A 142,942-nucleotide genomic window follows, 5' to 3' on the forward strand; every position below is an offset into this window, starting at 1 on the left:
TTTGGAAGAGCTTAAAAGGGATTTTGAAAATTAAATAAGAGAGATAGAGTTCTCCTCTATCTTGAGAAGAAATGCACCATTGAGAGCAGTGCAACGGGAAATACAAAAAGACTAAGGAGAAGAATGCTTTAAAAAGCAAAATTGGCCAAATGGCAAAGGAGATACAAAAGCTCACTGAAAAAATTATTCCTTAAAAATGAGAATTGAGCAAATAGAAGCTAATGACTTCATGGGAGATCAAGATACAATAAAGAAAAACCAAAAAGAAAAAAGAAAAAGAAAAATAGGGGAAAATGTGAAATATCTCATTAGAAAAATAATTGACCTGGAAAATAGATCCAGGAACAACAATCTAAGAATTATTGGACAACCTGAAAGCCATGATGAAAAAAAGACCCTGGAAAATACCTTTCAAGAAATCATAAAGGAAAACTTCTCTGATATCCTAGTACCAGAGGGTAAAATAATCATTGAAAGAATCTATCAATACCTTCTGAAAGAGATCCCCGAATGAAAACTCCAAGGAATATTGTGGCTAAATTTCAGAATTGAAGAGCTTATCTCAAGCTTCTTTTGCAGAGGTTCAGGGGTCTCTCACTGACTATGCTGGGGTAGTGGTACTTCTGAGTGGACCTAGTCAGTCTCACCTGTTATGTTGGGATTTGGAAGCTCACAATTTGCCTTCTGTGGTTGTGTTGAAGGTCTCCTAGTTGGTCTGCTGATCCACTGGCCTTCTGAACCAGGACAGAGTAGGCAATGCTGCTGTATTTTGACTAACAGTCTCCTGTTAGATTTCCTGCTCTGGGCCTCCCAGCACCAGGCCAGTGCTGGGCCATGTTTCCCTTGCCAGGTTGAGACACACCTATCCTAAAGTCTTTCCATGATATCTTAAGTAGGAAAATTATCACACTCCAAATGTTTTTGGGTTTAGTCATTCCAAAATATATGGAGATGCCTGATCTAGTTTTGATTCTGGGGGAAGTTGGGGAGAGCTCAGGCAATTTCTTGTCCATTATCCACCATCTTGACTCAGTCCTTCGTTTCCTAGTTTTTGTATAGACCATCTCCCATGCCTAGAAGACACTCTGTATTTACATCCAGCTCAGGAAATTTTTCAAGGGTAAAATCAGGTAAAGTGTTGTATGCATGTTATCTCCTCCATTATATTGCAAGCTCTTGAGAAGCAGGGTTCATCTTTTGCCTTGGCTCTTATTGCAGTGCCTGACATACAGCAGGTCTCCAGGAAATGCCTACTGATTGATAGATAGTTTATGGGAAGCTGTAATGTTCTTGTTTGGTTTTCTTGAAGTCTTGGGACAGCCTTCTTTTCAGTAGAGTAATCAGTAGAGTAATTCAGTAGGGTAAAGGAGAATAGCCAGGTGTTAAGGTCCAAATCCTTTATTATCTCCTTCACAATCTAGTTTCCTTGCCTGGGGCCCAGCTAGCTTTCCTGAGAGCCTTTCAGACCGGCCTTGGTCTCAGTGGAGAAAATGCAGGAGGCCAGCCACTAGGAGCCTGACCAAAGCTTGAGCTTCCATCTCCAGTCTACTTGTCCTCTCTGGCTCTCACTCTGGTTGAGACTTCCAGCTTATATGTTCTATGCTGAGTATAAACCAATCATTATTCATTATATCACTAGGAAACCATTATTTGTTGTAAGATTAAACCAATCATACTGAACTTATAGAACTATTGATCACCATGCTAAACTAGATAACCATTGTATCATCAATTCCACTGAATTAGTACCTTGTAAGAATCCTTCTTTCAAGATCAGAGTTCTGGCCCATAATATCTCCTGCTTTCTTTTGTTTTAGAACATAGGGTGGTCACACCCTCCCTGACTTCTCAAGGAGGTGGGAATCCCAAAAAGGAGGTGATCATACCTTCCCTGACTCCTCAAAAAAAGGGGTGAAAACAACAAAAAAGGAGGTGATCACACCCTCCCTGACATCTCAGAATAGGAGAAGAAAACCAAAGGCAAAATGGGGAATCAAACCAGATTAGCGGGTTTCTGAAGGGGGGTCTCACTTGAAACAGATATACATAAATCCATCAACATGGGAAGTATTACACAAGCACATAGTAACATAGGCTAGTAGTGATGTAACAAACAAGATGAATCAACATGAGGAATTATACATGTCCATAAGTCCTAAAAATAGCCCCAAACCAATCTATTGCCCATTACTTCATGTCTTTGGGAATCCATTGATTCTTGCAAGTCTTATCATGTCCAGGGAATCCAATGATTCATGTGGGTTTTGAAGTTCTGCAACAGCCTTATCAACAATTTTTCATCTCAGGGAATCCAATGATTTCTGCTGGTGTTGAAGTTCTGAAACAGTCTCATTATCAGCCATGCTCTTTCAGTGTCAGATGTTTCTTAGGTCTTCTCTTTTGTTTTGAGGTTTTTCTTTTTCTATCTCTCTCCAATGGACAAGGAGAATACGGCTTGTTGGCATCCATCTGATTCCTTCTCCATCTATAGAAATATAAGCAAACCCTCTTCCCCAAGAAGTTAACCTATTTAATCCCTTCCATTCACCACTTTTTGGATCTCTCCTGGTGATTATGTAAAGATAGTGGAGCTGCTCGCACTGGACACTGCCTTTCTGGTGGGTTTTTAAAACTGTCTGCTGAAGCAGACAGCAAAATTAACAAATTGATGATATAGAGAGCTAATGTGGAAGTTCTCTAGGATTACCCTAAAATGTGTGCCCATGTTGGGCACCAAAATATAATGTTCTTGTTTGGTTTTCTTGAAGTCTTGGGACAGCCTTCTTTTCAGTAGAGTAATCACCACAAGAATATCCAGGTGTTAAAGTCCAAGTCCTTTACTATCTCCTTCACAATCTAATTTCTTTGCCTGAGCCTGGCTAGCTTTCTTGAGAGTCTTTCAGACAGGCCTTGGTCTCAGTGGGGAAAATGCAGGAGACCAGCCACCACAAGGTTGATGAAGATGGAAATGAATCTGTCTCTCATTGGCTCTGAGAGCTTGAGGTCCCACTTTCAGTCCACTTGTTCTCTCTGGCTCTCACTCTAGCAGAGGCTCCTAGCTTATATGCTCTACACTGAGTATAAACCAATCATTATGTCACTAGGAAACCATTATTTGTTGTAAGATTAAATCAATCATACTGAACTTAAGAGAACTATTGATCACCATGCTAAACTAGATAATTACTGTCTCATCAATTCTACTGAATTAGCACCTTGTAAAAATTCTTCTTTCAAGTTCAGAGTTCTGGCCCACAACAGGAAGCCTATCCTGATCTGCTTGAAAAAGAAAAAACACTACGCATTTACAATGTAAAAAAACAAACAAACAAAAACTTTCCAAGAAATTTTGAGGTTTACTGGCTAGATATCTTTCTTAACCCAAGTCACTATGATTTTCTTGATTGGCCAACAAAGGTCCCAGTCAAGCATCATTTGGTCATTGTTAGGGTCATTGTTAACTCAGAGTGAATGTAAATAGCAATCATTTCTGTTTTGATCAGAAATTCTTTAGGTCTTCCCCTCAGAGATTTAATTTTTTGACTAGGTGAAAGAGGCCATTCTTTGGCTTAATGGCTACCTAGCCTTAATCACTAAATGGATATAGAGCAAATAAAATCGAGACCTATTAGCTTAAAAAGGCCAAGGTCTCCCACTTTATCCAGGGTTATTTCCAGTCAACTTTGATCTATATCTGGACCCAGATGGTTCTGGAGGAGAAAGGGAGGCAGGTGACTTTGTACAGTCCTTCCTTACTTAAATTCAATTTACTTGAATGTCATGGCATGACCTCCCTGATGTCATGGTCCTCTTCAAGAATGAAGACAAACAACTACAAAAACAATCACAATAAAGTGAAAAACACTGCTAAGGGCTGGTAATAAAAATAGAAAAGGCAATCCCTACTCTCAAGAAGTTAACATTTGAATAGAGGGAAATAAACACAAATTACAAATCAGATAAAAAAGTCCAGGGGTCCTTTAGGCATATTGGCAAAGCAGATGGCAATAAATTAAAAAAATATATATAATTTCTATAGATCTTCTTCAATCCTAATCCCTTCTCCCCAGAAATGATCTTAATTTTTTTAGATATAAACATATGAAAATATATGTAACATTCATTTTATATATATATGGAAAAATAATTTAAAATAAATATATATAATTTATAAATTTCTGGGAAATATGTAAAATATGAAGCATTATATGACTAAAAATACACAAATACATGCTATATGAACCCTCAACTCATTTTAAGGAATTATTAAAATGATAAGAATCATCAGATCAATTCTCCCACAATATCCAGGGTAAACTAAACTCTTCTCATTCAGCCTCCATTGTCTTAATAATGTAAGGCCAAACTCTTTAATCAGATCATCCACTTTGAGACTTTTTAGTTAACATCTTTAAATAATCTTTTGGAAACTTTCCAGACCATTTTATTTAGCCCTGAAGGAATCAAGTTTCCCAGACTATAATTAAGACAGTTTCAATATCTTAATACACATTCTTTTATCTCCTCAATTCCTTGCTGATTTCTCCCCTTCTTTCTCTCAGGTATTTAAGTCACATCCCACACTTCTCTTCACAAAGCATGTGGCAAAATCACCTTTGGATTTTGTCCATGACCTTTTCTTTTGAATAAAGATATCTTTTGGCAAAGAGAATACCACTATGATTTTGTCACATGCGCCTTGTCATATATTTTGAACCAGGAACTGCTCTCCCGACCCTCATCATATATATTTGTATATTTAACATACATATATTACATATATTTTGCATACATCTTTTAATTATTTGTCTAGGTACATTTTGTTTTCTCCCAACAAAATGTAAGTTTCATGAAGGCAGGGGCCATTTTACTTTTTTCTTTCTATGCTCAGTGTTAACAAAGTGGATTGGCACATGATAAGCCCTTAATAAAAACTCATTGAATTGAATCAGGTTTAATCAATTATTTTACAGAGACAAACAAATTGAGGCACAATAAAAGGCAAGGGATTTGCTCACCAATGCACAGGTAGGAAGTACTGGAGATTGGGTACAAGCCTATGCCTTCTGACTCTTGAATCTCTTCCATCTATATCATTTTATTTGGTGTTTTCATCTGTTCATGTGGATTCAATTATTGTTATGGGAATTATACTTATATTATATTTATATATTATATATTATGTATATAATATATATTATACTTATATTATAATTATATATGGGAATCTACCTGTTTATTCTTCCAGAGTGGGAAGGGAGGAGACAGGCATTTTTAAAGCACTTACTATGTGCCAAGAAGGGACAGTAAGGTGATAGACTGCATAAATCAAGAGGCCTGGAGAGAGACTTATCTTCCTGAATTCAAATCTGGTCTCACTTATGATAGAGGCAGGGTAGAAATTCCCAGTTTGAAATAGGAAGTTCAAGGCACAAGGAGCATGTAAAGAATTCACAACGGTGTTTGCTTTGCCAAAAGATACCTTTATTTTTGAGGTTATGACAAAGTGAAGAGGAAAAATAGATACCAGGAATGATAAATATGAAATAGATTCAGGAGAGCAATAGAAAGGATATTATGGTTAGCAAGAAAAGGGCTTTGAACAATTAACTAGGGAAAAATGAACCAAGAGAAAGGGAATACGCCACGAGGTGGGAATACACCACAGAGAAGCTTAATAGTCTAACCCCAAAAGGGGTTTGCAAGGGAAGAAGATTCTACCATTGACAGACAGACTAACCCTAAAAGGAATTTAGCATCCCAAGTGAGTTAGTTATAACAAGGAGAAGTCACCCCGAGCCATGGGAAGGATGGGATGAGAAGACACCATGGGGCAAGATGCCAGGGTGGGCTAACGCTAAAGGGATTTAGCCAAGATGCCGTAGGTCATGGGCAGATTTTAGGGAAAGTTTAGCATCAGAGAGGGTTTAACGTACTTTAGCTCTCTGATTGGATATAGTAAGACGGGGTTTCCAAAGACCTGGAAGAGTGGCTCCGTAATGGGAAGCCCACTTGAGCAGAACACCTACTTAAGAATAAAGGGCTCCTTAAACCCGAGCTGAAGCCTTCAGTTCTCTTCCCTGCTGCCTCAGGGAGTATTATAATCTCATCAGCGTTTCAGGCTTTCTCTGCCCACTCCCCTAGTTACCCGGGGCCTCATCCCTTCTAGCCACGTGACTGTTTGCCTTAGTTTCCTCATGGAAAAAGAAACGACAAAGGACTCCAGTGTCTTGGCCAAGAAAACCCCAAATGGGATCACGGGGAGTTGGACCTGACTGAACAATGGCTGAAAACCCCCTCCCAGCCTCCGGCTGAACATCTACGATGGGGTGTCTCAAAGATACCACACTCAACTCGCGCTTCAGCTCAGGGAAGGGGTCTCCCAGCTGTTCCACACACATCTGCCCTCAGCATCCTCTCTCCCATCCCCCTACTCCTGGAAAGCTCTCCTCATCTGTCTCCCTTCAAATCCCAACTAAAATCTCTTTCCCAACTCCAGGGCCTTCTCCCCGTCCGTTGTTTCCCAATTATCTTGTCCACAGTTTATGCTTATTCCTTAGTGGGCTGCGGGCACAGGTTGTTCCGTTATCTTTGTGGCGGAGGCGGCCGGGGCTAAGTGACTTGTCCCGGGTCACACAGCCAGGTCTGAGCCAGTTCCAGGCCGGTGCTCGGCTCCTCGCACCACTGGCTGGCCCCTCATTCTTCACGGCCCCATCGGGGCGTTCTCGGCGGAGTCCGCAGGGCTTGCCATTCTCCTCTACAGTTCGCGTTACAGAGGAGAAAACTGAGGCAAACAGGGAGGGGGCTGCCTGGGATCCCACCCCGGGGAGACGGGCAGATTCCCAGCCCAGCTCTCCCGTGAACCCCCGACTGCCCTTCTCGGCTCACAGCAGGCATTACGTAAATATCCCTGACTAAACTTGCCCTTTCCACCTTACCACCGGTGCCCACCTTCCACAGGCCCAGGCCCTCATCACCCCTGCCCGGACTCTTTTTCCTTATCCTAATTGTGGCTCCCAGATAAACGTGACCCCGCCGGCGAGGTCCAGGGAGAGCGGAGGGCTGGGTCTTGGGTTCAAATCTTGCCCCCGGTACACAGGGGCTGTTTTCAGATAAACGTGCCCATCTGCCTTGGCAGAGCTCCTTTAACCAACGAAAGCGCGGGTCTGGCGCAGGCCACTCACTGGACACTGGTCAGGCTTTCTTTTCTGAGAGGGGGGAGTGGCTCCGCCTGAGCTGGAGTTCCACTAGACCTCCCAGATCTTTCTCATTTCAAACACTGCGGTCCAAGTGGACCTCTCCAGCTCGTGCCGGGGACCAATTCCGGTTCTGCCTCAGTTTCCCCCTCCCCCTCCCCCCGGGTGGGGTGTCAAACGCCTTCCAGGCAGCTGCAGTCCAAGTGCATCTTTGATTTACAAGGCACTTTAAGACTGGCCAAGACCCGCCTCCCGGCCCAGCTCGGGAAGTCTGAGGGGAGGGAGAAATCAGCCGGAGGCTGGGCCGTGGGCGTTCCCCCGCGGGGCGAGGCTGGGGCGGGGTCCTCGAGAGGGTCGCGTGAGGGGGCCGGGGCGGAGCCTCGCCCGGGCCGGAGCTCCGCGGCCGGGAGGAGACGTCACTGTGGGCGTGATCACGCAGGCGCCGGAGCGCCCGCCGAAGGAGGGGGCGGGGCCTGGCCCGATTCGCGGACGCGGCCCTACAGCGGAAGGGTGGGATGGCGCAGGCGCCGGGACGGGGAGGCGGGGCTGCGCAAGCGCCGTGGGTGGCGGTAGCGGCGGCGGCGGCAGTGGAGACGGCGGCGGCAGCGGCGAGGGAACGATGGTGCTGATTAAGGAATTGTGAGTTGGGGCCGGCGGAAGCGGGGGGGTCTCAGGCTGGGGTCGGGAGGCCGCCCCTCGGCGGGCGCGGGTCCCGGCGTGAGTCCCCGCAGGGTAACGGAGCCGGGGTGGGCTCGGCGGCCTCGCCCGACGCCCCCTTCTCCCCCCGCGCGGAGAGACCCAGGCCGGCCGCTCCCGGCTCCTCGCGAGCTGCCGGCTCCGCTCGCCTCTCCCTCCCCCTCCCCCGCCTCCCGCGCGCCTGCGCACGCGCGCTCCTTCCCCGCCCCCGCGCGCCGCTGCCCCTGCCCCGGCCCGGCCCCCCAGGCGCGGGCGCGCGCGGCCCCCTGCCGCGTCCTTTCCGTTGGGACCGGCCCTTGGGGGGGGTCGGGGGAGGGGAGCTGAAGCCGAGCGTGGGGGCCGCCTCGTCCGGCCTCTCCCTCGAGCCTCCTCGGCCTCCGAACGCTCCGTGGGGGAGGGACGAACCTTACGGGAAGGAGGAAGGAGGGGGAAGGGCCCGGGACTAGGGCGGGGGGCGGTATACCAGACCCCGAGGGGGGGTCCTAGCGCCGGTCGAGTACTTCCCAGTCCCCAGCAGGTGATTGATGTCAGCACGTGCCCCGGGCGCCACTTTTCGCCTTGTACCTAGGCTGCCACGTTCCCCATCCTCCCGAGACCCTCGTTTTGGGGGTGGAGGGAGAGCCTCCTCAGGGAGCCACAGGAAAGTGGGGGGGAGGGAGATGGTCAGAGGAACTCGGGTGGAGGAACCTTGTGGAGGGAAGAAAGTTAGCCAGGTAGACACGGGGAGACTTTGAGGCTTTCCTGACAGCCGGCCCCGGGGTGAGGGACGGGCCTCCCTCGGAAGGGGTGGGGCCGCGGGGGACTTGAGCACCTTTGTGTACAGGTCGGGAGACCGAGGCACAGACTCGCCGAGGCTCGGAGCTGGGGTTCCAACCTGGCCCTTGGATTCCGCATCCGTCGCTTTTTGCGGGCAGCCTTGCTGGAGGCCATAGGGAGCCATAAAGGGCTGTGGAGAGATGGAGGCTTCTAGAGGCTGCTTAACCGGCCCTTTGACCGGGACCCGGACTCTTGTTGTTAGGAGGCATTTAGAGTATGATCACAACTAGTTAGTACGGGTGCGCTTAAGTTTTCATATCTGCAAAATGGGCTGGCAACGGCCTCCCTAATCCTCCCTCTGAGGAAAATGTGAGCTTAAAAGGGCCATAGAAATGTTCATTTTCATTGTCCTTTGAACACCAGTGAAACCTTGAATCTCTTTGATCCTCTTGAATCTCAACCAAAGGGCTTTTTAGAGACCGACTTTTGCCCACTTTCCTTCCCTTGGGAAGAAGTGGAAGCTCCCTGTGGGAAGATCCTGGGAAGCATTGACAGGGTTTTAGCAGAATCTGACTTTACCTGCAGGTACCTTGGAGTTCCAAGTGTATTCTTCCTTTCAGATACCTATTCTAAGCCTCCCCTTTCAGTTATTTACCATGTTCTTAATGTTAATGGAGACTGCTTGATCGGGGGCTCCTCGAGGACCCTCAGCTGGAAAGAGATCCTGGAAGCCGGCCCTCTCCTTGAAGTATGAGAAAAGACCTTCCTATCATTTCCCCCTTGTGTGCAAACCCTGAGGTGAAACCGATTTTCTGATTTGCTTAGTGATAAGTATTTCCTGAATTTCTTTAGTCTTCCTGTAACTAGATGTTGCATCCTTTTTTTCTTTCACTTTGGAATGAAGTGGTGGAAAATGCAGTTAAAAGGTTGGAAGATAAATGTTTAAAATGTCGAAGCTTTGTTAGCATTTTAAAAGTCTTACTTTTAGATCTATGTGACTTTTGGGGCCAAGAAGCTCCTGCCATTTGTCATTGTGGAATTTTTTTGATTTTCTTTTGTAATTTCATCATTTCTTTGGAGTAAATAAGTGGATGAATTAGTGGTATTAGAGGTGGAAAAATAATATAAGGGAAGTTTTTATTAAGCCCTTACTGTGTATGTGCTAGGGGTGAGAAGAAAGGCAAACCCTTCTCCCCAAATATTCAGGCCTTGGAGGGGGAGGCAGCATCCAAGTAATTATGGACAAAGAAGCTACATGCAGGCTAACATGGGAGTGGTTAAGAGGAAAGTGCTAGAATTAAAAGGGATGGAAAATGAGATTTTAACTAGATTTAAAGGAAGTCTCAGAAAGGGTGCTGAGGAAGGAGGCTTTTCAGCTATGGGGTCACTCCGCGCAGATAGGCTTTTTGTGGAACAGCCAGGAAGCTGATGTCACTTAGAGGAGTGTGAGATGTAAGAATACTGGAAAGTTGGAGGGGGGAGGTTATGAAGACTCAACTTTTAATCCTCCAAGTAATAGGAAGCAGTGAAATCTTGGATAGAAATTAGTGACGCAGTCAGGGCTTGAATGCAGAGATCACTTCTGCGGTGGGGTGGGGAGAGACTTAAGGCAGGCAGGTAGGAGGTTCTGGGGCCCCACTTCCCTAAGGTGGGAGTGGTGTCAGGTGAGAGAGGAAGTGTGTGGGAAAGATGCTATGAAGGTGAAAGTGACAGGCTTTGGCAGCAGTTTGGCTGGGGGTGGGGGAGAGGGAAAAATGGAGGGTGACATTTAGCTTGCACACCTGTCCTGAAATGTGACTGTTCAAGCTCCATTCTTCTGTTCAGTTTCCATGTTTATCCACAGGGGCCCAAGTCAAATGTCACTTTTCTCAGGAAGCCTTTCCTGATCTCAGTTGGAAAGGATTCCCTTCCTCATTAAGTCTTCCTGGACTTTGTATCTCTCTTCGGTTTTGTCAGCTCTGTGTTCTTCTTGTGTACCTAGCCTGGAGACAACTCCATGGGGTGAAAAGGATTTCATCTTCCCGATTCCTTCGTATCTAAATGGTGATAATGATGGTAGATCATTGCTGAGGGAATAAAAGATCTGTTGAACGACATAGGGGACTTAAGGGGTTTTGAGATCTCAGTGGAAATATGCTAGATATACTTTAAAACAATTGGGTTTTCTGAAATAAAAAGAAACAGGTTTATGAGATTTGGAAAAATTAATTTTTTAAAAGAAAAGAAAACTGATTTTCTTTTTCACTAATGAATTGAGGCTTAGCAAAAAAAAACAAAAAACAAAACAAACAACTTCCTGAAGTGCATTAAAGACTCATTCATTTTTTATTACTAACTTTACAAAACCAGCATTTCTGTGAAAACCATGTTATATAAAAAAGGTTTCATAGTATCTTTCTTCCAGTGAATTTCTTGGCAGTCTCTTCAATGTTTGTCATACCTAGGGAATTTCTTGTGAAATCAGATTGGCTACGGGAATTGATAGAAATCTAGGGAATTTGTAGTTGATTGAAGTTTGAGCATAACTTGGCAGTAAACATTTATTAGGTGATAATAGGGAATTCCCAGTCCTTTTTGGAACTGAGCTGCTTCTCATTTGATTTCATTACCTGCAAAAATTGTTATGTAGCATTTGAAATGACAGTGGAATTCTTTTGGATTTGAGAATTTACTTGATTATCCTTGGGATCCTCTATTGGCTTGCTTGTTGCCCTGCCTGTATGTCTGAATTGGACGATAATGGAAAGTTGCCTCTGTGTTGATGATTTGTTGTGTTTTTAGGGAATTCAGATAGGTAGAGTACCTGACACATAGTAGGTGCTTAGAAAAAGCTTGTTGATGTGACAGAGTTAGGCAAATTTGGCCCTTTAGAGTGTTTAGCGAGGTGCTCTAGGAATAATGTTAAGTGTTGAATAATGGGGGAAAGTTGCAGAGGCAACTTGAGAAGAGGTGGGAGAGGAATGGGCTTTTAGGCCTGCATAGTATGGTGGTCAGGCTCTTAACTCAGCACTCTGCTTTGTAGCCAGACTGGTCTCCCTGGCCCAGCAAGAATAGTCTGTCTCCTGCGTTTTGCTTCTTGAAACCCCTGTCAGTCAGTCATCAAACTTAAATGCCTGTTACATGTGCTAGACTCCAAGATAGCAAGTGACTGAGGGAGGTTCATCTGTATAAAACCCAGAAAACCTACAAGAAAACTAGAGTGAGGGTGGGAGGCTCCAGTCTGGGGGAAGCAGCAATGGCCTCCAGGAGAAGTTGGTACTGGAAAGAAGCATTCCAAGTTAGAGGGGAAGGCCAGAGGCTCCCATCCAGAGGATGCTAGGAATAAGATGCCCTGTTTGGCTGGGGCAGGGAGTGGGTAGTGACGTGTAAAAAGGCTGTTAAGGTGGGGGGGGGAGTCTTTAAGAATAAAATTGAAAGCTAAATGAAGGAGTAGTGTGTATTTAGAGATTATTACATGCCATTTTATGGCACTGGGCTAAGTATAACAATTGTTAGAAAGTGCCTGCCCAGCGAGAAGGGTATCTTTGGGTATACTGTGTGAGGAAGTGGATTTAGGTCTGATGTAGACTAAGTCAAAAATAATTATGCTCTTATTAGCACACCTTTTCCCTCCTTGCTTGGCCCTAAGGATTTGTTTACCTTGGGTGGGGAGGCTAGCTAGGGTGAAGACAGGAACCAGGAATGATGGCTAGCAATGGAGCTCCTTCCAGGCCTGTGGAGTGGGCCCAGCAGAGGATGTCTGGATCTACTTGGAGCCAGCCCTTCCCAGGGTTTTGTAGTCTCCCTCCAGGTAGAAAGAGGCATCCCCATAGACATTCACTTCTCTTACTCCAGGAGATGTTTATATTTGCTCCTGGAGGTGTCTCTAGAGTTCAGGGCGGGGTGGGAGCAGTTATGGACTCAGTCAGACTCCAGCCTCAGGAACTTCATTTTGGTGACTCTGGAGCCAAGGAAATCAGTGAGGCCATTGTAGATCAGTGCAAGCTGGAAGGGGGGGGGGCTGTCCTAGGATGGGGTGTGTGTGTTTGTGGCCAAGAAGCTAGAAAAATAACAAGATCTAGCAGCTGATTGGTTGGATGGAGTCCAGGATGTAGGGTGACAAACCTGAGTTGACTCAGAATTGTGGTGGGGAAATTTGGAAGTGAAGTGAGTTTTTCAGGTTTTTTCTGATTGCCCCAGTTAGTGTTCATCCCTTTGTATTTCTTTTGTGTAGTTTTTTTGTGGGTTCCTGAAGTAATTGGTGTTTGCCCATGTAGAAGGTGAGCTCCTGGGAAACAGACATATATATATATATATATATATATATATATATATCTCCGATTGCTCAGAAAGTATCCAGCACATCATATGTGCTTAATAATTATTGAATTATGGGGCTTTCTCAAGGTGGTTGTTCCCCTATTTTTGGATACATACTCCAAAGGGGCTGGGACCTGCTTCTTCTGTCCCATAGTAAGTAGACTGGACCTGCTCATCCTTTTAGCTCCCTTCCAACTGCAAACTTAGTGATTCTGGCGTTTGTTAAGTGGTGAGTTCTTTACTAAGAGATTCTTGGAACAGATGGGGGCAGAAAGCAGATTGTTTATAAAGACAGAAGAAGAGAAAGCTGCCTTCAAATATTTGAAGGATTGTCTTGTGGAAAATTTCTTTCTTTGGCCTCAGAAGATGGAATTGATAGTAATGGATGGTAACTGTAAATTTGGGCTTAGTTCAAGAAAAATACTGATAGAAAAGAGCAGAGATGTGCTGGCCAGCTGGTAGCATGTTGATTACTGAATCTTCAGTTTGAGCATTTGCACCTCAGAAACTGGCAAGGATTTGAAGAACCATAGTTGTTTCCTGAACCAAGAGAAAACATTCTGGATTTGAAGTCACAGGACTTGTGTTCAAATTTGGGCTCTTCTGCCTAAAATGAGAGGATTGGATTAGATGATTTCCAAGGTCTCTTCAAGTTAAGTCCTACAACATTATCTTTTAGTTGGGGTGGAAGCTGCTCAGGTAATTTTTACAGTTTGCATTTGTTCTTCATGATATCATTGGGTATAATGAAACAACTCTTTATACCTTTAGGGGTGATGTAAAATTAGTTTTTTGCACTGATGTGGTTTGTAATGTATATTTTTTTTCTTTTTTTTTTTTTTTTTTAGCCGTGTGGTCTTACCATGTTCAGTTCAAGAGGTAAGTCCTGTTTATTTCTTATGATACTATGTTTAAGGATAGATATTATAGTGATATATTGTAACTCTTTGTCTAAATTCATAGTTTGCCTCCTATTTCTCCAGCTGTTAAGACTTTTGAGTTTAGGAAATATTCTAGAATAATGTATAGGGGATCACAAGGTTGTAGTTACCTCGTGACTGGATTATAGAGTAGCTTTCTGATTAGGTGGTTTGTCTCAAGTCTTTCCCTCCCATGCAAATCTTTTTTCCCACACTTTTAAAAATAACTTTCCTAATACAGATTTGATTGTTATTCATCTCTCAGAAACTTTCAGTGGCTCCTTTTTGTAAAAAGCAAACCATTGGCTTAACTTTTAAGGAAAAGTGTTGTTGCCTAATGGGAAGAGGAGCTTGGAGATTTGTGTGGTACATACTTAATAAATATATGTTGGTGATTTGCTTTTTGAATCCTGATACTTCATAGCTGTGTGGCCATTGACTTTGTATAATACTTGTGTTTGCATAATGAGGTGGTTGCAAAGAGCAGGTGAGAGTGTATAAAGCTTTTGCAAATCTCAGAAGGCTTCATTTGAAGTCTTCTTAAGAGCCTCTACAAGCCTCTACAATCTGACTCTAATCCAACTTTCCAGACTCCACATAGTCTGCCTTTTATTCAGATCAGAATACTAATAGCTAATTCCTAGCCTGCATCCCCATCTACTCTTTTTCCTGGCTTATATTCCTTCAGCACCATATTGTAGTATCCTCCTTTTAAGGGCCAAACCAGGTGCTTCCTAACTAGTTGGATTCCCTCTTGATATGGTGTTCTTCCTCTTTCATATTGGGTTTTATCTCTTTATTGCAGTTAATCACATCAGTAAATCGGGCATTAAGTGCCTACCTACTATCTAGGAAATATGCTTGAGTTCAAGGAACTTAATTTCATGGGGAAGGCAACATACAAACACATACAAAGCAAACTAAACAATGCAAAAAAGAAAATCATTAACAAAGGGAAGATACTAGAATTAAGGGGTGAGATTGGACAAGGCTTCTTGTAGAAGGGGAGACTTGAAAGGAAACCAGGGAAGTCTGTAGTTGGAGTGGAGGGGAGAGACAGAGAGAGAGAAGCACAGAGACAGAGAGAGAGAGTGTGTGAGAGAGAGAGAGAGAGAGAGAGAGAGAGAGAGAGAGAGAGAGAGAGAGAGAGAGAGAGAGAGAGAGAGAGAGAGAGAGAGAGAGAGAGTGTGTGTGTGTGTGTGTGTGTGTGTGTGTGTGTGTGTGTGTGTGTGTGTGTGTGTGTGTGTGTGTATTCTGGGCATGGGGACCTCTTGAGAAAATGCCTGGATCTAAGAGGAGAAGGGTCTTGTTTATGGAACAGCCAGGAGGCCAATGTCTTTGGATCAAAGAGTATGTATTGGGGTCTAAGAAGACAGGAAAGATAGGAAGTTGAAGCAGTGTGAAGCCACTGAAGTTGATTGAATAATAAAATAATATGATCAAATCTGAATTTTAATGGATAAATGGATAATGGATTGTCGTGGAGAGGGACTTGAGGTAGAACTGCCAGCAGCTATGGCAACAGTAGTCCAAGGATGACGAGATGAAGTCCTGAAGTTGGGTGGGAGCAGGGTCAAGAGAGAAAGGAGAGAAAGGAGATGTGGCCAAGGTAAAATCAGCAGACCCAGGTGGTAGCTTGGAGGGGAAAAAGGTGGTGGGTCATAGTGAGGAATCCAGGATGGGGGGGGGAGGACTGAGAGGATAAAGTGTTGCCATCAACAGTAATAGGAAAGGGATCCTAAGTTCTGTTTTGGATCTATTGAGATGAAGATGTCTAGTGGACGTGCAGTTTAGAGGGGCCTGAAAGGCAGGTGGAAATGTGAAGAATGGAGGTCAGCACCAAGACTGGGGCAGGAGAGAAAGATCTGAGAATGAGAGAGAGAGAGATCTGAGAATGAGAGAGATCTGAGAATGAGAGAGAGAGATATGAGAATGAGAGATATGAGAATGAGAGAGAGAGATATGAGAATGAGAGAGAGATATGAGAATGAGAGAGAGAGATGAGAATGAGAGAGAGAGAGAGATCTGAGAATGAGAAAGAGAGAGAGAAAGAGAAAGAGAGATTTAAATCCATTGGAACTGATGAGATCCCTAAATGAAGAATAGAAGGAGGAATCTTCAGGCTTTCCTCCTGTTTGTGTAAGCAGAAGGAGACCGAAAGAGTGTTCTGAAGGGGAGATGGAGAGTCAGACAGATGTCCTAAAAAGGGAGAGAGAAGAGAGGTTCAAGGAGGGGAGAGTGACCAACCCTGTCAGAAACTGTGGAGAGGACAAGGAGAATAAGGATAGAGATGAGGCCTTTGGGTTTGACATTTTGAGATCATTGGTAACTTTGGAGAGAAGAGCTTTGGTGGAGTGAAGAAGAGAAGGTGAGGAAAGTGGAGGTGTCTGTTGGCCGAGGCCTTTTGAAGGAGTTATAAAGAGCAGAAGAGCCAGAGGAAGCCAGAAAGTGAGGCTAGGAGGATCAAGTGAGGGCTCTCTTGAAGATTAGTCAGGGGACATGTTTGTAGGCAGTAGGAAAGGAATCAATACATAAGGGAAAGATTGAAAATGAGTGAAAGAGTGGGGATGACTGAGGAGACTGTGAGAGGAGATGGTAGGGAATTAGATCACTTGAGCAGGGAGTGGGGTTAAACCACCTTGGTAAAAAGTACAGCAATTTCATCATGTGAGACTAGAATTAGAGTAGAGAGGGAGTAGCAAGCAAACATCTAAGTGTTAGGAGATGAGGAAGAGTGCCTGCTGTACCACTGTAGTAAAGCATAAGTTTCTTGAGGATAAAGGATTTTGTCATATTTCTCTTTGTATTCTAAGCTAACAATCGCAACAGACAATAAATTGCTTGGCCTGAATCCATAATTCTTTGAATTTTTTCTCATAAGGCATAGTTTCTGTGGTAGTTCTCTGCTACATCAACCTAGTTTATCCATGTCTCTTAAAATGTATGTTACCTACCACTTTATTTGTCAGATTGGCTAAGATGACAGGAAAAGATAATGATAAATGTTGGAGGGGATGTGGGAAAACGAAAGCATTATTGGTGGAGTTGTGAAATGAGCCAACTATTCTGGAGAGCAGTTTGGAACTATGCCCAAAAGGCTATCAGACTGCATATTCTTTGATCCATCAGTGTCTCTACTGGGTCTATATCCCAAAGAGATGATAAAAAAAGGGAAAGGGCCCACCATGTGCAAAAATGTTTATAGCAGTTCTTTTTGTGGTGACAGAAACTGGAAATTGAGTGCATGCCTATCACGTGGGGAATAAGTCATGATATGTGAATGTAATAGAATATTATTCTATAAGAAATGATGAGTGGTTGATTTCAGAAAAGCCTGGAAAGACTTAAATGAACTGATGCTGAATTAAGTGAGCAAAAACAAGAGAACATTGTACACAGTAACAAGATTGTGTGATCAATTATAATGGACTTGGCTATTCTCAGCAGTGAGATGATCCAAGATGATTCCAGTGCGATGAAAAATGCCTTCTGCATCCAGGAGACATGGAAACTGACTGTAAATCAAAACATAGTATTTTCACTTTTTTGTTTGTTTGCTTTTTATTTTTCTTGTTTTTTTTCCCTTTTGTCCTGATTTTTCTTTTACAACATGACAAATATGGAAATAAGTTTAAAGTGATTATACTTGTATAACCTCTGTCAGATTGCTTGCAGTTTTGGAAAGGGGAAGGTGAGTGAAGGAGGGAGAAAAAATTTATAATTCAACATCTTACCAAAATGAATGTTGAAAACTTATCTTTTACATATACTTGGAAAAAGAAATGCTATTGAAGGAAAAAAATGTGTGCCATCAAGAGCAGAACACATTGCTTCAGGTGTGGCTTTATTTCTTTTCTTTTCTTTTCTTTTCTTTTCTTTTCTTTTCTTTTCTTTTCTTTTCTTTTCTTTTCTTTTCTTTTCTTTTCTTTTCTTTTCTTTGCTTTTTTTTGCATGAGTAATTTTTTTATAACATTATCCCTTGTATTCATTTTTCCAGATTTTCCCCTCCCTCCCTCTACTCCATCTCCTAGATGACAGGCAATCTCATATATTTTACATGTGTTACAGTATATCCTAGATTTAATATATGTGTGTAAATCCAATTTTCTTGTTCCACGTTAAGTATTGGATTCCGAGTGGCTTTGTTTCTTTAGAGAATGGTGAGATCTTTTGGGGTCTCTATATGTGGTTCTTCTATAGTCATATGCTCACTACAAGCAGCTAGAATATTGGGGTCTTTGGCCTTCACTAGAGCTCTGACTTCAGAAGTCTTGTGTGTCAGTGACACAAATGGCGGCCCAGCTAGTGTGATGCTAAACCATATTCTCACATGGGATCCCTTCTCCACCTTCTAAATTCTCTTTATGTTGTGTAAAATAGAGTGCTCATCACTTGGCCCTCTATCTTGCTCTGAAGTTGGTCTATCTTTTGCCAGGCCATGCGTTTCCCTCCTGAGAGCCATTCTCCAGAATTCATCATTGATTAAAAAATTATGTTGCAATCTGTCCATACTTACCATATATCTCCTTGCTGCCTTTTAGTTTTCAGCTTCAGGTCTTTGGAGTCTCTGGATTGGCTGACTCACTACCATATCAGCGGAAGAAGTAGAAGTGTTGAAAGATAGGCCTTTGTTTTAGGTTATTTAAAGCACTACACAGTTTTCCAAAGGCGGTCTGGCCTGTTTTCCATATCACTTGTAGCTCTACTTCACCTATTTGTGTTGTCTGCTCCAGGGTTCTGTGAGTTGATTGTCTATTTCTGTCTGAACAGTAGTATCCATTCTTTGAACATTTGGTTTAGCCAGTCAACAAGCATTTATTAAGCACCTCTCAGCTACTGTAAGTGCTGAGAATGCAAAGAAAGGAAAAAGACCAATCACTTCTCCCAAGAAGTGTATATGGAAAATTCATATACTGACCAGGTGATAATGCTAGGGAAAGCTGGAATTAAAGTAATTTTATCTGTAAATCAGGGAAGCCTGCAGGGTGAGGTACATCCATCCAGTGAAAATGCCTGCAGTCAGGTTAGAGTGGTTTGTTTGAATAACAAAAAAGATATCAGGTCACTAGATCTTAATAGGAATGGGTGTTGAATATTATCAAATGCTTTTTTCTACATCTATTGAGATGATCATATAGTTTTTGTTAATTCGATTATTAATATGATCAATTATAATAATAGTTTCCTAATATTGAACCAGCCCTGCATTCCGGGTATAAATCCTCCTTGATCATAGGGTCACTAGATCTTAAGAATACATGGAGAGTTACAAGGTGTGAGGAGACTGGAAAGTAGGAGATCTGGAAGTGAAAGGCTTGGATTGCCAAAGGGAAGATTTTGTATTTGGTCCTGGAGGAAAAAGGGAGCCTCTGTAGTTTATTGTGGAGAGGTGAGGGTGAGAGTGGGGGGGGGAGAAGGGAAGAGACATGGTGAGACCTCTGTTTTAAAACAATGCTAAGTGAGTGAAGAGAGACTTTAGTAAAGAGTCAGGGTGACTAACCAGGGGGCTAGAGCAGAAGGCTGCTGATTCTCCCTGTATGCATAGTGAGATGCAAACTAGTGACTAGGGATCTCATTTTGTGTCTCATTTTGAACTTGGTTCTGGTTGGTAGGTGATCTGATTACTCACTTGTTTTCAGGAATAACTTACATCAGTAATGACTTGTTTCTTGCCTTTGAAAACAGAATCAGTTTCACCTTTTGTGATGTTGTTTGGCACTTAGCATGTCTTGTATTTCCTGGTTCTTTGTTTTCTTTTGGCTTTTAAAAAATTTTTTTTCCCTCCAATTTCATGCAAAAACAATTTTAAGCATTTACTTTTAAAAATTTTGAGTTCCAAATACTGTCTTTCCCTCCACCTGTTATTGAGAAGGCAAGCAATTTAATAAAAGTTATACATGTTCAGTCATGCAAGACATATTTCCATATTAGTCATGTTGTAAAAGAAAACACAGACCAAAAAAAAAAAAAACCAACTGAAGAAAAATAAAGTTTAAAAAAATGCTTCCATCTATATTCAGACTTCATCAGTTTTTTTTTCTGGAGGTGGGTAGCATTTTTTTTATCTTTCAAAATTGTCTTAGATCATTATATTACTGGGAATAGCTAAGACATTGTACATTTTTTAATGTTAGCATTTTCTTTTTTTTCTTTTTAATTTTTAAAGCCTTTTATTTTCAAAACATGCATGTATAATTTTTCAACATTGACCCTTTCATAGCCTTGTGTTTCAGATTTTTCCCCTTTCCCCCACCCCCTCCCCTAGATGGCAAAGAATCCAATATATGTTATACACGTTAAAATATATGTTAAATCCAATATGTGTAAACATATTTATACAATTCTCTTGCTGCACAAGAAAAATAAGGTCAAAAGGGAAAATAAAAGAGTAAGGAAACAAAACACAAGCAAACAAAAAAGAGTGAGAATGTTATGTTGTGATCCACATGCAGTTCCCACAATTCTTTCTCTGGGAGTAGATAGCTCTCTTCATCGAAAGATCATTGGAACTGGCATCAGTCATCTCATTATTGGAAAGAGTCATGTTCATCAGAATTGATCATTGTATAATCTTGTTGCCATGTACAGTGATCTTGTGGTTCTGCTCCTTTCATTTAGCATCAGTTCCTATAAGTCTCTCCAGACCTCTCTGAAATCATCCTGCTGGTCGTTTCTTACAGAACAATAATATTCCACAACATTCATATACCATAACTTATTCAGCCATTCTCCAGCTGGTGGGCATCCACTCAGTTTCCAGTTACTACTACAAAAAGGGCTGCCACACACATCTTTGAACAGTACATCATAATTGTTATTGTGAGCATATATTTTATTTATTTTATTGTGAACAATTTTCCTGGTTCTGCTTATTTCACTTTGTTGTTTTCTCAGATTTTCCTGAAACCAGCCTGCTTGTCATTTCTTATAGCATAATGATATTTCATCACAAGCAAGTACCAATGTTCAGGCATTCCCCAATTGATGAGCATCCTCTAAACTTTTCCATTTTGCTATCACAAAAAAACCCTGCTATAAATAATTTTTTATAGATAGGTCTTTTTTCTTCTCTTTAACCTCTTCCTCCCCTTTCTCCTCCCTTTCCTTTTCTCCTCCCTTTCTCTCTGCTTTCTCTCCTCCCTTCTCTACTTTTTCTCCTCCTTTTCCTCCTTCTCTTCCTTTCTCATTTCTCTCCTCTTTTCCCCAGTAGTGATATTGCTGGGCCAAAGGATATGCATGATTTTATAACTCTTTTACCATAAATCCAAATCTAGAATGATTGGATAGTTCACAACTCCACCTACAATACATAAATGTTTCAATTTTCTCACAATTTTTGTCATTTTTTTCCCCCTGTTTTCTTAGCTACTCCCATAGATGGGATTTCAGTGTTGAGAATTAGTACTTCACTCTCACCCAGGATGATAGAACTTTCCTGCCAAGCTTCTAAGTTTTCTTGGGTTAGAATATTGTTTCATTCCATCCTTTTGTTGGTTCTGCTGCCCTATAATTTATTTTAAGACATTTTAAAAAACTTGGTTGGAGGGGAATTTGGGAGTCTCTGCTATTCTGCCATCTTGGTTCTTCTGCTCCCTTGCTTTTTTGTTGAAGAAAATATTCACTTTGTATTCCTATGAAACTTCTGTGTAGTCTAGCTTCAAAGCTTAGCCGGAGTCTTGCTTAGAGGCCTTATCTGGGATTCCCCAGGTGTGAGTCATTTACTCTACTGGCCCAAGACTTGCTGAGATCAGCACATTTGCCTCACACAAAGGGGAGTGTTTGGATGAGTGCGTGTCTTTAGGACATTCCTTAGGCCAGGGCTGTCTGCTGGACTTGATCCTTGGCAAACATGTCTGTCCTTGTTGTGTGCTGCACTTGGGATAAATGATCAGAGGATTGGGGAGGATTGTTGTCTTTCATATTTCTTTCATATTGCCTTATGTGATTTTGGCTTATAGAGGCCAAGGAGATGATTGATGAGAGAAAAAGCTCTAGGGTGGGATTTTACTTTGCCCAATCATAAACTTTTATAAAGCAGTAGAAGCACAATGAGATTATGGTCTTTCATCATAATCTTAGTCACACGTGTGATGGAAATGTGAAATCTTGTTCTTGAAAATCTTGTCAATCATTTTTCAGTCATGTCTGGTTCTTCATGACTTCATTGAGGGTTTTCTTGGCTGGACTGGAGAGACTGGAGTGGCTGGCCATTTCCTTCTCTAGCTCATTTTACAGATGAGAAAACTGAGGCAAATGAGGTGAAGTGACTAGCTCAGAGTCAGCTACTTGGTAAATGTCTGGGGCCAGATTTGAGGAGTCTTTGACTTTGGCCTGGGCACTCTGTGCATTCTGATGGCACCCAGCTGCCTTGTGAAAATCCACTTGTTCTAATACCATCATTGAGGATACTCTGGATTCTTGTAGATGATTTATATGACGATTTTATTTAGATAGAAAAGTAGCTCTGAGTCATCAATTACTGATAATTTACTTGTTTTGCCTCATAGTGAGATCTGAGGTTATTTCCTTGATCTTGGAACCTTCCCTGCTGTCTTGTCAAAATTGTGTTGTCTGCTAGGTGGTCTGCCTCTCTGGGCATCTGGTCTAGCTCCTTTCTCAGTTTTGCTTTCTTCGTGGCATTTTCACTTCCTCTCACTGCACATCTGGGGCTATCACGTGAAGAGTCTAGATGTGGTGACTTCCCTCTCCTACCCACAATGGGGAAACATTTGTTAAAAAAAAGGCCTTTGTGTAGATCTTGTCCGTTTTTCATCTCTTGTCCTTTAACCAGATTTCTCAAATTCTTTGGAATGACTTTTTTTTTTTTAGGGTCCCAGTGAACTTCAGCTATATTTGTTGTTCCTTCTGCCATTTCTTATTTTTTTTTACCATTCTTCTTGAGATTTGATAAGTGAATTTATGCATCTCCAAACAGTTGTCTTCTTAGGCCATTTCTTTCCACTTGATAAAGGGTGTTTGTTGACTATGGCAGTTTCTTTTCTTTTAAAAGAATTACAGCTAAAATTTCTCAACAAATTTATTTTATTACTCCTGATACCTCATTGAGAAGTTAGGGGAATTAAAAGATCAGGCCAGTGGAATGGAAGTTCTTGAAAAAAGCTTCTTGGATGGCCATGAGAATAGGCAGTGCTTCCCAAGAACCCTTCTGACCAAGTACATATCATAGAGGCTTGTCAACTCTAGACTCTCCACTGAAGAATGAGTGTTTTTGTCAGGTTCACCACTGGAAACAAAAATATTACATGGGCCTTCAGAATTGTCCAGCCCATTTCTCTTCTGAGTAATATGAAGCAACAAGTGCTAAGAAACATGTTGGTAATTTAGCTATTGACATTCCAAATTCGAGCTCTGTATCCAATCACTTGCATTGAAAGGTTCCTCTAACATTCTTGTGACCAATCAAACCAAAAGATGTGAGTGGAGTCAGAGCCTCTCTTCACCTGGACAGAGTGCCTGCAGGTGGGGAGGGACATGTAATAAAATACATGCTTGGGTGTCATGGTTCAGCAGCAAGAAACTAAGCCCCACATCCTTTTGAAGCCCCAAATCCTTTCACACCTGGGCCTTCATTTCAGATATTTTCTTTGAGAAGAGAATGAGATAGTATGGATATAAAACAATAGACAAAGCCTCAGAAGTAGTCCTAAGCCCTTATTTTACCTGAAACCAAGCCCTAGAGCAGTAGGTGTGTCTAGAGTCACACTCTACAGGTGGGATTGCTCTGGCAATAGAGCAGTGTGCTCTTCATTGTACCAAACACTGTCAAGTTTAAAAATGAGATTGATTGTACTTAAATAGAAAACTTATTACCAGTGTAGGAGTTAGTCTTGAATCAAGTCAAATCACATTAGTAAACCTTGATTAAGCATTTTCTACGTGCCAGGCACTATGATAAGCACTGGGGGATCAGAAAAAACCGAACAAGACATTTTTTTTATTTTTAACCCTTGAGGAGTTCACAGTCTAATGAGAGGGTAACCGTGTTAATAGGAAATAATTGATAGAACAAAGGCTCTAGAATTTAGAGAGGTTGGGGAAGGCTTCCCATAGAAGGAGGGATTTTAGTTGGGACTGAAAAAGAAGCCAGGGAAAGGGAGAACATTGCAGCCAAGGGGCACAGCCAGGGAAAATGCCCGGGACTAACAAGATGGAGAATCTTGTTCATGGAACAGCCAGGAGGTCAGTGTCCCTGGAGCCAAGAGTACCTGTGTAGGTAGGGAGTAAGGTGTGAGAAAGATAGTCGGGGATTAAGATCCATGAAGGGCTCTTGAACTGAACATTTTGTTTTTCATTATAGAGCCAATATGGAGCTAGAGTTTAGTGAATAAGAGGGGGGTAGCACATTCAGACCTGAGCTTTCAGAAAATCACTGGCAGGTGAATGGAAGATTGCTGGAACCCTGTCTTCCTAGAAATCAGCCTGAGTCAGGATAATCAAAAGTCTTTATTCTTGGGTTTTTTGTTTTTTTTTGTGTGGTTGTGGTCAGGGAATTAGATCTAGCAATCTCCACACCTCCTTCCTCTCTCTCCACCACCAGGAGAATGCCTCAATTTCCTCCTCCTCCTACTCCACCCACTCATGTCACTTCCCCTCCTTTGTCCACAACCACCAAACCAAATAGTCTGGGAGGGTCCGCCTTCAAACATGTTAATAGAGAATTGTCCAATTGGCAATTAGTCTCATGTGCTCCATTATCCAAGTGCATTTGCTCAGTTCTAGCCCTTTACATCAGATAGCCTTGGGGGAGGGTTGGGGGGGAGAGATTTGCCACAGACCCATCAGCAGACTTATGAGATAATGTCCAGGCCTTGAGTTGCTGAAGGGCTTCACCAGGATAGTGGTAGAGGAGAGAAGGGGACAAATTCAAGAGGTGCTACAGAGGTGAAATTGGCAGACTATATGAGTGATGAGATATAATGGGTTGAAGGTGATTTCCTAGATTATGTGCCGGGGGACTGAGAACATGCTGGTAGCCTTTACAATATTAGGAAGGCAAAGAGCAGGGCCTTGGTAGCAAGATCATGAGTTTCAGCTTTGGAAATGTGAACATTTGGACATCCACCTGGAGGCTGTAGGGATGGGAGATTGCAGGTCAGGGCAAGATGGTAGATTTATTCATTCCTTCCCTCAGTAAGCATTTCTTCTGTACCTCCTAGGTGCCAAGCATTTTGCTAAGCACTTCACACGCAAATAGAAAAAGACAGTCCCTAACCTCAATAACTTCTGTTCTATTGAAGAAAGATAGCAGAAAAAAGGAGGGGAGGGGGCAAGGTAGAGTAGCCAGACAAGTCCTAAATGAATTTTGGGGTATGGGAGATGACTCGGCCAGCCTTGTCCTCCTCCACAAATGGAGGAGTTGCTGTCTCTTCCCTCAATTAGGGCAGAGGACATTGAGATATGAGGAGATTGGATTTTTCAAGATAAGATTTGCCTGTGATAAGTTTGATGGGCCATGCTGAGAAGTAGGAGAAAGTAGTGTACTGAAGAGCTAGAGATAGGAGAATATCAAGGGGAGAGGTCATAGAGATTGAGGGAAGGTCATTGGATTTGGCAATATCAGCAAAATGATTAGGCCGGAATCCACATTGTTAGGGTGAAAGGAGAGTGTGGAGACATATATTGTATATACCTATTTGAGGAATTAGTTACAAAGGGCAGAAGAGATGGAAGGATTAAATGAGGCATATTTTAGGATTGGAGAGACATAGACATGTTTGTAGGTCATAGGGAAGGAACTAGTACAGAGAAAGAGATTGAAAATAAGAACTTGAGGTCAAAGGGTATGTACAGTTTTATAGATTTTTGGGAAAATTCTGTTTACCAGAATGGTTCACAGTTCCACCAGCAGTACATTTAGTGTCTTTTTCCACATCCCCTTTAATAGTTGTCATTTTCCTAGTCGGAACGGTATGAGGTGTTCCCTTTGAATTGTTTTAATTTCTCTAATCAATAATGATTTACAACCTTTTTTTTTCCAAGTGACTATAGCGTTGGTTTCCTTCTGAAAACTGACACTTTTGAGTCATCTTAAAAGTTTGTCTCAGTTTTCTATATCATGAAGCCTGAAACAAACTTATTTTAAGAATATTTTCCTCCAATCTTCTACTTTCCTTCTGATCTTGGATGCATTGGTTTTGTTTGTGCAAAAGATTTTTAATTTGATGTAATTAAAATTAACCATCCTGTATTAAATAATATAATATAAAATTTTATATCCTGTCATCCTCTTGTTTGGTCATAAATTCTTCCCTTCTCCATAGATCCATAGAAGTAAGCTATTATATGGTCCCCTAATTAACTTATGATAACCCCTTTTATATTTAAACCACATCCATTTAGAACTTATCTTTATTTACAATATGAGATGTTGATCTATACCTAGATCTGTTGAAATGCTTTCCAATTTTCCCAGGATTTATGTCAAAATAGTGAGTTTTTGCCCCCAAAACTTGGATCCTCCGGTTTATCAAATATTAGATGTTTTTGATTATTTACTATTGTTTTATGTATTGATTTATTCCACTGTTCTACCAGTCTGTTTCTTAGCCAGTATCAGATTGTTTTTATGATTACCATTTTGTAATATTGTTTGAGATCTGATATAGTTAGAGTACTTCTTTCACATTTTTTTCATTGATTCCCTGGAAGTTCTTGACCTCCTATTCTTCCAGGTGAATCTTGTTTCTTTTCTCTTTTCTTTTCTTTTCTTTTCTTTTCTTTTCTTTTCTTTTCTTTTCTTTTCTTTTCTTTTCTTTTCTTTTCTTTTCTTTTCTTTTCTTTTCTTTTCTTTTCTTTTCTTTTCTTTTCTTTTCTTTTCTTTTCTTTTCTTTTCTTTTCTTTTTTCTTTTTTCTTTTTTCTTTTTTTTTTTTTTAAGGCTGGGATTAAGTGACTTGCCCAGGGTCACACAGCTAGGAAGTGTGAAGTGTCTGAGACCAGATTTGAATTCTGGTCCTCCTGAATTCAAGGCTGGTGCTCTATCCACTGTGCCACCTAGCTGCCCCCTTGTTACTTTTTCTAGCTCTATAAAATAAACTTTTTTGATTCTATGTTCCTGAATATGTCAATTTTGTTAGAACTATCATTTTTATTTTGTCTCAGCCTCCCCATGAGCAATTAATATTTCTCTATTTATTTAGATCTGAATATTTTTGTGAAAAGTGTTTTGCTATTGTTTTCACATGTAGTTACTGGATTTGTCTTGGTAGGTAAATTCCCAAGTAGTTGATATTATCTATAGTTATTTTAGGTGGAATTTTCTCTCATCTCTTGCCATTGGATTTTGTTGATGATATTTGGAAATGTTGATTTATGTGATTTCATTTTGTATCCTGCTACTTTGCTGATGTTAATTATTTTTAGTTTTTTAGTTTATTCTCTAGAATTCTCTATATATGCCATGATACCATTTGCTAAGAATAATCATTTTATTTCCTCATTGTCTTTTCTAGTCCCTTCAATTTCTTTAATTGCTGTAGCTTGAATTTCTAGTACAATGTTGGCCTATTTCCTTTTAAAATACAATTTTGACAACACAGTTTTTCTTCCACATTGTGGGGGTTGGAGGGATAGTAACCCCGTGGTTTAGAAAATCTTGGTAAATTTTTTTTGGCCCTCTGTACCAGAGAAGTCTGAATTTTTATTTTTATTTTTTGTCTTTTAATAGGGTATTTATAGTACCTTATCATAAAATTCTGGCTAAGTATTTGGTCATAGGCTCTGTGTCATTTTCTGGCCTTTGCGCTTAGTCTCTGACTTCCTTAAAACTGTCAAAATTTACATTTAATTTCTTATGCTGACCTGTGATGGGGAAAGTCACTGTCAAATGGAGGAGAGGAGGGGCTATTGCTAACATTGTATTAGCAACATTTACCATAGCAAGAACCGATAGTTGCAGCAGGAGATTGAACAATTAAAAAGTCATCAGAAAATAAAAAGGTAACTCAAAAATCCTAGTAGCCTCATCTAATGCAGGAGCCCTCATCACTAACATGTTGCTTCAAGGGTATTCTTACGCAGTAATCTTCTTATAGGTTAATTTTTATTCTATGTGATTTTATGTGAGGACACGTGTAATATATTCCATCTAATATAGTAAAAATTAACTTTTAATAGGGTTTCGCACTCAGCCTTTGCTTGTCTCAGCTCCTAGAACTAGTCCCCGTGTTCAGAGATTCATCCTCTCTTCGATGGAGTATGGAAGTAATGTGCTAATTGGTCTCCTTATGTCTGGTCTTTGCTCTCTTAAGTCTGTCTTTAGTTATAAACTGCCAGATTGGGATCTGGAAAGCGAAGGCCTCAGAAAGAAAGGCCCTTCCTTCTGCAGGAGCTTTGGGGGCCTTTTTTCTCTGGCTCCAAATCTCTCTTCCAGATTTCCCTTCCTGCTGCCCTGGTCCTGACCAAAAGAGTCTTTTTACTCTTTTCAGAATCCATGATATTCTATCTCCTCATCTGTCCCTTTATACAGGCTACCCCCTCACTAAATGCCCTCACTTCTAACACAGCTTTATTCCAGGCTCAGCTCTAGGGCTGCCTTAGGAGTCTCGTACATGTACTTGCTCCCATAACTTTGCCTGGGTTTTGTAGTTAACTTTTCTGTATGTGTGTTACTTGTCTCCAAATCCCTGAATGAAAGCTTCCTTAGAATAGTACTTTCTATTCCCTCTCTCTGTCCCAAGGGTCCAGCTCAGCACTGGGTACCTACAAGAGTAGGGACTTGTCCAATGAAAGGACAGTAAGGATAGAGGGTTGATTGTGTCCGGAACAGTTCTTTTCTCAGACTATTAATGTACTCGAAGGTCTCTTTAGTATTTTTTACAACTCTGTTAAACCTTTTACCTTTGTATATAAAGATTGTGGTTCATGAACCTTTTTTCCTTTCCATGTTCTTAGCTTCTGCTCAACTAGATTTCCCCTGTACAGTCCTATTGTTTCTTTGTCCTTGGTGTGGATAAAAATGTGAAACAGGAAGGGCTTATTCTTAGAAGAGTTGCCTTGGGGCAGCAGGAGATCTTGCCAACAACACTTGGGTTGGGTTACTTTGTTTCTCTATTTTTGACAAGACCTGTGACTCCCACAAGGGAGGAAACTCCCCTTTCAGTGATCTGTGGCTCTAAAGTCTTGTTCCCTTTGGACTTGCTGAGCAGATGGGTCAGAGTCAAACCTTTGGGCCATGCTGCGGAGGCTGATTTCTCTCTTCACTGATTCCCCCAGTCCTTCTTGGGATAGTTGTCTCATTCTGTGCAGAAATTGTATTTCTGACCAAGGTTTATTTTGCTGCTACTTAAGTTTTGGCTGCTAAGCCTATATTTGGAAGTTGAAACATGCAATAAGAAGGACATAGGGACTTTGGCATTTGTCATCTTTGACTACATTTGAGGGAGTAACTTTTAAAAACTTGGGGTAAAAAATCCAGCTCCTCTGAAATCTTATTTCTTTCAGAAATCTTTTGGATGCCTTTTGAGAAATGTTAGATTTTTTTTTTTCCCCCTATAAGGACGTATTGTCTTCCTGGAGTTGTGGGCTCTCTGAGAGAGGGGTTGTGTTTGACTTAAGTCTTAAGGTTCTGAGAGATTGGTATATGATATAGGCGCATATTAGTATTTATCAGATTAAGTTAGTTCCTGTTGTATAAGGCAGAATCCAAAAAAGGTTTGTGGTAATAGTATATTTTGGCACTGTAGCATTTTCTTTGGTAGTATAGCCCAGATGAAGCCAATAGGTAATTAGGCAATGTTTAACAATTTTAAAAAATACAAAAAAATAGCATATTAAATTAAAAAAAAAACCAGTTCATATGTGGTCCACAGGCTCCTTATGTGTGGTCAGTAGCCTCCATCTTTCTTTGACTTTGCCACCATTGTCCTCTACCTACATAGAAATCACAGCTTTAGTTTCTATCTCTTTTTATGTGTGTCTACACCCACAGGTTTTTATGTACACACATTTAGGATTTTGATTATAGAGGATTTTTATTACACGTATACTTCAGATGGAAATTGTTTGTTTTTTGAAATTTCAGTACCAGGTTGGACAACTTTACTCTGTGGCTGAAGCCAGTAAAAATGAAACAGGAGGTGGAGAAGGCATTGAAGTCTTAACAAATGAACCTTATGAGAAGGATGGAGAGAAGGGGCAGTACACACACAAGATTTACCACTTAAAGAGGTAAGCAAGGCCCTGAGTCTCAGATCAGGGCTGTCTGGAAGACTGAGGCCCCTTAGCTGACGTTGGCATGTGCAGGCATGTTGTGGCTCCTTCCACATGGAGATTTCCTCCAAATGTAGCAGTGCAGGGTGACCCCTCCCTCTGTTTCTGCTGCCTTGCCTTGCATGATTTATTGCAGAATTCCAACTGGTAAGTGTATGGTCAGAACAGGAGGTGGCCAGGCCCAGATGCTGCAGGGACTTTTGGGAATGTGAAAGATCTCAAAGGTCTAGATGCATTGGGCTGTAGGTATTAGCCAGACAGTAGGGCTGGTGCATGTGAAGCTTTCAAGAGGCCATGAGATTTGATATTTCCCCCGATTTTGGGGTTCCAGCCCTATCCATTAGGCCTTTTCTATCTCTTCTTCTCTCCCCCCTTACCTCCCCCAAGAATTGCCCATTAGTATCTAGGAAAGGGGAGAAGGCTCACAGTCATGGACTTTGCCTTCTGGGGAGTAATTCTAGCCATCCTTGTTTGTTGGTGAGAGAGACCATGGATGGGTACAGCTCAGACAGGACCTGTCCATATTCCTGACTTTCAGGCCTCTGCTCTTTACACTGTACAACTTGTCTACTCATTTAGTGTCTATTCATTAAAAGAAAAAAAAGATGTTAGCTTATGTGATGTTGGGGAAAAAAAATTATGGCTATATATAGTAGGAGTACATTTAAAATAGAGTGAACTTTGAAGGAAATCTCTTTCTCATGTAATGAATGTCACTCCTTGATTGGGGAGAGGTTTTTGTTGTTTTTTTCTTTTTTTAAAAGACTATAACCAGGAAGTTAGAGTAAAATTAGTAAGCATATGAATTAGTATCTATTCTAGTTGTACACATCCCATGATAAATATTTAATTTGTATATTTGGATGTTTGTGTTAGTCATGAAAAATACACAGTTTTGCCTTTTTATAGTTTTGCGAATCATTTATTGAACAGGCTCATGTAAACTTTCATGAATTGAATTCTACTCATTTATGTTGCTGGAGATCTTGATATGTGATGTTTCACTTCTGCCTGTTCTTGATTTACAAATTGCAAAAATAATGCTTTGAATGTAACTAGTAGATAAAGGGAAAGAAGTTAACATGATTTTCTAGAAGGCCAAAAAAAATGTTTAATAATTTTCTTTGGCATCAAGTATGAAGAATCAAGGAGTACTCCATAATTAGCTCATCTCACCTCACCCCTAGCATCCTCAGAAGTATGTACCTAATTGTCTTCTTGACCACATAGAAAGCTGCTCCTTTTTTCTTCCTTCCTTCCTCCCTACCTTCCTTTCCCTTCCTTCCTTCCTTCCTTCCTTCCTTCCTTCCTTCCTTCCTTCCTTCCTTCCTTCCTTCCTTTTTTGCTAAGGCAATTGGGATTAAGTGACTTGCCCAGGGTCACACAGGAAGTGTTAAGTGTCTGAGATCAAATTTGAACTCAGGTTATCCTGACTTCAGGGCTGGTGCTCGATCCACTGCCCTACCTAGCTGTCCTTAAGCTGCTCCCATTTTACCCAACATGCCATTCCATTAATTTTTAAATAGCCTTAGAGAGGGCTTACCCAATCAAAGGTTCACTGGGATCGCTAATGACTTCATAAAATACATTTTTACATTTCCTTTTTTCCCCCTGATTGTTTTCTTTATGCTTGTTTCTTTTTCAAATTTTGTTTTTTTTACATCTCTCTTAATGAACCACTTTGGACTTCTTTTAAACCAGCCCCCTTATTCATTTTTTTTGGGAACTTGAACACTATAGTTTTTCTCCTTTTGAGGTGCTTGCAATAGTGCAATAGAGTAAAACAGTGCTTTTCTATAAGGAAAGCTCACGTGGAGGGGAAGTTGTCTAGATCAAAGCTGATCTCAGCCTTCTCATTTTTCCTTCTTTCCCTGATTCTTCCCTGGTCTCCTCACAGCTATAGCCACAGCCATAATAGGAGAGAAATAGGAAAAGATTAAGCTTAGATGAATTGGCTTTTGTTCTAATTAACAGGTCAGAGTAAAAGATTCAGAGCAAGTACTTCTTGCAATTATCATTTGAAATGAAGGCTATTGAGAAGCCCAGTTAAAGGACATTGCTCACGAGGAATGATTGTTCAATGTAAATATGAATATTTACTTGTCTTTTTGATGGCAAATCCTGTCAGCTCCCCCCAAGTGAGAGTATGGTCACAAGTCACAAGCCTCTTCCTCATTAAGTAATGAGATATGAGATGGGAGTTAGTGATCATTCCCATGCTTTGGGAGCTCTGAGCCTGGTACTCATGCACACACTGCTGAACACTAAATCTTGTGCTCTCTCTTTAATCTTTTGAGTTTCTTTGTAATTTAAGGCACAGATGATTCCACTGCTCTGTAGCCAGAATGACATGATGGGCGTTTGTTAACCAAGAGTCCCGATCACCTTAGGTGGCCTGGCGATGACAACGATGGCTTTGTCTACTGGATGGGAACTCTACGGTTGAGAGGCTGGCAAATACCCTTCAGTTAGAGAGGCAGACATTGAAGCTGGGAGAGATCCAAGTGACCAGTCCGTGAGGACAGACACAGTGCTTGGATGCTGCTGCCTTCAGCCCATCACTGTCTTTCTCACTGGGGAATTTTAAAGGCATTCACATGGAAATCACCACATATATACCCATAACGAGCAAACTTATTTGTGGGCTGGGAACAGTGCCTTGTGTGGTGGCTGTTAGGTGTGGGCTTGTGTAGGACATTAGGAAGGTTCCCTGCACTTTATCTGCAGGCCCTGTCACTGTCACTTTTTAGTGGCTCCAGAGCGGGAAAAATCTTCATGCCCCTTTTTCCTTTTGGATTTCGGAGTATGGTGTGCACAATGAAGGGTTATAGTTTCATAGAGGCAAGAGTGGTGTGGCTCCCCTATAGGTGAATATCTATGAAGATCTTGGGGTGCTAGAGCTCAGGCTGAAAGGAAAATTCAAATGTAATGTCATAGGTGGATTACATTTAATTCATTGTTTTTCTGTCTCTAGCACCCCTGCAGAGGGCTTGGTACACAGCAGGCACTTAACAAATGCTTGTTGACTGACTCATTTAAGTAGAAAACATGAAGTACATTTATTTTATAGATGAGAGACTGAGAGACAGATTTACCCAGGGTTACACAACATAGAGAGGTGTATGAGGTGATACTGGAACTCAGTTCTTTCAGATGCCAGCATCTCATTCTCTATGCAGCTCTTTCTCAAATAAACATGGCTCCCATAGGGGAATGAATTGTTGGAAACATGCCCTGATGGTTACTGAAGCTAACCAGCCCTAAAAATGAACATCCCCCACTTTATGGAAAAAAATGAAGTTGATTTAATTCACCCCAATTTTTTCTTGTGTCAGTGCACTAAAATTATTTGGAAAAACACTCAAATTTGTGCCTCAATAAGCCAATGGTAAAGCTGTTTCAAAAGATTCTGCCTTGATGCGATAAGCTAAAATGCAAAATTAGATTAGGTGTTGGGGGGAAATATTTGGGAAGGAATTGTCTTTTGTCATTAGGATGTACATTTTTGTTGTTAAGATAGTTGTTTTTGACTCTTGCTGACCTTCATTTTTGTGGATTTTTCTCCGCAAAGATACTGGAGTGGTTTGCTATTTCCTTGGTGAGGTTCCCCATTTTACAATTAAGAAAACTGAGGTGAAGTGACTTGCCCAGGCTCACACATGAGTAAATGTCTGAGGCTGTATTCAAACTCAGATCCTTCTGAGTGCAAACTCAGCTTTCCACTGAGCTCCTTAGCTGCTCTGTTAACTTTGGATTGTTTTCATTGACAGTGACAAACTTTGTTTTGTTTGGGAAGCGGCCCTTTGTAGATTGTAAAATACTGTGGTAATTTTTAGACAAACCCGAAACTGCCATATATATACTTATCTTGTTACTTCAGCTAATAATGATCATGCAAATTGGCATTTTGTAAAATTTTTTCTTTGGTTCACCCCCTGAAAAATTGAGCTGTGTTCTATTTTTTTATTTTGTGGGTGAAAAAGGAATCATCAATACTGATAAAAATTATCATCTATAGATATTAAGCTGACTTTGGAGGACTCCTCACTCTGTGTTTTGAGGAGCTCTGATTTTCATTTTTTGGGGTCAGAAAAAGGGCCTAGGTTTTTTGAGTAAGAAGAGTTTTTGAGTAAAAGAGCTTCACTGGCCCCCAGCAGTGCCACCCCTGGCTTGGGGGGGTCAGGGGGGCAATCTTTCCTGACGAGCCTCACTTTCCTGGGAGGGAAAATGTGAGACAAGGCTGGACTCATTGCCATTGCCGATCTGAGAATTCTGAATTTCCTAGGGTAGGGATCTTGGAGCTGTGAAGACATTATTCTTTTCATGTGGTTTTTATGTACCTCCATTCCCTGAAATCTTATATCCTTTTCTCTGACCCTCCCATGAACTTGGAGGAAAGAAGCCCTGGCAGCATTTAGCCTTTGTCAGTTATACCCTTTTAAGGAAAGACTGATTTGAAGACATCTGTAAACATGTTTGCCTTTGTGGTCTCATTTTTAAATTCTGCCATGTGTAATTTGGGACTTGGCTCACTGCCTACTTTTTGCTTGGATGATAAAGGCCTCTTAAATTAGCTTTGGATATAGTAATAGTCCAGGGGCTGAAAAGGAAGAATAAAGAAGGGAATCCCCCAGGAGTTCTGCTTTCCATCATCATGTTGGTCTGCCATGTTCAGGCTGGCTAGAGATGGAACCTGTGGCCCACGCGGCCTTGCTTGGAGGAACCACCGATGCGTGCCTTGCTTTGGTGAGCGGACTTGGATCTGATGGATCTTCCCCACTCCCTTTCCATCCTTGGCAAAAGCTTTTGTAAATCCTGGCTTCTTCACCGAGCAAAGGTGCCCTGCAACCCAAAGGGAAAGGCTGATGGAAGCCTCAGTTGCTCCTAAGTTTTATCCTCTCAACAGTCTCATCATGGATTCTCCCAAGCAGTCTTGTTCATGTTGGCCCTAAGACGAGGAGACAAGTGGTGTCTGTTAAAGCTGGCCCAGGATGAAGCCCTTTTCTTTCCCATCTTTTTTCCCCTTCTCTTTTACTGTTCTTCCCATCTGTATTTCTAAAATAGCTCCTTATCCTCACTTACTGTACCATAGACTCATTATGTTTTAAGGCTACCCCCGAAGTTAGGATAGATGGAAGGGAAGAAAGGTAGAACCTGGAATCCCGAACCCATTCTGACTATGATACATCTGGATGTCTGCTCCTCTCCCCTCCCCCCAGCTGGGATTCTTTCTCTTGTGCCTTCCTTTCCCCCTAACCCTGGTTAGATATTCAGTATTTGAACTTCTCACACAGGGATCAGGTGACTTTTAACCTTAGAAGGACCCAAGAATGATCTACATACTATTTATTTTAGCAATATCCACAGAGCTTTTATCATTTCGTATATTGTCTACATTCTCAAAAAAATATCCTAGAAGCCTCTTTGTCCACTTTCTTTTCATAACCTTGGAGAAATACTTTCTATTATTCTGAGATGCCTCTCCATTAAGAAGTAGTGTTCTGAGTATGGGATGGTGTTAATACAATTAATTTTATGAGTTGCATAGCCTTCATTTGGCCCTTGAGTTTAAGGGTAAGATCAAACTTTAGGTAGCCTTAAAACCAGAACTGCTTCTATTTATATGAAATCATCTTCCTATTCATTGTACTTTTAATGATAATGCCATTTATTTTCATGTTTGTGTTCCTTTTTAAAAAAAATCTAATTGCTTTAATACTGAAAAATCATAAAATCTAGTTTTATACAGCTTGTTCAATATAATTACTTTTGATTAAAGATTCTAACGGGCAATCGGTGGAGTGGCTAAAATTGTGTTCATTATTTTATTCTTCACAGTAAAGTTCCTGGGTTTGTCAGGATGATTGCTCCTGAGGGCTCTTTGGTATTTCATGAGAAAGCCTGGAATGCATATCCCTACTGTAGAACAAGTAAGCATGGACCCCCGTCAGCTGCTTCTTTCTCTCTATTTTCTGTGACACTCAATAGTGAATAATTTCGCTCCCAGTAGCCAGAAATCACCCTGCAGATTCTTCCTGTTCCCTCTGTCACACTGATTAATCCCTGAGCCACAGTTAGACCAGCCTAATGAGGGACCCCTTGGGCTTTAAATGCTCTTAAATGTCTTTTAAGAATTATTGGGGACCCCCCCAATCTTTCGTTTGTTTTGAGTTAAATGTTTTTGACATTTTACCATGTTAGAAATTTAAACATCATTGTGTTATAAAACACTTTAGACCTTCCAGCCCCCTTGGGTGGGTCTTGGGGACCTGCAGTTCCTGGATCTCACTTTGAGAACTACTAGAGTCGCAGAACTTTGCGTGATCTAGGTAATGGAAGCTATCCCTTCCTAGTTTTGTTGTTATTGCCAATATTAACTGAACTGTCTGAAGGATCAGATTCCTAGCCACAGATGCCAGGGAGAGGACTTTATTCATATTCTAATGTTCCTAGAGAAAAGGGCAAATGAGAAATAAAAATCAAACCCAGCCCACAGACTAGAAATACTGGGACATTTTTTTCTGTAATTTCTTGTTACTTTGATCAGGTAAAACAATATAATGGGGAAATGTCAGATTCTCAAACTCTTTGTTTTGTGATGACTCCTTTAAATAAGGCTTGCATTTTCTTTTTTCTTTTTTAAAGTGAAATTAAAACAGTTTATCCCAATTATGTGTAAAAACAAGTTTGAACATTTGTTTTTTATACTTTTGAGTTCCAAATTTTCTTCCTCCCTTTCCCTCCTTCCTTCTTCAGAAGGCAAGCAATCTTATAGATTATACGTGTGCAGTCCTGTAAAACGTTAGCTATGTTGCAAAGAAAAACACAGACTGAGAAAAAAGAACAAGTTTAAAAAGTCTGCACTGATCTGCATTTAGACATCCACTTTCTCTGAAGATATTTTCCATTATGAATCCTTTGAATTTGTCTTGGATCACTGCATTGCTGAGAATAGCTAAGTTATTCACAGCTGATCATCGTATAGTGTTTTTGTTTCTGTGTATCAAGTTCTGATTCTGCTCACTTCATTTTGCATCAGTTCATATAAAGATCTATATTTTTAAGTTAATCCATTTGCAGTTATCTTTTATGAATTGAATTTTTATTTTATCTGTTTGCAGATTTCAAAAATTAAAATATTTAAAAGTACTGAATTTCAGTACTTTTATAGAAATCAGTATCTTGCAGACCTCAGCTACTAAATGTTTTGTGTGCAGATAGGATAATGTTTGTGATATTAAATTATTAGGTTGGGTTGTTTTTTATTCAGATTAATAAATTCTGAAATTTCTCCCCTTTCTTTGCTTGCCGATCCATTGTGCCTCAGTTGTCACGGTGAGTAAATGGTTTTATTTTATGTTGTGTACTTTTGATTTCTAATCTCTGTACTGTTGCTTTCTACCCATTGCTTTCCTCTGCTTGTTACTGCCCACAGCTGCATGGCTTCTATCACATGACTGTCCTACCCCACTCTCACTTCCTGGTGGTTCTAGCCTTCTGACCATGCCTTCAGCGGCCCTCTCGGTCCTAGCCCTGGTGTGCAGCCCTCGCACACACCTCAGGAAAAATAGGGACCTGAGAGCATGGAAAGCAGCTTGAAGGCTGGGCAGTGTAGGGGGCTGGCCACTAATGAGATGAGTTTACAAGCTCAGTGGCAGAGGCTTAGATCTGTCCAGAGGCTGCTCAGGGAGGCTCGGGTTGATTGAAATTTTTTGATATGAAACAAAATGTGATGGCAATACCAAGAAAGTGGCGAGATCAATGAGTGTCCTTTTGATGTGTTTTTCACAGAATGAATATATGAAAGATGACTTCTTCATAAAAATTGAAACCTGGCACAAACCAGACTTGGGAACAATAGAAAATGTAAGTCTCAGCTGTTTCTCTGCTACCTCAGGGAGTATTAATTATGACATGGGCATTATTGGGGGGGTGGCACATGGGGAGAAGAGACAGCAGAGCTGCTAGAACACTGGCCTGAGAGTCAAGATGGCCGCGGCCCTGGCTCTGTTTTTTTATACTGGCAAAGCATTTCCCTTTCTGAGCCTTGATTTTCTCATCTTTAAAATGGGGATATTACTACCTAGAGGCCCTAATTTGGAATTAAGAGGGAGAGGAGGGTGAAAGGAAGCTTGCAGAGTATTTGAGAGGGCTCCTGTTGTTACCAGAGCTAGCATACCAGCTTGCCATTTCTTCACTTTTAGCTCTGGGTGGACTTGGGGATTTGTCCTAAGCCATAGACAGTTACTGCTTTATTGTCATTTCTCACATTTGCATAGCCTGGCAAGGTTTCCAAAGGGTGTTCCTTAAAGCAAGCTGACCTCAAGTCCAGCTGATTCCACCAGGCCTCATGATTTGTGGGTTAATCACCAGCCATGTCTTAGAATTCCATCTTCTCTTTCAGAAGACCAAGGAGGCTAGTAAACAGCAAACTAATTTGCCTTGTCTGCCTCGTGTTCTGTTCTCTGAGGGAGGCATGAATATTTGGTCACATAGCTAAGAGGAATGCAGGGGGAGGAGACAGCCGGACTTGCTGAGAGGCTTCTCCCCATGAATCCCTCAGGCCCCGGTCTACCCAGCCCTGACTCTGTACCACTCCCTGTCTGGGAAAGTCATCTCCTTATCCTCTGAACTGATCATAGCAAGCCCAAGAACAGTCATTTAGTCCTCAGAGGTTTAATAATTCACTTCTTAGAGATTGATGAGAGTTTTTCAGAGAACTCCGTTGGTAATAAGCAGGTGCCAATGTACTGTTGATGCAGAATTGTAGGGGTGAATGATCGTGAATGTAATGGGATTACTAGAGCGAAAGAGGTGGGGGCTAAAAAAGAAAGCGCCCCCCCCCCCTGTCAGGAGGTATACCTACTCTGCCTGCACAGGCATTGCCTTGGGCATTCTAATGGGGCTTTTTTAAAGAGTCTCACTAAGATGAAGCTGGTATTGAAACTTGGGAAACTCCAGACTTAGAAGGGTGGTCAGAAGCCCTGGACATGGCTGGGCTGCAGATTAGATCGAGGGGGGATCTAATGTCCCTCTTAGTTCAGAGGTCTTGGAGTCATTTGAAAAGCTTCTTTACTGATTGCCTTTAATGAGGTCTTTTTCACTGAAGCATAGATTTAAAACTGGAAGGCCCCTCAACTCATTTAAGCAATTGCCTCCTTTTTCAGAGTAAGGAGGCAGGCCACAAGAATTAAGTGAATTACAGCAGGGATTTGAGTCTAGCTTGTTAGCACTACTAGCACCTAGCCCCTGCCCAGGCTGCTTGTCCAGCAGAAACAGAAAAAAGAAACACAAAAGTTTCTGTTCCTTGGTGCCATTTTATTTCCAGATGCTTTCAGAAGGTTGTTGATTCATTTTAAGGTAAATTCATGATGGTTCATATGTCTTTCTTGAATCAAAATAGCCTCATGTTAAAAGAGTTCATCAGGAGCTTTCCCAGTGTCCTGTGGGGATATTTACAATGACAGGCCATTCTCAGAACTAGGCATCCAGGAATCAATGTTATTTAGGACATCTTCTTGCTTACACCTCCCTCCCCTCCCTGTCTCTAATTTCATTAGGAGAGGGAACTTTTAGCAGTCCAGATTAATAGCTGCTCTGCAAGGGTAGTGGTGGTGATTATGATTATTCAGACTCAGTAGCATATATGTAGTAACTTGGGTTCTTGAAGCTTTCACATTTTATCCTCATTTTGTAGATGAGGATCTGAGCAATGGGATCCTTGATTGCTGGGTTTAGCATCCTTCCTTTTGTACCACTTCTAACTACTTAAATGCATGTTTCAGGAGAATTGGCTTTGGCTTCAAGAGTTTAAAATGGATTTCATTTCATCCTATGTCCACAGCTGGTATGTGGAAGGACGAAATTTGAATCTGAATTGTCCTAACCCTAGTCCAAAGTCTCTCCAATCTTCATCACATTTTTAGTCTCGAGCTGAGAAACCAAATTGTTTCTCTGTAAATGGGCTGTTGGCTTTAAATTTTTTTGATGCAAATTTCTCCAGTGTAACAGATTTTGCTAATAACTAAATTAGATAATGTGAATGGTACTTACATTTTAAAAAATTGTATTGATTCTTTTTTTTTTTTTTATTTAATTCATAATTCAAATATGTCCTCACTCCTACCCAGGGAACATTCCATTATAACAATAATTTTCTTTTTTTTCCTTTCCTTTAAAGCAGGTTACAAAGTACCTTGACATGTCTTATATATGCATTATAGTCTGATCAGATCAGGAATAATATGCATTATTTCATTGTGTGGCACCTTGCCCTCTTCTTTCCCCACTCCCACCATAAAAGGTGGGTAGGAGGCAAATTTTTATCAAGTGTATTTAAATGATTTTCTTTCTCAGCTTGAAAGTTGGGTCAAAGCCACTGTTTTTTTTTTTTTTAAAGATTGCATTTTTATGTGTCCTTGACTTGTGTAAAGGACCACTAAGAGTCTCTTGAAAAATGTGTAACAATGATCACTTGGATTCATCATCAGTTGGGGACTTAAGTTGCATAAGGACAAAATGCAGGAGGGCTTGAGGGCCTGCCAAGTTTCACAAATAGTAGCTTAATTAATGAAATGATTACTTGTGTTTTTCAGTTCCCATGAAATGTAGAAGGGAGGTAAAGATCGTGTGGTACTTGAGATCTTTTTTGCTTCATATGGATACTCAGCTGGTCTTACTCTTTTCTTCCTCTGCAGGTACATAATTTAGATCCTAATACATGGAAGACGGTTGAAATTGTTCATATCGATATTGCAGACCGAAGTCAAGTAGAACCTGCAGTAAGTAAGGGGGCTTTGTTTTCAGGGGCTATCTTATTATAGGGAATACTAACTGCTTGTCTTTGGCATCTTATCTCATGTGGGCCTCTTGGCCTCAGACTGTGGCCTAGATACACAGCCATAAAGGGGTGTGTATGTGTATGTGTGTGTTTTTTTTTTTTTTTTCCTGGTTTCCCCTTCTTTAGCTTTTGATGGAGCCTCAGTGGGATCTGCGGGGAATTTTCCTTTTTAAAAGTAAAATTGTCAAAATCTGAATATTAAAAGCTGATTAGGGAAGAAATAGTTATTTAGAAAAGGACTTGCTTCAGAGTTTCTTAATGCCTTTAAAGTGGGATTGAAGCATCAAGAATTATTCGATACAGAGCTTTTCAGTGACACATTTATTTAGTCAAGTGGGAACTCATCCATTCCGGATTGGAGGGACTCTGGAGGACATCAGCAGCCTGAAGAACCAGCGCATGAAGAGAGGCCCTCAGAGGGCCTCCCTTTCCTGTAGAAAGCAGTACCTTTGATGGGCCCAATATTGCATTCCTTTTCAGTGATCTTTGTTTTCAGATGACCTGTTTGTTGCTTTTAGCCTAACCTTAATGATTTGAAACATCTGACTTAAAGTGGACACAATTTGTTTTTGGTGGAAACCCTTGGACTTTTAAAATAACAACAAATGATTTACTGAAACTCCTTTCTTGCTTACTTTAAAGTGCTGAAGCCTGGGAATCAGAGGCTCCCTTTTTGTCATTCCTCCCCCCAAGTAGGCCTAAGCCAATTGAAGACCTACAGTCCTCTTCCATTTCTATTTTTGGTCTTGTTTTATTCCATGATCTTGAATGAAACAGAAACAAACTCAAGAAAATGGAAGTTGTGATGTTTCCTGCTGGAATATTCTGGGAAATGTCTCGAGCAGGGATCCCCAGCCCTCTTATGAGTGGGGTGGGACTGGCTCTACTTTGCAAGTCTTGACGTTTGGTGTTTCCTAAGAACAGAGCCACACTGGGGTGAGTGCTTGGTCCCAGAGCCAAAGAGGGCCCCCTGAGCTGGAGTATTTGGGGCCCCTGTACTTGGAGAGCGGCTCTCAGCTTTACGAGGTCCTGGTGTGCTGACAAAGGACCTTGTCTAGGGATGGTCAGTTACAGAGGCTCCGGGCCTGATTTCAGGAGGTGCTTGCCATGCCTGGTCACTTCTGATACCAATTAGTGGTAGGACAGTTGGGCAGGAAAGTATCCAGCCAAGTATCCTATGTTTATCAAACTGGTGAAGTGACTAACCATGGGCACACAGCTAGGAAATACATTTCCAAGGTTAGCTTTGAATTGAGTTCTTTTGTGATTACAGGCCTAGCTTTCTCTCCACTGTTCTATCTATCTCATTCTCCTTTTTATATGCAAAGAAGCTTCAGGTTAACCTGAGGGGCCTCCAGCATGGAAGGCCGTGTGCCAGTTTTGGGGTGCACACAGCTCCCGATCTTGAGAAAGTTAGGAGCTCTCTGGGCCTGATGCACTGGGTGATCAGTAATAGCAGAAGATGTGTGATTTTAAATTGTAGGACAGTGGTAGCCTGATGCTATTAAGTATGTTAAAGAGGCAGTAGGCAGCTCAAATAGTATATATATGAAGTGTTTTACAAGCACTTTTAAAGCTGAATTGTTACTGCCAGTATTTCAAGAAACCAGGACTTCAGAGTTCGACTCATCTACCTCCACCTTGTGGTTGTTTTCTGCAATTGCAGATGAATCCAATGGAGAAAAAAATTAGCCAAGAAGATTTTAGTTCTAGTCATGGTATTTGTGGAGTTCTTTGCCATTATCCTGCTGGGATAATCAGGAAATCAGCCCTGCTGGTATCCCAGAGTGTCTTTGTTATGGGGGTGGTTTTGTGCATCACTATGTGTATTTTGGACACCTTCCCCTGGAACCCCGCCCAGCTTAATCCTTCCTCTACCCTTAGGTGTTTGAAGAGGCTCAGTTTCTGTTTTTGTTTTTGTGCTTTTTTTTTTTTTTGTGGTGGTTGTTTGTTTTTGTTTTTTTTAAACCACCTTTCTATAAAGGGTAAAGGCTTGACACAGTCCACAATCCTGTGATCCTGGGAACACTTAAGACTTGCATCTGTAATAGCATTTGGAAACTCCGGGGCTTTGGTAGCTGTGGCCTCCGGATACTTTAATATTGTGCCAGGTACACAGTAGGCCCTTAGTAAATGATTTTTGACCAGTGGATTGGCTTAAAATGTCCTCAGGCTAGTCCTTAACCTTCATTTTCCTCATCTATAAAATAGTAATAATTACATAGTTGTACTATTAAATCACAGGGTTGTCAGAATCAGGGATATAGGTTGTGTGTGTATAGTACTTGGGAAAGTGCTTAAGTTGTCAAGAAGTCTTAGAAAGACCAGCTGGAGGAATTAGAAAAGTTAAGTTCTAATTCTGGGGTTGATATTCAATAGTTTGGGACCCTGAATCCCTCATTAGGGTCCTCTAATAGGTGGCAACCTGTCTTGGTGTTTAGTAAACTCAAAGGGAAAATCAAGGCAGGCTTTATCCTTAATATCTGGGATTCTGGGGGTTGGAGGGAGAAGGATGGAGGTACGATCGTGATAAAAGCTGAGAAGGGCAAAGTTCAGATCAGATCAAGTGACATGGGAATACATGACAAGGAGTGGGTGGGTAGATGGGTAAGTATTGAATAGTTGAATCAGGGAAGGCTTCTTAAAAGAAGGGGCAGCTAAACAGAGCTGGAGCTGACCCATATCTGCCAGTCAAAGGACAGGGGAAGTTGAGATGGAGGGTACAGCTTGGGGGAGGTACATGGTGGCTGCCTGCTTCTGGAAGGAGCTGTTGGTCAGTCCAGATTGGTTGGACTATTGAGGGTCTGAAGGGAAGATGTGTGAGTGAGGGCCATGAAGAAAAGAGGGCAACAGATCCTTGGGGCTTGTGAAAACCATGAGGTGACGGGTATGTGTCTGTGGGCCTTCAGGTCCCTAAACCCTTGTTCTGAGGCTCTGGATAACTTACTGTTGGTGGCTCTCTTCTTTCGGGTGTTCCTTGGTTGTGAGGAGGTCAGAGGGCGCCGATGCTCCCTGAGAAGATGGGCAGTGAGCTGGGGCTTCGTTGTCAGTTGCTCCAACACTGCCATGATCAGTTGTTATGCAGAGCCTTGTTCTGCTAAAAGAGCAGGCAGCACCAACCTGCTCGTCAAGACATTGGATGGCATTCGGAGCATTACTCGAGGAGCTCCAGATAACCCAAGAAGGGAGGGACAGGGTGCACATTCTTCTGTCAGCGGTCTGGCCCTGAGCATCTTGTGTTTGCCAGGCGCCTGGGGCACATGTGGCGTGCCCTGTGTATTTAGGCTGTTTTATTTCCACAGACCTTAGCATCATTTGCAAATGACCAAGTAGTTTTATGTCAAATGCTAAGGTTTTTGCTTAGATGAAAATAGAATTGGATTCAAGGTTGACAGCATTCCATGCCAGAATGTAAAGTTTTGTAAGATTTTCATTTCAAAAGTTGTAATTGATATGTAACCAAAATAGAAAATTGGGAGATCTTTAGAGGTTCTGATGAAAAGCACATGCCTAACCTCCAACTCATTTCCAAAATGTACACAAACAGTTCTTTTGCCATATGCTTCTGCTTTTTTAAAAGTATAAATTTGAACCTGGTCCTTTTAATCATCGCCAGCACTTTGTCTAAGTAGCTTTACATGGTTTGTATACAAAAGTCACTTCCCAGGAGAGGGAGAGTCTTTAAAGTGTGGGCAGGAGTGTCCACCCGAGCTGATCAGAGGATCTGCCATTGGGGAAAACTAATTTGGAAGAAAATGAGAACAGCAAAAACCTCAAGAAATTGAAACCAGATTTGCTTTCCAAGACTTGTAGAATGCCCCAGAATGGCATGGACTTGATTGTGAGATGGAAGAGTCATTGGCAACCTAGGCCTTACTCCTTCATTTGGAAAACATCGAGAACTTTTTAAACAGTGACTTTTGATGTAGCTATTAGTGGCTTTTCCTCCTTCAAATTCCAAGGCCTAAATGGAAGAAATACAAATGGTATTGGAAGGGCAGCTTGGTGGCTTTGTGGATACCAAGTGTCAGCTTTGGTATCAAGAAGACCAGTTCAACTTAGTAAGTGTTTGATCCTTGGCAGTCACTAAAATTTTTTTAGTCATCTCTTTGCCTCAGTTTCTTCATCTATCAAAAAAACTGGAGAAGGAAATGGCAGTATTTTTGCCAAGAAAACGGAAATGACCAAAGAACGGCAACTAATGATAGGCTGCGGCCCAGGTTACAGGCCCTAACTCTTGCTTCTGCTCTTTAGCCACTGGTGTGGTTTTGGGTGGAAAATTTTAGGTTTTTATCAATGACCCCTTTGATTTCTTGATGTATTTTATGCTCTTTTGCATTGATATCTGGGTATTCCCCCTTTGAAATCAGAATCGAACTTTTGCCTTTCCATGATTGTGATCCATACTTTTTCTTTTGTTGCTAAGATTTCTTTTCGAATACCCTAAAACCTTGTGATAGGTATGTTCACGAATAAGTTCAGAAAAATTTACTTAGCAAAGTTGATGACTCCTAAACCATATACTTTTACAATTTTAATATTAAAAAATCTAGCATTTGTGTAGTACTTTCAGGGATTCAGTGTTTTACATGTGTTATCTCATTTAATTAAGAAAATAAAATTGTAGAGGTGGTGTTTTTTTTTTTTTTTTTTTTTTTTTTTTTTTTTGTTAAAATCATTTAATTGTTGTGTGACTCTGGGCAAGTCACTTAATCTCAATTGCCTCAGTGCAAGGAAAAAAAAATCATTTAATTTCCAGACTCATCTTGACTCAGGTCAACTCTATAAGGGTCTTTGTTGTCCTTTTCTGATGCCAGTTAATGGTTTACTTTTTTAAGAGAGTGATCGAATTGATTTCTCTTTAAAAAGAAATCTGAAAACCCATATTTGACGAATGTCATCGATTTATGACGGTAGACATGTATTTGCTGCTCTGCCCTGAGGATGTTTGACAGTGCCCTCTGGTGGGAAAAGCATGGAGTTGTTTGCTTCAGCCTGAGCCCTTTTTCAAATGGATTTTATCCTCTTCCTAAAATTCCCCAGATGTTTATGTACAGTGCCTCACTGGAGTTCAGTAAACTTCATGATTAATACTGATGCAGATTTAGGAAAAAATCATCACCAGTTGATGTAACTAATAGTTAGCTGTCTTTTTCAAGTTTGTTGCAAATGTTGGAGGAAGGGGGTCCAAAAGAATACCTGCTTCGGGGAGTAGCTTTTTTCTGAACCATCTTTACCAGAATCTTATTCTTAAAACTTAAAACTAAGAATCAGTACAAATAACAAAACCTTGTTAAGTAATTGTTTCCTTTTAAGTAAATATTAATGCATTTAAGCAGTCATTGTCCAGGGCATCATCAGAAGCTTTTTGTCTGTTCTTAGCCACTTTCCCTTATAAAACTTTTAAAACTATCAGTATAAAATATGAAATAAATAATCATCCAATGAAACTATTATTTTCAGGTTAGTCAAATTCTAGTTGGGGAGTGTAGGGATTTTCATTGATCGCTCTCCTTTGTTGGAGTAAGCACTTGTTGGTAGTCCTAATCTTTAAATAGATCAGTGAACTTTGCAAATGGAAAGACCCAAATTTGGCCAAGCTTTAATCCCATGAGCCCGTGCTCAGCTCTTGCCTATGAAGCCCACTGGGACTAGGAGCCAGGGTTTGTTTTCTTGGTTTCAGATGCTGTCACTAGTAAGCATTACATCATGTGCACATAGAATTTTCCAATGGGTCAATGAAGCTGTGTATTGCATTGTAGAGTGTATAGGATTTCATTCATTCATTTAATTTAATTTAATTAATTTATTTATCTATCTGTCTATTTATTCATTTATTTATTTTGGTGGGGGGATCTTATTTTTAACATGCTTTTTTACAGTATGTAAATAAAAGAGGATTGCCCATTTCCTTGCCCTCTTCCCCCCAGGTATTTAAAAAGTTCGAAAGTTAATTATAGGGTACCCAGAGCAATTGGCAACTATCTTCACCCCTAGTTGTAATGAGGAGGAGACTTTTTTAAGATAACCTTTGTGTAATACAGATGTAATACAGTCCCTAATTCCTTTAGGGACATTTTATTGTTGCTTTTAACAAATTAAATTAAAATACACCATAAAAGAGGGATGGCACCCTGGGTAGAGTGCTGGTCCTAAAGTCAGAAGGACTTGAGCTCAAATCTGCCCTCAGACACTTAATACTTCCTAGCTGTGTGATCCTGGGCAAGTCACTTAACCCCAATTGCCTCAGCCAAGAAAAAAAAAAAAAAGATAACATTAAAAACATAAAGATCTGGAATTTTCCAGGATAGCAGATAAAAGGGTTTCTTACTTTACAAATGATTAACTAAAGGCGATCTTGAAATTAAGTTTGATTTTCAGGTAGTGTTTCAGAGTTGGCATAGTAAGGTTTCCTGCTTCAGACAAGAGACCAAGAGGTAGCACTTGGCATTTCTGTAGGAATTGATCTCTTTATGGCCATCTTGAGCCTATGCCTTTCCTCATTCAGGAGATTGCTTGGAACTCTCATGTAAGGTGCAAACTGTAAAAGGTATGTGTGGAGAGCCAGCTGTACAGTGGATGGCTGGGCAGCTGGTGAGAAGACTGTACTAGTAGGCAGACTGAAGAGTCGTGGCTTCCCCTACTCACAGTAGGATTTTTTTTTAAAAAGTATTTTTATTTTTAGCATTTACCCTTGCAAAACCTTGTGTTCCAAATTGTTTTCCCTTCATCTTTACTTCCCCCCTCCCTTAGACAGCAAGTAACCCAATATAGGTTAAACATGTGCACTTCTAAACATACAATAGACTTAAAATGCATTGTGGTCACGTTTTCTGAATTACCTGGTTTGTGAGAGGGCTAAGGCCTAGAGAAGGAGTTCTTGGGTCTTCAAGCAGTTAGTGGTAAAGCTATTCCCAGCATATTTGTGAGAAGCTAACGTGATACCACGTGTAAAACACTTGGCAGATGTTGAAAGGCACTGTCTAAATGTGTATTCTGGAAGGCAGGGCTAGCGCTTAATATGTCCACCTTCCCAGGTCACTGCCTCATTTCCCCCTGTTGATCTCCCTTCAGGCCAAATCCGAGAAAGCCTGTTTCCTTCACTTTTCTAAGCCCTCTTCCTTTCCTTGGCCTGCTCCTTTGCTTTACTGGCCTTAGAGTGGCGGCATGTTTATTGCATCCCATAGTTTTCAAGCCATCCTCCTCTGAATGGGAGTAAGGCCTGTTTATTTCACAGGATTGTTGGGAGAGTTAAAGGAAGAAATGCTTTCTCAAGGGATTTGCAAACCTTGAAGTGTATGAGCATTTACAACTGATGTCTTTTTATATTTGAGAGCACAGTTGGCTGATAGTAGTTAGAATAAGTGGTTATACTTATAAACATACATACATACACACACACACACACACACACACCCTTTTAGAAGAAGGTGTGGCTTAGTTCTTATTTTTACATTCCTTTTTTCTAAAACCAAATTAGTTTAAAAAATGCCTGCATGAAGCTTTTCTCTTGAAAAGTAATCTTTCCAGCCAAGTGGAGTACACATCGGTTTTTATTTTTTTTTTTTTTAAATAGCACTTTCAATGCTTTAGTAGATTTTGAACATCTTGTCTTTTTAAAAAGTACAAGTTTCCTGTGGGGTAATTCCATTTTGAGTAAATTCGGAAAGCCTAGTAGAGCTCCCACCTTGTAGAAAGGTACCAAAACTCTCTAGTCACTTTGGAGTTTCACTCTAGTACAGATCATCTCATGCACTGTTTGTTTGTTGAATTTACATCCTGTTACAAAAAAAGATGCTCGGTTTTTCATTTACTATTTCCCATTAAATATTTCTGGTAACTTTCATTGTAATAGAGAAAGAAAACTCACTGAGTGTGTTTCAGAAGAAGTTCCCTCTCTGAAGAAATGGAGTGTTAACTTTCATGATTGGAAGGTCACTTGTACATGCTGATGGGGAGGAGTCTTTGACCTGTTCTGTTTTGGAGAATTTCATGGAATAGTTGCTTGAGAATGTCACAGCTGATTACTTAGCTTGTGAATATTCAATGGTTTACAGGATTTTTAATGTTAAATAAAATCTAGCCACAGCAGAACATTATAACTAGTGCTTCAGGCGTATTCTAATTTAATTGCAAGATATATGAAATAATATGAAACAAAATTATCTAGAGGAAATGGACTTGATTTTAATATGATAAAGATACCTAATGCTTCATTGGAACCTTTTTCAGATCTTTTTTTTTTTTCCTGGAAATGGTTCATTGATTAAGACTGACAGTTATAGTGTAGAATGATTATCCACATGTGTATTTTGTGTCTCACCATCTCATCAGAAAATCAGGGCAGTTATTTGTGCACAGGCCATGTTTCTGTCCTTCACTTGCCACATAGAATAAACAAGCTCCCTGCCATGGGGGTGGACAAAGGCAGGCAGGCATTGGTAGCCACCCCCTGTTCTGGTCCCTTCTTTGTGCTTGTTTCTTTTTCTTTAGCATTTGCAACAACATCAGCTCCTTGTTTCTTTGGAGAGAGAGAGAGAGAAAGAAAGGGAGAGGGAGGGAAAGAGAGAGAGATTGTTGTAGCTTGGATTTAACAGGAATTTTTTTGTAGGTGCTTTTATCTTCTACAACATCTAATTGTATAAAATTGATCTTGAACTGTTGGCCTAATTTCTGATAGGAATATAAAGTGACAAAATATGTGGAGGGAAAATTATTCGCTTAGCTGAATTAGCACCCTCATTTAACATTCGAAGGTCCAACACTTAATTAGCTGCATTGTGTTGGACAGTTCTCCTGGCATGTCTCAGTGCCCCTCTTCTCTCTCCCCCCCTTCTCCCCCCCCAAGTAGTCCATGAAACTGGGAGAGACTGAAAGAGGAAAACATTCCTGTTTTAAAGTCAGTCAGGGAACTTCTGGCTCCTGTGTTGTTGATTGCAACTTACCTGACTCAGTCTTCGATGCCTGGGATGTGGATGTCTTACTGATTTTTCTGTGATGTTTCATTAAGATGGCAGATGATTCCCAGATCTGTGACTAACTCTTAGCACAGGGCCTGGCACTTAGCATGCTAACTTCCAGGTCTATTTCATAAGCTTCTAGCTGCCTTGTAGATGTCTTGGAGGAAATCCTCTGTAGATAACTTAGTCACCATCTCCAAAACAATTCTTACTTCTTCCCAAAATCTGTTGTTCAGATTTTCTGCCTCAATGGCACCTTTAATTCCCTCACTCACTCATACCGCAAAATAATTTTCCCAAAATGTAGGTCTGAGCATGCTATCCCTTAGTTCCCTTCAGTAAACCCTGGGATCAGATAGGAAATCTTCCATTGAGCATTTAAAGTCTTTCCCAACCTACCTCCTTCCTGCCTTTGTAGTGCTTTCACACTTTAGCACAGTGGTCCTCAAACTTTTTAAATAGGGGGCCAGTTCCCTGTCCCTCAGACTGTGGGAGGGCCGGACTATAGTAAAACAAAAGCTCACACTCCGTCTCCGCCCTTCGGCCCATTTGCCATAACCTAGTGGGCCGCATCTGGCCCACGGGCCATAGTTTGAGCACCCCTGATTTAGCACCTTCTATACACTCTTCATGCTTTTGGAGCTGTGGACTCCTTGGGCAATCCAGTGAAGACCTGGGCCCCTTCTCAGAAACAATTTTGTAGATGCATCTAAGTAAACTGGAAGATTATATAAAGAGCCCCAGTTGCCCTGGACTTCTGGATGTTCTTCCCTTAAGACACTCCTTGTTTTTTCTATGAGCCATTGCCCAGGGATAGAATGTTCTTCCTCATCTGCCTCCTGATCTTCCTGGCTTCTGTCATCTGGAGCCTCCTTTCTGCTCTAGGCCTCTTGGGGTGCTTCCCCCTTCCCTCTCATGACATATATCTTGTCGGTACAGAATTAGGGTTTGTTGTGTCCTCCTTTAGAACATGAGCTACTTGAAGGCAGAGACCATCTTCTTGTTTTTATCTCAATGATTTGCCCTTTGTACAATTTCTGGCATGTGGTAAAGCAAGTCCTTGTCACCTGACTGACATCTGGTATGTCCAAACAAAATCCAAACTTGATTTTGGACCTTACCATTGGGGGATGGCTGTCTTAGAGCTGGTATTCTTTGTAGTCTGTTTTCTTCCAAAGGGTGCAGTGATGAAGGAATAAATGCATGCCCAAGGTCTTAGAACCTCCACATCTCAGCCCAGAACATTTATGAGATTTTAATGAATGTCTTTCATTGAAGTGTTCATACTTATTTGTTATTTATTCCATTTGATTAGGTCTCAAAAGGAAACCTTAGCTTTCAGTTGCAAATAAATAGCTCTTTTCAATTAAGAAAAGTTGTATTAGCATTAATCAGAATTTGCCAGTGTCTGTCATTTTTGTTTTTTAATGTTTGGGGCTCTATTATGAGTATAAATGAAGGAATAATTTCTAGGGAAATGACACCTAATCTCATAAGACTGGCTTTACAAAGCTTCCTCTGGCCCTTCTGCCCCCTGCCTAGCCAGTCCTTTGGGGCAGCATATAATTAACATTTGATCATAAAAAAATTTAAACACAATGCACCTTAGCGATCTCTGCTTCTAAACATAATTTGAAAATGCATTTAAAAATACATTTCCTTGGCCAAGTGAATTTGCTTTCCTTTTTTTTCCCAAGGATTACAGAAAGTGCATAGCAAATTCAGCCTTCAGAATACCCAGGAGCAAGTCGGCTACAGCTGTCTTCCCCCACAGTATTCTAAAAGAACTAATGAGATGAGAAGTCTACAGCTGGTGGCAAGCACAATAAACCAGGAGCCAAGGGCTCCTCTTCATCAGATCGGCTCCTTTCCCCATGGGATCCCGAGGGAGAGCGAATACTAACAAAGCCAGCAGGCTGTCTCATTCCACTCTATTGCTCATTTGCAGCTATAATTGGTAGCTGAGGTTGCATTCTCTATTCTGAAACTGTCATACATGAAGGAATATATTTGTTCATTGTGATTTGGATATAAATCGACTGGTATCCATCCACATGGAGTAAGCCCACAATCCCAGTAAGCTGGCACCACAGTGAGCCTAGAGAAGGGCAGGTAGCCCAAAGAGAAAGCGGTGGACTCCTGTTGAAACTAGAGTGATGATTTGTGTCTCACAGGTACTATGTTCACAGACTAAAGCACTAAAAAGGCCTAAATGCCCATTTGGGGCAAGATGCTGTGTGACCAAGGTAGAGAAGTATTAAAAAAGAGAAGGCCCACATTTTGTTTGGGAGCATTTTTACCTATTTTGTTTCTCTTTGAGAATGAGGATGAAAGCAAAATTTGCTATCCTTTGTAAGAAAAAAAAAAGTCTTAGAGGAAAGATTACTTTGATCTCTGAGGCACCGAAGTATCAAAGTGCTTTTAAAGATATCTTTTCAGTACCCATTTAGCATGCACTGATTCTTCATAGGATTAACATAGATTTAGAACTAGCATTAACCTCGCCCTGAGCCAAGAGGTATAACCACCCACTCCTATTTTACAGATGAGGAAACTGAGGCTCAAAGACAGGAAGTGAACACTCAGCATTAAACAGAATAGGGTTTTGAATCTTTATTTTCTAACTCCTTTCCTGAGCTCTCTCTACAGCCCTGCATACTCAGATGAGAATTGGAAACACAAATGGAGTGGTTTGTTGCTTTCTGTGCTGTTTAAAATTGCTTTATGTTAGGCTTAAATCAGAAGAGTTTAAAAGACCTGTTCCACTTTATTCTGTTCGTATAAATGAAATAAATGGTGAAAATCCTTAGAGGAGATTGTAGCAGGCGTATGATGGGGAAGGGGATTTTCATTGACTTCCTCCTCTTCTCTTTTGAGAAACATTCCATGAACTGACAGATTTCCATTTTTTTTTTTTTTTTTTTCTTTATATCTCTAAGCTACAGGGTTGGATTCCTTGACACGGCCCCCTGCCCGGTGCCTTGTGAGCATATTCCCTCCTTGAAAGATGTGACATTGAGACATGACATGCAGTATGCAAACTGGTGCTGGGTACCCTGCAGCTCCCTTCCCTCCCCCACACACCATGAGATGTTTTCATTGTCCTCCCATAAGTTTAGAGCATTAATAGATTTGTCATAATGATGCTCATAGAGAAAACATTGGGAGAAAGAAATATTCCCCCATGCATCAGTATTTTTAAGGATTAAGGGTGACTATCCAGAGCCTATCCAGGCGCCGATCCACAGTTAATTGTCTTGTATGTTTAGTTCTCTTTAAAATTCTTAAGGTGGTTTCTCCCCCTTCGCCTCAAACTCTGAGGAAAGAGATCTTTCTTTATCCTTCTGTGTCCCCCTCAGCATGTAGCACAGCAGCGGCAGCCTGTCACAGCTGAAACAAATGGGCTGGGAGGGGAGGGACACCTGACTTTTTATCCTGCCTCTCAGATTTAGCTGGGTGATTATGGGCAACTCATTGAACTTCCCCAAGTTTGTTTTCTTATCTCAAGGAGATAGTAAGTAATACCTGTAACCTTACCTCAAAGGGCTGAATGAGTCCCAAGGAGAACACAGGTAAAGTGATCAGGAAACTTTGATTAAAGCCCTCTTTAGATATGGCAGTTATCACATAATGGGGGCACGAATTCTGAGGGAGGGATTGCATTGGGTGAGCGATGTCAGATGTAGAGAGGAATGTATCACCTGCTGTACAAAGAAAGGTAAAAAGGGGAGGGGGTGATGGGTAAATAGGAGAGGATCTCAGAGGGAACGTCCTGAGGTGGAGCACGGTGAAGGGCTTTCTGCTTAAAGAAAGACTGGAAGTGAACCTGGGAGGAAGCCAAGGGAAGCCAGGAGTGGGGGATTGTCATTGGATCACAGAGTACCTGGGACAAGGCTGGGAAAACTGGAAGCGGCCATGGTGCAAGGGCTTGGAACACCAGAGAGATTTTATGTTTCATCCTGGAGCCCCCAGGGAGCCACTGGCATTTATCTGACCATGGTCAGATATATTTTAGGAGCATCTGGAGAGAGAAAGAGAGGGAGCCAGCCTCCTGAGGGCAGTGTCAAAGCAGAGAAGGGGGTGTGTTCTGGAGACCCCGAACTGAATGTGTCTGGGGAGTGGGAGCTTGCTTCTGTTGCCGATTCCTGGCTGGTTTTGTGGCATGTGGTGGCCGGTTGTGACAGGGCAAACCTTGTGTATTTATCTTTATTGCTTATTGCTGATTAAAATAGAGATTCTGGGAGTGATGTAAGCCTGTGATGAGCATCTCTGAGCTTTGTCTTTTGACCTGTTTTCACCCCAACTGGCCACATATTTGAGGGGAGATGCTATTAAGTGGAAAGGGCCCAAGAGAGAACAGTGGGCACAGAGGAAGACCTTCAGGCCTTGCTGCTACATGAGAGCCAAAAGGCAGAACGAAGCACCTTGGCTGCTCTGAAACAGGGAGGATGATGTGATTGCCATCCTCAAGCGTTGAAGAACTGTCCAGGAAGGGCATATCTGTCTAGGAAGGGCATATCAGGCCCCCTCATCATGGCCATGAAGCAGAACCAGAGGCAGCAGCTAGAAATTGATGTCTGGTGTTGGGAAAACCATCCCCGTAGCATGAACAGTTCCAAAGGGCAAAGAGTGGCTTTGGGGGCCACTTGTCAGGCATGGTGCCATGAGGATTCTTGCTCAGAATTCATATGCTCTGGACTAATCAGATGAGTCCTTTCGCTTCCATTCTCTGAGAAGTACCAGAGCCTCCCTGTAATGGCTCCCGGACTTTTAATAGAGTCTAGAGGCTTGAGTTCTAGACTCTGCTTCCCTTAGATATGACCTGTTTTCCTTCCTCAGTGTAAGCGTCTTCATCTGTGAAATGGGAGTGCAAATGCTGTTTTTAAGATTTGCCTCAAGGTTCTTGAGAGGAAAACACTTTTGTAAACTATGTACCAGTTATTATTAGGTGCCCCTGCTGCTTAATGAGCTCTTGAAATGCTTCTCTAGTTGATGAGATTTCTTTTAAAGGCTTATTTCCCATTTGTTTCTTTTTTCAGTTTCACCCTGTTGGCCTGGCAGAAGTGACTTATAGTCATCCTAGGTACTTTAGTAAGTGCTTTGGCCAGAGGTTAGGATCTTGGGAAGGACATCATGCGTCCTGGAGCCGACAGTTTCTATTTTACAAATTAGGTTGCTAATGGCCAAGGAAATGAGGGGACCTGCCTGAGATCTACAGGTGTTCAGGGGCAAAATTTAGGCTGAAGTCTTGACTGTACAGTTCTTTCCCAAAGAGAATGACTGCGTAGTGCAGTGGATGGTGGGGTACTGGAGTTGGGGAGAGCTAAGTGCCAGTCCAGCCTCAGACACTTAGTGAAGCAGGGCACCCTGAGCAAGTCATTTGATCTCTGTTTGCCTCAGTTTCCTCAGCTGTAAAATGAAAATAATAATAGCACCTACAGAATTGCTGCGAGAATCAAATGAAATTTTTCTAAGTGCTTTGGAAACTTTTAAAAAGTCTCTATAAATGCTGTTATTTTTACTATGCATGTTATGTCAGTAGTGGAGTAAATATAGAAATACCTGTAATAAGTAGTATTTATCTTTCAAGTGAAGTCAGATGCTTTGCAAGCCTTCAGTAATACCAGTTATGACTATTTATAAAATGTATTCTCGGTAAATGTGTTGATAGAAATGATTGCGTCTTTGTTTTGGATTAGAAGAAAAGGAAGGATTCTTTGTTAAATTTTATTTTTATTTTCCCCAGCTACATGTGAAAAAAAGTGTTTTTTGATTATTCTTGGTCATTCATTTACACACACACATACACACAATTGTATTGGGAGAGAAAAATCAAAACATTCTGTCTCTGGATGTGAATGACGTTTTCCACATGGGATTACCTTGGATCCCTGAACCAATAAGAAGAAGCAAGTCTTGTCATAGTAGACTGTTGCACCATCTTGTTTTTGCTGTATATGGCATTTGTCGAATTCTGCTTGTTTCGCTCAGCATCAGTTCATGTAAATCTTTCCAGACCTTGCTCATCAATCAGCTTGCTCATCATTTTTCTTTCCTTTTTTTTTTTTTCCCCTGAGGCTGGGGTTAAGTGACTTGCCCAGGGTCACACAATTAGGAAATGTTAAGTGAATGAGACCAGATTTCATAATTTTTTAAATAAAAAATAATATTCTATTACTTTCATAACCCATAATGATGGGCATTTACTCATTTTCCAATTCTTTGCCACCACAAAGGGAGCTGCTACAAACATGGAAGTGTCTGGCCATCAGGGTAGATAACCAACCAGGATGTGTTTTGGACAGATGTTGGAATGTGTTCTGGATAGATGTTATCCTCTCCCTGTCCTCTATAGTCTCAGAGTGTTGCGGATGTCATGAGGTTCCAGTCTAGTTTCTGCTGTTAGAATCTGCTCTCTACTTAGCTATATTTGATGAGTAGAGGAGAGGCTTCCAGTTACTGCACACATCCTGGGATTAGTGATTCACTCTTTAGGATGTTATTTCTTTTTTCCCCCTTTTCTGAGGCTGGGGTTAAGTGACTTGCCCAGGGTCACACAGCTAGGAAGTGTTAAGTGTCTGAGACCAGTTTTGAACTCGGGTCCTCCTGAATTCAGGGCTGGTGCTCTATCCACTGCGCCCCCTAGCTGCCCCAGGATGTTATTTCTAACATAGGCATTAGTAGATATTTTAGCAATTAGAGTGAAACATGTAAATTCATTTAAGTGCTGAGTATTTTTCTTCCTCTCCTCTGATAGTAGGGGAAGTTGGGACTAACTTTGATACCTTTTTTCCATTCTGATCGTCCCAAATCGGTGCTGCTTCAGCACCTTAGCTTCGGTGTCTGGGTCTAGGAAAGTCATGGGGCACCAACCGGCCAATATCTGCAGCTTCTGTAGTTCCTATTTTGGGTTGGTAGTCTTCCTGGTGATAGGCCCAAGGAAGCCCCTTGAATACCATCTCTAGGTAGTGCCATCCTCTGGATGGGTGCATGCCCCTGTTCTGTCCATGTGTAAGAGATCTAGCTGATTACTATCTTAATCATTATCCAAATAGAATGATGCTAAAAATGCCACCTCCAAAATGGGGGAGGTCCAAGAAGAGCTTCCCTGTTTGCTAGCATATTGGCGAGCTTTTCTGCTTTGCAGCAACATGTTCCTTTGTGGGGCTCAGGGCCTTTAAAATGCTTCTCCTTGTAACTAAATGTTTGCTTGTTTTCTTTTTTGACTCCTAGGTTCACAGTTTTAGAGTTAGAAGGGACTCTGATGTTGGTCTCTCTAGGTTTTTTTGAAAAGAGCCCAAAGAACAGGTCACATAGCTGGTTTTGAGCCCCCATTCTCTTGTTAGTATATCTTCATCACTCACACTTTTATCTTTTCCTGACAGGATTACAAACCGGATGAAGACCCAGCATTATTCCAATCAGTGAAGACCAAGAGAGGACCTTTGGGACCCAACTGGAAGGTACAATCCCCAAAGGGTACTCATGCATGGTTATTGACAGCAGAGCAACAATTGGGCAATTAGTAAATCTTGGGAAGGGACTGTTTAAGGGAAAAAATAATGGCTCACTGGAAGTTTGGTTCCATGGAAGCAACTAGTGGACACAGCTAGTCAGCAGCTGGGCAGCACCCCATTAACAATCAGCATCCCCATATTCACCTTAAGGGCAGCACCCTTTGGAGAGGCTGGGCTTTTTTGCCCGGGGAGGGGGGGTATCCACCAGATCAGACAATGGAATTCTTTCCTTGTAGACTTGTGATTTGGTTAGCCTTTAAATAAGTTATCTATCTAAAGTAGCCCATTTCTTTGGATTTATTGATTATACTTGAGCTTTCAGAACCAATACTTGTGTCTAATTGGACTAATTGTTCTGACCCAGCCAGCACTGCTGAGCGCAGCAGATCTAGGGGCAAAAATAAACTAGTCCCTGCTCCCAAGGGAACGCCATTTTCTGGGTATGCGGAGAAGTGTTTGAGGTTGGAATAAGGGGAGAGAATACTGGCAGGGACTACCAGGCATTTGAAGGAACCTTGGGGGAGTCACTGATGAAGGCCTGCTTTCCAGGCCTGGGAGCAGATGAGCGCCATACAAGGCTGGAAGTGGCAAGGAAGCTCCTGGGGCTTGCACCTGGGGCCCTGTACAAGGACACATAAGCAAGCAAAAGGCACATGGGAAAGCTTTGCAGAGATTTTATCCTGGAGGCAATAGGGATCCTCTTAAGGATCTCTTAAGAGAGGGTCCCGGAAGGCCAGCTGACAAGGTTTAGAGATTATTTTGAGAATTGTGTAGCATTGATTAGAGAGCCATTGGGTCATAGAACTGAATTAAAGTCCATCCCCTTCATCAGTACATGTGAGGAGACTGAGGTCCAGAGATAACCTTTGAACTGAATCTTCTGAGCCCAGTTCTTTACCTCCTTCAATTAAAGCTGCCATAGTAGTTACAGTGTGAGAGAATGAGATTCTGAAATGAGGGCAGCGGATCATGGACTACTTATTAGGTGCTCTGTGTGTGTAAGAGGAAAGAATTCAAATAAGGGAGATCACTGAAGGTTGGTCTTTCAAGGGAGTTTCAAAGGTAGGTTTGGTAGGAGGAAGGCCAGGATCTCCATCTGGGAGTGTCCATAGGATATCTTTAGGGAGGAGCCTATGTAGGCCCCTAGGAGGCAGGTGTGGAGGTAGAGTTTTTCTTCACCTGTGGGGAGAAGAATATTTCGACAGTTGTTGAAGTTTGTCTTATGCATTTCCCACATTTCAGAGTGCCCATGGAGTCATGTGGCCAGTCTGAGAGGAAGACAGGATGGATGGATGCTTATGTTTTTCTGGTCATGAGACCAGAAAAGCACGTAAATGTTCCCTATAATTAAAAATGCCCAGAGCAGATTTTCTGCCATCAGGGTTTTATTTTGCAGCTCATCTGTCTATTTTAAGCCATTCTCAGGCCATCTATAAATAGTGTGTGTCTAGGTGCCAGTTGGTGCTCGAAAATAGAGATTGTTGTGATGTTACAGCAAATAACTGGTGTGGTGGCTTATTAAAGAAGTCTTGTGCCTCTGGAGAGATTGGGCCCCTGCCCGATTCCTTCTCTGTCTGACAGTCAGTCTGTAGTCCTGCCTTGGGGCTGCTGTCTCCAAGACTAACCCAGGCACAGTTTGGGAAGAGCTGATAGAATTGTGAGAATAAAACATATTCCATCTTCAGCCTCTGTCTGACTTACTAAAATTCAGATGGATGTTTTCATGAAATGAATTGTACCAGTTAGGACCAGACTTCCCCAAAAGTTAGGAACGATTTCGTATGTAGGATTTTCTGTTATTTGTAAATTAGAGGAGATACATATTTTCCTAAATTTGTTTTAATATGTTCTTGAAATCGTCTTGCTCGTTTTGAGCTCTGTGTCTGCAGGGCTGAAGCAGGCCTGAAGGCTGTCACTTGTAAGCTCTGGCTCCTCCTTTTGAAAGAGAAGACCATTGTAGGGGCAGGTGGCAAGTCTGCTCGCTCTCCCGTAGTTGGGTTTTAATAGATCTCATAATATCTCATAGATACTGCCCTCTCTAGCCAAATAATTTATAGGACTTCAAATGAGCAACAGAGAACAGAGAATTGTGGGACTGAAACATTGAGACTCCCAGAGACTGATTAAATATTAATATATTTTATCATAAATTATCAATTCCTTTCAAATCTGTACTTGAAAAAATGTGTCATTATCTAGTGTGATTTCTGTTATATTTGGTGTCCTAATCTTTGGTGTAGGATTTCATCGCCAATTGTGTAATCAGGCATAGAGTTGGGTTGAATTACATATACCAGCCATTTTTTTTCCCCTACAAAATGGACTACATATATAAAATATTTAGTTTATTGTCAAAGAGGCTTAAGCTGACTGCAGTCACAATTACTATATATTCTGTAGTGTCTTAATGGCTATTGGAAAAATGGGATAAGTTCTGTCCTTGTCGTTTTCCTATTTTTCCCAGCAGTCTGTTAGTTTCCAAAGTGGGATGCTGTCAGTCAGTGCCTGTTGAACCCTCTACGTACCAGAGTGAGCTGGGCTGTTGGCCCTCTGGGCCAAAGGAAGTGGTGAAAACTCCCTGATCCCAGAATTTGTTTGTGTGGCCATAGCAGCAACAGCTCTACTAGAGGGAAAGTTCACGAACCGAATGTTGTGCTTGATAACATAAATAGCAATCAAATAGCATTTCTATTAAGCACCTGCTGTGCCCGGCACTGTGCTGGGAGCTGGGAACATGAAGATAAACATGAAGCTGTCTTTTACCGAAAAGGATAAGATGAGTGGATCTGAGTGCGTGCTAGGGATAGATGGAGTCACTTGGAAGGGGGCTCGGTCATCTCTGAGCAGGAAAGACCCAGCTAGAAGTTACATGGCATAGATGAGGACAGGCTGGCACAAGCCCTCCTAGGGACCTGTGAGGAGCTCAGGCCTGAGTGAAAGGGAGGAAATTGGAGTCATGTTGAGACTGGCTGTTAGTATCAGTGGCAGAGGAGCTGGTATTGGTTCCTAGGGGATGATGGGATCAGCTGGGAACGCTAAGAATATCGTTACTTGGACAGCGAGCTGGGTTTGGAGGGCAGACTGAAATGGATCAGAGCTGTTAGGAGGCTTTCAGAGGAGTCTGTGAAGGGGAACATGGGTACCTGATCAAGGGTCATGATTTATAGAAGTGCCTTCCCTTGAAGACACATTCCCCTAGTGGTTTATAATTTTTAAGTCATCTTGTTCATGGAATTGCCTTAGGTCTTGGTGAAGAGACAGAATCAGAGCCGTGCTGTGTGCTTCCTGGCACACCTGTGAGCAGGCGCTTCAGGACATTCTCTGTGGCCCATCGGGGAGGCTTTTGTCATTCGATGGAGAATGGTTTGCTTTAAAGACAAAACTGCTAGCTACCTAGTTGCCCTTCTTTCCTCATGGCTACAGACACCTTTCCTGTTTGCTTGGATTCAGTGAGCAGCAAGACAGCATGCTCAGACGTTTCTTCTTTCTGACCTTTGCCTTTTCCAAATCTGTTTCTCTTTTAGTTGAAGCAAGAAATTATCTATTTTTAAACAGATGAAACTCTTACTTTGATTTTTTTGGTTTGTTTGTTCTACTAAAGCTTCCTGTATTGGTTCATTTAAACCAAGTATCTTCCAGGCATCTGGGATGTCAGTAATTAGATAAATACGGTGACATTGGTTATACCTGGAGGTGCCTTTTTGTATAATGAGGACTCCTCCACATTTGTATTTTCAAGTCTTACATTTGTGCCTTTTCCCAGAAACCTCAAATGGGCCTCTTTCTGGTTGCCACTAAATCTTACTTAAAGGAAGATATTTGTGGAGTCTTTGATTCTATAGTGTAGTGGTCACCCCACAACATATTAGGTGGTGAGGAGGAACCTTGAAGCCAGCCTATTTCTTTGCCTGGATTAGGTAATTCTGAGAGAAATAAGCAGAATTTTGACAAATCACCTTATCAATGATCAGTAATGAGCTCTAGCCTGAGCCGCCTCTGTAGACAGTTATGGGATCAGTGGTGACCATTAGCCTACTCCCAGGCTCCTGAAAAAGGGAGAAGGCCCACAGGGATTGGGGGTGTCTGGGCAATCCAGGATTCTGACTGAGAGGGGGACAGAAAGAGACCCATCCCCAAGGGTTTGCAGATCTGGGGTACATCCCTGCTCCCTAATTTTCTGTTTTCTCTTCAGTAGAATGAAGGTGGCATCTTAAAGGCCTTTTGAATCAAATTAAGGGCAAGAAAATCCAGTGATTAGGGCAAAAGATCCAGGGATGAAGTTAAGGATAGAAAGAACTCTTGGCTGTCAAGGAGACCGCTCCCAGTTAAGAGCTGGGATGATGGGCCATGGAGTTGGCCTTAGGAGTCCAGTAGAGAGAAGTTGCCGAGAGCAGCGGACTAGAGACCGTGCATCTGCACCCACCTCTGTTGTTGACAGCTGTGTGGTGTTGGGCAAACACTTTACTCATCTGTATAATCTAGAGGCTTGTTCCACTTCCACCAGCAGGCTTTTTTTCAGTGCCTGCCAATGGGTACAGGGGACCAAGTGCCGGACTCGAATCAGACTGTGGTCAGTCATTTAACTGCTTCCCTGTAGCAGTAATCCTAGGTGTTGGCTAGGCACTGTGTTGGGTGCCAGAGATGAAAAGTAAGAACAAAAATGTACAATTTCTACCACTCTCCCTTGAGGGGAAGTGCCATCTGTTTTAGATGATCTCTCAGTTTTGTTCCTGGCTCTGAAGTTCTTTGAATTAATGTATTCAGATCTGTTTGAAACCACATCTTCGAGGTGGGTGTTAAGAAAGTAACTCAAACATTTGCTTCTTGTTAGACCTTTTAAGACCATATTGTAGAGTTGACTTTGTTTTTTAAGCGCAGCTATTTTTAGAGCCCACATCTTCAGATATCTTTAAAGTATCTCTTGGAACTCAGCACTGAAACATGGGGTCTCTTGATAATGAAGAAACAGTGTATTAAGGGCCTCTTCCTATCTCGTGTTGACAAAACACTAAATCCTGAGATACGGAGACAAGATGAGCTTGACCCTGTGGGGCAGTCTGAGACAAGATTAGGCAAGTGTGGGGCTGTTCCCTACAACACAGCCAGTCTAGTCCCTATGGAAAGCTTGGTCAACTCGATGGGGACTCTCCAAGCCTGTTCTGGTATCTGAGGGTCCTGATCATGCTGAAGCATAAGTGGAGGCAGACATGATCAAATCAGAATGGGGTTGGGTGGGTGAGGATGGAGATAGTCCCAGCACAGGGAATCTTACCCGGATTGCCACAAACAGAAACTTGTCATGAACTGGTTAGATTAGGGAGTTACTGAGGGGCTTTGAATCAAGAAGAGGGATATCTTGAATTTCTGTGTCCTTTGGAACTTTCCAAGCCTTGGTTCACCCTTGGTTTTCAGATCTTTATCTTTATTGGTTCCTATCAGCTTTTTTTTTAAATTATTAATTTTATAATTATAACTTTTTTTGGCAGTACATATGCATTTTTTTTTTAAACAACATTATCCCTTGTATTCCCTTCTGTTCCGAGTTTTTCCCCTCCTTCCCTTCACCCCCTCCCCTAGATGGCAGACATTCCCATACATATTAAATATCTTATAGTATATCCTAGGTACAATGTGCAGAAACGAATTTTGTTGTTGTTGTTGCAAAGGAAGGATTGTATTCAGAAGGTAAAAATAATCTGGGAAGAAAAACAAAACAAAACAAAACAAAAAATGCTCACAGTTTGCACTCATTTCACAATGTTCCTTCTCTGGGTGTAGCTGATTCTGTCCATCATTGATCAATTGGAACTGGATTAGCTCTTCTCTATGTTGAAGATATTCACTTCCATCAGAATACATCCTCGTACAGTATCATTGTTGAAGTGTATAATGATCCCCTAGTTCTGTTCATTTCACTCAGCATCAGTTGATGTAAGTCTCTCTAAGCCTCTCTGTATTCCTCCTGCTGGTCATTTCTTACAGAACAATAATATTCCATAACATTCATATATCACAATTTACCCAACCATTCTCCAATGCATGGACATCCATTCATCTTCCAGTTTCTAGCCACTACGTAAAGGGCTGCCACAGACATTTAGGCACATACAGGTCCCTTTCCCTTCTTTAGTATTTCCTTCCTATCAGCTTTTGATAACTCTGTGTTATTGGTATATTTTCCTCATCAAGATATCTTAGGGGATGCCATTTTTACAAATTTGATTTTTATGGATATCTTTTTCTTTTTGATACCACCAAGTTTTCTTCTCTTCAGAGAGCCATCCTTTATTTTATATATGTGTGTGTGTGTGTGTGTGTGTGTGTGTGTGTGTGTGTGTGTGTGTGTATATATATATATATATATATATACACACATACTTAATAGTACTCTCCGTTCCCTTCCCCTCAAATAAAAGAAATAGGATATAAGAAATCAAACTAATCAGTACATTAAAATTGGTTGCACCTACCTGCTGAGGGAAGGTTGTGTTCGTATCTCTCTTTTGATCTTTCTCTAATGTTGCTTGTTCTGTGGAGGTTCTTTGTCAGCTCCTCTGTTATCTTGGCTCTGCTTCCTTTATGCTATGTTTCTGGTGAATCTTGTGATGCTTCTTGGTATTCATCATATTCCTTTGTTGTGTATGCAGTGGGGACATTCCTGTGCCCTAATTTGTGTAGCCAAAGCTAAAGCATTTGAAATGTGTGTAGATAGTGTTTTATATAATGAATTGCCCAAGCAGTGTGATGTTGGGGACAAGGTGCTGGGCCTGAAATCGAGATGTGGATTCTAGTTCTACCTTTAGTTCATAACTTGTGCAGCTGTGAGAAAGTAGTCACTTTGTGGGTTTCAAGCCCTTTTCCAAGCATTAGTAATTGGATCCCTCTTTCTCTTGACTATAATTTGCAGTCTCTGCTGAAGAAGGGAATTCCTAAACCAGGGCTTCCTGGTTAAAGTTAAGTGACACACTGAACTTTCATAGATGTGAGGATATAATATGAATTTATCTTAATAATTTGTCACTTGGAAACAATTCCATTGGATCCCCTTAGAAACTCAGGAAATCTTTAAGCCTTTAAAATATTAATTTTAAAACAGAAGATAGTTTGATGTCCTGAAGGTACTTTGATATTTTCAACCCCCTTAAGTTAGTCATATTTAAAATACCCACTTGGTTTTATGTGACAGTCTCCACAGTTACTTTACAGCCTGAGTTTGCACTCCACATTTCCAGGAGGAGTCGAGAGCTCAGGGTGCAATTTTTTTATGTGGCGTAGTTTGGAAGAACAGGACTGGCCACTAAACAGTTGAAGCCTAGAGGACATTAGCAGGCCTAATCTCTTGTTTAGTGAAATCTGGAGAGTCTTTTTAATCTGGATGGCTTTCTAGAAGACAGGGTGGGGAAGAACAAGAAGAAATTTAGATAATGTAATTTTAAAGAGTTGTCCTTTAAAGAAGGATTAATAGCTCTGCAATGGGGTCTGCCAAAGCCTATTCAGAGCTTCTTACTTTTTCACCTGCCACACAACTCTCAATGTGGCTCCCAGAAGTTGTGGTATGCTCAGTGACCTCACCTCAGCAACACCATCTCAGAGAGCGACTGACAAGTTCAAACCCCTGATTGAGTTATGGAGAAGTTGCCTCCAAGCACACAGAGCGCTTAGAACTTGTTTAGCCTGTAAGAAATCCTGTACACACGATTCAGGACGTTGCCCCATGATGTCACTGGTACTCTTCGGAAAGGACAAACAGCAATCTGCTTTGATGTCCTGAATCTGTAGGGAGAGTGGTGTGATCCATTTTACAGATGAGTAAACTGTGCCTTGGAATCTCATGACTAGAAACAGTCACACCTTTGTCATCTTGATTTCAGATCTGAGGCTCTGTTTGCTACGTTTTTGGTGATCAGATTCACTCTAGATTTGATCATGGAAAAAAGCTGAGATTCCTATCTATCTCTCTCTCTCTCTCTTTATTTATGAAGATACTTTTAAAAATGAGAGATACTCCCAGAATGCATGACCAGTGTCAAAACGTATGTGTTCTACAAAAAAGAAAGTCTGGGGCACACAGGTTGGGGAGAATGACTAATTTTTTCCCTCTGCTCTTTGAACTCTTGGCCTGTGTTCATTAGTTTCTTTGACTAAAATGTCTTGCACTAAACTGTTCTGGCTCCGTTGTGTTCTTCTTCCAAAGACTGATGCTCCTATCTTCTAGGTTACTCAATTCTAAATGCTGTGCTTCAGGCAGGTTCCTCTTAGAAAGTTTCAGGCCAACCTTATCTTTTCAGTGATTGCATGTCTTTAAACCTTTCAAGTAGAGCTGGCAGCAACGCCAGCGGGGTGTCATTTATTTTTAACTTGTAATTACTCTTTTCCCTCAGTGAGTTATGGAGTTGAAAACTTGCATTGCAAATCCTCCTGAAAAGGAACCTTTAGACAATTATCTAAAAGTAGTCCTCTGTGAGGGGATGTGAGCCCTATGTCCATTCTGGGAAAGGTTCTGGTGCTGGGTCTGAACTTGGACTCATAATAAGTGAAGACTTAACCCTGACAAGATTTGGGGACAAGAAATAAGTGTGTGGTATCAACATCCAATAAAAAGTTTTGAGAACATTGCAGTTTTGGAAATCGAGTTTCTAGTATCCCTCAGGATTCATTTTTCAAAAACATTTCTTTTCACATTTGTATATATTTATTTGTCACAGTTCTGAAAGGTGAGAGCTGGCGGATTAGACAGACTGATTGCACACCATACCAGCTAAACATACAGCTTTTTGTTTGATTATATTATGTAGCTTGGAGTATACATTACTTGCCCTAGGCCTCTTTCACATACCTTAGGGTAACCTAATATGTGTTGTTAAATTAAAAGCATGATTTGGCCTTTTGGGTTTCATTTCAAGTTAGTTGTGAAATTTAAGGAATTTGGTAAAAATACAAACTAAGTTGGGATTTCACAATTGGTTAGTCCTTGGGATATTATATTGGAATTGGAATTACATTGTGATGATTCACAATTTGGATTTGGGATTTTTCTATTGGCTTTGAATTAAAACTCAAGGGATCTTGTCTCTTGATAACCAGATGACTTTTACTCTTATTTTTGCTTTCCTGAATTTGCTTGTCTGTCTTTTTAGGTGTTTGCTTTAATCTTAACCTAAGTATAATTCCCATGTAGGAACCCATGTAGATTTGGGTGTTGTTCAATATTTTTTGTGGAGAAATGCGCATTTAGGGTTAGAGTTTGGAAAGCCAGCTATAAAAGTGTGTGAGTGTCTATGTCTTATATAGAATTGTCTTCATATCTTGTGGGTGATGGAGAGAAACCAAGTTTAGTGAGGAGACAGGGTATGGTGCCCATGGGATGAATGATCTTAGAAGCTGAGAGGAGGCGGCAGGCAGGAATGAGTCACTTACAGTCCTGGAGAGCTCCTCTTCCCGCTTTGCTTGCTTAACGTGTGTGTTCTCAGAAGTTAGTCGGCTGCTGGATTGGTGCCTTCTTTTGTATGTGACATTGGGGCTCATGCCCCTTGCGTATGAGACTCTGGCCATGCCATTGGCCCCTGTGCCCGTGTCAGACAAAGAGCTGTAGCTCATAGTGGTTCCCCAACTGCTCCGGAGGCAGAGGTTGTAAGTAAGTTTGGATTTGGACTCCCAAATCCAGAGCTTTTCATTTTCTTGCGTGAGAATAAGGTTCAAGGCTTTTGTTTATTTTGATTAAAAGCTCTTCCTTAAATGACATTCCTAAAATTTTGTCAGGAAGACCTGAGTTCAAATTCCTCCTGAGACACTTGTAATTGTGTGACCCTGGGTAAGAGACTTCATTTCTATGAGATCAGATGTGATACTTGTAAAGATCTTAGCATAACACTGAGTGCATAGTAAATGTTCTATAAATTATTAATTTGTTTTAGAGAATAACAACATTTTAGAGCTGAAAGCAGCATGGGTATCAAGCATTGTTGGGAATTATTAGGTAATGTTAAAAAGAAGCAGCGGCAAGGCTCTGTTGCATTTCTTGCCTCTTCCTCCTGTACTGGACCCATCCAGATCTCTTGGTTGGTTCTCCCTCTCTGAAGGGCTTTGCCAGCGCTGGATTCGGTGACAGACACACACATACACTCTTTACCAGTGGGCATGTGTTCTTCTTTCTCCCTCTTAGCCTGAGGGTAATGGTTGTAGCTAAGACTCCACTTTGCCTATTGCAGCTTGTCTTTGTGTTCTTAGTGTTCTGGCCAGACCAGCTCCTTGCTGTGCTTTTTACTTGACTCACAAACTTACCTTTTCCCTCTCTCTCCCTCCCTTATGACTGGAACAAACGCCTATTTTGATCTTTGCTTTTCAGATTCCTTTTTCATCAAAGCTCAGATCAGTGGCACTTTAAAATGTCAAATCTTAAGCTTGAGTTTAGATACTAGTTTCACACAAAAAAGAAATGGCAAGATATGGCTGAAGAAGATGAGGGGGTCTTAGTGGACTGCAATTCTAAATTGTGAACTACATTAAAACTACTATATTTTGCCAGAAACATTTTTTTCTACATTTACACGGTCTGTTTATCGGTTTCTAAAATGTCATTCCAGCCTTCAGGTTATATAAATTCACCCTTGTTAAGGTGTATGATCTTTTTAAATTTTTTTTTTTAAGCCTGTTGGCTTATATTTTATTCCATATTTTTTTACTCATTCATTAGAGGTGCTGCTTTCTGTTTGATTATCCCTCTCTTGCTTGGACAGCAGGACAATATTTGACTCATTGAAGCAATTTGGTTGAGTGTTTTCTTTCATTTCTCTCTCTCTCTCTCTCTCTCTCTCTCTCTCTCTCTCTCTCTCTTTTTGTCCACAAACTGTATTATTGCAGTTAATTTTTCTTTTCTTGGGATGTTTACTAGGATTCACTTGTAATTCCATCTGTTCCTGGGTTGTTTTCTTTTGGGAGTTCATTTTTATGACGTCTTCAATTTTTTTTTTTCTCTTAAATTGAATTATGTAAAATGTCTATCTTATTCTGATAATCTGGGAGTTTTTATTTTTATAAACTGTGAGGATGGCGTTAGCACCCTGGATACTTTAGAATCAGCCAGAGCCAGGATAAGCAAAAATCCTGGGTCTTTAACAGTAGAAGAGGGGAATGGACTCTCAGGATCTCCGTGACCTCTCTTCATCCCCTGCCCAAAAGTGACTAGCTAGTCTTATTCCATCCCCTAGTCCCTTCTACAGTTCTCTGTATATACCAAAGGATAAACTTCCTCACAGGGAGCTGTGATCAACAATCATAGCTCTAGTCCCAAAAAATCAGACCTCTTCTCATGATTTTGGTCATTTAGATTCTTTGATTGGTTTTTCTTTTAACCAAATAAAAAATTTTTGTAAATTCTTATGCAAAAAAAAAAGAAAAAAAACCCAAGACCCAGCTCTTAGTCTGAGAGTTTAATTTTTTGGCTTTTTTTTTCCCAGTTTCCTTCCTTCCTTCCTTCCTTCCTTCCTTCCTTCCTTCCTTCCTTCCTTCCTTCCTTCCTTCCTTCCTTCCTTCCTTCCTTCCTTCCTTTCTCTCTTTCTCTCTCTCTCTTTCTCTCTCTCTCTCTTTCTCTCTCTCTCTCTTTCTCTCTCTCTCTCTTTCTCTCTCTCTCTCTTTCTCTCTCTCTTTCTCTCTCTCTTTCTTTCTTTCTTTCTTTCTTTCTTTCTTTCTTTCTTTCTTTCTTTCTTTCTTTCTTTCTTTCTTTGTTTCTTTGTTTCTTTCTTTCTTTCTTTCTTTCTTTCTTTCTTTCTTTCTTTCTTTCTTTCTTTCTTTCTTTCTTTCTTTCTTTCTTTCTTTCTTTCTTTCTTTCTTTCTTTCTTTCTTTCTTTCTTTCTTTCTTTCTTTCTTTCTTTCTTTCTTTCTTTCTTTCTTTCTTTCTTTCTTTCTTTTCTTTCTTTCCTCACTTTTTTTTGCATGTTTCTTTGAGGTTTTTTGATTTGCTGCTTTTTTAACTTTAAAAAAACTAGATGTACACTTCTTTGACTTGTTTTCTCTGGTGTTTAAAAGTATTTAGAGAAAATATTTCTCTCAAAGAACTACTGTAATTTAATCCACCAAACTTTGGCATGTTATAGTTGCTATTTTCTTTAGTAAAATAATTGTTTCTACAATGTGTTCTTTTTCCACTTCATTCTTTAAGATTCTGTTATTTAATCTCCACTTAAATTTTAATCCTTTCTTCCACTTATTGAGTATATTGTGATCGGTAAAAGTTGTGTGTTTAACATTCTGCTTTTTTTTTATCTTTGTGAGGCATTTTTTTTGGTTTGGACTTAATACATTTTTGTAAAGTTGCCATGGAAAGCTGATACATATGCACACTACTCTCAATTCCTTTTCATTAATCACTAGATAACAGCTATCCGGATTACTATCCTAACTCTTAGATTCACCTGAAACATAATAAATTCTACTCAGGCCCTCAATTTAATTCTGTGAATCTTTGTTTCAATTGTGTTTCCTTTAAACAAACATATTGTTTAATTTTGCTTTCTAATCCATTTAGCTACACTTCTATTACCTGAAGAAATTAATCACACTCAAAGTTAACCATTGTTACTTGTATTTTCTCCTCATTTTTTTTCCCCCTTTTTTCCTTTGGCCTTATTGCCTTGAAATAAAGAAAAGCAAGGTAGGAAAAGAAAAGGAATAGGTTCAAAACCAGTAACCTGTAATTAATTGGAGTGGCTGATCCTATTCTTGTGCCCATCCATTCTTCATCAACCGCAGAGCCAGATCCCTGGTTCTGACCACTTGGGACCAGCCTTCTTGTTTGCCCTGTGGCTACTTCCCAAAAACTATCTTTTATGTGTGTGTGTACATATATACATACATAGTTTCTAGAGAGAGAGAGAGAGAGAGAGAGAGAGAGAGAGAGAGAGAGAGAGAAGAGAGAGTGTGTGTGTGTGTGTGTGTGTGTGTGTGTGTGTGTGTGTGTATCTTTTGAATCTGCCTTTTGGATAAGAAAGATGACTTTCTGAGTTTAGTTACAATAAATAAGTTTCACCTTCATTTCTTGTCTAGTATATTCCTTTCCTCACCTCCCTTTGATTTCTTTCAGAACTAGCAAATCAATAAAATCATAACCTGGCCCTGCCTTTTTCTTTGTTATTTCTTTGACCTTGAAGATAGTAGGACTCTGAAGAAATAGTTGTCTCTCCTCTCCAGTGATTTTGTAGTCATGTGATCATCCTTTAGCTCCTTAATTCCTCAGACACATTTGCCTTTGAATACTTCTTGTCTGCTGTGCAGGTTGCTCAGATCTTCTTTTTTCAAGGCTCTGGAGAATTCTCACACTAAAAGTCTTACCATTTCTTCCATGGAGGATGATATTTTTCTTTCTCCACATGAGTTATTCTTGGTGGTAAGTTTTCGCTTTTGCCTTTAGGATGATGCATCTAAGAATTTCTTTTCTCTCTAGTAATTGGCTACCAGATCCTGCCTACAGTTTCTTGACCCATGAACCTTTTCCTCCTTTCCCTGGCCCTGGAGGCCATGGATCTTGGCTGACATTTCTGGATGCTTTCTGGTTGGAGTGTCTTTCTCTTTACACTTTGTTCTTTCCTGGTGCTAGCATAATTCTGGACGGTTTTCTTGAAATAGTGTCTGAGGTTTTGGTTGGTTATGTGTTTATGGGAACAGAGGGATTATTTCTCCGAACTACTTTTAGGTCGGTTATTTTTTCCACAGTGGACGCCTCACTTGGCCTTCTAATTTTTCACACTTTTGACATTGTTTTTGTTCCTGGTTATTTCATTGAGTCATTTGAGTTACTTGTTTCATTCTTTCTAAGTGCTTATTCTCATGCCATTTCTCCTTTATGAGTTCTATTATTTCTTTTCTTTTTAAAAAAAATCCTTTGTTTTATTCTATCCACTTAGTTCTTGTGGCCACTCCAGTTCCCACCCCGAGGCTCTACTAGTATTTATTGTGGAATTTATTTTTCATCTTACGGATTTACTTTTTGATCTTCTCTTAAATCCATGGTATTTTTTTATTGAATTAATTTTCTTCTGTTTACTTGTGTCTTCTGCCTCAATTCCTGGCTTTTGACTCGGCAGCTAGGACCATTGTCTATGTGCTCTGAATCCAGGGCATAGCTCTGGTCTTGTTCTCATTGCAGTCTGAGCACTGTTGCCACTGCTTTGTTCTGGATGGTGGCTGTGACCTGGTCTCCTGCTCCATTCTGGTTTTGGAGGGAGAGCTGGGCCTTTAGGCCATCAGTCTGGCCTCTGTTGTGTCTGCATGTGCCCCGAGCACCTGTAGACTTGGGATCCTGGATGAGATGCAGGGGGTTGCTGCTGCTTCTCTGGTTTTGTGGAACCCCTGCTTCTTCGGACATGCTTTTTTCATCTTTGCCGAGATGTTTCTCAGACTTGGATTTGGCTGGAATCTTGCGTGTTGCCATCTTTCCATTACCAGTGTTTAATAGTTTGATTCAACTTGAGTATCCTCCCAAAATTCCAAGAGGGGTATAAACTTCATTAATTGTACAAGTCAGATGTATACGTCCTGTTCTTGGAACGTGGGTTTGTTTGAGCCATTTTTGTGTATTTTTAGCTTGCTCTTTAATTCGAGCCATACTTCAGCCTGCTGTTTGTACACAAACGTTTGACAGTTTTAAAGAGCCAGGATTTTGGAGGCGGCGGCAGCAGCAGCAGGCCTTGAGCAAGCTGTGCAGGGTCTCCGCCAGCCCAGGACCCAGGAGCTTCCACCTCTGCCCTGAAGCCTTTTCCAGCCAGAGTAGACCTGGGAAGTCCTTGGGTGCCTTACTTTTCAGATGAGGTTTCTTGTAATATTCGGATTCAGTGCTTTGTCCTGATAATATGATGCTTCATCAGCCTGACAGAGGTGTGTACACACACACACACACACACACACACACACACACGCACACACACGTTCTGACCTAGTCCTTTTTTTACAGGTAAGGAAATTGAGGCCCAGGGATTATTGTAAGCTCATCCAGGTAGAAAAGAGACTTGTTTGAAAGCCTTGTTCTTCCTGCTCCTGGATTAGCACTTGAGCCCCTGCCCTGGGGATTGTGGGTCCTTTTGTGTGGCCACAGCATAAAAGAAAACCTGGAGAGGATCCCTCAGGGAGCCAGTTGTGCTGAGGTACAGGTGTCATATTAAAAGTGACTGTGGTTCCGCTTTAAGAAGCCTATGTGGTGGGGCAGCTAGGTGGCGCAGTGGATAGAGCCTTGAAGTCAGGAGGACCTGTGACCTCAGATACTTAACACTTCCTAGTTGTATGACCCTGGGCAAGTCACTTAACCCCAATTGCCTCAGCAAAAAAAAAAAAGAAAAGAAGCAGCCGCCTATGTGGCCTTTAACCTTGGCCACTGGGCCTTGCTTTTCCTGCCCCTGATCCTGTCCCTAGGGGTTCTGGGATGCAAACAGCACCAGTCTGGTTTGGCTGGGGAAGGAGGTGAGCCTCTTGTCCGGTTCATTGGAAGTGAGTGGCAGGTCACTGCTGAGCCAGATCTCTTCCACACCCCCACTTACAGCAGCTGTGGTTGGAGGGAGCGGTTTTAGTCGTGTCCCACTCCTTATGAACCCTTCTGGGACATCCTTGGCAGAAATCCCAAAGGAGTTTGTCCTCGCCTTCTCCTGCCCATTTGACAGATGAGGAAACCAAGGCAAACAGGGCTAAGCAATGTATTCAGGTCACATAGCTAAGGAGTGCTCTGCACGATGGCACCCCCTAGGGGCCCTACAATTAGTTATTAAAGCTTTGGCCAAGGCCTCTTTGTGAGGAGATCTCATGAGGAAACTGTGAGTTTAGTACCAGACTTTCCATCTCATTACGATAAAAATATAGTTTTAAAAATGTTTGTCATTCCCAAAATTAAGTTAAAAGTAAAATATAAAGAGCCGAGAAAATGTTTCATTATGTATGAAAGTCATTATTTTGAAGGCTTTAGAATAAGGCCTTCTTGTGGGCGATGGCAGAACAGCTCACCTAGGGTTGGTATCCTGTTTGGAATTGTCCCCGCAAGGCTGCCTCCATGGGCTCAGTGAGCAGCGAAGCCCTGCCCCCTTCAGTTTTGAAGAAGCTGAAGGAGACCTGTGGAGAAGGGAAGGAGACTGCAGAAGCCATCCTTCCCCAGCAAGGTCCTTTTAGCTCTAGTACTCCATGAGGCCCCATTGATGGCGCTGCAGTTGCTCCCGGGACTCTTTCCTGGGCCAGAGTTCTCCACCAGTTCTTTTCCTATACTCCATTCAAATGATTGGTTAGTGTCCAAACCGCAGCTATGGTTCAATACAGATGTGATTTGGTAGCACTTATGGAAATTTGGTATCTCAGAAGCCTGCCTCTTGTGCTGAATGGCTTAGAACTCCCAGATACTTGAGCTGAGACATCTTTTCCTCAGTCTGATGTGTGATGCCTTGTATTTCTTGTGTGTCAGGAAATGTTGCCTTTCAGAGGGCAGAAACTATTTGAGTTTTGTCTCTGGTATTTCCTCTGGTACTTGCACATAGTACTAATGACCAAACGAACACACTAGGAACACAGCTAGGAGCTATGCTGAGGAAGCCCTGTGGATCCAAAGACAGAAGTTCTGTTCTCCCTATTTGCCTTCTAGGAGCTTACAGAATCATAGAATTGTAGATTTAGTACTAGACTTGGAGGCCATCATCTTCATTCCCTCGCTTTTTAGATGAGGAAACTAAGGCAAGAGAGATGAAATACCCTGCCTCGAGTTTCCTGGCTAGAATCTGTCAAAGATGGAGTTTGAACCCCAGATGTCCTGACGTCAGGTCCACTCAGTCATTCTACTTCTCAATACATTCTGATGTTCTGATTGTGGTCAAAGATCTGAGTGTTGCTCTAGGCCTTGGACTCTAGGAAGTAAGGGTTTGTCCCAGACTTTCTAATAGCCAAAGCAGTATTGATTTGATTATTGTTCCCAGATTAAGAAGAAGGCTTGTGGGATTGGGAAGAGAGACAGACAGAGATAGCGGATATCCTTGGCTGCTTGAGGCGGTTATTCTTGGTGGCCAGCTGGTTGCGTCTAAAGTATGGTCGGGGCCGATCTGCTGAGTTGCTTGTCTGCTGAAGTACCCATAACTTAGCTGCTCTTTCAAAGCCGAATGGATTAGATAACTCTTCTTTCCCTCTTCCTCTTCAGGGAAACAGGACATAGTAAGCACTTATTAAATGCTTAATGGAGATGGAAACTTAGAACTTTTGGATGCTTGGATTAGAATTTTACTTAATTTCCCTACTTTCAAGTACAATTAAATGATATTTTCTTCTTTCCATTTTTCCCATCTAGAAAGACCTGGCAAATAACCAAGACTCTCCCCAAATGTGTGCCTACAAGCTGGTAACCATCAAATTCAAGTGGTGGGGTCTGCAGAGTAAAGTAGAAAACTTTATCCAAAAAGTAAGTCGCCCATGAAAATGAGTGAGACCATATGTCACGCATGCTCCTTTCTGCTATAGAATTGGGATCTGTGCTGCCCTCCAGAGAGCCTGAATACCTCTCTGGAGTTGGACTATTGTGGGGAGGTCTCTCTCATTCCCAGCATTTGCAGCTCTGGGGGACATTAGGCTCTTCCCAGGACTAGCATGATGGCCATTGCAGGAGGGCCCGAGATGGGGGGTCTTGGAGTGGCGGCACTTGGACATAAATTCCTTGGGGGTCATTAATGTTCATGTACTGGAATAAAGACTTCTGCCCCACCGGCCTTGTAATGTACCTTTATCTCTTTCTTTTCAAAGCAAGAAAAAAGAATATTTACTAACTTCCACCGCCAGCTCTTTTGTTGGATTGACAAGTGGATCGACCTGACTATGGAAGACATTCGAAGAATGGAAGATGAAACCCAGAAAGAGCTAGAAGCTGTAAGGCTGCCTTCTTGTCTCGACTCTTTGTGAAAGGACAGGGAGCACTGGCAGAGCTGACTTTAGGCTAGCATTTTTTTCCTTGACCTGGGGTCTTATGAGGAGCTTCCCCCCTTTCAGAAGGAAATCTGGTGATGATGAGGGCCTTCCTAAATTCAGGCTTTTAAAATGTCACATTTCTGGTTTTTGTTTTGTTTTTTCCCGATAGCCATTGGAGCCTTTCTAGAGCTCTACTTTTAGACCATCAAACTCAAATTTCAATTCCATAGTTCAAGAAGATCTTTTTTCCCCAACTTCAGAATTTTCTCAATTTTGTTAGTGATGGGAGCAGATAGGCAAACTAAGGAGAAACCAAATTTTCCTTTTGGTCAGGTAATAGAATAATAATTTCCCCCATTTCAAAATGTCAAGGTCAACCCGAGAGTACATGTCTTCCCTTCTTTTGGAAATGTAAACTTCCACAATGGCCTTTTTTCCCATTCGACAGACCTGACTAGAGATTAGCAGTAAGTCAAGGTTTGCTTGAGCTGACGAAGGCCCAATGTGGAAGTAGATCCAGGAGAGGTTTCCATAAAGTCATCCCAGGTACATGCAGCTAATAGCAGTGTTTAGAAATATCATCAAACAAAAGGACCATGGAAGCAATTCTATTTCTCTGACACAATAGAAAAGGAAACTAAAGCTGTTGTGTTTCAAATTGCTGGAATTTTTGTAATTAAGGAAAATCTGCTCCTAATTAGTTTACATGAACCTTATAAAGGCCTTGGAAATGTTTGCTTTATAAGGCAATAAACTGTTTTAACCTTACCCTTCACATAAAGTAAACTACAGGCAATCCCCAAATTACAAATGGATTGTGTTCCCAAGTGCTTTTTGGAACTCAGAAAACCTTTTCCTCTAGAAACTTATAAAGTGCAGTTACGTTCCTGACCCAGCCTACAAAGGGCTGCTTAACACAATTCAACAGACATTTATAAAATACCGAGTATATACAAGGCCCTATATTGGGCACAGAGGCTACATGATTAGATGAAAGAGCGCCATTCTTTTGTCTGCATTGGGAGTTCCCTTTACCATTGCCTATGCCATCCTGCTTCTGGGTTAGGAGCTAACTCGTAAGAACTTGTAAGAGGCCAAAATACGCACTCAAAAAAGTACTGAGAATTTTTAGTTGGAAGGACATCTCAGTGGCCATTTATACCTTGAAAAATGTCCTCTGTCCAGCCCCTTCTGGAAGGGCTTCAGCGAGGGGAAAGCCTTCCCAAGGTGGCCCCTTCAAGTTGGGCTTACCTCGGCATAGTGGGGGGACACTTCTCCTTATCCACTTTTGCAGTTTCCAGTTATCCCTGAGGCCAAACAGAAGTTTATTGTCTTTTTTATAACTCAAACCCAGATAATCTTATTCCACAGAAATCTTTTGTTTTTCATACTGGCTGGACAATTCCATCAACCAGTCTTCATCCGCCAATGGCCTTTCCATTCTCACACCCCAACTGATCCCAGGATTCCTGCTTCTTCACCCATATGGACTTCTGCTTCCCCATCTGTGATATGAAGAGGTGGCCTCTGGGGTCCCTTCTTTAATCATAAAGAAATCTTATTATGTGGGTGGGTCCTAGTCAGAGAGGAGGACACACAACATGGCTGAGAGCTTTCTAATTTAAGATTACATTAATTTTCTTGCCTTGTTGTGTTCTCCATCTTGTGCCTGTGAAAATGATTTACACTCAAGTATCCCTGCTTGATTTGTTCTATCCCAATTAATCCCAGCTAGTCACGTCACTTGGGGCCTCACGTCTTCACCAGTTTATTTTCCTGCACAAAAATACGAGTCGTTGTTAAGGAGAGAGTGGGATAGAATTCACTCACTCTGAGGCAAAGGTGACAACCACACAAAAGGGGGCTAGATTTCTTTTGAAATGTTAAGTCATACGGGTTCCTTATTGTGGCAGCTGGAGATGTAACCCACTGAAGTGAGAGATTTCGGCAGTGGGAGTAAAAAGGCCCATGTACCAGGGATCTATCTTTGATCACTTCTGCCTTTAGGGTCAGAAGTTTCCCAGCTTTTCTCCTCCTCCTCCTCCTCAACCCATAAGTGCCTTAAAATCTTCCAGGCTGTTTTTGGTTTGTTTCACTGCACACTGGCCCTCCTGATAGTAGCACTTGCTGCTGGCTGGCAGGCTGGATTGTTTAGAAGTTGGGGTCTGCCTGCTTATTACCAACCCCGGTAACTGGTGAGATAGACAAGCAATTATGTATGCAAGTTCAATTATTAGAAGGTCTTATATAGCTCTTAGTTTTAAGCTTAAGTTTCCATTGCTTTCCATAAAATGGAAGAAATTCTATGTGGGTGTGGGTGGACTGGGAGTGAGGGAGGGGTATTTTGTTGTTTAATGTTTCAAAAATTCTAATGAACCCTTTTTCTGCCTCTGCTGCTCATCTTAATGTGAAATCCAGTTCTTATGCTGCTCAATGCAATGAAAGAGTGCTTTATGCTAGAATTTCCTCACGTTGTGTACTAACATAATATGTCTTCCAACATCCACGGATAAGGCAGACAATGCCTGAGGTTACAGGTTCCCTTTGCAGACCCCCTACTTAACAAGCAGGTTTAAACTTGCAAAGCCTTCTCTTTGATAGAAAGGAATTTCAGTTTTAATTCCACTGACACCTGATTGAAGTATTTTGGACAAGTGTAATTCTTTTTAATTCACAGATATTTTAGGAATTAAAATCTCTTTTAGGATGGGCATTGGCCCCAAAGAGAAGGGCCCAGAGATGGGCGGTGTCAGGCGTGAGCAGAAGGCCTTTGAGCTTCAGGCTTTAAGCTTAGCAGCAGTTCAGTTTTTAAGAGAAATGTGATACCTTGTTTCCTATCTTTCCCCCCAACTAATGTATGAAAACACGAGAGAAAAGACAACACAGTCATCCTTTGACATTTGTAGGTTCTATATTTGTGGTTTTGGTTAATTGAGCATTGGTCATCAATTTTTTTTTTCCTGAGGCTGGGTTAAGTGACTTGCCCAGGGTCACACAGCTAGGACGTGTTAAGTGTCTGAGACCAGATTTGAACTCGGGTCCTCCTGAATTCAGGGCTGGTGCTCTATCTACTGCGCCACCTAGCTGCCCCCGGTCATCAATAATTAAAGGCGATTTTTGCAACATTTGTAGCATACTGTGGAAAATTGCAGATGACTTGCATATGTCAGATATATAATATATATTATTAATCTGTTCTATCATTTACTACCATAAGTATGCCTACATAAACTTATTATAAACAGTTAAATTTTGTTCAATTTCACCATGTTAAAGAAGTTATTCCCTCTTTTTGGAAATGCCTCCTCTTTGTTTCATTTTTCATCATGTGACTTCCCTCCCACCTTGATTGATCCTTGTATTTTGTGCTTGGGGGAGGAGAAGGGAATTTGTGCAGCAGTTGATGGCTGCTGGACTGCGGTGGCTTTGAAGACTGCATAGTTTGCAAGACACTAATGTCTCTCATAAAAGCTGCAGCTTTTTGCTGGGTGTCATGTGATTTGTTTTGTATGTTAATATGACCAGAATTATTAAAAAAAAAGGTCTGGCATAGTCTAGAATTATTCTCAGGGGTCTTGCACCCTAACTCCCACGAACACTAAAGGATGACCGTGTTAACTTTTCTTCTCTTCCCTATCTGTCCTCTTCTTTCTCCTTCTTTGATCGTGACTGAGTTATGATTCCATGGAAGTCTTGGTCCATTTTCACATTTCTGCTCTTCAGCCTTCCTTCATTCACTTGCAAGTGCCTTGTTTCTCGGCTCCTGTCTTCTTTGTAACTCTTGTTTTCTTTCTGATCTTTTTTTTGTCCCTTCTGCTCCTTTCCTAAGCACACCAAGTGGGGTGTGACACTAATGGCTCTTGAGTGAATTATGCCTAAGGAGCTGCTTTTGTCAGGTCGAGAGCAGCTGGAAATTCCCCGTGCCCATTCTTTCCTCTCTAGCCTCAGCAGCTGTGTAAGAAGGGCCCAATCTGACCTTTGAAGGCTATTCAAAGAAATAAGATAACATTAGTGGACATTTCCTTTTTTAAAGGCTATTTTAAAAATAATTTCACACCAACATTTTCTTTGAAGCACTCAAGGACAGCTAAATATCTGACATGCTTTTTGAGAAAAAACTCCTTAAGAATTGCCCTTAGATTTGAGCTTATTGGAGAGACTTAGAAAAGTTCTCCCAAATGTGGATGTGTCTATAATTGCAGCTCTCACTGTGGAGCATCTTTGCCTTCTTGCTTACTAACCTCACGGTTCAGAGTCTATGATTCAGTAGCTCACGGTTTTATTTTACGTTTAGATGCGTAAGAAGGGTACCGTCCGAGGCACAACGGCTGCTGATGTCTAGATGAATCTTCTGTAGGGTCAGAGGCCATATCAAGCTGTGTAAGTGAAGGGCTGGGTGAACAGGATGCCACCTCAAATTCCCACTTTGCTGGTGACGGAGAGTCATTTGATGAGCACAGACTCTCCATATTCTGATGGTTTCATTTCTAAACATGAACAAACCCCCCCATAGAATAAAAAGCATTAGCATTAGAACTCTCAGAACTTCCGTCCTTCTCATAGAAAGACATCTGTGGCACAGGTTGAGATCAGTAATGGAGTAATAGCCACATGTACAAAATGGACTGAGTGTGCTTGAGTCCCACATGGCTGGGCTTGGGAGCCAGCTTTTTGTTCGTAATGAAGAGACTTTGATGGAAGGAGAGGAAGTGAGTTGCTTGAAGTCATAGAGATGATCAGCTGGTAGAACTGGGATTCAAACCCAGGCGCCCATGTTTGTAGTCAACAGTTGCCCCACATCCTGGTGCCTTTGAATGTTCTCAGGCTAGTACTTCAGGGGTGGCGAAGCAACTCCCCTGCCATTGTGTACCAGCTGAACCAATCTCTCCCTCCTTCATCCCCCTCCCAATTCTCTGGCCTCCCAAATCCTTTAGCTCTTAGGTTCCTAGGCAACTCAGTTCAGTTCTAATATCTGTAACCTCACCTAAGTTGAATTTGTAATGTCCATTTTTCGGTAGTCTTTGGCGTGGTGCTTCATTGGCTAGAGCATTTGTATCTAGCAAGGAATGGATGACTTTGTAAAAAGAGAACGGCCATCACAATTTACCCATAAGCACGGAAGCCAAATAGGGCAACATAGAACTTTATTCTGGAGAAGAGCAAATACAGGGGTCCTTCCTCCCTTGCTCTGTGGCCCACATTGTGAGGATCTTCTGTTTGGGCCAACTCTTTTCATTGTGTACCTAAGATTGAATAAACTACCTGGATATGAAGGAGGAGCTTCAGATGATCTCACACCCTTCCCTAAATGCACACTGCAGCCCACGTTTGGTTTGTCCAGCTTTTTTGCTGTCCCTTTATCACTTGGAATAAATTCTTAACAAAGTTTAGTGACCTTTTCTGCAGTTAATTTGCTTAATTTCTCCACTAATGGGATAGTGTTATGCCATTTATAAGATAAGTCTTGATTTATTTATTTATTTTTTAAAGTATAGCAATCTATTCAACTTCAATGGACTTTCTGATAAAAGGTTTTGCCATATTAAGCATTTTTTTTCTGGAAAATTGATAAGTCTTACAGTGTTTAAAAACTTAATTTTGTCTCCTTTCTCATACCCTTCTCTTTCCATTTTCCTACAGTTACGTAATCAAGGTCAAGTGAGGGGAACCAGTGCTGCCCATGACGAATGAGGAAGGATCTGACCAGTAACTTGCAGTGTTGACGTTTCACAGACATGTGCGTGTGACGATCTGTACACATGTACCGCTATCCAAACACGTGTGTATATATGTATATGTGTGTGTATATCTGTAGCTGTATAGAAACCGCATGTAGAGCTATAGATACTGATGCACGCACTTGTGTATATATGTACATACATACATACATCTACTTAGGGGATTAGTACAATTTCTCCAGAGTACTGTACCTACAGCAAAAAGGCAAAGGAAAATATTTTCATTATATATACCTGAAGCAGATTTTAATAATTATCAGAGTAATGCCATTAATGGATGAATTGACTACAATGTAATGCTAGCTGGTATGTTTCATGGATGTCAAGTTGTGGACCAATATATACTTTTTTGTTGTTCTCTTAAATGTCTGTTAAAAACTTTCTATTTTAGTCTCATGAGTAAACAGACTCCCAAAGCAAAAGTTTATTCTGAATTTTTTGTTTTCCCTCTGATTCTGGAATGTAAACTATGAATGTATTTATAGCTATTTATTTCTGGATGGTCACGATCTTACAGCCAACTTTGAGGATTTCTATGAGTAAGGAATCTGGCTATAATTTCATTTGTACTTGCCCTTGAAGGAAAAAAAAAATCCTTAAAAATTGTACCTGTTTTTATTGGATTTTTGTACATTTAAATTTCAAGTATTTTTCTATATCAGAAACTGGCAAAAAAAAAATGGGGGGAAGACACTGGCTTGTGATTTATAATAAACACTAAACATTTCAGAGAGCCTGTTAGGCACAAAAGAAATGGGTGATACTACTATATAATCTCAATAAAAAATACTGTAGGCTCGTTCAAGAAGTCGGAAGTGTAGCACTTCCCTTGAGTCAAATTTCTTGTGTCTGAAATGACTATTTTCTAAAACTGCATTTTGGAAACTATGCAAATGGCCTCAATTTCTCACAACTTACACAATGGAATATAATGCTGACTTTTAGCTCTTTTCATGTTGAAAATACATTTTAGACGAGAGATCATTCACTTTCAGATGAGATGAAAGTGTAGAGCATGGCCAGCCTTGGGTCTCTCTGCGCTGTCTGAAGACACGCTATGAAGATGATGGTATAATTCCAACCCTTTTGTGGATGGTCCTCAGATCTTCAGGATTTTTTAAGAAAATACTCACCTGGAGCCTCTCCTAGATATCTATTAAAATGCTTGTTAGATAGAAACAAAAAAAGTTATTTTAGGAACAACACATAAGTAAGATTTTTTTTTTTTTTTTTTAAATTGGGTTTCTTTGTCAGATTCCAACTTTTTTCTCCTCAGTCCTAGAAGCTTGTGTAGGACAAGGATTTAAGCCTTGATGACTGAAAATCATGCTCTTTCCCACTTAAAACATGCTCTTCTGCAGTAGAAGAACCCTACTGGTCATTTACTTTGCTGAAGGCCCAGCTAGCTCCCTTGCATCTGTCCACAGTGATTTTTTTGTCCCCTCTCGAAATGATTGCCACGATACGGCAAGGGGCGCTTTGCATCATGTTGTCCCGTTGGCCCCACCCCAGCTGCACTTCACACTTTTTCTGTGTACTCAGGATGAACACCAATGTTTACTCTCTGTGCATCGTTGGAACGGGGGCTTGTCAAAGCAAGATGGTTTGTCTGAGGAGAGTTGTTGCAAGGAGGATTATTATGGCCGACCTGTCAGCACAAAGGGTCTGGCTCTTTCCATTTCACGGACTCAGTCCTCAGTGGCACCTGTGGCATCATGGGGAGTGTGCTCTCGCATGGACAGAGCACCTGACGCATGGATTTTAATGGTTTCTTGATTCGCTGTGGAAATTGGAGGGATCGTATAGTGACTGTAAAATAACACGTTTACTCGACAGTTTCTTGTGTAAATTATAGTAAGGCAAAGTAATTGAAATTGGAACTGAAAATAAATTTGATCACAAAATGCCACTGACGTCTCCACATGGGTCGTTGTTTTCTCTCTGTGGTGTTGGGTTTGGGGCATCACTCCGTGCCCCCCTTGATAGTTGGATCGAAAAGCGAGTGCTCTGCTCTGCTCTCTTCGGTATTCTTGAGCCATTTGTCCCGCCTGACCACGAACTTATCACAGAATGCTGGTTCCTCATGTCCATGTCTACAGAGTATAAGTCCTCCTTTTCTTAAGTTGTTTTTTCCCTTTTGTTTATCTCCTTGTGATAAAAGGGATGAATCCCAAGTTACCCAAGGCTTTTCCTTTCCCAATGAGGTGTCTCGTACTTCCCATCATGGAGAAACATAATCCATGTATTGTTTGGGCCCCACACTCTGAAACTAGGTCAGAAGTAGGTGCGTCTTTGGAGCGGGCTCATGGAATCTTTTGCTCATGCCCCAACCCAAGGAAATCCTAGCAACTTCAACATTTGCCCCAGAAGGGCTGGTGCAGGCCTTTACATGGGGAGGAATACCTTTGAAACATCTGTGTCGCTTTCTCCTTTGGAAGGACCTTTGGCTTCTCTTAAAGCACAAAATGTCAACTGAAGGACAGAAGATGCAGGGCAGAGGAGTAGGCAGCTCCCAGTACCCTTCACCCTCCGAAGCCCGGGCAATCCCATCCAACTTCCTCCTCTGTCCCTTCCTAATTAGTAGAGGCAATAATCACATCCACTCCTGGGCTTCAGGGGATCAGGCACCATGACCTGTGTGTCCCAGGTATCGGATGAAGATCCGAGGTTTGAAAGTGGGTCTTGCTACACTGTGCCTTCCAGCTCTGGTGTTTGAAGGGATGTTTGTGGCACTAGGCCATGCCAACTCAGCTGATTTCTTTCCCTATGGCTGGGAAGTTTCCATCTCTTACCCCATTTCCTTCCATTGGTGCTCACAGGAACCTGACTTTCTTTAGAAGATAACCCCTCCTGGCACACCTGTTTTAGTGCAGAAGGCTGCAGAAGGCATGAGGAGGAGTTGCCGTGTACCTTGTTCCCCACTGTCCCATCAAACCTCCCTGCTACCGTCATTGCAACCAGCCTTCCCTTGGAAGTGGTCTGGTCCTTATGTCCTCCTTTGGGTCCCTCCCAGATTCTAAACCCAACCCAGGCCCCCTGCTTAGTTAAATACTCAGAACTTCAGACAAACACAGGGTTGTCCCATTGAACACTGGCCTTAGAGTTCATCTCCCAGTCTCAGGGTTCATTTTTTATTCCACCTCAGCCTGGGTAGTCTACCTTAGATATCATCATCGCTCATAACTGCCAACTTTCAGGGTATCTTGCACTGGGCCTGGAAGACAAGTTCAGATCCTCGTACGCGAGTCTGGGTAAGACCACCTCAGCTTGCACATCCATCATCCATCGGCTTTAATGGCTCCTGAGGGCTCTTCTGTCACCAAATCTTTGATCCTGCAATCTCTCTGTGCCCTACTCCTAAACCTATTTTTTTTTTTTTTTTTTCCCTCTGAGGCTGGGGTTAAGTGACTTGCCCAGGGTCACCCAGCTAGGAAGTGTTAAGTGTCTGAGACCACATTTGAACTCTGCTCTTCCTGAATTCAAGGCTGGTGCTCTATCCACTGCGCCACCTAGCGGCCCCTAAACCTATTTATTTTCATCATGACCTCCAGTGCCTTAAATCCTATTCTAATCTGTCATTCTACCCTTGTCCTTATCCCCCCTTTGAACATTGAGCCCTAGAGTTAATTGGTCATTATTGCCCATTGTTGAATCCTTTAGCTCCCATCTTCTCTCCCCACTCTACTTTCTTTGATCATTCTATCGTGCTTGAGGAGGTCCTGCAGCCTTTCTACCATCTAGATGCACCACAAATTAATTTCTCTAGTTTCAGGAGAAACTTCCACATGGTAGCGCTCAAAATGTCCCCCATCCCTCCCCACCCCCAAGCCCTCTACATTGTTCCCAACTCCTTTCCTCTTAGCAGATGACCCGACAGAGAAAAGCCATTATCCTGAGCCCTTTCCCACTCCTTCACATTTTTACCTTTCTTTTAGACTTAAGTTTAATGCTCCTTTGATTGATCTATTCCCTCTATTTTCACATGGAGCTTTCCTCCCCTCACCATTAACTCTCCCTTTCTTCTGCTTTCTTCTCTACTGTTTATGAAAATGTTCAGTTCTTCCTTAACCTTAAAAGAGCTATTTGGCCCTTCTATCCCCTCAACTTGTGAGCCTTTTTCCTCTTCCTTTTACTATTGAAATCCAAGAAGGTTGCCTGAGGGGACGGCCTTAACTTACCTCCTGCTGCTTACTTCACTTTCCTTACAGTTGAGCTCCTGACCTTCCATGCTACCAGAACTGCTGCGAGGAGACCGGTGACCTTTAATTTCTGTGTCGATTTTGTTGCTATCGACCACTTCCTCTTGGAGCATTTTCCCTGCTTGACTTGTGGGATGCTGCTTTTTTTTTTTTTTTTTTTATTCCATTTGATCATTCCCATTTCATACTTTCCCTACTGATTCAATCTCTTCCAAGGATGGGTATACCCCAAGACTATCTTGAGCGCTTTTTGTAATGTTCTTTTTCTCTTGTCTAAATTGTAATCGTTTTCTTGGCAGATTTTCTGGAGGCAGCCTTGGCTTCAGTTCAGCTCAATAATCCCAAAATGCAGCCAGGAATTAAAGTCCAGATCCTCGATTGTGTCCTTCAAAGTCTTGAATCTTTTCCTGGGGTCCTCCTAGCTTTCTCACAGGCCTCTCTCTCCTTGGTTCCCCAATGAGCTCTTGTCAGAATGTCTCCAGCCAGCTTCAATCTCTGGCTCCCTCTAAATCCAAAGTCTCCAGCCAGCATGAAGGTAGATGTGGGAATGAATCAGGCTCTGCCTCCGAGAGTGGGATTGTGGATTTCCCAGAATTCAATCCTAGATGTGAATCTCCCAGAAGTCCACGAACAGACTTTTCCTTTAGGCTTGCTAATCCACTGAATCCTGGTTCTGAATCTCCTCCAGTTTCCCTGAAGTTCTCTTGACTTCATCCAGACTGACTGACTCCACTGAATCTTGGTGCCTTATATCCTCCCAGAGAATGGGCTTGTGGGTACTCCCTGGGCTTGTGGGAGCTCCTTTAAAGGTGTAAACTCCTTCAAAGGTTTCTCAAGTTCTGGCCCATAGCAAATGTAAGAATCCTAACAGCTTTTCCTTATGCATGTATTCCCATGTGAACTCCCATGATTCAATTTTGTCACATCATAGATGGTTCCCATGTAACTGTATTTTAGCTATCTGCTGAACCTCACCAACTGAATGTCCCTGGCGCATCTCAAATAAAGCAAAATTCTTTCCCCTCAATCATATGACTGCTGGTCACCCAGCCTTACTACCTAGAAGTCATTCAAAAAACTTCCTATCCCTTAAGTCCCTCTGTCAGCTGTCTCTATTTTTACTCCTGATGTCACTTCTCTCTGTCCCTTGCTCATATACCTATCATCCTCAGACCCTCACCAGTGCTCATATACAGTAATATCCCTCTTCTAGACTTTCTCCTCTTCATCCTCCAAACAGCAGCTAAAATGATCTCCCGACTTGGACCGTGCCATTTCCTGACTCAAGCCTGCACTAGTTCACTATTGCCTGTAGGATAAAATAACTCAACATGGCATTTAAGATCCCTCACTGTTGGCCTTTAGATTTGAGGTTGAGTTCAAACCCCAGCCCTGCCAGGTACCTACTAGCTGGATGCTTTTAAGCATGTCTGCTCTCTGGGTCTTGTTTCCTTATCTTTAGACTAAATAAGCCTTAAAGGCCCTTCCAACTCTAAAGCTGGATCGTAATTCGTGACCCTTGCCCCCTCATGTACTTTTCTATCCATCAAGATTGGGAGTGTTATTTCCACCTCTTATTTCTGCCTTTGCCACCTGGAATGCTCCATTGCCACTCCTTAGAATTCTAATTTGTCAAGTTTTCCTTGACAGGTATCAATATTTTCATCTTCCACAAATGTGTATAGATTTGTGTCTGCATTATAGATCATTCCCCCTTTGCCCGTAACAGCAGTAGACAATAAGCTCGTTGAGGGCAGGGGCTGAGAGTTGGAGAGTTTTGTGTTTTGTCTTTGCGACTTAAATTGCTTGAACAATTTCTGGCACAGAGTAGGTTCTGAGTGTGGATTTAAATAGAATGTTGCGTTGAAAGGTTTGCTTAAGTTGTCATTGGGGGTTTTGAGTTTTGAGTCCTAAGCAGCATATAAAAATTCCCAGTACTACAGTAGTTTCCTTTTTGCTAGTGAGGAAACTATGCTCTAAAAAAGTTGTTTTGGGGGTTGGGGCGGGGAAGAATAAGGGGAAACTATAGTGTTCTCTCTAAAATGTAATGTTCTCTGTGGAGATTTCCTAGGGGTCTCTGGGGATCTTGGGAGTAGCCTTCGTTTCAGTTCAGTAATCACCACAAGTGCATCCAGGAGTTAAAGTGTAAATTTCCTAGGGGTCTCTGGGGATCTTGGGAGTAGCCTTCGTTTCAGTTCAGTAATCACCACAAGTGCATCCAGGAGTTAAAGTGTAAATCCTTTATTGTCTCCTTCAAAGTCTTTTCTCCTTCACTTGGGGCTCAGCTGGTTTTCTGGAGGCCTTCCGGAGTCTCGGTTTCAATGGAGAAGCAAAGGACAGCCTGCCACCAAGGTGGTGTGACATGGGATAAATCTGTCTGAGTCCAAGGGCTTGTGCTACAGCTTTCAGCCTCCAGCCTTCTCTTCTGTCTGCTTGTCTCTGAATCTCTGAATCTCCCGACTGAGGCTTCTAGCTTATATCCTCTACACTGAGTACAAACCAATCATATCAGTAGGAAACCATGATTTGCTGTAGGATTAAATCAATGCTAAACTAGATTTAACCATTGTCTCCTCAATTCCACTCAGTACCTTGTTTCAAGTTCTGGCCCATAACATCTCCTTGTAGGATTAATCCTACTGAACCGTGCTAACTTAGATAACTATTGTCTATCAATTCCACTGACTTAGCCCCTTGTAAGAATCCTTTATTTCAAGTTCAGAGTTCTGGCCCATAACAGGAAACCAGGCAAGGAGGGATAATTTGAAGCAATTCAAGAACGTGACAACTTCATTTGAAGTTCAGGATGATGGAGCCAAAGGGCCAACTGAAGTAGAAGAGGGGAGCAGGGGCAGATAATAGTTAGCTCCAGATAAGTAAAACTTGCTAATAGTAAGGGCTACCTAAGGGTGTAATGGGTTGCCTCTGAAGGGGATAAGCACTGTCTTTTACATGGTGTCTCCAAGTAAGATCTGGAAGACCACTTGTGGAGACATTGTAGAGGGGGTTCCTGTTGTGATACAGATGGGAAAATACGACCTTTGAGGACCTTTCTGACCTGATGGGGACTACTCTGAAAAGTGTGGCAGAAATGGCCAATCTCAAGCCGTTTGGGTCATAGAAGGGCTCCTTAGAGTTAGAACTGAAAGGAATCTTTGAGGTTCATGTTGCCTTCCTGTGATGGAGGCAGTTCATCTTTACAACAGTGATGAAGCTCACCTGCTCTTCTTCCCTTCCAGATGGTTGTGCCCAGTTGACTTGTAATGTTCGGGTTAGCTTTCTGGAGGTCCTTCAGACAGGCCTTGGTCTCAGCAGGATGGAAACCACAAGAATGGACAGGAATAGTCTAGAGCCTTTATTCTGGCCCAGTCTTGATCTTAGTGGAGGAGCAGGAGTCAGGAGTGCCACCAGGAGGATGATCAAGGATGGAATGTCTCATTTCCAGCCCTCTCAGCCCTTAAATACCCTATGACAATACAACATTACAGCCCACTGAGCATGTGTGAACTAGAGAACCATGACATCACCATGCTAAGTACTAAGTGTATGTGAATAGAGAACCATCATCTCATCAATCCCACTGAGTTATCACCTTGTTGTAAGTATCCTTGTTTCAAGTAGACTTTTCCCGAGTTCCTCTACATTCAGTAAGGCTGTGACATGTGCCAATGAATGAATTCATGAGGGTTCCCCATAGAACTGATCTGCCCATCTGAAAGGGCTTTCCTAGCTATCATTTGAGTCTTGAAAACACATGAGGAGGCAGGAAGACAAGAGACACATGGCACGTGTTCCTACACAGACTCTGTTTTGGTCATTTTAATGTATTTCCCAATTTTGGGAATAGAGTTTGCCCAAAGTCCTTAGCAGCTTTATTATGGTCACTGTTTTCACCGGATAGTTTTGTATACTTGTCTGTTGTTTTATTAGGATTAAAAAAAAGGAATTTAGTATTTTAAAGTTCTGGTTTCAGGAATACAGAATTCCCTGTGGATGTAGAGCACACTCCCCTTCCCTCAAAGCCACTAGGCTCTGATGATTCTGTTAGAAATTGCTAGATGCTGGGGATACAAAGACAAGACCAAAGGTAATTTCTGCTTTCAAGAAGGTTCCGCATCGTAGGGGGGCATGATCATTTGAGGAGAGCGAGCAGGAAGGAAGCGGGAAAGACTTCCCATCGGTGTTAAGACCTGGATTCTGGCTCTGGGGCTGCCCACATTGGCTTTGGGCCTTTGGCTTGGGCAGACTGCTGGTTTTAATTCAGTTTCTTCATCTATAACCTGAAAGAATGGGTTGACATGGCCCACAAGCTGTTCTCCAGCACTGAGATTCTCTGATGCTGATCCACTTGAGCTCTTGTGAAGCCTATTTACCCCAGCCCATTCAGATTGGAAACCCCTTCCATCATTCCATCATTGGCTATTCCCCATCTGTTTTTGTGGGTCTTCAGTAGGAAGGATGAAAGGCCTATCTATCATAGGCTTTGACTTGTCTTTGTGATTGCCTAAAGGAGGTTGTTCTCTGGTTCTAGGGCATTGTTTTCTCCCAAGATCCTCAGGACTGATGTTGCCAGAGCTGCGGGCTGTGCCGGTGATTAAATCTCATGGAATGTTTCCAGAATATTTTACTAGGACTCCTTGAGAAACTGACTTTTAATTCTAGATCAGCTATTTATTATTACCCGGGGCCCTGAATGAATCATTTAATTTGACCCAATCTCTTTCTTGATCAGGTCAACAGTCATGGTCAGATGGACTAAATGCTGAGAGATCTGTTCTGCTTGTGAGACGTTCAGTGATGCAGGGGATTGTATGATGCCCTTGGCAGCAGAAAGGCGAGTTCGGATTCTGCTCTAGCTATTGACTAGCTGACAAACTTCTCATATGAACCGGGCAAAATAACAATAAAGTATTTCCCTCACAGTATTGTTTTTTTGTTGTTGTTTGTTTTGTTTTTAACAATATTGTTTTGAGGAGCAAATGAGATGATTTATATAAAGGGCTTTCTAAACCTTCAAGTTCCCTAATAATATCTATTATGGTTATGAAGAAGTCTGATAGCCGCAACTAGGCAAGAGCATCTAGAGCTGTGCTGAAATTTAGGGAGCTCTTACAGCATGTAAGGTGGGCGCTCTCATCCATCAATACCCCGATCCTTCCCTTAGTGATGGCCTCTTTGTGTCCAAGGCTCTCCAGCCATGAAGCACCTCACATCTTTGTCCTTTGACCACCAGCACTGTATGAAAGTCTCTTCTCTCACGGGGCCATGTTTCTCAAAGTTCAAACTCTACCTCCCATCTGAATTTATTCTGAAGAGTTGAGGTGAAAACAACTTTCATGGAGCTTACCGGAGATATCAGACTTTCTAGTTACGATTCTGCACTGCTTTAGTATTTTTATAGAACTGACTAGTTAAAAAAACTTAAAATGGGATGATTTGGGGATTAGGAGATTGGAGGATTTTACCTAGATTACAAAACTGTTGCCTCTTAAAAGCCCAGCAGGGCAGGAGTGTTTACCATCATTTGAGGGATTCGGAAGCTTCCTAAGTAGTGGTGGAGTTGGGAGGGGACTTTAAGGTCTCATAAGATTGGAATGGTGGGGTAGCTAGGTGGCACAATAGTGGACAGAGTACTGACCCTGGAGTCAGGAAGACTCAAGTTCAAATCCAGCCTCAAATACTTGAGATTTCCAAGCCTCTCAAAAAAGAAGGATTAGTATGGTGAACCCCTCTGAGTCTGACCTGGCTGCTTGTCAGGTGTTGCAAATCAGGGTCACTGAAGTCCCTTCCAGGTCTGAAATCCTGTAACTCTTCGACTAAATCTTTGGTTCTCTCCACTGCCCCACACTATTGCCCATGTTAGAGAATTTAGGTACCATCCAATCCAGTGTCCACAAGGGCCACTCAGGCCCTGGATGCATCACGGGATGAACAGGTGCAGGGCTGAGGCCATCTGACCCTAAGTCCAAGGCCTTTTCTATGGCACCAGGCTTCTTTCTCTCTTTGCATGTCCTTTTATTCTAAATTATTCAGTATTAGGGGCTTCTGGATGAAGAAACTACAGCATGGAGGAGGAGGAGGGGTCACCCAGCCAAGAGCAGGGTCCAGCCTTTCTTTAAGGCTTGCTCTCTATTCACTTCCGTTTAAAAGTGAACCTAAATTTAAATTTATTTGATATAGTAATGTGTAAAAACAAGAAGCTGGAAGCAAAATTATGTGCCCAGCAATTATGGGATGACCTAATCAACCTTTGTAGGCAAATCTAATGAGACCAATAAGTGGCTGCTCCCCTTCAGGAAGGAATGGACCAATCTAAATGACCAACCAACTTTGGAAGGCTGGTGTGAAGCAAGGCAGAGAGAAGAAATCGGACAAAAGAGCAACAAACTGATTAAATTATAGAAGAAAGAGGCCACATAACTAGTCACATTCAACAGTATTCTCCCTACTTTGTGTCTATTTTGTAGCAATGCATGTGGATACCTTTTGTTTCTCTGGATAGAATGCAAGGTCCTTGAAGACGCGAGTTCATTTCATTTTTTGTCTTTGCCTCTATCCCATTGCTAACCTGGTATATGGGTTAGTCACGTAATCCTGTTTGCCTCAGTTTCCTCATCTGTAACATGAGCTGGAGAAGGAAACGTCAGATTACTCCAAAACCACTCCAGTCTCTTGACCAGGAAAACCCCACCTGGGATCAGGAAGAGTTGGACACAGCTGAAACCAACTGAATAATAATAAAGCAAAGTGGGGGCTTTAAAAATGATTATAATCATTTATATGGACCCAGTCCTCCCTTTTGTTAGTTTAAACAATAACTCTACAGTTTAGGGGCAAGGAAATTTGTTAGGAAGCAAAGATCAAGCAAAGTCAAGATACGTGAGTCTTTTTTTTTTTTTTAAAGTTTATCTGACACCATCTTGAAATAGTTGAGATCCATTCGGTGTCTAAAATTATTTAGTGAACAAAAAAAAAATTTCCTCCTCTGAGACCAGATCATGCAACTGGTTCCTAAGGAGGCTGCAGGTGTCATGAGCACTAGTCCCAACTCATTTCCCTTTTTTCTAAAATGTTTTCCTCATCTCTAAATTGTGATGTTGCCCATCTCCAAAGGTCATTCATTCATTCATTCATTTATTTACTTATTTATTGGCTGAGGCAATTGGGGTTAAGTGACTTGCCCAGGGTCACACAGCTAGGAAGTGTTAAGTGTCTGAGACCAGATTTGAACTTGGGTCCTCCTGACTTCAGGGCTGGTGCTCTCTCCACTGCTCTGCCTAGCTGCACCCTCCAAAAAGTATTTAAATAAAGTTTGGAGGGAGGCAAATAGGTGGCGCAGTGGCTAGAGCCCCAGCCCTGAAGTCAAATCTGGTCTCAGACACTTAACACTTCCTAGCTGTGTGACCCTGGGCAAGTCACTTAACCCCAGCCTAAGGGGGGGGGGGAGGAAATAAAGTTTGGAGGAGAGAAAATGGATAAAATATGGTGTATGGTAGATGGTTAATAAATGCTTATTGGTGATTCTGTAAAAACAAGGAAAAAAATGGACAAATTATTGGAACTCACGCTTACTCTCTTTTTTCCCCCCCTCTTTTCCTCTTTTTTTCTCTCTACTTCCTTCCATACTCCATATATATATCAAATTACTCTGCCTCTTTTTTTTATACGATGCAGTTCAAGATCATCTGAGCCTTGTCCAGGCTTCAGATTTATATTTTTTGGATGGGGAAGACTGAGATTCAAAGGAAGGAGGTATCTTTGCCAAAATCATCGAGCTGGTTGGTGGCAGAGCTCGGCCTTGACCCTCTCAGCTTTATATCAGGGGGCCTTCCTCGATGATCATTTGGGATATTTGTTTCAGAGTATGATGGCTGTCCCCCAAATACCATCTGTTGCTTTGAATTTGAGAATTTTTTGTTCACGTGAAAGGTGCCCGAGTTCCTTTACCTCGCCCTTTGGAATTTGTAAGCCATGAGGTAGAATGCTAATGGGCTCACCTTCGCCTCAGGTGACGGCTCCCTTGGACCAGGGCGCCCAGACTAGGACCAGTGAGAACGGCCCCAAGTTTGGCTGAGTCGGAAAAACTCACCTGGCTATCATCACTGTTTATTTGTGCAGCGTTTGAGAGGCGGTGGAAAGAACATCGGGATGGCCCCATGGCTCATTGGCCCCTAATATATTCTGACACTGCCTGTTAGTCCTTCGATAGCAAGATCGCCCAGCCTGCCGACTGGGAGGGAGCTTCACGAAGCGGAACCGGAGAGTGACTGACTTACCGTGTTTATTAACGGAGGTGCCGAGCTAAAAGGTTTGCCTCTGGGCATCACTGCATGGCAAGCTGGCTGGCAAGGTTAAGGAATACTGATTACCCATTCTCCTAGCAGTGGGCCCAACCGGCCTCCTGTTGCCCAGTGTTGGCGTGTGAAGGTGCGTACCTCAGGGGTCAGTTCAAGCTTCCCCTCAGTTAACAGAGGAAATCTAGTAAAGTGAAGTGAAGAGTTCGAATCCGGACCCTGCCCTCTGCAACTTGGATGAGCTAGGCAAATTACCAATATAAAGTAAGGGGGTTTGCGTGATTTAGCCCAAATCATGCACGTTGCAAGCAGCAGACACAGAATTTAAGCCCAGGACCTTTGACTCCCAGTGATTTTTCATAAGAGTTAGGGAAAAAAATCAAAACCTTGGCTCTGGAGCCAGAAAGTCCACCTTGTTCTTAGTGCTTGTGTGACGTGGAGCAAGTTGCCTCCATTGGGGGGGGTCCTCTACATCATCTACAGAAGAGGAGGCTGTACAAGAAGGCCCCTGAGGCCTCTGTATCCCAGGATTGAAGTCCCAGGGATGTGCAGCATGGCCCTCTGGGAAGCAAGTCACACTTAGCTTCATTCTCCCTGGTGGGAGCTGGTGGGGAACAAGAATGTCGGCTTTCCGAGTCGCAAAAACTGGTTTCCAACTATCTCTTGCCATCTGTGTGACCCAGGAGAAGCCTTCATCCCTCCAGGTCTCAGTATCCCCACCTGTAAAATAAGGGAGTTGGATATAGATTTATAAAGTCTTTTCTGTAAGTCTTTGTTACTGTGGAATTGGGATGGAGGAGTAAGTGAAGAGCTTGAGGGTCTAGAGATCATGTTCTCATCCGATTGAAAGCTAGCTGAGCCCACCCCCTGCCGTTTTGTAGATGATGAAACAGATCCGAAGAGGTTACTCCGAAAGTTCACGGCAGGCAAGAGGTAGAATTCCGATCGCTGTGCAGCTCAGCCCCCCATTCAGTGTTCTTCCCTCTTGCTTTGTGCTCTTGGGGAAGTCCCAGCCTCTTTCTACAGATTGATTTCTGTGGATTTGATGGGTTCGGACTCGTTGGAATAAAGATACTCATGCTGAAAAATAAGTGACCTTAAAGTCAAAGTACTTGATATTTTGGTGAACGCCCAGCAAGCAATTCAGCCATTGGGAGGGCTGTATGGAGTTCTGCAAGCTTCCTCCTTCCCGCTGTGGTTCTGCTCGTTGATTGGCATGGGGGTCAGGGTGATAACACAGCTGGGACATCCTAGGGGCGACGGATGATCTGCTAAGATCCCATCTACCGTTTCCATCTCGCATGACTGAAGGTACGCGATCTACAGGTAAACTCTCCCTGGAACCTCCAGGCCTGGCTCTTGGCGGCGACCTCACAAGACAACAATGTGTCCCTTGCACTGATCCTGCTTGCTGGCCCTGTCCGTGAGGCCCCCACCAATGGGTGCAGGCTTAGTCAAGGAACTTTTGGAGAAGAGCAAGACTCTGAGCTACTTATACAAGTCCTCCCAGAACCTGTGTTTGTCTGGGTCCTTCTCTGGAGTGTCTAAAAAGGAAGTCTGTCACTTTCCAATAGCTTTGTTCTTTTAGTTACTGTAACGCGCTGTTGTCTCCAGAAGCTGCCGATCGCTCTCTGGGAGATCTGCTGTGTCAACTCAAATCTCTCCGACAGATTCTTCTTCCTGTAGAGAACCGTTGTCTCCAGACAGTTGCTGCCAACTCTGGTCCAGAGAAGTGACTTCTTCTTCCTCCGGAGAACCGCCTCAAATCTGGCCCAGACAAGAGACTCTCCATCTCTCAAGTGCGGCCCTCTTTTATCCTCCCAGAGAATGGGCGTGGGATAACGCAAGGGCTTCTGGGAAAAATTACTTCAACCAATGAACTTGCTTCTCCCCAGGAGTTCACAAGTAAAACTCCCAGTAAAGGCCGGAACTAGAGAATTGTCAAGTACCGACTTAGCACTTAGTAAGAACCTAACAAGTTACATGTTCCCAGGGAGCATGGATCAGGTGGGACAATGCAGGACCTCACTGAGATGGATGTCTCACAGTCTGAAGGCCTCTTGCCCATCCATAACCCACCCCCACCCCCACCCCTCTTCTAAGAAGAGGTCCATCCCATGTGTTGGGGGCTTCCCTTATCTCTACTGACTGTGGGGAAACCGGGCTCAGACACCCTCCTATCTCACGGGGAGCCTGCCCTCCCTTTCATACGTTTCCCTGATGCCATCTTTGTATATATTTCACTTCACAGTCCACAATGGCCTGTTCCTACCTGCCCCCTTGGGGGCCTTAATTTTCATTTCTTCAAGACTGCAGACTGCAGGAAGAGCTGGGAGGAGCCAGCTGTCTGCCATGTCACAGGTGAGGAAATGGGCTGCGTGAGAGTGGACGACTGGTCCAAGGTCACCCAGGCGGGAAGCACCAGATGAGATTCAGGGCCAGGTCCCAGAGATGTGGCTTTCCACGGAAACCCACGACCTCTGGGACCACCTGGAATCCATGACAGACCAGGGCCGCCTCTGAGGGGTCACGGCGGGTGGCAGAAGCAGCAGAGGTTCTAGAACCAGAGGCCTTGGGTTCAAATCTTAGATAATTGCAACCTCTGTGATCTTGAGCAAGCAATAATAGCTAATGTTTGTGTATAGTGCCTACTATGTGCCAGATACTGTGCTGAGCGTGTTACAATTACCTCATTTGATCCAACAACCCTGAGAAGCAGGTGTTATTATGACCCCTTCTTTACAGATGAGGAAACTGAGGCAAACAGTGAGTGACTTGCCCAGTCAGTATAGGTGTTTCTATCTTTAGGCCCAGTGAGCCTCCCTGAGCCCGTTTCCTCACCCATAAAATGGTGGAGCCGGGCTCCCAGATAACAGTCTAACAGTGGATCCAGTGCTGGGGTGGGTGGGGAGAGGACCTTAGTTTCCTACAAATATGGCCTCAGACAAGCCATCGAGGTTCTCTTTCTCCCCCGATAAATGAGGCGGGGGCTGGCCTTGATGGACCTTCGAGACCCCCCCCAGGGCGTGACCCTGTGACCGGACGGCCATCGGCGCTCTCAGCGTCTGTACGTGTCCCCTCGGCCGGGAGGCAGCTTGGCTGCAATGGCCGTCCCCCCATGACTTTGGGCCATGCCTCAGTCTCGGGCGGATGGTCCCAGAGTGGGCCTTCCCTGCCTCGATTCTGCTCTAAGGCTCACATTGGTAGCCCAAGCGTCCCCTGCAGGCCGGAGTCGGCTTCTCCAGGATCCACCGCAAGGGGCGGATTTTGAGCAAATGGTTGAAGTGATGGGAGGTGAAGGGGGGCCCTTCCAGGGGCTTATGAAAGAACAGTCATGGAGTGCCGGGCCCTGTGCTAAGTTCTGTCCAAATATCTGATCCTCACAACAATCCAAGGTGGGTGCTGTTATTGCACCCACTTTACAGTTGGAGAAACTGAGGCAGATTAAGGGACCTGTTTAGAGTCACAGCTTGAACTTGGGCTCCCTGATTCCAGACCTAACATTCTGTACCCTGGGGTGTCCCCAGCTGCATCTGCCCATGTGGCGTGCCAACTGCTGTGCAGAACGTGGGGGTCACTCATCTTCCCAGAGCCTTGTTCATTGAGGGGAAATTGTCCTCCCTCCCTCCCAAATTATCTTGTATTCATTCTGTACACAGTTCGCATTTATGTATCTGTGTACACTCCCCCCTCCCCCCAAATGAGGCAGGGATCGTTCTCCTTTTGGCCTTGTAACTTGGGTCTTAGCACAGGACCAGGCACGCAGTAGGTGCTTACAGTGTTTGTTGGTTTTTTCCAAGGATGTCAGATAGTAATCTTCTGTGTGAGAGGAACCGGGTATGATATAAGGAGCAGAGGCTTGAGCCAGGAGTCAGGAAGCACTAAGGCCCCTCCCAGCCCTGACATCCCCTGTTCTAAGGCCCCTCCCAGCTCTGACATCCCCTATTCTAAGGCCCCTCCCAGCCCTGACATCCCCTGTTCTAAGCTCCCTCCCACCTCTGACATCCCCTGTTCTAAGCTCCCTCCCAGCCCTGACATCCCCTGTTCTAAGGCCCCTCCCAGCTCTGACCTCCCCTGTTCTAAGCCCCCTCCCACCTCTGACATCCCCTGTTCTAAGCTCCCTCCCAGCCCTGACATCCCCTGTTCTAAGGCCCCTCCCAGCTCTGACATCCCCTGTTCTAAGGCCCCTCCCAGCTCTGACATCCCCTGTTCTAAGCTCCCTCCCAGCTCTGACATCCCCTGTTCTAAGCTCCCTCCCAGCTCTGACATCCCCTGTTCTAAGCTCCCTCCCACCTCTGACATCCCCTGTTCTAAGCTCCCTCCCAGCCCTGACATCCCCTGTTCTAAGGCCCCTCCCAGCTCTGACATCCCCTGTTCTAAGGCCCCTCCCAGCTCTGACATCCCCTGTTCTAAGCTCCCTCCCAGCTCTGACATCCCCTGTTCTAAGGCCCCTCCCAGCTCTGACATCCCCTGTTCTAAGCTCCCTCCCAGCTCTGACATCCCCTGTTCTAAGGCCCCTCCCAGCTCTGACATCCCCTGTTCTAAGCTCCCTCCCAGCCCTGACATCTCCTGTTCTAAGCCCCCTCCCAGCCCTGACATCCCCTGTTCTAAGGCCCCTCCCAGCCCTGACATCTCCTGTTCTAAGCCCCCTCCCAGCCCTGACATCTCCTGTTCTAAGCCCCCTCCCAGCCCTGACATCCCCTGTTCTAAGGCCCCTCCCCTCTCTGACATCCTCTGTTCTAAGCTCCCTCCCAGCCCTGACATCCCCTGTTCTAAGGCCCCTCCCAGCCCTGACATCTCCTGTTCTAAGGCCCCTCCCAGCTCTGACATCCCCTGTTCTAAGCTCCCTCCCAGCCCTGACATCCCCTGTTCTAAGGCCCCTCCCAGCTCTGACATCCCCTGTTCTAAGCTCCCTTCCAGCCCTGACATCTCCTGTTCTAAGGCCCCTCCCAGCTCTGACATCCCCTGTTCTAAGCTCCCTCCCAGCCCTGACATCTCCTGTTCTAAGGCCCCTCCCAGCTCTGACATCCCCTGTTCTAAGCTCCCTCCCAGCCCTGACATCCCCTGTTCTAAGGCCCCTCCCAGCTCTGACATCCCCTGTTCTAAGCTCCCTCCCAGCTCTGACATCCCCTGTTCTAAGCTCCCTCCCAGCTCTGACACCCCCTGTTCTAAGCTCCCCCCCAGCTCTGACACCCCCTGTTCTAAGCTCCCTCCCAGCTCTGACACCCCCTGTTCTAAGCTCCCTCCCAGCTCTGACATCCCCTGTTCTAAGCTCCCTCCCAGCTCTGACACCCCCTGTTCTAAGCTCCCTCCCAGCTCTGACACCCCCTGTTCTAAGCTCCCTCCCAGCTCTGACATCCCCTGTTCTAAGCTCCCTCCCAGCTCTGACACCCCCTGTTCTAAGCTCCCTCCCAGCTCTGACATCCCCTGTTCTAAGCCCCCTCCCAGCTCTGACAGCTCCTGTTCTAAGCTCCCTCCCAGCCCTGACATCCCCTGTTCTAAGCTCCCTCCCAGCCTTGACATCCCCTGTTCTAAGCACCCTCCCATCTCTGACATCCCCTGTTCTAAGCCCCCCCAGCTCTGACATCCCCTGTTCTAAGCCCCTCCCAGCTCTGACATCCCCTGTTCTAAGCTCCCTCCCAGCTCTGACATCCCCTGTTCTAAGGCCCCTCCCAGCCCTGACATCCCCTGTTCTAAGGCCCCTCCCAGCCCTGTCATCCCCTGTTCTAAGGCCCCTCTCAGCCCTGACATCCCCTGTTCGAAGCTCCCTCCCAGCCCTGACATCCCTGTTCTAAATCCCCTCCCAGCTCTGACATCCCCTGTTCTAAGCTCCCTCCCAGCTCTGACATCCCCTGTTCTAAGCTCCCTCCCAGCCCTGACATCCCCTGTTCTAAATCCCCTCCCAGCTCTGACATCCCCTGTTCTAAGCTCCCTCCCAGCTCTGACATCCCCTGTTCTAAGCTCCCTCCCAGCCCTGACATCCCCTGTTCTAAGCTCCCTCCCAGCTCTGACACCCCCTGTTCTAAGGCCCCTCCCAGCTCTGACATCCCCTGTTCTAAGCCCCCTCCCAGCTCTGACAGCTCCTGTTCTAAGCTCCCTCCCAGCCCTGACATCCCCTGTTCTAAGGTCCCTCCCAGCTCTGACATCCCCTGTTCTAAGGCCCCTCCCAGCCCTGACATCCCCTGTTCTAAGGCCCCTCCCAACCCTGTCATCCCCTGTTCTAAGGCCCCTACCAGCCCTGACATCCCCTGTTCGAAGCTCCCTCCCAGCCCTGACATCCCCTGTTCTAAGGCCCCTCCCAGCTCTGACATCCCCTGTTCTAAGCTCCCTCCCAGCTCTGACCTCCCCTGTTCTAAGGCCCCTCCCAGCCCTGACATCCCCTGTTCTAAGGCCCCTCCCAGCTCTGACATCCCCTGTTCTAAGCTCCCTCCCAGCTCTGACATCCCCTGTTCTAAGCTCCCTCCCAGCTGTGACATCCCCTATTCTAAGCTCCCTCCCAGCTCTGACATCCCCTGTTCTAAGCTCCCTCCCAGCTCTGACATCCCATGTTCTAAGCTCCCTCCCAGCTCTGACATCCCCTGTTCTAAGGCCCCTCCCAGCCTGACATCCCCTGTTCTAAGCTCCCTCCCAGCTCTGACATCCCCTGTTCTAAGCCCCCTCCCAGCTCTGACATCCCCTGTTCTAAGCTCCCTCCCAGCTCTGACATCCCCTGTTCTAAGGCCCCTCCCAGCCTGACATCCCCTGTTCTAAGGCCCCTTCCCAGCTTGGACGTTTTGTATCCTGGGTTTCTCTCGGCTATCACCCTCTGCAGTTTTGACCTTGTACTTTATAACGCCTTTTTCTCCGCTTTGGCCCTCTCTGGCTCCAGCCAGGCTTGCTCTGGCTCTGGTGTCCCCGGTTCTCTGATCCCGGCGGGGGCTCGCTCCCTCTCTCTTCTGTCCTGGAGAAAGGCGCTCTCTCTGCTCCCTTCTGAGTTTCCCCCTCTTCCCTCTTAAGTGATCTGAATGGATGAGCGGGGCCGCTGCAGGCGGGTCCCGATCCGCCCTTCCCACCGTCACCCGCCAACCCTCTCCGGTCGCCGCGCTGGCTCCTATTACAGTAATTGGCATCAACATGAGTCTTTGCGGGGAGAGTTTGCGCCTGCTGAGACTGCATAACCATCTGCCATAAATTGAGCCTGCTACGGCTCATTTTGGCGAATGCAAAATTGGATCCCATTCTTTACTCCGCGGCCTGCTTCAGCTTCCAGATGGCTAATCCCCATGAAATGATGGAACTGCCACAGAGTTCTGTTTAACCGAGGGTGTAGACGTAATATTGATGCCCTGGCAGGGAGAGCCGAGAACAGCATCCCGGAAGCGCCGTGATGGGTAGCTTGGCAGCACGAAGGCATCTCGCTGTTCCGTGGGAGTGGCCGGGTCCCGCTCAGCCGGCCAGACCCCCGGCCTACGCTGCCTCTGACCGGGCCCTCGTCTCGGGGTGGGACTGGCACCCTTCTGGGCTGGTCCCCCTCAGCTGAAACTCCCCACGGAGCAGGGCTGCGTCCGTTTTTACTTGATGCCCACAATGGCTTCCACTAATGCCCGCCTCAAGAGCTGCAGTATCTACCAGGCTGGCATCTTGGTCAGACCGGCCTTGGCCCCAGCCCAGAGTCGCATGGGGCGCAGCTGGCGGGAGCCAGGACATGCGGCCCAGCAGCGTCCACAGTGGGGGGCTTCTTGAAGCAGACAGTATGAGAACTCTTTCACTGTTCTTTTAGGTTTCCTTTTCATCTGCAGGTTGGGCGTCCCCGGGCTTTGCTCATCAGGGAGTTGAGAATTTCCTGCCCCAACTGGACCCAAAAGCTTAAGTGTTGAGATTTGTCTTACGTCATCTTTAGGGTAAGCACTGGATATGGAGGGGACCTGGCATGGAGCACTGTGTGTGTGTATGTGTGTGTGTGTGTGTGTGTGTGAATGTGAATGTGTGACTGTGATTTTGTGTGTGTGTGTGACTGTGAGTGTGTGTGTGTGTGTGTATGTATGGTTGTGTATGGGTGCACACACAGGTATAACTCCTCCCTACTCCCCTCAGGAGTTCTCTGACAGAATGGTTGACACCAAATCTCAGAGCTGAGGGAGCCCTCAGATCCACCCTGGACTTGCATAAGGACTCGCACCATGATCCCTGACTAGGAGTCACGTGGACTCTGCTGAAAGAGGCCCAGAGAGATGACTGAATGGCTACTTCCATGAGGGGCCCAGACAGCACATGTGGGCTGTAAGGTGCAAGAAGACAGGAAAGAAAGGAGGGCGTGAGGTTACAAAGGGCCTTGAAGTAATAGGCAGCAGGGAGCCACTGGAGCTCGTTGGGTTAAACTTGATTTTTAGGAAGACCACTTCAGTGGTTGAATGGGAGATGGACTGGAGTGGAGAGAGACTTGTGGGAGGCTGACCCAACGGCAGCCGTTGTAATGTCTAATTGCGAGGTGATGAGAAGGCGAGGTGGGCTTGCAAGAGAGGGAAGGGGAAGGAGACTCTGACAAGAGGAAGGGAAGGGTTATATTGGGAAGAAGTTGCAGAAGTAAAGTGGACAAGCCAGGGCACCACCTTGGATATGACGAGTGAGAGATGTCCAGGATGACCCCAAGGAAGGGGGCTGGGAGGAGGATGTTGCCCTCTGCAGGAATAGGAAGGTAGTGGGGAAAAGATAGTTTGGGTTTGGACATACCCAGATGAAGACGTCTACTTGACATCTAGTTTGAGATAGATAAAAAGCAGTTGGAGATGGGACATTATGGTTCTGCAAAGCGATAGGAGCATGAAAGGCAGATTTGAGACTCTTAGCATAGAGGTGGGAATTATGGGAACTGATGAGATCACCCATAGTCCTGAGGGAGAAGAGAAGAAGCCCCAGGACAGAACCCTGAGGGATACCTATGGTATGAGGGTGGGATCTGGGAGAGGATCTAGCTAAGGAGATAGAGAAGGGGCAGAGGAGGAGAAGAGGACATTCTGAAAAGCTAGAGAGAAGACAGTACTGAAGAGAGTGGACAACAGAGTCCGCAGGCAGGTCAAGGAGAGTCGGGATGATGAGAAGGCCATTGGATTTGGCAACTAAGAGGTCATTGGTAACTGGAGAGTGTGGTAGTGATGGAATGATGGAGACAAAAGCTGGATTGTAGGAGGTTAAGACAAGAGTGAAAGGAGGGAAAGCGAAAGTCCCCATTGTAGATGCCTTTTTGAAGAGTTTAGCTCCCAAGGACAGAAGAGAAATAGAACAGTATTTAGCAGGAATGGAAGGCTTTAGTGAGGGTTTTTTCAGGATAAAGAGGGAATAGTTCCAAACGAATATCAATAATTAAGAGAAACATGGGAAGATGAATATTAATGAATACAGAACAAAACCATCAAAAGAGATGCACAATGACTACAACGAAATAAATGAGAAGATAACTAAGAAGATAACTGGAATTATGAGTAACTGAAAAAAAAAAGCCCCCTGAAAATCCTGGAAAACAGAGAATGACACATGTCTCTCCCCTTACTACAGAAAGATGGATGCTTTTGGACCAGATAGTTTCTATACTATCACGTTCAGTAATTGTTTTGGATGTTTTGCTTTCTGTTTTTTCTTTACCTATGCGAAGGAGAGGTGATATTTAATAGTAAAAATCTGGCTGGCTTTGAAGTTGTGGGGCTAGTCTTGTCTGTGACACACACAACTGTGTAGTCCTAGGCAAGTGAGCAAATCTCTTGGGTATCCAGGCAATTTTCTACTATTATAAACTGCAGAGAAGGTGCCCACCTGCATACGTAGAGGGAATTTCTTCACCTGGAAACCCTCTAGACTAGTAAAAACATAGATCGTGTCTGTTCCCATCTTTGTGCCAAGAGGTATTGAAGCTGGGGACAGGCCCCAGTACACTCAAAACTTGTGAGTGAATTTGCCAATAATTGAAACCATCATGACTATCCATTCCTAGTGGATAGAACTAATAGACATTTATTAGGTGCCTACTATATTCCAGGTACATAGCGGATAAAACCAATAGACATTTATAATATACTAAGTATATTATACATATACTATACTATACTATATACTATACTATTATATACTATAATATACTAATAGTATAATATAATATACTAAGTATATTATATATAAAATAATAAGTATAATACATATACTTACTATATACCAGGTACTGGGAAACATGTAGTAATCTAAAGAGGACTGGATTTTGAATCAGAAGATCCGGATTCAAATATTGTCTCTGCCATTTACTACTCTGTGACATCGGACAGTAATTAATATCTGTGTAGCGCTCTAAGTTTCAAAATCCTTACAAATAGTTTGATCATCCAAACAACCCTGAAAGGTAGTCCCATTCAACAGATGAGGAAACTGAGGTTGAGAGATATTAACTGACTGGACCATGTAAACAAAAATAGTAGTTGTCTGAGACAGGTTTGAACTAAAATTTCCAAATCAATCACCCTTTGGCTTCTCAGAAACTCATTCTCTTCATTTGTGAAATTAAGGGATCAGTCGCGACTGTCCCTGAGGTTGCTTCCAGCTCTAAATCTTTGATCTTTTGTTTGGGATTCAGCCTTGGAGACCTTAAGAGATGAACCAAAAAGAACTGACTAAAAGTAGGTGAAAAAATAAAGGAGAAAAAGGACTGAGCAGAGGCAGAGAAGGGAGAGACCGAGAAGTGCCGTCCAGGTATTTTAGAGCAGAAGAGTCAGGCAGAGACTACCAGTCTAACCCCTCTCCTGAAGCATTCATCTTTAAGACCAAGGAAAGTTCTCAGTCTTTGTGAACTTCTCCTTCTAAGGAGTGCCCATTAACAGAGTACTATATTCTGCTCACTTCTCTACCCAAACATTTATGGCAACCTGAATTTTGTCTCAACCACAAAGAGTTCGGGGTTAGCTAGAAATAAATATAAATTTAAGGCAGAGAGCCAGACCTTGCATAAACATTAGGAATTTTCCTAACTGGGGGTTGTGAGCAGTTGCGATTGTTCACGTGGACAATTTGTGCCTGACCTGAAAACTCGTGTTGCTCTGATCAGTCAGAAATAGTCATTTTGGTCCTCTTCAAACTCAAAGGACAACAAGCACCCATTGTAACAGGTTGTGGCTAATGACATTTCCAGAGTGAAAGAGGCTAGAAAGGAAAGGGCCGGTCACCTGCCCTCTCTACAAGACACCAGCATCCACTAAGGTTACATTTATAATACCTGCACTTTTCATAAAGTTCTGGTTGGACTAACGTTTAATCAACATGCGCTCCAGATGACGATTTCCGAGGAAGAAAATCCAGCAAGCCTTTGATTTACTCATCAATCTTTGACTAGTGGTTTATATGTGTGGGGAGGAAAGTTCAGGCTTTCTCTGAGGCAAACTAGGAATAATGAGAAGCTTAAGAAAGGTGGATTTAAGCTTGATCGAGGGAGGAAGTTCTTCCTAAGGGGAGATGTTCCACAGTGGAATGGCCTGCCTCTGAAGCTAGTGAACTCCTCTTCTTGGGGGAGATTTTTCAAGCAGGGACTCAAAGACCACTCGTCGCAGATAATACAATGGAGAGTCCAATGCGGATGTCTCTTCCAACTCTCAAATTTTGTGTCTGTGAAAAGAGTAGAAATGGGAGTTTGTGATAATTTTACTTTATTTTTGTAGTTGTTGCTGTCATGGTTCATGATTTTGTCCCCAACTCCCCACGGAGCCTGAAACCAGTTGGAATGCCCTGAACTTCCCCTGACTTCTTTCCTTTTTTCTTGTGACCAACAAATCAGTACCTAAAGTGCAGTGTGTCAGCTGTGGAATGTATAGGGAATGCCCCGGGAACTGAATCTATGTTAATCGCATCTAATCCAGAGACATTGCATTAGAGGCTTTTGTGATTTCCGGAATTTCTGCAGCCCCCATAAATCACAGCGGGGATGATCCGAAGTGCATTTACCGCCAGTGAGTCTGACCAGCCGGGACGCCAGAGATAGGAGACAGTGACTCCTTGGGGAATAGTACTGATAGGCCAGGCAAGATCTGGCTCCTCGAGCTGCTTCTGACCTTGGTGATGGGAATAACAGAAAGAGGCACTCCACCCACAACGTCCCCTTTCCACATTTGGCCATAAGTAGTCTTTGTTTCTCTTCCTTATGGTACATCTTCCATAATAACATTTACTATTTATATCATCTGTAAGGTCCCTTTCTTACAATAGCTCTCTGTGATAAGTGCTAAAGGTGATATAATCCCCATTTTGCAGATGAGGAAACAGACTCAGATTAAGTGACTTGCCCATGGTCACACAGCTATTAAGCTATTATATATTCAAGGCAAAATTCCAGAAAAAATATTTCTCTTCTTACTCTAGCTGCATTGATTTTGTTTACACAAAATTATTTTTTAAATTCATATGATAGAAATTCTCTCTTTTTATCTTTATGATCAATTTTCTCTCTTGTTTGGTTGAGAATTTCCCTTCTGGAAGCAACCTCAGAACCTCCAGATTCTAGAACCTTTGGTGGTTCTATTCCAAAGTATGGCTTGAACTCAGTTTCTTGATTCACCTTTCTGTTTACTACATCGTGCTATCTCATGGGGCCATTGTATCCTACATCTGGAGCTGGGACATCAGAGGCTATCCAGTCTATCATTCCTATTTTACAAAAGAGGAAACTGAGGCTCAAAAATGTTAAGTGAAAGACTATACAGGTAGTAAGAGTCATTGGTGATATTTGAGTAGCGGAATCATAGTTCATTCTTTTTTCCTTCTTTTTTTTTGGAGAATAAATCTCTCCATTTCATCTCAGTTTGAAAGACATCGACCAGTCACAAAACCTATCCCAATGCTGAGAAGTACTAATTTTTTTTAATTAAATTTAATTTTTTTATTTATTTTTTAAATTTATAATTTTTGAGAAGTACTAAAATTTTAACCTGTTCCATTTTTTCTCTCATATGTCCCTTCTCTTTTCCCTTGTTTTCCTTTCTCTCCCCTTCCTTTTCCTCCCCTCCCTTTGCTTTGCCTTCCTTTCCCCAGAACTCTTTGCACTTGGGAGGCTCACTATATCATCCTAGACTTACTGTGGACACCCGACTGACTTTAGCCCAGAACCTCTAAACTCAACTCGTCCATCAGCCTCTTTCTCCTCCGTTAGTAAAGATTTTACACATATACCACATGCCCAGCATGCTCTTCTCATGGTCCCATGCTACTTCCCAAGACTCATGTCATCTTTATTTTGAGTCACTCCCTTTTCAGGCACCTCGGGTTCATTCTGTTGCTCCACTTTTTAGATGTGCATTCGTTTTCCTTCTGACTAGACACCATATCCCTTAAGGGCAAAATCATATACTAAATGGTCACCCCAACAGATGCTCAGTAATCTTTGCCTCCCAGACGTGGACCTCTCATTTCCGTCTTTCTTTTTCCCCATAGCCCCACCATTCACCGAGGGCTGATCTCTCATGGTCAAAACCTTGGAATTTATGTTCAGCCCTGTCAGACCCAATCAGGTACCAGGTCCTATTAATTCCAATGATAAAGCCTCTCAGTTTTCCCATCTGCCATTCTGGAACATTCTCTCACGACCCCATTTTGGTCCATCATGGGATTATCCTTCTAGAACTGGAAGGAATAGGATTGGAGTCCAGGTCTTCAACGCCAGAGCTAGAAAGAAGCTCTTTCCACTTCTTCTGCTGCATCTCAAGGAGATGATTATCATAGTCATCCATTATAGAGAGGTCTTCCCACCTGTCCTCTCTTCCTCCCTGCCACTGAGTTCATCATTCATCCTCTTGGCAGAACAATCTCCAGTTCAGTTCAGCAATCATTTCTTATATCAAAAGCATTAAGTTCTAAGTGCTGGAGATGTGAAAATAACACTGAAAGCAAACTCTTCTCTCAGTTTATATTCCGAGGAAGAGACCAAGGGAAATATTTAAAAATAAAAAAGAAACAAGTGTGTGGGGAGGTATGGGGTAAGTAATGTATACAGGTAAGTAAGCACAAATATATCCAGAGTAGATCTAAAGTCACTTGGGACTTTAAATGCCAAAATGAGAGGTGTAGACCATTTGTATGTCATAGAATAATGTGTATTTCTTTCAAGAATCAAAGTCTTGGGCAGCTAAGGGTGCTGGGCCTGGAGTTAGGAGGAGCCAAATTCAAATCTAGCTTCATATTCTTGCTATCTGGGCAAGTCACTTAACCCTGTTGGTCTTTTTCCTGATCTGGAACATAAAGGGGTTTGGACTAGGTGGCCTAACAGGTAACTTCTAGCTTTTGACTCCCAAACCAATTTTTCCTTTCCCTTTCCCTTTCCCTTTTCTTTTCCCTTTTCCTTTCCTTTTCCCTTTCCCTTTTCTTGATCATTTTTTTCTTTTTAAATAATAGTTTTTATTTTCAAAATACATGCAAAGAGAGTTTTTGACATTTACTCTCACAAAATCTTGTGTTCCCAATTTTTCTCCTTGCTGACAGCAAGTATCCGTGTTAAACACGTGTGACTCTTCCACACATACCTCCATAATTATCAAGCTGCACAAGAAAAATCAGATCAAAAAGGAATAAATGAAAAAGAAAACAAAATGCAAACAAAAAGAGTGAAAATACTATGTTGTGATCCACACTCAGTCCCACAATCCTTTCTCTGGATGTGGATGGCTCTCTTCATCACAAGAAACTGGCCTGAATTATCTCATGTTGACAAGAGCCACAAACATCAGAACTGATCCTCTTATAATCTTGTTGCTGCGTATGATTAGCTCCTGGTTCTGCTCACTTTACTCCCCATCAGTTCATGTCAGTCTCTCCAGGCCTTTCTGTATTCATCCTGCTGGTCATTTCTTACAGAACAATAATATTCCATTACTTTCATATATCATAGCTTATTCAGCCATTTCCCAACTGTTGGGCAGCCACTCAGTTTCCAGTTCCTTACAACTATAAAAAGGGCCACCATGAACATCCTTGCACATATGTGACCCACAAACTCTTGGCTGTCTTCCATCAGTGACTTACCCGTCCCTGTCATCTCCCTCCCCCAGTCACATGCAAATGTCACCTTTTCCTTGAAGCCTTCCTTGCTTCTTCCTGCCTGGAAGTAAGGCTGCCCTTCAGAGCACTCTCTGTGCTCTTAGATGTATTAATTATATTTTTCCTTCTCATTGTTGCCTTAGATGGGATTCAATGGCAGATTCCCCTTCTAGTCTTTGAGATACACGAGAGAAGCCCTGGATCTCCTCACTTTCATAATTTGTACATAATTTGTTTTGTTTTGATAAGTGTCTGGATTGAGTTGTGGAAGGTGGGATTTTTTTTCCATTTTGTCCAAAGTTCAGCCTTGAATGTCTAGACCCAAAAGGGCCCTTGAGTTAGTGCGGATGGCAACCCCAGGAGACTCACGTTTCCATTTCTACTCTGCCCTTTCCCAGCTGTGAGGCCAGACAGGTCACTTTTTCTCTGGGAAAACTTATTTGGGGATATGGGACTTGTCTCAAGCAAGGTTAGTCTGAAGGGGCCCTGAGCGGGACCACACTATGCTATGGGTTTGTCAAAAAAGAATCTTCCCCCCAGTCCTTTTAGGGAGGGGGAAGACTTTATCCATGTTGGAGGGATCCCAGACACAAGCCTGAAAAAACAAGGAATTATGGGAAGTGTAAAAGCAGCCTTTCATGAGGCTACATCTGTACAAGCTAGGGTAATTATATGGATAAATTAGGCTGGGTCACCTCAAGTTTGGGGTTTTGGATTTTAGCCTTTATTTGCCTGTATATTTCTTTTCCTTTCCTTCCCTTCCCTTCCCTTTCCCTTTCCTTTCCTTTTCCTTTCCCTTTCCCTTTCCTTTTCTCTTTCCTTTTCCCTTTCCCTTTCCTTTTCCCTTTCCCTTTCCTTTTCCTTTCCCTTTCCTTTCCCTTTCCCTTTCCTTTTCCCTTTCCTTTTCTCTTTCCCTTTCCTTTTCCCTTTCCCTTTCCTTTTCCTTTTCCTTTTCCCTTTCCTTTTCTCTTTCCCTTTCCTTTTCCCTTTCCCTTTCCCTTTCCTTTTCCCTTTCCCTTTCCTTTCCCTTTCCCTTTCCTTTCCCTTTCCCTTTCCTTTTCTCTTTCCTTTCCCTTTCCCTTTCCCTTTCCTTTTCCCTTTCCCTTTCCCTTTCCTTTCCATTTCCCTTTCCTTTTCTCTTCCCTTTCCCTTTCTTTTCCTTTCTTTTTTGCTGAGGCAATTAGAGTTAAGTGACTTCCCAGGGTCATACAGCTAGGAAGTGTTAAGTGTCTGAGGCCAGATTTGAACTTGGATTGTTCTGACTTCCGGGGCTGGTGCTCTTGCTTGTGCATTTCCATGAAAAGCCTCAGTTCTCTTATCTACAAAATACTTGTGTTAGCTGGTTCCTCCCACTCTGACCATCCCTTATTCTAAGGCTGACCTTTGTTGTTCTAGTGTTCCTTCCCAGCTCTGACATTCCCTGTTCTAAGGCTTCTTTCAGTTCTGACATTCTCCATTCTAAGGTTTCCTTCATTCTGTACTTTCTCTAACATGCACAGGGAGCCCTGGTTCTCTCTCTCTTTCCTTCCCCTTCCTTTGTTTGTCTTCTCATCAGAATGTAAACTCCCTGTAGATAGGGTCTGTCCCAGTAATGCCTGATAGTTTGGAGGTGGCTGGGTGGTTCAGTAAGCTAGAACACTGAGCTTGGAGCTGGGAAGACCTGAATTCAAATCTGCCTTAAACTCTAACTGGGTGATCCTGGGTAAGTCACTTAAACCCCCTTTGCCTCAGTTTCCTTATCTGTAAAATGAGCCGGAGAAGGAAATGGCCAACTGCTGCAGTATTTGCTAAGAAGTGCCCATGGACAATATGGTCAAAATATTACTGCCCAACTGACTCTTAGTTTACAAATTAGTCAACGTTCCCCATAACAGCATCACGGTGGCAGCAGCAGTGGGTTTGGAGTCAGTAGATCTGGTTTTGAGTCCTAGCTTTGTCACTTAGTACCTCTGTGACCTTGCCCAAGTGCCTTGAGCCTTCCTTCCCTCACTGTAAAATGGCACAATGATCAGTTAGATCAGTGATGGAAGCAAATCCAGACAGCCCAATCTCTGTGGTCCTGAGGGCTCAGCTCCCGAGAGGGAGCCCCTCTCCCCTCTCCCAGGGCTCCACAATGGTCAAGGCAGTTCGTTCCAGGGCATCCCCTTTAGCCCACTCTCCTCATGGCTGCTTAAACGGTGTCGATGCTCAGTCCTGCTGAGACGGAGGACGATGGCGGCTCATCACAGCTGTACCGAAGCACCCTCAGGACTCTGGAACCTCGTCAGGCTTCTTGCTGCTGAGCCCTCCTGTGTCTCCCCCCAGACAGAACGTGATCTCCTAAGAGCAGAGACTGTCTCATTTTCGTACTTCTCTCTCCAGGGCTCGGCACAACCCTTGGCCCAGAATAAGCACTTTAACAAATACATTTTCATTCGTTCATCCCCACTTTGATACAAGTCAAAACTGAGGTCCAGGTAGCTGGCCCAGAATCACACAGCTGGTCCGTGACTCTGGATACCCCAGCAGATCGCTCCCATCTCCTACCTCAGCCGAGACGCTCTCCGCTCCTCCTTCCCGATAACTGTGGAAGACATTTGGTCCGGGAGTGACCCGTCCCCACCGGTGTGGCTAATCGCTCACAATCCCTCGGCCGAGGGTAGCACACGGATGGCCCAGTGCCAGAATGAGGCTGGTAAGTAAAGTTTCACAAGCCGTGGTCTCCGCTGCTTTATGGGGCTCGGGGTCCATCAATTTGCTCCATTCTCTTCATCGAGTAACCTTGTAATTCAGGGAAGTGAAGGCAGTGGGAAGGCGTGATTTATCCCAGGTACTTCTGGGTGCTGCTCCTGTCTGACCGTGGACAGGAGAGAGTGAGCTCTATTGTTTCCCTTCAATATTTATGGGCCTTTTTACAGAGTTTTACCAGATAATCGTTGTCAGGCTCTGTCTCTTCTGTCCGAACGATTCAATGGGCATGATTGCCAGCGCGAGCAAACAAGACCTGGGCAGATTTAAGCGGCTTGTGTCTGCTCATCCCCACTTGGAAGGCGCTCTGTGTTTTAGCTCTCTCGGGTCTCTTTTGGTTTGGAATTTTCTTTTTTGTTCCAGATCTGTGATCTTACAAATGTAAGTCTCTCGTAGAAATTCCCTTCTTTACTTTAGATCAGAAGCTCTGTCCATGTGGTGTGGGCAAAACGTTTTTTATCTCCCTAGGCCCAAGTTTTTGATGAAGAGGGACACTAGCAGGGGGTTCCAGGACCTCCTTTCTAGCCCTTCCCCTGGAGCGGCTCACGTCCAGACGGAGATGACCACGGAAGTCGCTGTGTCCACGCGCACTCTCGGCCATGTACATGGGAGCCAGTTTCTGAGGACGTGCCCCTGAGGGGGCGCAGTGGGGGAGGGTGGGAAGGCAGGTGAGAAGTGGGGCCTGGAACCAGAGCGTAAGTCAAGGTGAAATGGGAGAAGGCTTGAAAATATCAGCAGGGGTCTGGGCGTGACGGCCTTAAAAGCAAAGCCCGGGATTTTGTATCTGGTCATGGAGGCCTTTGGGAGGCCTGGGAGTTTGAGTGACATGAACAGATCTGAGCTGTAGGAAGAGTACTCTGGCAGACAGATGGAGGATGGGCTACGAGGGGGAGAGCTTTAGGACAGAGAGACCCTTCCCCAGCAGCTTCTGCGGTAGTCCAGGTGGGAGGGGAAGCCTTTATACTGAAAGAAGGAGAGGTATCCAAGAAACATAGAGAAGGCAGAAGAGACCTGGCTGCAAGCTGGATTTGGGGTGGGGGTGATGTGAGGAGCAGAGGGTCACACTCTGTGTGACCCCCAGGAAGTGACCCCCCTCTCTCTGAGAGCTGTCACGTCAAAGGCGGTCGGTCTGGTCAGCCACCGGATGTGTCCACCTGCACGTCCTGTCGGCACCTCAAACTCGACACCAAAGAGAGCTTCGGCTCTTCCTCCACGAGCCTTTCTCCCCGACTTCCCCTGAGAACACCTGCGTCCTCCAGCCATCCAGGATGCCCCCAGAAGTCACCCCGGGCTCTTTCCTCTTCTCTGGCCAGTCTGTTCGCACCGCTTGTCAATTCTGCGTCCACGTCCTCTCAGATTTCCCCTCTTCCCTCCATTCCAATGCCCCCCACCCTACTCCAGGTCTGCTTCCTCACTTTCCCTCAAGGGAAAGCTTGCATCACCTTCTCTCTGCGCCCCCCCCCCCAAGTACTATTCTGCCTTCCCACATTTCCTGTTACTCTCTATCTGGCTGGGGGGGGGTCTATCTCCTTAGTAGAGTGTAAGTTCCCTGGGAGAAGGTCTTTGAAGCCCAGGACCTGGCGGAGGAACTTTAGCACAGAACCCTTGTGCTGAATAAACAGGTACCCGCTTCCTTGCCACTCCTGTGCCCACGAGACCTGTCCTGCAGCCTCCGGCCTGAAGGGCTCGGATTCTCCTTCCTCACAAGGAAGTTTGTATCTTCCTCATTAACAAGTTGGCGTGGAGCCTTTGCTCTCAGAGCCTCCTCCATGTTATAACCGGGTTATTTTCCTCGACACCCTCCGAGGTGCCTCGGCAAATAGAGCCGCTTAAGGATGTGAGCCTTGTAATTGGGATAAATATGCTGCAGTGGGTCACAGGGCTCTCATGCTATCTTATTGTTTCTTTTGAATCAGTGCTTTTTCCTCCTCCTTCCCCTGCACTAGGGAATCCAGGCCCAGAAAAAGTTAATCAGTTGAGCAAAGTCAAGACAAAATCAGAGCCGGTAAACAACAGGTAATGAGCTCCCCATCGCTGGAGGGTTTCCAATGGCCGCCTGTGAGAGCCGAAGTTCTAGAGTGTGTCGTGCCTGGAGGTCCGGTCTGGCTCAGTACCACTCACATCATGCATGAAATTCGCTATTATAATTGTAACGATGACCACTCTAACACGTCAAGGATGAGGTTCTCAAACCAAGGCCCACAGGCCAGACGCGGCCCCTGAGCCCGCCGGGTTATGGCAAACAGGCTGAGGGGCGGAGATAGAGGGTGAGCTTTTGTTTTTACTCTAGTCCGGCCCTCCACAGTCTGAGGGACAGGGAACCGGCCCCTATTTAAAGTCTGAGGACCACTGGTTTAAGGGTTTGGATGCTGGTCCTGACCCTTCCTGCCCGAGTGATCTGAGACAGCCGCCTGTGGTTCAGCTGTATGATGAGGCAGTCGGACGAGGACCTTGAAGGTCCCTTCTCTCACCCGTCAGTGACTCCAAGAGTGTCCAAGCATTTTACTTAGAACTCCGTTACAGGGGCCGCTAGGGGGCGCCGTGGATGGAGCACCAGCCCTGAATTCAGGAGGACCAGAGTTCAAGTCTGGTCTCAGACACTTAACACTTCCTAGCTGTGTGACCCTGGGCAAGTCACTTAACCCCAGCCTCAGGGGAAAAAAAAAAAAGAACTCCGTTACAGCTATTTGACGGAGGAGTAAACTGAGGCTCAGACCAGTGAAGGCCTTCCTTAGGACACAGAATTAGTAAGAGCGGAACCCAACTTGTCATATAACGGTGACAAAACACCTGCTTTCTCCAGTCTCCTTATTTTGAATTATGGGGCAGGGCCCGCTTCCTCCTCCTTCCCTCTCACACCAAAGCCCACAGTCCCTTACAAAAGCTCCATGTTGGCTGCTATTGCTCCAATAACCAGCAGGGGCCACTGAACACTGAACATTTATGTAGGCGGCCATCTGTCTTTATGAATGAGCCAGAAGAGGTCCCAGCGGCCTTCCTGGGGCACCCGGCCTTTTCCTTAGTAAAGGTCGCTCTCTGCAATGGGGCCCTTCCTGCTGGACTGGGGGGGGCAGGATATGCCATCAGACCAGGCCGGGGATTGGAGAGGGAGCTGGGGATCAGCATCTGTCAGCCACCGGCCAATGCGGAGGAAGCAGGAGAGCCAGCCTTGGCCGGCAGGAGCTTACGGCCTACAAAGCTGTTCCCAGGGGTACCCCCCCCAACTTTATGGGCGGCTTTTAGGACACTTAGGACATGCCACAAAACCACTCCATGGACTGCGCACCTTTGTGGGGTGGCTAAAAAATGGGGGTATCTGGAGAGGCTTGTGAATCTTTTGTTTTGTGGAGCTAAAAACACGCTAAATAATATTTTAAAGTTATAAGTTTGTAGACTGTCAGCACTGCAGGTAAATGTACGTGATGAAATGTAGAATGTTAGAACTGGGAGGGGCTTAAAACAGGGGGTGTCAGGTCTGGGAGGGGCCCTAGAACAGGGAATGTCAGGGCTGGGAGGGAGCTTAGAACAGGGGATGTCAGAGCTGGGAGGGAGCTTAGAACAGGGGATGTCAGAGCTGGGAGGGAGCTTAGAACAGGGGATGTCAGAGCTGGGAGGGAGCTTAGACCAGGGGATGTCAGAGCTGGGAGGGAGCTTAGAACAGGGGATGTCAGAGCTGGGAGGGAGCTTAGAACAGGGGATGTCAGAGCTGGGAGGGGCCTTAGAACAGGGGATGTCAGAGCTGGGAGGGAGCTTAGAACAGGGGATGTCAGAGCTGGGAGGGAGCTTAGAACAGGGGATGTCAGAGCTGGGAGGGAGCTTAGAACAGGGGATGTCAGAGCTGGGAGGGGCTTAGAACAGGGGATGTCAGGACTGGGAGGGGCCTTAGAACAGGGAACGTCAGAGCTGGGAGGGGCCTTAGAACAGGGGATGTCAGGGCTGGGAGGGAGATTAGAACAGGGGATGTCAGAGCTAGGAGGGGCTTAGAACAGGGGATGTCAGAGCTGGGAGGGGCCTTAGAACAGGGGATGTCAGAGCTGGGAGGGTCCTCAGAACAGGGGATGTCAGAACTGGGAGGGGCCTTAGAACAGGGGATGTCAGAACTGGGAGGGAGCTTAGAACAGGGGATGTCAGGACTGGGAGGGGCCTTAGAACAGGGAACGTCAGAGCTGGGAGGGGCCTTAGAACAGGGGATGTCAGGGCTGGGAGGGAGCTTAGAACAGGGGATGTCAGAGCTGGGAGGGGCCTTAGAACAGGGGATGTCAGAGCTGGGAGGGAGCTTAGAACAGGGGATGACAGAGCTGGGAGGGAGCTTAGAACAGGGGATGTCAGGGCTGGGAGGGAGCTTAGAACAGGGGATGACAGAGCTGGGAGGGGCCTTAGAACAGGGGATGTCAGGGCTGGGAGGGAGCTTAGAACAGGGGATGTCAGAGCTGGGAGGGGCCCTAGAACAGGGAACGTCAGAGCTGGGAGGGAGCTTAGAACGGGGGATGTTGAGACTAGGAAGGCTCTTTGAGATCATTTAATTCAAGCCCCTTAGTTTATATGTTTAGAAACTGAAAAGCGAATTCTCTCAAGTCACATGGCTAATCAGTGGCCATTATTGTGTTATTTCCATGTGTTCTTTCCAGCTTTAAGTGCTTAATCAATGAAAAAACCCTGATTTTTTGGTGTGTATTTAAATCTTTATTTGATTTTGTGAAAAAGAAATTCCTCGCCCTCTGCATCATCCCGAGTGAGTCCAGCTCCCGGCCTCTGGAGCCCAAGCCACGGTTACATAATGAGCAGAGAGAGCAAGAGTGACGCCCTCTTGGGACAGAAATAGCCGGAACTCTCAAGGCACAGGGGACGTTCTGTCCTGCAAAAGTGGGGTGTGTGTGAGACCTTGTGTAGTTAAAAAACAACTCGTTTTGCTCAAGCCCCCCCCCATCTTTCCTGCCCCCACCCTCCCTCCCCAGCAGGGCATAGTGTTTCAGTTTTGGGGGAGGACCAAGAATCGTAACTGAAGCCGTGAGAGAATGTTTTCCAAAGGTCCGAGCCAGGGGGAGAAGGAGAATGATGAGGACACGAGCACTCTGGGTAACCTTGACCCCACTGACGAAAGGCCTCGTTCTGGGCCTCCCAGGAGTTCTTCCCTAGCTGGATTCGTCCCACGCCCATCTGATGCTACAAGAGCCACGGCCCTGATACATTATGGGCTGATGCGAGTCATGTTCCTTTTCTGAGCCTCAGTTTCCTCATTTATAAAAAGGGGAATTTAAAGCAGGCGGTCTCTGAAATTCCTTCCAGCTGTAGTGTAAGGCTATAGCTCAGATATAGCCCAGAGCGTGGACCCTCTCCGGAACCTCTGGGGCCTGGCGAGGTGGGCCAGACTCTGAGAAGGAAGGTGGGACTGTCGTGGATGGCAACATCCTCCTAAAACGGGGGCTTCCCTCGGGGTCTCATCACCGCCCCTTGTCGTCACAGGGTTGGGTTATGACAAGCTGGGGCTGATGTCTGTACGAACTGGTTCGTCTTCACTTGGTCTGGAGAGCTCTGGAACTGTTTGATCCCCAAGAAGAGATGTGCTCACGGCTTGGAATCTGAAAGGAGCTAATGAGAGTTTGCCGCCGGGGGTCCCTCAGAACCCTGATCTTTGCCATAATGTTAGCTAGCATTCATGGGAGTTTTCCAAAGTGCTTTTGCATCTCATCTGTCCCTTATCATGGAGATGCTAAGTTTCACAGCTAGAAAGAACCATAGCGGATGTCAAACCCAATCCACCCATTCCATAGATGAGGAAAATAAAGTCCAGGAACATTCAAGGCCTAGGATGGAGCCATAGACTTAGTAAATAATAGAACCGAAATGTAAACCCAAATCTCTTCGGGCCAGGTTCTGTGCTCCCTCCATGAGATCCACGGCCAGGTCATGCTGCTGTGTACAACTTCAGGCCACGCATGAGTGCCGTGGATCTCCGAGGAAGGGGCAGAATGGACACCTGTCCAAACCCGGTTTGTCCTTCGCTCAGTGTCATGTGACAGAGATCTCTCTGGCTCCTGCCCATCTGCACTAGAGTTGGCCACTGGTATTCAGGGAGGGAGCTATTTTTAGGGATCTATTCAAAGCTTAAACTTCTCTCTGTTTCAGTCGGTGCTCAAGGGAGAGAAAGCCCAACATGATGATAAAATTCCAAGTAGACTTTGAGATAGCTAGGAGACACAGTGGATAGAGCTAAACTGAGTTAGGAAGACCTGAGTTCTAATTCTGCTTTAAACTTAACTGGTCAGCCTCTAGTCGAGTGACTCAACTTCTGCCTCAGTTTCCTCATTTATAAAATGGGTGCAATAATAGCACCCATATTCCAGAGTTGTAGTGAGGATCAAACGAAAAAAATATTTGAAAAACTTTGCTGCTAGGTTCTCACTAGGTGCTAAGTTGGTACTTGGCAATCTCTAGCTCAGAATCCACACCTTTAGTTCACATCTTTAAAAGGAGTTTACACATTTAGTCTTCTGAAAGGAGTTTGTACCTTTGGAGTACCCACAAGCCGTTCTCTGGGAGGATATAAGGAGCCGCCAAGGCTGCCTCCGGGGACATTGAGTTTGGACGGCGGTCTGGAAGGAGACAGTCTGGATTGGGAGGAGAACAAGACTCCGGGAGAACTCCAGGGAAGCCCGAGGAGATTCAGAGCCAGGACTCAGGAAGAAGAAGATCCGAGATTCTACCTTCGCTCTGGCTGGAGGCTCCAGAAGCTTCCCAAGAAACCTGCTCCCAGAGGAAAAGATTCACAGAAAAGAGACCTCCTCCCAGAGAAGGATTGGCAACTGAGAGACTTTACACTTCGCAAATTTCAAAGAGTGCTATTGAATTGCTAGTTATTAAAGAATAGCAATAAATAACAATAACTATTATATTGTTATCTTGGAGCGATGGACTCAGTTTTAACTTTAACCCAGTTTTAACTTTAACTTTAACTAAGGATGAGCAAATCTTCCTAAGTGCCTCTCAGTAGCCCCAGACCTTTCCTAAGTACCACGAAAAAGAAATAAGAAGAATTGTGATTTTTCACACTTTCTAACCAACTTATTTTATAGCTTTTTGACTCTATTATTCCATCTCCCATCCATCTGTTTCAACAGAGGTTGTCCTCTCTGACTGCAGTGTTCTTTTCTCCACACTCTCTGACTGCAGTGTTCTTTTCTCCACACTCTCTGACTGCAGTGTTCTTTTCTCCACATCTTCCTCTCGGGATCTGTGTTTTCTTTTGAGATTCAGTTTATATATCATCTTACCTTACTTCCCTGCCTCCCCCATGAAACTCTATGCATCCCTGGGAAGATCCAGACCATTTAATTTTTCTTCTTCTTCTTCTTCTTCTTCTTCTTCTTCTTCTTCTTCTTCTTCTTCTTCTTCTTCTTCTTCTTCTTCTTCTTCTTCTTCTTCTTCTTCTTCTTCTTCTTCTTCTTCTTCTTCTTCTTCTTCTTCTTCTTCTCTTCCTCTTCCTCTTCCTCTTCTCCTCCCTCTTCTTCTTCCTCTTCTTCCTCTTCCTCTTCTTCTTCTTCTTCTTCTTCTTCTCTTCTTCTTCTTCTTCTTCTTCTTCTTCCTCTTCCTCTTCTCTTCTTCTTCTTCTTCTTCTTCTTCTTCTCTTCTTCTTCTTCTTCTTCTTCTTCTTCTTCTTCTTCTTCTTTCTTCTTCTTCTTCTTCTTCTTCTTCTTCTTCTTCTTCTTCTTCTTCTTCTTCTTCTTCTTCTTCTTCTTCTTCTTCCTCTTCCTCTTCTTCTCCTTTTCTTCTTCTTCTTCTTCCTCTTCTTCTTCTTCTTCTTCTTCTTCTTCTTCTTCTTCTTCCTCTTCTTCTTCTTCTTCTTCTTCTTCTTCTTCTTCTTCTTCTTCTTCTTCTTCTTCTTCTTCTTCTTCTTCTTGCTCTTCTTCCTCTTCTTCTTCTTCTTCTTCTTCTTCTTCTTCTTCTTCTTCTTCTTCCTCTTCTTCTTCTTCTTCTTCTTCTTCTTCTTCTTCTTCTTCTTCTTCTTCTTCTTCTTCTTCTTCTTCTTCTTCTTCTTCTTCTTCTTCTTCTTTCTTCTTCTTGCTCTTCTTCCTCTTCTTCTTCTTCTTCTTCTTCTTCTTCTTCTTTCTCTTCTTCTTCTTCTTCTTCTTCTTTCTCTTCTTCTTCTTCTTCTTCTTCTTTCTCTTCTTCTTCTTCTTCTTCTTCTTCTTCTTCTTCTTCTTCTTCTTCTTCTTCTTCTTCTTCTTCTTCTTCTTCTTCTTCTTCTTCTTCTTCTTCTTCTTCTTCTTCTTCTTCTTCTTTTTCTTTTTCCTGAGGCTTGACTTGCCCGAGGGTCACACAGCCAGGGAGTATTAAGTGGTCTGACATCACATTTGAACTCGGGTCCTCCTGATTTCAGGGCTGGTGCTCTATCCACTGCCCCTCTTCCTCTAGCGGCCCCCATTTTTTTCTTCTTTGTGACCCCAGTACCGTAATATATTACCTTGGACACAATAAGATACTTAATAACTGGTTATTAAATTGAGTTAATACTGGCATTCATGAAACATACACTTTTTAGGGGAACAAAGATGATCTATGATCCAGTACCCCAAGTTAATGGATACCATGAGCAGATTCAATCGGATCATTTTGGAATCCCCTCCCAACTTATATCCCTCTGATTCATTTTGCTCCTACCCAGAGTTTCCCCTGCAAAAAGCTTTCAGAATATAGCTTGTGGGGGCAGCTAGGTGATGTAGTAGATAAAGCACCAGACCTGAAGTCAGCAGGCCCTGAGTTCAAATCTGGCCTCAGACACTGAATACCTTCTAGCTGTATGATTTTGGACAAGTCGCTTTACCCCAATTTCCTCAGCAAAAAAAAAAAAAAAGAAAGAAAGAAAAAAGAAAAAGAAAAAAAAGAATATAGCTTGTGTATTGGTCTCCACAGGGGTGGGTAAAAAGTTCTCTAAATTCCATATAAGGATTCACAGCAACAATGAATATCTAGGACAGGAGAGTATTATTTCATCTCTAGAAAATATAAAAAATTAAAAATAGATTCTTTAAAAAAAGAGAGAACTATCTGTGGGCAAAACTCAATTTTGTACAATCTGATTTTCTTCTTGAATATCCAAAAGGTTAGGGGCAGCTAGGTGGCGCAGTGGACAGAGCCCCAGCCCTGAAGTCAGGAGGACCTGAGTTCAAATCTGTCCCAGACACGTAACTCTTCCTAGCTGTGTGACCCTGGGCAAGTCCCTTAACCCTAATTGCCTTAGCAAAATATATCTCTATAATCTATATCTATATATCTCCATTAAGTTCAAAATTAAAAAAAAAAAAGAATGGATTCTCAATGGCTCCTAATCAGTACAGATCTCTTCTCTCTGGTAAGTCCTCCTTTTTCCCTAGGACCCTAAATAAGATCTCAACCTCATAGCACCATTTTAAGTCTTCCTTCAGAAGGAAAATAAACTGGAGCTTACTAGAGCGACAACCATCTTCCAAACACATCAGCGCCTCCCAAATAACTCATGTTGTCGTGAAAGGAAAGTCCAGGTTTTTTGCCCGGACATATTGTGGCTCAGGCCCTTGCTGCTTCTCCAGCTCAGAGAATATGTGTGGGAGCTTCTTTTTGCCCAGTCACCCAATGCCTGAGGTTTCACCTCTCCAGGAACTTGACACTCTATAGGACAGGAAATCCTGAATAAAACTGGAGGGAAATTCTTCTCCCCATCCCCCACCTGGCCCCCTCCGCCATTCTTTGCAGGATGCTGGCTTTCAGGAATTCCTACCACTTGACTCCCTGACTCTAATTTTACTGTAAATAACCTTGGATGTATCATATTCCCACTTTGCATCAGTTTCTGAAAGGATTGGACGAGATGACCTTTAAAATGTCTTCTAGTTCTTAAAAGATAAAAAATTATGCTCAAATTCAAGCCAGATGGGAACTTAGAATTACAGAAAGCTGGGACAGAGCCTTAGAACAGGGGATGTCAGAGTTGGAGGTGCCTTAGAACAGGGGATGTCAGAGCTGGGAGGGGCCTTAGAATAAGGAATGTCAGAACTGAGAAGATTTTAGGACAGGGAATATCAGGAGTGGGAGGGGGCTTAGAACAGGGGATATCAGAACTAGGAAAGACCTTAGAACAGGGGATATCAGAACTAGGAAAGACCTTAGAACAGGGGATATCAGCTAGGAAGGGCCTTAGGCCTGGGAATATTAGAGCTGGGAAAGGTCTTAGAACAGGAAATGTTAGAGCTGGAAGAGGATTTAGAACAGAGAATCTCAGAACTGGGAGGAATTTTAGAACACAGAATGCTATACCTAGGAGGGACCTTAGAAAAACAAATGTTAGAATCCAGACAGATCTGGACATAGAATATTGCCATGTGAAAGAATCTTGGGGCATAGAATTACCTTAGATAATAGTCATTAAATTGAGTTAATTCTGGCATTTGTGAAACTTATACACTTTTTAGGGGAGCAAAGTTGTCTATGATCAGTACCCCAAGTTATTGGAGACCATGAGCAGAATCGGATCATTTTGGAGGCAGTGGTCCATTGCGGTCGGATGCCCCACCCTCAGATCTCGTCTCTGATGCCGACTTTCCATGTGGATCCCCGGGCCTGACCGGAAGGCCTCCGAGCTTCCTCCCAGCCCCAGCTTGAGGGTTCTACGAAGGGACTTGTCATAGGGCACATACACACCGAGTCAGTGTCACAGATGGGACCAGAACTCAGGCCCCGATTCTTTCTCATTCTTCATCTTTCCAGTGCTCCCTCCAGGCGATTGTATTCCCATGGATTTGTAGTAGGGTTTCTGTAGGTTGGGCCATGGACTGGAATTGGAAGGGGGGAGTACGGCAACGGGAGGGTATCCTTTGGAAGGAGGGAGGGGACAAGGTAAACGGCCATAAGGCCGAGTCTCCAGGCCCGAGTCAGAGCAACTCCAGTTAAACCCTAGAAGGAGCCAGCCTTATTTATATAAAGCCTGAAAGGGCAGGTTCTTTATAAATGGTCATCTCCAAGTCTGGGGGAGTTATACTTCATTTCAAGCATGCTCATTAAATAACAACTGAATCACTTAGCAGTTTGAACTCTGTTGCACTGTTAAATATCTTTAGGGATTTTAAAAATATATTTATAACAAAGAGGTCTTTGTTCCTGGCCTCTGCTGGGACTATGCTGGGGATATTAGCTAGAAACCTGATAGCCAGACATTGCTACAAATCCAGGAGCGAGTACATTGTGAATTGTCTGCAACTGGGATTAAATCAAGTCTTTTGTACCAGGCTGATCGGGCCTGTGGTCTTGAAAAAGCAACAATTGCATCAGCAAAGAAGGCTCTTAACCCTTGAAGGGGAGGATGGAGGCCTGGACCCTGGAGCTGTAGCCCAACCAAAGGAGTGAAGCTTATCGGAGGATTCTGTGAGAGGATGGGACAAATGGAACTCCGAAACCTTCCCGGGAGAACGTCACTTTCAGATGTTGCCACAGGAGTCAATAATCAACAGAGGAATCTTAGAACATTGACCAAAAAAGGTTAGAACTGAGAGAGAGTCCTCAGAACACAGATTGGAGAATGTCAGGGTTGGAAGGGACTTTCAACAGAGAAAGTAAGAGCTGAGAAGGGCCATAGAACATAGGATGTCTGAGCTGGAAAGCCTTTGGAACATAGGATGTCAGAGTTGGGAAGGACCTTAAAACGGGGAATGTCACAGATGGGAAAGGCTTTAGAACAGGGAATGTCAGAGATGGGAAGGATTTTAGAACAGGGAATGTCAGAGCTGGGAAGGCCTTAGAACAGGGAATGTCAGAGCTGGGAAGGCCTTAGAACAGGGAATGTCAGAGATGGGAAGGATTTTAGAACAGGGAATGTCAGAGCTGGGAAGGCCTTAGAACAGGGAATGTCAGAGCTGGGAAGGCCTTAGAACAGGGAATGTCAGAGCTGGGAAGGCCTTAGAACAGGGAATGTCAAAGCTGGGAAGGCGTTAGAACAGGGAATGTCAGAGATGGGAAGGATTTTAGAAACGGGAATGTCAGAGATGGGAGGGGCTTTAGAATATGGACCAAAGATTGTGAGAGCAGGAAAGTTCTTTAGAACATAGAATAGTAGGGCTATCTGGGTCCTTAGGTTATGGAACACAGCACATTTGTGATAAAATTAATCTTTGCACATAGAGATAGAACAGCAGTTCAGAGACACAGAGTATAGAAGGTCAGTGGTTGACAGGAAATTTAAAACTTACCTCTCCCAAATCTTGCAGGTGGGGGCAACCAAGTTCCAGAGGAATTGGATCCCTCATCCAGGGCTGTGCAGCCTCATCAGTGGCTCGGCCATGAGTAGAAGCCAGCGCTCCCGCATTCTGGCTCTGTTCTGGTTCCACATTTCGGAATCATCCATAACACAGCCCGATCTCATCCCCTTCCCTCCCCATGGCCCTCTCCCCTCCCCGGATTCAGCAGGCACAGAGGCGTCAAGGCCCTTGTCTTGGCGATGGAGTGTCTGGGGAGCTCTTTGTCAGACGGAGATATCCCATATTTTTATCTCTAATGCTCTATTTAAATGGTAAGCAGTGGTGGCGGGGTTGGGGGCCGAGGATGAAAAGATGGGTCCAGTGGTGTCTGACGTTCCCCAATGTGTGCGTGCCCAGGGAATAAGCGCTTTCACACGCGTCTGAAAAAGCCAGGGAAGTGTTGTCTTTGGATGAAATCTGGAACAGAGGCCGTGACCCTTTCTACTCTCTCAGAAATCCCAGGGCCCTTGGCAGGAGAGCCGGAGCGTTAGCCCAGAGTTCTGGACGTGTTCCAAGCCAGAATTCTATGCTGTGAAACGTCAAATGCCCCCGAGTGGCTGTGGTTGGAAATGTAAAGTCTTTCATTTCTCCCCCCTCACCCCCCCAAGTATTCTGTCTCAATGCAGCTCAGTGCAGTGGGGAGAATAGCCAATGAGGCTGCTGCATTTTTGTCCTTGTTCTGGTACCAACTTGGGGGCTACCCTTGGATAAGTCCCCTCCGATATAGGGCTAGAAGGAGAGCTAGGATGGGGACAAAGAGCCGTGTTCTCTTACTTCATCAGGCCCGGCCGGTGGCTACGGAAAGGGTTGTCGGGTCATCCTGAGAAAACCGGGTCTCAGTGAGTTCAAGTAGAGGAGAGGAGGGAGAAAGGAAATGGTTTAAGATGAAATCTAGTTACTTAGCTAGGGTACAGGTCCTCTGGGTACTGGAGATGTAAACACAAAGATCGAAGGCACATTCTAATGGGAGAGATAAATTAGAAATAGATACAGAATAAACAGACAATCAACAAAATCTGTCGTTACATATTTGTAGTTAAATATAAGATAGGAACTAGTCACTGAGTCAATTGCTTTATTGGTTTAATTTATATTAATTATTTTATTTTATTTATTGTTGAGCACTAGAAAAGGAGAACCCTCAGTAATAATGGGGAATAAGGAAGGCTTCCCCGAGGTGACTCATTGTATTATTCATTTTAATGAATTGGTGATTAATATATCATATTTAAAAATCAATAAAAGTTCCACAAACCAGCTCCTTAAGTATCCTGGAATATAGTAGTCCTGGTGACTAGAATCCATCAAAGTGAGTCCCTTCTTACCTTGGTTCCAGCTCCCTCTTCTTTCCAGTTCAAAGTTCATCCTCCTTGTTGGAAAAAATAGAAAGAAGAATCTGTGCCATTCTGCCTTTTCTCTAGTGGGCAGTGGTCCTGCTCCTGCTTTGATTCTCCGAATTTCCACAACAGAGCAAAAAACATCCCCGAACCCACATCTTTTTGTTATTTGATTTATGGATTCTTTGGTCTAACCTGGCTCTTAGCTTTTTAAGTTCTAAGGCCTCTCCTGTGCTTTTAGTCTGTGTTTTAGAAGTGAAGTCTGTTCTTCTCCATATTCTATGTTCTGAGTCCTCTTCCAATTCTGACATTAGACTTTCTAAGGATCCTCCCATGTGGTTGTTGTGAAGATCAAATGAGGTAATGGGTAGACTTGATAACCTTGACCAAGTCTCTGTGGGGGAAAGGACTTGGAGTTGAGTTTAGAGCTGAATTCAAATCTAGCCTCTGACATTTTCTAATTGTATAATCCTGCGCAAATCTTGTTGTGAGACTCACTTTTCTCCATTTGTGACTGGGAATAATCATGCCTTATGGGTATCTTTGTGAGATTCAAAGGAGAACATATATGTAAGTCTTCTTGCTGTTCCTCAGACAGAACGATCTAGCTGTTCTGGAACTTTGTTCCTATGAACAACCTGGCACATGGGAAATAAATATGATTGATTGTCTCTCTCTCGAAGGAAGGACCTGGCGCTGGGTTCTAGCACTCTGCTTTCTGGCACCAAAGAGACTCGTGAACGTGCCCTTCAGGATTAGCCTGCTGCGCTTGGAATCGGAGAGCGAACGTTTCTGGTGTCCATAACAGAGGCCCAGTGCAGAGGCGCTCATGAGAGCCAGAGGGGAGAAGGGGCAGGGCTGGGGAGCTGGCACCTGGATTCGGCCACTGGCCTCTCGGTGCCCTGGGGAGCTTATTGGTGATCAGTGCAGGGGGCTTGGGGGGGCAGGGGGTTCTGAGGAAACGTGATCTGAATGATGAACAGTGGTTAGGAGTCTTAGCAATGTGCCTGGAGTCAGTGAATTGTGAAATGCCTTGTCCGAGGTCCCACAGCAAAGGTGGGTCTAGGCGGAACCTGAATGGAGGAGGTCCTCTCATCATTCTGTGCTGCTGCCTTTTTTTGAAGTTACAATGAATGAATAGTCACTCTGCTACTACTCAGTTTGCTGTATTTATAAACATAATTCTTTACTTCCTTCCTCTCTCTGTCTCTCTGTCTCTCTGTCTCTCTCTCTTCCTCTCTCTCTCTTCCTCTCTCTCTCTCTCTCTCTCTCTCTCTCTTCCTCTCTCTCTCTCTTTCTTTCTCTCTCTCTCTGTCTCTGTCTGTCTCTTTCTTTCTCTCTCTCTCTCTTTCTTTCTCTCTCTCTCTTTCTTTTCTTTCTGTTTCTTTCTCTCTCTTCCTCTTTTTCTTTCTCTCTCTCTCTTTCTTTTTTTTTCTATTTCTCTCTCTTTCTTTTTTTTTCTATTTCTCTCTCTTTCTTCTTCCTTCCTTCCTTCCTTCCTTCCTTCCTTCCTTCCTTCCTTCCTTCCTTCCTTCCTTCCTTCTTTCTTTCTTTCTTTCTTTCTTTCTTTCTTTCTTTCTTTCTTTCTTTCTTTCTTTCTTTCTTTCTTTCTTTCTTTCTTTCTTTCTTTCTTTCTTTCTTTCTTTCTTTCTTTCTTTCTCTCTCTCTCTCTCTCTCTCTCTCTCTCTCTCTCTCTCTCTCTTTCTCTCTCTCTCTCAGTTTCTTTCTTTCTTTCTTTCTCTCTCTCTCTCTTTCTCATTCCAGGCTAGAAGAGCAGAGCCTACTCATGCATTGCTACTATTTTTCTTTTGCACAGACACTTAACCTTCTTTCAGTTTTTCCCCACCCATACTAATTTCTTCTCCTTAGGCCCCCTAGTGGCCACCTCCTCCATCCCCTTCCCCACTTCAGGGAGCTCACCACATTAATACTGCACTTAGTAGGGACACCAGATTGATGCCAGCCCACTGCAGCTCAGAATGCCGAAACATCTAGAAAGAAACATCAACAAGACCTGAAATCAAATCTGGCCTCAGGCACTTAACTAGCGACCCTGGGCAAGCCACTGATCGTCTCCATTTCCTTTACAAAATGGGGATGCCAACTGTACCCTCTCAGGGTAATATTTACGAAGCTCCCGGCCCTCAGCAGGCCCTTGAAAAATATTGATTTCCTTCCTTCCCTGAGCTCATGAGATTGCCCAGCAGCTATTACTAGTATGCACCACTGCCCTGGGCCTAAAAGCATGACCAAAAAGGTCAAGACCCTCTTCCTGAGATATATTGCTCTGAGATGGATGTCACAACTAGGGACCTCGCCCCATAAACGTCCAGTTGGACAACACTTCTGAGGCCATCTAAGTCCTTCCTCCCTCTTTACAGGATGGTCAATTTCCCCAAGGTCACTGCGTGGTTAGCATGGATCCAAGTCCTTGGCTTCCAAACCCCCATTTTACAGAACAGAAAGCTGAGCACAACTAGACTGGGGACTTGCCTGAGATCCCACAGTGAGGGCAACGAAGAACTGGAACTCAGTTCCCTGGAAGTTCTGGTCTCTGTCTCACAGAGCAATATCCCTGGGGACCTAGAACCCACCCCGGACACTGTTGCCCTCCCTGAGGCTGGAAGCCAGGTACATGGAACCAGGCCCTTTTGCTTGCTTGTGGTCGTTAGCAGCCAGCTCTGGGCCCGGTGACACGGGCTGTTAGGCCCATCGTGCAGAGAGAGGTCTTGACAAACGTCCCGGCAGGATTTCATCTTGACAGTCTGGAGAGGGTGCGGGAGCAGTGGGGGGATGTTGCAGCAGAAGGTGTGATGAAAAGAGCTTTTGCTAATAATTGGTCCAGCAAAAGTTTAAGGAGCTAGTTTTGCAGAGACTTGGTGGTAATGAGCTCGCCAAGTTGATTGCTGCAGGGAGAGAGAGAGAAAAAAAATCCTTCTGAATAGGTTTGTTGAATAATTATGAACTGAGCTGAACTTTTGCATTTTCTGACTAATTGTATGACTGGTGATGTTTAATGGATGAAGCTTATTATTATTATTATTTTTCCCTGAGTGGCAGTTTTTCTTAGGGGAAATGAAATTGGACCCCGGTCTTACCCGCCATCTGAGGGGGAGGATCTCAAGGGTGACAGGGATTAGTCTTATTCCCTGGGGTCCCAGGGGGCCAAATCAGGCCCAGTGATGTGCAACTGAAGGGGTAAGGAAGCTCTAGGAGAGCAGACTGGAACACAGAATAAAGTTTTCTAATATTGGTGGGTATATCTGCTTAGGATGGTGAGGTAGTGAGCCCCCTGTCACTGTTGGAGGTGAGAGGTATGGTGGATTATAGTTTATAGATTTTGAGTGGGAGATCTCCAAGAGGAAGGCCTAGCCCAATACTTATTTTATCCATGATGATAGGTGCACAGAGATTAAGCCAAATATTAAGCCAGGATTTGAATTCATATTTTCTGACTCCAGAGCTAGAAAGGAACTTAGAGGTTCTAGAGTCCAACCCTTTCATTTATTTAGGGTTATTTATTTATTTATTTATTCATTCATTCATTCATTTATTTTTGAGGCTGGGGGTTAAGTGACTTGCCCAGGGTCACACAGCTAGGAAGTGTTAAGTGTCTGAGACCACATTTGAACTTGGGTCCTCCTGAATTCACCCTTCATTTTATAGATGAACCAACTTGGGGCCTTAAGCAGGTTTAGTGACTGAAGGGCAAGAGAAGAGGTTGCTAAGTGAATGCCTGTAAAGTGATTTCTAGGAAGGAAAGTAGAATCCCAGAAGAGCGTGGGGCAGGGGGAGGCGTCCAGTCCAATTCAACCCTAAACAAGACTGTAATGTTTCCAACAAATATACTCCCAGCTTTTGCTAGAAGGCCTCCTGTGGGGAGAGTCGTTTTCCCCCCCTCGCCCTATCCCAAGGAAGCTGTGATGATTAGGAAATGTTTCCTGACATGGAGCCTAAATCTGCCTCTGTTCTATTCCTTGTTCCTCTGACCTCTGCTGACACTTTCAAGGCATGGGATTGGCCAACAGAAACTGTTAAGAAGTGGAAAAGACCTTAGTGACCATTGGGTTCTTGGCGCTCTCTTTACAGATGGGAAATGGAGACTCAGAGAAGTCACTTACTGAGTCAGAAAGGTAGATCACCCACTTACTAACGATGTAGCCTTGGGTAAGTGATTTAGTCTCTGGGCCCTTCTTTTGAGGTTGTTTAGTTGCTCCCTTCTACAGAACCTATGATTCTAAGAGACTTTCTCACAGGAACGAGAAGGAATGAGAAGTTATAGGAACTTGGACTTGGAAAGGAAGTGGGCGTCCATTGAACCAACTTGTATTTCCATTGGTCTCTGAGCTCACAATGGGGGCCTGCCTCTCTATACCATCTATCCCAACTTGTGGGACTCTTGCCATGGTGTCTTGCAAATCCTCCATGATGGATTGCTCCCTTGGGGGTGTGGACTTCTTCTAGACCAGTGATCCTCAAACTTTTTAAATGGGGGCCAGCTCACTGTCCCTCAGACTATGGGAGGGCTGGACTAGAGTAAAAACAAAAACTCACCCTCTGTCTCAGCCCCTCAGCCCATTTGCCATAACCCGGCGGGCCACATAAACATCCTCAGTGGGCCTCATCTGGCCTATGGGCCGTAGTTTGAGAACCCCTGCTCTAGACTGATGAGTGTTTTGGGGATACCAATGGCCTGCCACGTGGGAATCTCCAATTATTTGTCTCTTGACCTTTCTACATGACCTCTTTTGTGGTGTCTCTGATGACATCGTTGCCAATGCTCCTCTGGTTCCATTCTTTGTCACCAAGAATACCCCTTATCTTCAAATTACTTTGTTTACTCTTGTACTGATTATATGCACATAGTGTCTCCTATGACAGAATAGACACTCTTTTGTCTTTGAAGCTCCAGTGCCTACCACTGTGCCTGGCATACAGCAAATGCTTAATAAGTGCTCGTCATTTGATTTTATAGACAGTGCATTGTAGTAATATACAGAACAGCCCTTAGTCTGATCATTATAAGGATTAGAATCCTCTTGGCAACATCTCTATCAAGTGTTCATCCAGCCTTTGTCTGAAGGCCTCTGGAGAAGAAGTGAACCCCCTACCCAGGGATTCAGCCCCCTATGCAGGGATTCAGCCCCTTCCACTTTGGGGTGACTCCAACTAGACAGTTTTTGCTTGTATAGAGCCTCTCTGTCTCAGCAGGACACTGGAGTGAAGTTCATCTGGCTCTCCAGCCGGGTGCTTTCTTGCTGTTTCCAGCTCACATTGGTTGAGGGGAAGGGTCCGTGTGTCACTGTGGAGACACATGGAGTCAGGAAGCTCTGAGTTCAAATCTGTCACCACCCAATAGCTGGGTATCTCTCTTAATTTCTCCCAGCTTCCCTCAGCATTTGTAAAAATCAGGCTAATAATAACACCTGCCTCACAGGCTTGTGGTGAGAATCACATGAGATGATATTTGTAAACTGTAAAGTGCTCTAAGAATGATAATTTGACTATTTTCTTGGAAGGAGGCAAACTGTCTGCTAGGAGCAAAGCCAGGCCCATAACCCAGGGTTTTCGATCCAAGTAGTGGACAGAGATCTGCTCCCCGGGTGAGGAAGGTCCTGCCTCTAATGGGGTGACTGGGCAAATCACTTGAAATTCGGGGTACCGAGGCAGCACTTGTCTGGCTCGAAGGTACAGAGCAGGTGCCTATGGGAGAAGAAACATTAATCTCAAAGTTCTTTACGTTACTGAAATCAGGAGTCTGATCGAATACACATACTAGCGAACGTACACACGAGCCTGCCTTCGTTTATACACAGGCAATTTCTGTCTCCTTATTTCTATTTGAATATGGTATATCTCTATCCCCTTAACTCCTTAGGGAGCAGGGACAGGTGGTTTCTTTTGGGGGGGTGTTTTCTTGTAGCCTGTGTCAAATCAAATGTTTCAGCTGTATCCTACTCATCGTGACCTCATTTGGAGTTTTCTCGGCAAAGATACTGGTGTGGTTTGCCATGTTCCTCACCAGCTCATCTTGAGGCACTGAGGCAGAGTTAAGGGACTTTCCCAGGGTCATACAGTCAGTAAAGTATCTGAGGTCTCATTTGAACTCAGGTTTCCTCTACTTCCGGTCTGAGGCTCTAAATCCAGCGTCACCTAGCAGCTCCTTGTGGTACACAGTAGGCTTTTAATAAATGCTTATTAAATGTTTTGCTCAAAGCTAGCTTTTTTTTTTTTGGATGGAGGGGAGAGAAGAAGTCAATCTGGGAGCTACTGGGTCTTCAGGCTTAGATAAAAAAAGGAGCTATCAACCAATCAATCAATTAATCTACAAGCATTTATTAAGAGCCTACTGGGAAAGCAAATACAAAAAACCAGTCCATTTTAGATGTTACACTGGTTTAAAGTTCTGCACTTGGAATCAGGAAAAATTCGACCTCACCTGGTACACAGTAGGCACTTAATAAATGTTGCTTGACTTACCAACTGTGTGACATTGGGCAAGTCAATAATAACCTCTCTGGAGCTCACTTTCTTCAGCTAAAAACCCACGGATCGATAAGGCTCCTCCTAGCCCAAAATCTAAGATTCTCAGATCCTAACAAAGTTCTCAGAACTGCCTGCTGTATGCCATCTCCTTTCTAGCTCAGGGGGTAGCTCTGGCTGGAAGCTAGGGGAACCAGCAGGGGGTCCATCTGGGCGGGGGGCGGGGAGTGCTTCTTCCTCCCCTCTCATTCCGGCTAGAAGGCCCTGTCAGAGTCCAAGCGGCCTCTTCCCCATGCCCCAGGCACATCTCTGCCCCGCCCTGCCCCAGCGTGCCATGGGCAAGTTAGTGGCAGGCTCTGCTGCTACAGGCTCCCAGAGGCTCTCAGGAGCAGCCAGCTCCCGGTTGGTATCCCCCAGCTTAAACGTGGGGACTCGTTTGGACACTAGGGGGCACTGTGTCCGTTCCAAAAAAATCTCAGGCAGCTCCTTGGCTGAACAAGCAAGGGCGGGCGGACACACACACACACACACACACACACCACACACACACACACACACACACACACACACACACACACACACACACACACACACACACACACACACACACACACAGCCCTTCCTAACAAACACACAGACCCCTTCACCATCACGCTCCCTAATACCCCATTTCTTACACTAACAAGCCCACATAGACACCTCTCACCCTTTCTGAGACACACTCAGCACCAATACCCTTTTCACACAATCCTTACTAACACACAGCGCCCTCTACTAACACAAAAACTTGCCCATGCCCACTTAAGACAGTTCTCCACACACAGTACCTTAACTAAACCCGGTGCCCTCCTGACCCAAGCAGAAGCCCCTTCCTCGTGCCCAAGGCCTCCCTCACGCTCTCTCCCGACACAGCCCTTACCAAGGGCCCTAAGCCCTGCACGGCGGCACCCCCACTCCCCACCTAACACTAACAGGACACTCATCTCTTGTTAGCAGCACCTAACTCTGCCCGGCTGGCACACCATCCACACACTGCAACACATACAGCCAAAGCCAAAGCCCGGATCCTCCCTATCTCTCTGCACATTTCCTGCCTTCCCATCTTTCTCCCCCCTCTCTCCCCCCCCCACGGAGGCGCTCTGCTCCCCAGGCTCCCCAGAGTGCGAGAAGCACGGCCTGAAGCTTAGAAAGAAGAGCCCGCGCCTGGTGACGGGGCCATATAAAAATGTCTCCCGGATGGAAGCCTCCCCACGGCTTGCTGTGACAGGCTTTCCCGGACACACCCGCTTCCTCAGTGGTCGCGGAGGCCCTCGGGAGCCCAGTGAGGTCCCACCAAAGGATCCCGAGGTGCTCTGGTTGTGTGGACAGATGGCAGGACTTTGGTGCAGTGGCCTTCAGCGCACACACCTCCCCCCCAGCCTCTAGTTGGGGGGGGGGCTGGGACTCTCGGGGCTACATTTCGTCAGTCCGGCCAGCAGGCATGGGCCTCTCTCCCCTAAGAGCCCCGAGATACTCCCTCTTGCTCCCTCCTACGCCGGGAGAGATGGACACACACACCTGACGGAGACGCGCTCACACACGTCTTTCCCGAGCCTGGCGCATTCCGCAGACACGGACAGACTTGGGCACTCGGGCTTGGGCATGGGGCATGGGGCCTGTCAGAGGCCCTTGTGCACGTACACACGCGCGCGCGCATCCACACACACACACACACACACACACACACACACACACACACACACACGAGTAGAACGGCCCTCATCCCCTCCCCTCCCCCTCTCCGGGTTCCATACGAGCCGCCTTCTGGGTCGCTCGGCTCTCGTCCCCGGGTCGAGTCCTGGTACACGAACGGGCCGGCAGGCCAGGCGGGGGGGAGGGGCAGAGGGGCGGGAAGGTGGGCCTCAGCGCCGCCAGCCGCGAGCTAGCCCCTTTATCTCGGTTTCCCCGGGCCTGCCTAGCTCCTCCCTCCCACCCCGGCGCTCTCCTGCGCCCAGGCCGGCTCCCCTGTCAGCACGCTAACGAATAACTTCCACGTCCGATTCCTTTTCTTTGCCGGTTCTGAAATCTCTAAGCCATCAGCAAGGAGGATAGTTCACATGAAAACTAATTACATAAAATCAATATTTAATCACAGCTCAACATCCTGATCCTGCAAAAAAAAAAAAAAAAAAATCCTTTTAAAACTCTGCCGCCCAGGACAAATTCTTCTTCTGGCCATTTATTTATGGAGCTCATTTTGGGGGTGCGGGGTGATTTTCATGTTCAGTTTCGGGGTGGGGGTGAGGAGGACTAAAGACAGCTTTGTGGACGCTCCCGAACCCCCGGAACGTGAGCTGAGCCCCGGCCTTCGCTGATTCTATTCCCCTCGGGTTGTAAAACCGAGCACCCCTTCTTTCCTGGCGGCCCCCCCAAAGCCTGGGAAAGCCGGGGGGGTCTGAGGCCTAGCTTCGGCCCGGACGCTGCTCCCGGTGGAGCATGCCCCAAAGTTGCCCTCCGGCGCTGGGCGTCCGGGCACTCCCACCGGCCCTCTGGGTGGCAGGAGGGGCCGGGGGACACCCCGAGGCCGGGGGCGGGTGGGCCCCGCCCGGGCTCGGACCGCACGCGCAGGGCGGAGCTAGGAAGCCTCGGGGGCTCAGCGGGCGGCGGGGACGCGGGGGTGCGCTTGGCACCCCGGGCTCAATTTGGATCGAGGCGGAATGGCGATCTGGGGGCATTTCGAGAGAAGTTTTCCAGGGATGTGAGCGTCGTAGGGACAGAGCCCGCCGCTGCTATCTTCTGCAAGGAGGATTTTCGCTCCCTCCCTCCCTCCTCCCTCCCTCCCTCCTCCGCTCTCTCCCTCCCTCCCCTCCCCCTCCCCACCCTATCACCTCCAACCACTGACTTCAGGGCAGCCTTGAGCCCCAGTGGAGATCAAGAAGAGCTAAACATTTTAACTAAGATTATTGGGATAAATATTTCATAAAGAGCAGAGAAGATATTAAATTACACCTATTGATTCTGGTATCACAACCCAATTCCAGCGCTTGGCCCCTCTGGACTAATTGAGCTCTTAAGGAGGCCTGGCCTCGGCCAGCCTCCGGACCCGGAGCAGAGCCCGGTTCTCGGCACCAGAGACTGCCCGGGAGCGCTAAGGCACCGTGGGGGCAGCAGGCCCCAACTTTGCGGGGGCTGGGCTGTGGCGGGGACCCGGGGCTGCGGCCCAGCCAGCCTCCCCGTCTCCCCCCCCCCCGCGTCCCCCAATCCGCGCCAGGGCTGCTGAAGCCGAAGGAGCCGCTCCTTCGCGCCGAGGGCCAGCGAGTCCCCGGGAGGGATCCCGAGGCCGCGGCGAAGGGGTCGGGGGATCCCGGGCACCCAAACTTCAAGTGCTTCTCTGCAATACTCCCACGCCTACCCCCCATCTCCCCTCCCCCCCTCCCCGGCTGCCGTCTCGGTAGTCGTCTCGGCTCCGGAAAACGCGTCCCCGCCCCGGCCGGACTGGCTAACTTGAGCACCAATCCCCGGGCGCTCGCCGCTGGTTCGGCTCCGCTCTGGCTTCGGGACCTCGGGGTCGCCCGGGGCTACAGCCCCGCGCCTTATTTCCCGGGAGGAGCGCCGCCCGGGCTGGCGGTTCGCTCCCAGCCGCCACTTGGCGACTTTCCGAGGCCAGTCCCGGGGCTTCGCCTCCCGACCCCATTGTCTAGGCGTCCCGCGGCAGTCGGCCCGAACCGCCGCCCACCTCCCACCTCTCTCCCTCACGGTCCCCCTCCCCGCTCCCCGCCAGCCCGGTGAGTCCCGCTCCGGATCAGTGGCGGCGGGGAGGGGACGAGGGCCAGGGGGTGGGGGGCACTGCTCGGGAAATCGAACAAAGCCCCGCTCTCCCTCCTTCTTCCTCCCGTAAGTCCCCTGCTTTCGCTCTCTCCCCTTCCCCCCCACCCCCATCCTGGCTCCCCGGTCCCCCCCACCCCCCACCCCGGACCCCGAGGCCCGAGGTGTCGAGGGCACTGGGGATACTGGCGGGGACTGGGGTGGGGGGTTGGTTAGGGGCGGGATGTGTGGGGGGAAGCACCGGCTCTCTGCGGGGGCTGGCAACCCGGCCTCAGCTCCGGACCACCTTAAGAGTGAGCCCCGCCCCGGGCCCGGAGCTCGCGTCCCGCTGATTGGCGCAGACCTAATGGCTGAAATTGATTGCTGAAATGCAAAACTTGTTGCTGGTTCCCGAGCGCAGGGCGAGAGACAGAGACAGAGAGAGGGGAGCGGAGGGAGACCCTCGGAGCGCCCCACACCGAGGCCTCCCCCCCCGCCCCCAGCCGGGAGAGGGGAGCGAAGGCCCTAGGTTCCTCCCTTCCCCTGAGCCCAGAGAGAGGAGCACAGAGCGCCACAGCCCCCCTCTTCGGCTCCGTGCCTCCCACCCGTCCTCGAGCCCCCCTTTCCCCCCCCTCCCCAGTCCGAAAGGGGGAGTGGAGGCTCGGAAGCACCTCGGGGCAGAGGCCGGGCAGCTGAGAGCCCGAGAACCAACCTCTCCGCTTCCCCTCAGCAGCCGGAGCGGGGAGCCGAGCGAGCGAGTGCAGCCCAACTCCGAGTCCCGAACCAACGGTCGAGAGAAGGGAGCGGAGCGAGCGAAGGGATCGCAGGACGAAGGCGAAGGCGGCGAGGCGGCCGAGCTGTCCGGCCCCCGGAGCGTCTGAGTGCGGCAGGGCGCTCGCCCCGCCGGCCCGGCCCCGCGAGGGGAAGGCGGCCGCCGTCCGCCCGGGGCCCCCGGCCCTACGCCCCGAAGCTCCAGCCCCGGGCGCGGGACTCCGTCGGCACGTCCCCGGCTCTGCAGCGAGCCCGGCTCGGGGCCCCTACGTTCGCCATGCGGAGCGGAGCCTCCGGCGCCCGGATCCCCTAGAACGGAGGCTGCTCGGAACGCGCTGTCTGCGGGAGAGCGGGGGGCGGGGGCGGCTCCGAGCCAGCCGGGCCGGCGAGGGGCTGAGCCGCGGCAGCGACGGAGACTCCGGGAGGGGCCCTTCCGTCCCCCGGCGCGAGCCTGCCCTGAATGACTTCCCCTGGCCGGGCCTTTCGGCTGGCGCGGCCGGCTTGCGGGCGGCAGCCCTCCGCAGCCCGAGCCATTTGGACTTGAGAGGAAGGTGATCGCCTTTTCTCCCCTCCCCCTTCCCCTTCTCCCCCACTTTACTTTTCGTCCCCGGCCCGGGCCCCAGTCGCCCCCGAGCCGAGCCGCCGCGGTCCCGGGGCCGCTCCCCCGCCCCCTCCCCGTCCCCCTCTGCCCCCTCCCGGGACCCACGCGTCTCCGCGCGAACCGCCCGGGGCATGTGGCCGGCTGCTCTCCCCCCAGAGGCCTTCCCGCTCCGCAAGATGTGAACGCTGCCCGCGGGATCGAGCCGAGGCAGTATCGTGGGTGAGGAGTGGAGACCCCCGGCCCCCGCCCCAGCCCCCTCCACCCCCCGCGCCGCGCCTTCCCCCAGTCGAGCGCGCCCGGAGCCGCCTCGGAGTGCCGGTCCCGGGGCCCCAGCTCGCTGCTGGCAGGAGGCGCGCGGGGAGACGCAGGCTGGCATGCCCTTCTGATTCCCCTCCGCCCCCGGACCCTCTCCCCCCGCCCCCGAAAGTATGTTTGGCCTGGATCAGTTTGAGCCTCCGATCAATAGCAGAAACGCTGGCCAAGGCGACAGAAACTTTGGCGAACCCGGCCTGAGCATGAACGGCCACTTCAAAGCCCCGGCTTTCCACGCGGGGGGGCCGGCGGACCCGAGCCTGGGCGGCCTGGGCGAGCCCCCTCTCCTGGGGATGAACATGGGCATGGCCGGGGAGCCGTACGCCTTCCACGGCCGGGGCCACTCGGAGCTGCACGCGGGGGGCTTGCAGCCGCAGCCGGTGCACGGCTTCTTCGGCGGCCAGCAGCCTCACCACGGCCACCCCGGCGGCCACCATCCCCACCAGCACCACCCCCACTTCGGCGGCAACTTCGCGGGCCCGGACCCCGGCGCCTCCTGCCTGCACGGGGGCCGCCTCCTGGGCTACGGCGGCGGCGGGGGCGGCCTGGCCAACCAGCCCGGCTTCGCCGAGGGCTACGAGCACATGGCGGACACCCAGGGGGGCGAAGGTTTCGGCCAGGGGCGGCCCGGCAACATCCCCGACTTCCAACACCACAGCTCGGGCCCCTCGGGCCACGCGGTTCCCGCCCCGTGCCTCCCGCTGGATCAGTCCCCCAACCGGGCGGCCTCCTTCCACGGCCTCCCGGCCTCCGGCGGCTCGGATTCCCACGGCCTGGAGGCCCGCAGGATGGCCAACCAGGGGGGCGTCGAGTCCCTGGAGTACAACTACCCCGGCGACGGGCCCTCGGGACACTTCGAGCTGCCGGTGTTTTCGCCCTCGGAGTCCGAGGGCCAGCTGCCTCACTACGGGGCCGGCCGGCAGGTGCCCGGGGGCGCCTTCCCGGGAGCCTCGGCGCTGCCCAGGGCCCCGGGCATGGTGGCCATGTCCAAGATCCATCCCCAGCAGCAGCCGCCGCAGCCGCCGCCGCAGCAGCAGCCGCAGCCGCACGGCGGCGGAGTGTTCTTCGAGAGGTTTGGAGGGGCCCGGAAAATGGCAGTGGGCATGGAAGCCGGGGTGAACGCAGCCAGGCACCCCTTGATGCAACAGGCCCCGCAGCCGCCCCAGCCGCAGCCCCCTCCTCCGCAGCCGCAGCCGCAGCCGCCGCCCCCGCAGCAGCCGCCGCCGCAGCCCGGTTTGCTGGCCAGACAGAACTCCTGCCCCCCGACCCTCCCCCGGCAGCCCCAGGCGGAGGCCCCGCCGGCGGGCGGCAGCCTGCAGGACGGCGGGCCTATTCTTCCGAACCAGCACGCGCAGTTCGAGTACCCCATCCACAGACTGGAGAACAGGAGCATGCACCCCTATTCCGACCCGGTGTTCACCATGCAGCACCCGCCGCCGCCCCCCGCCCCGCAGCCGCCGCCGCAGGCGCCGAACCAGCGGCTGCAACACTTCGATGCCCCCTACGTGAACGTGGCCAAGAGGGCGAGGTTCGACTTCCCGGGCACCCCGGGCGTGGACCGCTGCGCCTCGTGGAACGGCAGCCTGCACGGCGGAGCCATGGACAACCACCTGTCCCCTTCGGCCTACCCGGGCCTGCCCGGGGACTTCACGCCCCCGGTGCCCGACACCTTCCCCCCGGGCCCGGCCCTGCAGCACCCGGGCCCGGACCCCCAGGCCCTGCAGCAGCAGCAGCAGCAGCAGCAGCAGCAACAGCAGCAGCAGCAGCAGCAGCAACGCCAGAACGCGGCCCTCATGATGAAGCAGATGGCGTCCCGCACCCAGCAGCAGCAGCAGCAGCAGCAGCAACAGCAGCAGCAGCAGCAGCAGCGGCTGCGCCAGCCCGGCCTGCCGCCGCTCAGCCACCCCGGGGACGTGGGGCCGGCCGGCGGCCTGGTGCACGGCGGCCCCGTGGCCGGCCTGGCCCAGGCCAACTTTGAGCGGGAGGGCGGCGGGGGCGGCGGCGGCGGCGGCGGCGGTGGGGGCTCCGGCGGCGGCGGGGGCGGGGGCGCCGGACGCCTGGGGAACTTCGACCCGCAGAACCCTCACCTGGCACCGGAGAGCGCCTGGTTCCCCGGCCCCCACCCGCCGCCTCCGCCCCCCGGAGACCTCCTGCCCCGCAGGCTGGGCGGCTCCAACCTGCCTCCCGACGGGAGCCCCCACGAACTGGGCCTGGCGCAGGGGGGCTCCGGGATGCTGTTCCGGGGCCCGGGGGTGGCCGGGCTGGGACTGCAGGAGTCGCTGCGGATGCCCGGCGAGGGCCACGTGCCCGCCCTCCACTCGCCGGGCTTGCACTCCCAGTTCGGGGGCGGCCTGGGCGGCCTGGGCCAGCTGCAGTCTCCCGGGGCCGGGGTGGGCCTGCCCAGCGCGCCCTCGGAGCGCCGAGCCCCAGCGCCGGACTTCGCGGCGCCCGCCCTGGGCGGCCAGCCCGGCTTCCCGTTCGGCGGGAGCAGCCGGCAGGCCACCCCGCTCGGTAACCCGGGCGTGAGCGCCTCCCCGGGCGGCGGGGGCGGCGGCGGCGGCGGCGGCGGGGGCGGCTACCCGCCGCAGTCCGAGTTCCAGCCCAGCCAGCGGGCCTCGGCCAGCAAACTGGGCGCCCTGAGCCTGGGCTCCTTCAGCAAGCCCAACTCCAAGGACAACCTCTTCGGCCAGAGCTGCCTGGCCGCCCTCTCCACCGCCTGCCAAAACATGATCGCCAGCCTCGGGGCGCCCAACCTCAACGTGACCTTCAACAAGAAGAACCAGCCCGAGAGCAAGAGGAAACTGAGCCAGACCGACTCCGACGGGGCGGGGGCGAGCGGCGGCGGCGGCGGGGGCGGCGGCGCCGCGGGGAGCTCGGGCCCGGATTACTTTCCCGGCGGCACCGGCCCGGGGGGCCCGGGGCCCGGCGGCCCGGGAGGGACCGGCGGCGGAGGCGCCAAAGCCCCCGGGCCCCCTAACCCGCCCGCGCCGGGGGACGGCACCAGCCTCTCCCCCAACTACACCATCGAGGCCACGTCGGGCAACGACGGCAAGCCGGTGCCCGGGGGAGGCGGGCGGGGTCGGGGCCGCAGAAAAAGGGACAGCGGCCACGTGAGTCCCGGGACCTTCTTCGACAAGTTCTCCGCCGCCGCGGCGGACAGCGGGAGCTCGGGCGTGAGCCCCGGGCAGCAGGCGGCGCCCGGGCCTCCGGCCGGAAGTTCGGGCGGGGAGCCGCGAGGGGCGCCCACCCCCCACGACAAGGCCCTGACCTCCCCGTCTTGGGGCAAAGGGGCCGAGCTGCTGCTGGGCGACCAAGCCGACCTCATGTCGTCCCTGGACAGCGGCATCCAGAGCGGGGCCAAGTCGGCGGGCAGCTCCCCGCACGTCGGGGACTTCACCGACGAGGTGAGCGCGGGCTACGCCAACGAGGACGAGGTGTCGTCCAGCTCCGACAGCGCGGCCCCGGCCCTGTCCAAGGCCGGCCGCAGCCCCCTGGTCACCGGCTCCCCGAAGATGGCGCGGGGCCCCGCCGGGGAGCACGGACAGAAAGCGGCCCCCGGCCTGGGCGGCCTCCTCACTACCTCTACCTCGACCCCGGACAGCTACGGCCTGAGCGGCGGCGGCGGCGGGGCGGCCCACCCGGGCACGCCGGGCCTCGAGCAGGTCCGCACGCCGACGAGCAGCACGTCCCCGCAGGACGAGATCCACCCGCTCGAGATCCTCCAGGCGCAGATTCAGCTGCAGCGGCAGCAGTTCAGCATCTCCGAGGACCAGCCTCTGGGGCCCAAGGGCGGGGGCGGCGGGGGCGGCGGCGGCGGCGCCAAGAAGGCCGAGTGCGCGGGGGGCCAGAACGGAGACAGCGAGCTGGGCGCTTGCTGCCCCGAGGCCGTCAAGAGCGCCATGAGCACCATAGACCTGGACTCCCTGATGGCCGAGCACAGCTCCACCTGGTACATGCCCGGCGACAAGGCTCTGCTGGACGGCCCCGAGGATGACAAGACGCTGGCGCCCTGGGAGAAGTCCAAGCCCCCGAATCCAGGCGGCAAAGAAGGTAGAGGTAGCGTGCCTCCTTCTCCCCGTCCTCCCTCCCTCCCCACCCCGTCTGCTCCCCGTCCTCCCCCCTCCCCACCCCGTCTGCTCGTTCCTCCCCTGGGGGCCGGCTGGGAGGCCTAGCTTCTCGCCGCGCTCCTGGGCAGCCTCCCCTCCTCCCACCGGCCAGGTGCCCCTCTCCCGCAGGGGGCACCCTGCTGCCGCCTTCCCAGAATCCCCAGCGGGGATCCTCGGAGGGCCCTCTCTGGGGTGGAGTCGCTGAGCTCCCCACAGACCTTTAAGCTCCTCGGGTGGAGGCTGGCCACCCTCCTTTATTTACCCTGGAGGGCTGGGGGGGGAAGACAAGCCAGTTCGGGCTCCCAGGGATTCCCTCTTCTTTTCCTCCCTCCCCCTGCCTCACCTCGGAGGGAATTGTGGTCGGAGGGGGCTGTGAGGAAGGGGCGCAGAGTGTGGCTGGGGGGCCGGGGGGATGAGGAAGCAGGGAAAGTTAGAAGCAAATCGCCCCCGGGGCCAGCGCTCAGCCCGGCTCTCGGGGCTGGACAGCACGAGCGTCTCCCTCCCCTTCCCCCCTCCCTCTTTCAACTCCCGAGCAACTTTTGCCGCAGTTGCGGGGCTGCTGCTCGGAGGGGAGGGAGCCCCGCCCGCCCAGCGCCTTCTCTAAGTCGGGGCAGAGACCCTGGCCTTTTCCCAGCAGGGTAGCGGCCGCTGGGAAGAGCTGCGGGCACGACTCTCTGCCCTCCTTAGAGCCCCCCTCCCCAAATGGCTCCCATTTATAATCTGCTTCCTGATCTGTGGCCTGAGCTGGGGAGGGAGGGAGGGAAGGAAGGAAGGAAGAAGGGAGAGAGGAATTTTAAAAAAAAGGGTGGAAGAAAGAAGGAAAAAGGGAAAGAAGAAAGAGGGAAGGGAAAAAGAAGAAAGGAAAGAGGGAGAGAAGGAAAGAAGGAAGGAAGAAAAGAAGAAAGGAAAAAGAGGGAAGAAAGAAAAGAAGCGAGGGAAAGGGAGAGAGGGAAGGGAAGGAAAGAAGGGAAGTTGAGAAGGAAAGTAGGAAGGACGAAAAAAAGAGGGAAGGAAGAAGTTGTAAGGCCTTGGGCCTGTCTCTGAGGCCCTCCCTAATTTGACAGTTGCTCTTATAATGAATAGTTGTTTTGTCTCTTGTTACTATCCTGGTTTAGTCGTTGAGAATCCAGACCTGTCAGGGTTCCCACAACTGTCCCCCCCGATTTCCTTTGGCTCTTTTTTTTTTTTTTTAATTTTCTGTCTTTAAGGAGGGGGGGCAGTTGAGAAATGGGGGTGGCTGAGACTGACAAACTTTTCCCTTGCAAACCACCTGAGCGTGCATTCTTGGGGGGCATGGAGGGTCGAGGGTTTGTCACTTGGGAGCTGCACAGGGGTGACAGATGTTTAATTCCGGCATTGGATTCCATTATAGGTCTCCCAGTGTCTAGAGGCCATTAGGAGTCTATAAGTTGAGGGGGGGAAAACCCTTAAATGGAAAACCATCGGAGTTAAAGCGATAACCGTTCTTCTTAACCTAAAGATGACTTCGGCTCCTGTAGATTTCCGTTTTATTTTAATGAGGTCATTTTTTTTCAAGGCTAATGATTTCTTAAAATTATATATCATAATTTAAAAAAATATGCAGGATCTTCTTCCTTCCCTCATCAGAGTATTGTCAGCCAGCCAAAAAGCAGCTCGGCGAAAGCTGCCTCTATTATGCCTTCCTCATTAGTGTCCTATTTACTGGACTAGGACCTAGCTTGCTTCCTCCTCCTCCTCCTCCTCTTCCTTCTTCCCCTGCTATATCATCTCCTTTTCCTATTAGCTTCCTATTTTTTCTCTCTCTTCTTCACTTCCCTTTCTTCTGACTCTTATCCTCCTTTCTTTCTCCTACCTTTTTTTCCTTTCCCCTTTCTCATCATTCCCTTTCTTAGTTTTTTATTTCTCTTTCTATTCCCCTTCTCTTCCTCCATTTCCTTCTTTGCTTCCTCCCTTAATTCTCTTTTTTCTCCTTTCCCTATTTTTCTCTTCAT

General features: G+C 45.3%; 2 protein-coding genes across 3 annotated transcripts in view; both read left to right on the forward strand.

Annotated features, from left to right (window-relative positions):
* Positions 1-7,688: 7,688 nt before the first annotated feature.
* Positions 7,689-82,969, forward strand: PITPNB (phosphatidylinositol transfer protein beta). The gene is made up of 12 exons (XM_074295083.1): positions 7,689-7,835; positions 13,796-13,826; positions 29,908-30,053; positions 35,934-36,025; positions 37,423-37,430; positions 37,887-37,961; positions 40,793-40,876; positions 57,281-57,358; positions 74,712-74,822; positions 75,161-75,283; positions 79,617-79,702; positions 80,963-82,969. The coding sequence occupies exons 1-11, from the start codon at positions 7,816-7,818 to the stop codon at positions 79,662-79,664; spliced, it is 816 nt and encodes a 271-aa protein (XP_074151184.1). The 5' UTR covers positions 7,689-7,815; the 3' UTR covers positions 79,665-79,702; positions 80,963-82,969.
* Positions 82,970-135,376: 52,407 nt separating this feature from the next.
* The window catches only part of MN1 (MN1 proto-oncogene, transcriptional regulator), a 70,927-nt gene continuing 63,361 nt past the window's right edge, over positions 135,377-142,942 (forward strand). The window contains exon 1 of one of the 2 annotated variants that reach the window (XM_074295098.1): positions 135,377-140,919. In XM_074295098.1, coding sequence (XP_074151199.1) covers positions 136,980-140,919 — 3,940 coding nt within the window. In that variant the 5' untranslated portion in view covers positions 135,377-136,979. The remainder of the gene's footprint in view (positions 140,920-142,942) is intronic. The other variant, XM_074295107.1, reaches the window with a different exon arrangement.

Source organism: Sminthopsis crassicaudata, chromosome 1, assembly GCF_048593235.1.
Source record: "Sminthopsis crassicaudata isolate SCR6 chromosome 1, ASM4859323v1, whole genome shotgun sequence".
Taxonomy (NCBI): Eukaryota; Metazoa; Chordata; class Mammalia; order Dasyuromorphia; family Dasyuridae; genus Sminthopsis; species Sminthopsis crassicaudata.

Coding starts and splice junctions, on each gene's coding strand:
- PITPNB (XM_074295083.1), top strand. CDS start 7,816: ATGGTGCTGATTAAGGAATT. Junction 30,054..35,933: donor AAGATTTACCACTTAAAGAG/GTAAGCAAGGCC, acceptor TATTCTTCACAG/TAAAGTTCCTGGGTTTGTCA. Junction 57,359..74,711: donor CTTTGGGACCCAACTGGAAG/GTACAATCCCCA, acceptor TTTCCCATCTAG/AAAGACCTGGCAAATAACCA.